The 144,179-nt window shown below is 42.0% G+C and overlaps 5 protein-coding genes and 2 non-coding genes across 18 annotated transcripts in view; 1 reads left to right on the top strand and 6 right to left on the bottom strand.

Moving 5' to 3' along the window:
* Window positions 1-16,587, bottom strand: part of LOC139621083 (ankyrin repeat domain-containing protein SOWAHC) — a 21,003-nt gene extending 4,416 nt beyond the window's left edge. Inside the window, exons 1-8 of the mRNA XM_071477316.1 lie at window positions 16,278-16,587; window positions 12,447-12,508; window positions 10,983-11,222; window positions 10,188-10,295; window positions 6,478-6,534; window positions 6,076-6,177; window positions 4,607-4,624; window positions 800-892 (exon numbers count right to left, since the gene is read on the bottom strand). Coding sequence (XP_071333417.1) covers window positions 800-892; window positions 4,607-4,624; window positions 6,076-6,177; window positions 6,478-6,534; window positions 10,188-10,295; window positions 10,983-11,222; window positions 12,447-12,508; window positions 16,278-16,410 — 813 coding nt within the window. The 5' untranslated portion in view covers window positions 16,411-16,587. The remainder of the gene's footprint in view (window positions 1-799; window positions 893-4,606; window positions 4,625-6,075; window positions 6,178-6,477; window positions 6,535-10,187; window positions 10,296-10,982; window positions 11,223-12,446; window positions 12,509-16,277) is intronic.
* Window positions 16,588-23,676: 7,089 nt separating this feature from the next.
* On the bottom strand, window positions 23,677-100,794 carry plekhg5b (pleckstrin homology domain containing, family G (with RhoGef domain) member 5b). 6 transcript variants are annotated; one of them, XM_071477299.1, is made up of 21 exons: window positions 100,016-100,794; window positions 77,424-77,500; window positions 51,243-51,384; window positions 49,883-49,982; window positions 49,581-49,641; window positions 49,071-49,162; window positions 48,835-48,971; window positions 47,019-47,185; window positions 33,756-33,947; window positions 32,325-32,495; window positions 30,660-30,755; window positions 30,152-30,352; window positions 29,252-29,362; window positions 29,004-29,153; window positions 28,768-28,905; window positions 28,541-28,660; window positions 28,233-28,365; window positions 27,787-27,902; window positions 27,499-27,653; window positions 26,034-27,119; window positions 23,677-25,395 (listed from the first exon to the last, which is right to left on the bottom strand). In XM_071477299.1, exons 1-21 carry the CDS (start codon window positions 100,095-100,097, stop codon window positions 25,386-25,388), a joined length of 3,537 nt encoding a protein of 1,178 aa, XP_071333400.1. In that variant the 5' UTR covers window positions 100,098-100,794; the 3' UTR covers window positions 23,677-25,385. The 6 variants fall into 6 exon arrangements, with proteins under 6 accessions (XP_071333400.1, XP_071333399.1, XP_071333401.1 ...); XM_071477298.1 differs by lacking the exon at window positions 100,016-100,794 and adding an exon at window positions 88,911-89,205; XM_071477300.1 differs by lacking the exons at window positions 77,424-77,500; window positions 100,016-100,794 and adding exons at window positions 62,454-62,557; window positions 63,355-64,148.
* Window positions 100,795-104,402: 3,608 nt separating this feature from the next.
* nol9 (nucleolar protein 9) lies at window positions 104,403-112,239 on the bottom strand. Of its 2 annotated transcripts, none has more exons than XM_071477309.1 (13): window positions 112,116-112,239; window positions 109,771-110,297; window positions 109,444-109,654; window positions 109,154-109,284; window positions 108,897-109,032; window positions 107,983-108,079; window positions 107,577-107,674; window positions 106,708-106,875; window positions 106,371-106,623; window positions 106,155-106,269; window positions 105,709-105,883; window positions 105,052-105,185; window positions 104,403-104,942 (listed from the first exon to the last, which is right to left on the bottom strand). In XM_071477309.1, the coding sequence occupies exons 2-13, from the start codon at window positions 110,239-110,241 to the stop codon at window positions 104,826-104,828; spliced, it is 2,106 nt and encodes a 701-aa protein (XP_071333410.1). In that variant the 5' UTR covers window positions 110,242-110,297; window positions 112,116-112,239; the 3' UTR covers window positions 104,403-104,825. The 2 variants fall into 2 exon arrangements, with proteins under 2 accessions (XP_071333410.1, XP_071333409.1); XM_071477308.1 differs by having other exon boundaries at window positions 111,987-112,184.
* A 124-nt stretch (window positions 112,240-112,363) lies between these two features.
* On the top strand, window positions 112,364-120,536 carry zbtb48 (zinc finger and BTB domain containing 48). Of its 4 annotated transcripts, none has more exons than XM_071477305.1 (11): window positions 112,364-112,566; window positions 113,741-114,465; window positions 114,604-114,920; window positions 114,988-115,093; window positions 115,192-115,284; window positions 115,373-115,459; window positions 115,575-115,729; window positions 115,870-116,006; window positions 116,213-116,377; window positions 116,492-116,580; window positions 117,821-120,536. In XM_071477305.1, exons 1-11 carry the CDS (start codon window positions 112,554-112,556, stop codon window positions 118,256-118,258), a joined length of 2,325 nt encoding a protein of 774 aa, XP_071333406.1. In that variant the 5' UTR covers window positions 112,364-112,553; the 3' UTR covers window positions 118,259-120,536. The 4 variants fall into 4 exon arrangements, with proteins under 4 accessions (XP_071333406.1, XP_071333405.1, XP_071333408.1 ...); XM_071477304.1 differs by having other exon boundaries at window positions 113,738-114,465; XM_071477307.1 differs by having other exon boundaries at window positions 112,366-112,624.
* Window positions 117,401-117,472, bottom strand: trnam-cau (transfer RNA methionine (anticodon CAU)). Its single transcript has one exon. It is a non-coding gene; the product is annotated as a tRNA-Met (tRNA).
* trnar-ccu (transfer RNA arginine (anticodon CCU)) lies at window positions 117,476-117,548 on the bottom strand. Its single transcript has one exon. It is a non-coding gene; the product is annotated as a tRNA-Arg (tRNA).
* Window positions 120,537-121,139: 603 nt separating the features above from the next.
* klhl21 (kelch-like family member 21) lies at window positions 121,140-134,211 on the bottom strand. Of its 3 annotated transcripts, none has more exons than XM_071477310.1 (5): window positions 134,053-134,211; window positions 125,901-126,984; window positions 123,741-124,146; window positions 123,220-123,292; window positions 121,140-122,591 (listed from the first exon to the last, which is right to left on the bottom strand). In XM_071477310.1, exons 2-5 carry the CDS (start codon window positions 126,925-126,927, stop codon window positions 122,262-122,264), a joined length of 1,836 nt encoding a protein of 611 aa, XP_071333411.1. In that variant the 5' UTR covers window positions 126,928-126,984; window positions 134,053-134,211; the 3' UTR covers window positions 121,140-122,261. The 3 variants fall into 3 exon arrangements, with proteins under 3 accessions (XP_071333411.1, XP_071333414.1, XP_071333413.1); XM_071477313.1 differs by having other exon boundaries at window positions 134,034-134,192; XM_071477312.1 differs by lacking the exon at window positions 134,053-134,211 and adding an exon at window positions 127,572-127,729.
* Between the last annotated feature and the right edge of the window lie 9,968 nt (window positions 134,212-144,179).

Raw genomic sequence — 144,179 nt, 5'->3', positions numbered from 1 at the left:
GTCACAACTGTGCAGGGTGCAGTCGTGACGCTTTGCAGGAGTGTAGCTGAGGTGGAAGATGGGTGTGGTCTGATCCACGAGTACTGAGTACTAATGTGTCGTCTGACAAGACAAATGGAAAAATATGCAAACAAGAGCTATATCAGCTGCGTTGTACAGATATGCTGCAGAGAGCGGGAGGAGACTAAACCCCCCCCCCAATCCTAGTTTTCTCTCTTCTCTCTTTTGCTGTATATGTGAACATGGACCCCACAGCTCTTCCACAAAGCCAGATAAGAGATACTGGATGAGTGTTAGCAGTGAGTTACAGAAGCCAGTGAATCAGACACCAGCCTGGACCTGACCACAAGTCTCTGGTCCTCTATGAAAGATGCTACAAGTAGGATCCAGTAAGATTTTGAACCTGTACTAGGCGCTGAAAGTCAGGACGTCTTCGGCCTCTGCTGCTTCGATTTTCGCCATTTAGTTTTAACCTCTCTTGCACAAGTCTCCCTAATTTATTGATGTGCAATAAACAGCTGATGTAGAAAAAAAATAAGTGAGTGTCTCATCAGACTTCTCTTCTAACTCTCTGCAAAAAACTGAATCAGTGCATTTTCCAAATGTTGAACTTTTCCTTTCTTGTTTTTTTTTTTTGTTTGTTTTGTTTTATAAATTAATTCAAATGCACAATCTGATCTCAGGTTATCAAGGAAGTTCGGCTGCTGCAGACTTGTACTGATGGTACAGCTAGCCTCACAGCTGGAGAGCCCCTTCAAAATCAGTGTGTAACAATGAAATTAAAACAAAAAAAAAAAGCACTCACTGATTTGGTGTTGACATCAGCACCAGCGTTAACCACCAGCGCGGCCATGTCCTGGTTGCCATGTTTGGCAGCCCAGTGCAGAGCTGTCTGTGAGGAACAAAGAGAGAGTTATTCATAAAGAGTCCAGTGCAGTGATGTGCACTATTATCTGGCCTGGTAAATTGCTGTAGCATCATTACAAGTTGTCTGAACTGAGCAGGGCAGCGTCTCATTGGCTGAGTGAGGGCGGGGGGCCAGCTGTGCACAGAGGGGAGTGGACGGATGGAGGGATGGTGAGAAAGAGGGATGGAGAGAAGGTTTCCTGCCATCTAACGGAGCCTAATTACAAAACAACACAGGCCTGTGCCCACAGTCGGGGGGCCTGGCCGGCTGTCACCAGGGGGAAGATTGATGATGTTGGTGTGACCCGCAGAGGGGCAACCCACCCAGACATCACCGCACTACTGTCAGCGCACGTCAAGGAGGGAAGCAACCCCCCTCCCCCTCCTCTCCCTCTACCTCTCAGAGATACATGTAGATGTTAAAATAATAGACACGTGCACGGAGCAGAAAACTCGAGTCACATGCAAACCACATCCACCTGTCTGACCGGAGCTGTGATCTCCTGTGTTTTTCCTACACACTTTAAGCTGCGTAATTATGGGTTATCAACAGGTGAAAGCTGAGCGTTGGTGCAGATGTTGGCAAAGTAACCACATCCATCCCAACCACCTCACAACTACGTATCAACGCTGGATGGATGAAAACCGCATAACCTCAGTTTTTATTTCTGTTAACTACACAGCTGAGTGAGGGGAAGAAGAAACCTTGAAAGTGCGAGTGGACAAGATGAAAACTAGTTTTCCTTGTTGTGGGAATGTGGAGGTTTTAATCCAGCAGCAGTGAGATTTTTACTCCACGTCACTTCTCTGACACCTGTAGTTAGTTTGCAGTTGAAGCTTTTACATATAAAATATCCATCTTTTTGTAAAATGTATAATATTTAAATTTAAAATTTGTACTCTAATAAATTAAAATCCCTCTGCAGTATATTAAGTTATTAAAACCAGCTCAACCTGAACCAGTTACAACATTAACCTGCTGCTCAAAAATCATTCTTAACATGTAATGAGAACTTTTACTAAAGATACTTTAAGTGCATCATAATGATCATATTTATGTTGTTTTACTTTTGTAAATAAAATCACAGTTTGCTCAAATAATGTCAGTAAAAATCAAAGTTTGTTGGGACGGTTTGAGGTTAATCCAAACGTCCCCTGTTGAGGAGATCTGTTAAATATAAATCGCCATCTCTCTCTCTCGCCTTTGATTCTGCTGTCCATTTAATAAATGCACGAATGCTAAAAATAATAATATTATACATAAAAATTAAGTTTTCAGTGGAATCACCCTCAGAATTCAGCTCGGCCCCCTGTGTGATCAGGGCTCTGCTGTCATCAAGCAGCTGATTGTTTTTAGAGCTGAGACTAAACCTGCTGAGTGTTTTCTGACACATTTACCATCTGGCTAATTTGATTAAATGTGGTCTAACGTCCCTTTGTCAGAAACATAAATACCTGGCGCTCACTGAAAAATCCAGAAGGTCTTAAAACAAAACTTAACACTTTCCTGAAGGTGTCGCCGTTATCCTCAAAGAGTCCTCCACCGTGAAAAATGTCTGTTTGCTGCATGATTTGATTAAATGTTAAATGTACATGTAGATAATTTCCAATCCAAACAAAGATGGAAGCCAACATGACGTGTCTTTATTTATATGAATTTATATAACATACATGTGTATTTGTTTGTCTATATCAAAGTTGCTCTCTGTTATTTTATGTTTTCATACAAAATAAGAGCGAGGAGGTATTTGATTGAACTTAAGTGAGGACTTAAAGAACAAATTCTATTGTGCAGCAGATGGAATATTTTGGATTTGGAAATACCTTCAGAACAGCTGTAATAACATGAGCAGGTATTTATGTTTCAGACAAATGGATGGTTAATGCAAGAGAGGAACGCACTGCTCGAACTGCTTTGTGTTTCGGAGCTATGGCGCTAATCGTGCTAATCGTAGTACAACAAGCCCGTCCAACAGAGAAAAAAAAAGTCTGCTTGAACCCACTGAGGGGACTGAGGGAGCGATATGTTGCTACATCTCTCTACGTCAGGCGTCTGGGAGACAGATTGTGATGGATGCTGTCTGGCTGGAGTATCTCCATCTCCTTTGTCTGTCCCCTGTCACATCTGAAGACGGATTGGCCAGAGGGCTGTTTGACGGGCGGCTCGGCGGGTCTCCCTGTGGGCAGGAGTGATGGACGAGGCTGAACAGGATGCGGCGTCTTCCCTTCCTGCGCCTCCTCTCGTTTCTGTTCCTACCCACAGGGGTGACCCCCCACCTGTCCGATCACTCGGGGACGGCCGTGTCCCCACCATGTGAGGGAAGTGGCTGCTAAAGAGGGCTCACATCGACAGGAGACACAAAGGCCCGCGTGCCTGACACTGCCCTGGATGTGGAGGAGGACAGAGAGGAGTGATGGGCTAATGATGTACTTACAAACTGTGTGGCAGAGGAAGTCCATCACAGCAGGAACGGAGGGCCCGCGTCACAAGGAGGAGGAGGAGGAGGAGGGCGGGAAGAGAAGGAAAAACAGAGTGAGACTCCGGAGCGAGAAGATGAAATATAGGTGTTCTGACTTCTACCTTTAAACCACTGTTTGAAGATCATGTCTATAAAACCACCTGATCCCAACAAACATTTGGTCAGAACAGGAAACACTTAAGTCCTCCCAGGATGAAGAGTAATCCCTTCAGTCCTGGCCAAACATGTGACTTGGTACACTGAAGTCAGGACATGACAAATGCACATCAAATATAATGACTCCTGGTTTTCAAACCTTTGCTTCTCGTGAGTCTTGTGACTTTTTTTTTTTTTTTTTTGGTGTAGGTATCTCTGTGCGTTATCTGTGGAAAGGCATCCACCTCTGCAGAACAGGGAAAGGCTGAAGGCCAAAGGGGAACATCAAAGAGGCCTGAGGGGGACTTAGCACCTTCCCATGGACACAACCAGCATTGTTCTACAATTAATCCCAGCCTGCTCTATTACTTTCAGATTATCTTTAAGTGGGTGAAGTCTTTGTGGGGCATTAAGAGTCTCCTTAATCCCCCCCCTCCCCCCCAATCTCCCTACACTTCAATGGCGGCCGTGCTATCTTGTCCGGGTGGGGATGGCAGAGGCTTAGGGCTACTCTTAGAAGGTGGTCTGCCATGGCCACAGGACAGTGTGAGAACTGTGACACAGGGGAGGGACAACAAACATGAGCTCAAATCTCTTCAGCGCACAGGGAGACAAATAAAAGGATTTGGGTTGTCAGGGGGGCACAGGAGCTAAAAAGCTATCTTTCATAATCCTTTTGATAGTGGACCTTTGAAATGCATGATCTGGATGTTTTAACACAGGGTTCTCAGAATACTATTAAAGGGAAAATCTCGACAGAATGAGCTTGTGAAAGTTATACAAGCACAGTGCAGGTCTGAGAGCGAGCAGTTGATAAATCAGGAATCAGCGAGATGAAATTTGCTTGGTTGTTGTGATGGAGATAACTTCCAGCATGGTTTTAAATTCACTTCCAGTCTTATAATCTAAGTGTTGTTACGCACCAGCTGCTGATAGAGCTATGAATGATGAAACTTACCCCCTGAAACGACGGTCATGGTCACAGTCAGGAGCGTCGGAGTGAGAAGAGACAAAAATTATCAAACCCCGTCCATCACAGTGACTTCATAATAAACACATACAGTTACAGTAACACACAGTCAAACACTCACCGAGGTGAAGTCCTGGTTTGAGCCCCCGGAAAAGACACAAAACAAATACAAATTAATTATGATTCCAGTCACATGAAGCAGTTTTTGTTTACCTGGTGTTTGTGATGCGTTTAAGGATAATAGAATAGAATAGAGAATAAAAGCCTTTGTTGTCATTGTACTGTGCAAAGTACAAAGTGCTACTACTTATTAGTATTAGTTTAGAGCAATTAAAAGAGAAAAGCGTCACACAAATCAACACGATCCTAATATAAACAGATAAATATTTAGTGTCTGAGTGATTATTGCACAAGTGTGGATGTGTGGGAAATTACACAGCAATGACGAAAGTACTGTTTTTCATTTTGTGTGATTGTGTTGATTAAGAGTGAAAAAGAAACTGTTCGTGACTCTAGTGGGCAGAGTTTTCGAACGACCTGTAGAGGGCAACAGGTCAAACAGGAAGTGGCCAGGGTGTGAACAGTTCTTCACATTATTTCTGGCTCCGGAGAGGTAGTGGGTGTTGGTTCTGTCTTCCAGGGACGATTTATGACAACTCACGTCTCCTTTTTGTTGTTTTAGTGATTATTTCTGTTGGTTTTGATCACATTGTTCCCAACAAAGCGATCGCTAAGATCTGGGAACACATGTGACACCGCAACAACAAAGTCTGACGGGGCAAGAAGCCGAGCAGTGAGACGATCAGATCAGGTTTAGCTCTTGTTGACCAAATAGTTTCAGGGACTGTGGAGCCAAAGGGACTGAAGTAGGTAGTTTAAAAGTCTGTTTGCTTTTCCACCACATCTGAGGAACAGTGACGATTAGGAAAATTAGATTGAAGACATACGCAACCCAGTGAGAAACATCAACACAGAGTCCTCGTGTTGTTCCTTGTATTTTACTGCAGTGTGACTGATGTTCCCGAGGACGTAATGAATGATTAATGAAAACCAGTGGTTTTAATTAACTTTGTAATATTGAAACTACGTCTCCAGCCAGGCGCTCTGAAGAAAGTCGGGGAAAGTCTTTACTGAACGACAGACCTGCACGTGAAAACAGTTAAGGGCAAAATTCATAAATGAAAAAATTCTGTATCCTTGAAGGGATTTTCAAAATGACGTGTTTACTGTCACATATTGGAAGAAAACTGACTTGCAACATGTCTCAATTTATTTATTTTTTTCCCTCATAATAACAACTTTTAAATTTGAACATGGTGACAGTGATAAGATATTGATTTCTGTTTTGCAGGTTGTAGTTATTTCACCGTTCATCCTCATTTTTTCTTCTAAATAAGTTTGGCTAAACCGGAGTTTTGTTTGAAACTTTGGCTGCTCGTCTTTCTTGCCTGATCATACTTTGTGGCAGCGATAACGCCGCACTCCCAGATGTTATTATTACCTGCACGTGGCCATAAAAATGACAATAGTATTTGCAATAAAGCAGAATTGTCGTGTAAGAGGCAGAGCAGAGGGCAGCGCTACCTTCTTGTTTGCCAGCGAGGGGTCCTGTCTGAGCAGCTGAGAGAGGTCAGGGACTCGAGCGCCGGCCGCAGAGTAGATCCACTCCTTTTCTATAGGATCCAGCTAGAGAAAGGAGGGGGGGGTCAGACATGCACACACACACCCTACCATCCACATCCTGTTGTGGGTTCTTTTGATAGTGCAGAAGCTACAAACCTCTAATCCATTTCCTACAAACCACTGAGTCACAGCCAACTGACACATTGTGGGAGACACCCATCGAGACGCTGCACAGACAGTTTATACTTGAACTTCTGTTTTTTCGTTTCTCCTCACATGTTTTTTTTGTTTTTTTTTTCTTTTTTCTTAAACCTTCTCTAAGGCCACAGGAAAACCACAGGAAAAGACAGGAAAAGGACTTACAGCGACAGCAGCAGAGCCCATGCTGCCCGTACACTCCTCGTCCTGCTCCGACTCAGACTGAAAGACAAAACAAAAACCAAAAAAAAAAACAGGAGCCTGACTCAGTTACTCAGTGGTGACAAAAAGCTAAACTGTGACTGTGACAAACGTTAACTGCACCGTATCAGTCATAATGCTCGCTCAGCATGATCCAACATCACAGGGTACACACACACACACTCACAGTGGGTCACACTGCTGTGATGTTTTCCAGCTGACAAGATGTGACCAAAGGGTGTCAGACAGACGGAGAGAGAGGTAATGAGACAGCGAGGCAGAGGTGACACTTTCACACACAAGGGGTAATGAATAACAATCCAATTAACAATTAACCCAAAAAACAACATGCCTACAGTCAGGCCGGGTGCTTTTAGTCTGGAGGGGTCAAGAGAAAAACTCCAAAAATAACCAACACGGCCTGTAGCAGTGTATAAACGTGTCACCGCGGCTGATTTATGAGAGTTTGTTTCTTCGTTCTTGCCTCTTTTGAGGAGAACCTGATTGCAAATTGTTCTCAGATCATACAGAGACATGATGTTAAAACACTCAGGCCTTTCATGTCTCCTGCACAAACTGTCACGTGTCAGCGAGCTGAACATGAAAAGTGGAGGGATTGTATTTATCCAGCCTTCTCCAGTCTGACACTTCTGCTGGAGACCAATAATAACATGTTGGGCGTGAAGGGAAAGTCTGAGCAGGGGACAGGAATTCCAGTAAATTCCCTCTCAGCGCTTTGTGTTGTTTCACGGTCATTTTAATTTGCTTTTTAGGGCTGCATTTATCTGATTATTTTCTCAAGTGTTCATCTTGTCTTTTAATCATCAGAAAATGCTGAAAAAAATTAGCCCATGACAGTTTTGCAGAGCTCAAAGTGACATTTTCAAATGTCTTGTTTTGTCTGACCAACAGTCTCAATCCCAAAGATGTTCAGTTTACACAAGACAAAGAAAAGCTGCATAAAAATAAAAATCGAGAAGCTGAAACTGCTGATTTTTTGCTTTTTTTTGCTTCACTTGAAGGATTAATTAATGATCAAAATAGTTACAGATTATTTTTCAATTAGTGACAGAATTAACTCATTTCAAGAGTCTTCAGAGTGAAAGGGGGAAGTCAGATGACCGCAAGTACACAGAGGTGAAATAATATTAGATAACTAAACAAACACTAAGAGTCTACAGCCATGCTGTGAGCCCTGTGGCTGCACTGCTTTGAGCCAAATGCTTAAGTCACACTGACGATGCTAACATGCTGATGTTTGATGATGTTCATCATGTTCACCGTCTTAGTTCTGTTTGTTGGCATTTTCTACAATTAGTACAAAACACAAAGTAGAGCTGAGAATCATGGGAAAGTCATTTCAGGTCAGAAGCTCAAGTATTTTGACCTGATGATGATGATGATGATGATGATGATGATGAAAGGTTAACGTAGTCATTACAATTAATCCTGAGAGGAACATGAATGTCTTTAAAAAAAAAAAAAAAAAAGCCTTGATGGCAAATTCTTCTGTAGCTGTTGAGACATTTCTGTTAAAACTTCTCAAACTATTCCTGCAGCACGATCTGCTCCTCCACTCTCCGTCTGTACCTTTTGTTTATCTTTTCCAGTCCAATTAATGGCATTTTATACAATTTTATTATTCATGTTTTTAAAAGAACTGAGACTGAGGTGTGCACTGTGCAAGACAGTTTTAGTCCAAAAAATAAATTTGATAGTGCTCCAGTGCTACTGTAATTTATATTTAGTTAAAATTGGTCAATGAGAATTCCAGCGAACCACAGCTGCTCCTCTCTGTGAAGGACCAAACTACAAACTCAGACACCAGGGAAGGACACGCTCTGCCCCCAGTAGATATGTAAGTGTGACGGAACCAGGAGGTGTCCTCTCCAGAGAGTGATCCTTCGTTTGGGAGCGCTAATGACATTATAAACAACATTTCCTGTCAAGCTATGGGAGACTAACCTCACAGTTTACAGCCTCAGGTGTTCTGATTAATAATGTAACCCTGCGTCAAAGCAGCCAGGTAGCTTCTGTGATACCAAACAACTGTCAACGCCCGGTGTCCTGAATACAAAGTTCACTGGTGTGACTAATACCTTGAGCAAACACACTTAATCTCGTTGCAGTGCTACATTAACACACTCCGACATATTTCATCTGTCTGTTGTGCCGCCATCAAGGAAAGCTGCATACCCTTCTCTGGGATGAATCCCAATCTCTTTAATGGGCACAAATGATTATTATCTTTATAATGAGTTCCAACATGTTGCTGCTTAACATAATAACAGAGCTTAATTTAAATGCAGATTCTGCCCCCCTTGTCCCCCAACTGCCCCCCCAACCACCCTCCTACCTCTCAAATTCAACATACTGTAGGTTACAAATCCAGGTAATTTACTTAGCACCACCTGGTGGGAGACTGAGGAACCACTGCACTGTTGGTACTGAACAGAAAGTCAGTGTTGTCCCCATCGGTGGTGGTAGAAGTACTCAGACCTTTTACTGAAGTAAAAGTATTAATATCACAGTGTAGAAACAAGTGATACAAGTAAAACTCCTGCATTCAAAAGATTACATCAGAAAAAAGTAGCATTAAAACGTATTTGAAGTACCAACAAATACAAGTTCTCATTTTGCTGAATGGCCCATTTCAGAATAAAGTGTAGTTTTTGAGGCTGCAACTAACATTATTTTCATTATCAATTAATATACAGATCTTTTTTTTAATTAATCAATTACTCTTTAGTCGATGAAACATCAAAGTGTGACAACAGTGGCGAAGGTGACATCATCAAATGGCCAAAACTCAAAGATAGTTGGTTTACTGTGACATGTGACAAAGCACATCTTCTCATATATGAAGCTAAAATCAGAATTTTTTTTTTTCATTAGTTTTCTGGAAAATGATTGAACCAAGTTGCTGATTGGTTCTCTATCGATCGGCTTAGCTCCACTTGTATGATATTACTGGATTATGATTATTGATGCGTTCACGTGTGTACAGCTTGTGAAGTTGTAGCTCATATTAATCATCTCATATACTGGTGGGTCGTCTTATCCAGTAATGATAAATCACGAATCCACATTCACCTACAAGTTGTACTGTTCCTCTGATCAAGTAGATTAAATAACAGAACGTCACTGGAGACGTCACAATGTCACAATTGTAACTGTTTGGTCTATAAAAAAAAATCCCAGTTTCTCTACAGTTTCTCAGAGCCCAAGGTGATGTCTTAAAAAACTTCAATTTATTATCATAATGGACTAAAGAGCTGAAAATATTCACATTTGAGAGAATGGCACCAGGTCACTGTTGACATTTTAACTTAGAAAATAGATTAAGTGATTACCAAAGTTATGCAAGATTAATTTTCTGCTGACAATTGTCAACTTATCAAACCACATATTACACCTCAGACAGCAACAGCGGCAGCAACAGCGGCAGCAGCAGCAGCGGCAGCAGCAGCGGCAGCAGCGTCATATTTCAGCCTGGTTTGCCCAGAAAATCAAGTTTAAGGCTTTAATGCGAACTCTCTTATGTACATTTGCTGCTAAGTGGCTGTAAGCAGAATTAACAATATGCAGACGAGCGAAAAGTGACAGTGTTGCTCTGCACCAGCGATCAGAAGCCCAGTATTTAAGCACTGCCTCCCAATCAGCCAAATTGTCACCTTTGACCCTGAATCTTTGTCCAGCTCATCCTCCGAGGTTACCAGGATTTGGATGACGGGAGGCTGCAGAGGAGTGTGCTGCGTGGTGACTGCTCCTGCCTGCTGGTCCTGCAGGAGCACAGACATAATCTGAATGTTCACAGGCCAAATATTCGGCTGTGTCAAGCACTTTGCCCGCTCTCTCCTTCCCTCCACCGTCTGGGTGTGGACCGACAGTGTTTACTTTAGAGCCTGTTTGAGCAAATCGTGTGTGAGGACGTTCAACTGGCAGTGTAAAATACATTAATCTTTCAAATCTATGGTTAAATGCTCGTGTTTTATTGCAGGAACAATACTTAAAGTACTTCCAGAGGATTACTGTGCATTAAACCGGCGCATAGTGTTTATTTTCACAACAGTCAAGTGCTTTTCTGCATTAGTTTTACACAGATCCGCCTTTTATGTAAAGACATAAGCCCTTTGACCTTCCCTTTCTTCTCAGAGAGGGTAACTTAGATCTGCCCCAGCAAAAGAGCTTTTATTTTTTTTTTCTGCTCCACAGTGTTGCTCTGTGTAAATGTCCACGCCACAGGGCCGTCATTAAATGCTGACACATGCTCGCAGAGAAAAGGCAACAACAAAGGCGGTCTTGTATAGAGATAAATGCATCACTCACATGAAGGGTAAACATGGTGTCCTGAGGCCAAAGTTGCATTTCAGCATCCAGTGTTGTTGCTGAACCATCCCAGCTTCTCCCACAATTTACAAACACAAAGAACAGAACCGGACAGAATAACGGGCTGGTTTTATATTCACCTCTGCGGCGCCCTCGGGTTCTCCACATGACATCTGCTCATCCTGTTGTTCCTTCTGCTGAGGAGGAGGAGGAGGAGGAGGAGGAGAAGTGGAGGCGTCCGTCGTGTCACACTGTACAGTGGCTGTTGTCCTGGCCGGGCTCGGGTGTTTCTGTCCATCGCCGTCCGTACCTTGTTGTTTGGTGTCGCGCTCGTGCAGCAGCTGTCTGTATTTCTTCTTCAGGACGAGGTACTTCTCACCCTGCAACAGTCAAAAAGCACAGTATGCCTTAGAGAAGTCGTCGCAGGAACTCGTGTGTGTGTGTGTTTCTTTGAATGCAGTTATCCAGCAGTGGGAATTATATGTCTTTGACCCCAGTTATTCAGGGGCCAGATCACGTCAGGTTAGTTTCTTTACACATACATTCTGCTGGAGCAGTAAAAATGGCCCCGTTTACATTTTCAAGCAATAATCACTATTTAAATAATCACTTTAAATGTTTATGTAACATTTGTAGATCTTTTTTCATTAACATATTGTTTATTTGATTTCGTCGACTTTTATGTTGAGGTCTCTCTAGAAAAACTCTAATATCTGTCCATTAAGTCTGACGCTGCAGCCAGGAGCTAATTAGCTTAGCTTAGCTATCATAAAGTCTGGAAGCAAGGTGGACATGGCCTGCCTGTATGTAGATGAGAGGATGACTGTAATATGTGTCCTTGAGGTCTAACCACTGTGCTGAATGCATTTACTTTCTTATGAACCATTTCCAAAGCCGATATTTGAATTATTTTATATCCTGCATTGTTTACACACATGTGTGCTTGAATGCAGTCTTTCTCTTTCCTACCTTTGTTGGGACATTGCTGCATTTCTTAGTGCGGTACAGTCACCCTGAGGGTCACTGGAATAGTGTGAGGACTGTGCATGGCACACATTTCTGTGTGTGTACATTTAAACAAATCAGATGCGTTGATCTTTAGAGGCAGATTTTATTTAGCATTGAACAAGTCTTTGTGCTAAGCTAAGCTAATTATCTCCTGGCTATGGCTTTATATCTACAGTAACAGACAGATATGAGCGTGGTAGAAATCTTCTCACTCTTGACAAGGAAGCAAATAAAAGCACATTAATGTCAAAATGGTTCCTTTTAATAAAAGACTAATAATCAAATAATTTGATTCCAAAACTAAAACCAGTTCATATGTAATAATTCGACTGGATCTGGACAGATTAGTTTTGTAGTAACATTTTGTGTCAGTATGTGAAAATCTTTTTCATATGAAAATGAAAACAGCAGCTGCCGTCCCATGGGAGGGTGGGGGGTGGGGTGGGGGGACCAGTTCTGCAGAAAAACTTAACTGATTGGACAAGTTCTAATGATGTCATGATAGTTTAACTGAAACATCCAGAAGCATAAATACAGAGTACATGGGAGCAGAGCTTTTCCCACAAAAGGTAAAAATATTTTAATGGTTTACTCACATTCTCCGACTTCACCACAGCGATTCGGTCGATGATGAGCTTGAATTCCTCTCTGTATTTAGCTGCAGGGGAAAATATTTATTAGCTTTTCATCTCACACATAATGTAACACTTGGACATGAGAAGGCCCAATACCAGAAGTGTCAAAGGAGGACAAAAAGAAACTGAGCACGCTCAGCTCAGCTGGTGTATGTGGGTGACAGAAATAGACGGGGATTAAAAAAAAAAAAAAAAAAAGGACACAAAGTACAAGAAACACATGAAGTGTTTCCAGATACAGACACGACTAGAATGAAGAGTGCATTCAGACCCCTTCAGTTTTTTCAGTCTCAGTTTTTCAGTCATCAATGTAGATTCAATACTCCATAATAACAAAGTGAAAACAGAATTTAGAATTTTTTGCAAATGTGTTAAAAAAGAAAAAGTGAAATATCACATTGACATAAATATTCAGACACTTTGCTATGACACTTGAAATGTGGCTCAGGTTTCTCCCATTTCTCTTGATCATCTTTGAGATGTTTCTACACCTTGGTTGGTTCCTCATGTGGCAAATTCAGCTGAGGGAACAGGATTCGGAAAAGCTCATTCCCGTCTATATGAGGTCTCACAGCTAACAGTGCATATCGGAGCAAGAAACCAAGCCATGAGCAGAAGGAACTGCCTGCAGAGCTCAGAGACAGAATTATGTCGAGGCACAGATCTGGGGAAGGCTGCAAAAACATTTCTGGTGCATTGCAGGCTCCTTAGAGCACAGTGGCCTCCATCAGTCTTTTGGAAGAACCAGGACTCTTCCTAGAGCTGGCTGCCCAGACTAACTCAGCAATCAGGGGAGAGGGGCCTTGGTACAAGAGGTGTCCAAGAACCTGATGATCACTCTGGCTGAGCTTCAGAGATCCTGTGTGCAGGTGGGAGAAACTTCCAGAAGGGCAACCATCACTGCAGCTCTCCACTGATCTGGGTATTTAAAAAACAGCTAGAGATTCTCTGGTCTGATGAAACCAAGATTGAACAGTTTTTGGCCTCAATTTGTGACACTTAGAATTAGCTGTCCTGTTATAATGGGGTATTGGAGTGTAAAGCTGCAACATTACACAACTGAGGTCTAAACACTGTCTGAATGCACTGTATTACTGCCTGTTTGCAATATTGTAGATGTGTGGTTAGTGAGTGACGGTCTGCTGGAGGAGTCGCTGGTGTGTATTTCTTCATGTGAGGTAAGATGAGGCAGGAAGAGGAACAAGTTCTGCTCCAGCACACACTTGGCTGGCCAAGCTGGATGCAGCTCACGTTGCAGAAAAACAACAACAACAAAAAAAAAAAAAGCAGCCACTGCAAGATAAGCTACAGAGAGAGGAAAGAGATTTCCCTCCAGCATGAGCAAAGACACAAACAGATCACAGCCCCAAAGCCAAAAACCTGAGTCATGTTAGAGCGAAGGTAAATCTTTCCTGTGGGAACCAAACAAACAGCAGCTGATGAGATGATAGAGCTCATCAGATAAAGCCCTCTGTCTTTGTTTACACCGGTGAGCAGATATTCAGACGTGTGAGAGCTGTTTCTCAGTGCAGGCCGGGTCGGCTGTGCAAGCACAAGAATTTTCCAGGCGTAGGTATTCCATTCATGCCTAGGTGAACATGGGAATGCAGCACAGGACAATCAAAGTGCTTCCCTTTCCTGATGTGCGCGGAAAGAACATTTGTAGAGAGCTAGTCGCTCAGCTCACAATGACAACAACAGGAAATCCAAAGGAAGCTGCCACTTACATCTGTCTCAACAAAAGAATTCCTTGTTTAGCAAGGTGAGCAGCACTGTAGACGTGCTGGTTATTTATTAGCCAAAGATCTGCAAAAACGAGCAACACACACAAACACACACGTGTGCTCAACACCCCCTCCCCACCCCCTCCCAACACCGCTAACTTTCCCAACCGTGCCCCAGTTTTCCAATCTGATGAAAAAGTGAGCCCATTAGAGGTCCACATCCAGTCATGCATGTGGGCTTAATTATGATTAAAACACGATCATCACAATTACGACATGAAAGGCAGCGACCACATGCTATGACAGACTTTAAATATGTGAGAGGCACTTTTCTAATTGGACGGCCATGTCAGATGGCTGAGTATCAAGGCCGCTCTCTAAACCTCTGTCAACAACTGCAGTGCTGACATAGCATCTGGACTGTACGTGCTGGCGACGGCAATCCAAGGTCACTTTGGATAATCAGTGGGGGAGGATAAAATATGTTTGTATTTCAGGCAGGGCCAAAGGTAAAGGTGCTGTCGAAAGGGCCAGTGATGAAGCTCATTATTTGTTTTCTGGGCCACAAAAAAATTTGTTTAACAGCAAATATTCTGTGATTAGTCAGTGATGTGTGCGTCATCTTTTTAGGGTTTCACTGATGTAGCCAAAGCAAATACAGGCGAATACAACAGCCCTGCAATAAATCCTGTCCATAAAGCCACATAACTTTTGAAATACCTTCTAACACAATCTGCACACAAATCCAACACTACTGAGAATACACTCTGTGACAGCTTGACTTGGTCTGGCATGACCAGTTGTTTCAGGAGGCTAATGTTAGCTAACGTTAGCTGACTTTAGTTAGATTTTGTCATGTTGCTAATAATATTGTGTTTGCTCTTTTATTTAGTTACACGAGTCGAGAAGAATCAGCAAACCGGCTCAGTAGTGTCAGTTACATGGCGATAGCTTTCTAAAGCTTGCTCACGTCGAAGCTGGAGCGGATGATTATTTTTTATTAAATAATACAAAGAGACACAAACTGACCACAAATGGTGTAAAGCAAGAAAAAGTGATGCAAAAAGACCACAAAGTGATGAAAAACTACAAGACAACATGACTTTATAGTCATTTTGTCTCTGTTTCCGTCTTGGTCCTATATGGGGGATGGGGGGGCTTTTTACTCGTCTGTGCCCAGGGGCCCATTGTGTCTTAATCCGCCCATGGCCACCAGTATGTGTTCATATCAGATTAGCAGGAAACACTTAGTGTATTAGCAAAACAATATTGTATCAAAATGCTCATAAATGCAGTGTTGTAATAGGTAGATTGTGTAACTTTAAAAAAGACAGAAATGACATAATCTGTCTTTAAATTGGGATTTATTAGAGATGTTCTATTGGCTGGCTTCAGTTTTATCACAAACAGTGCACTGCAAAAATGCACATGTATTCATAAGGTTTCTCCCAAAACCATTAGTCAGTGGAAATATGGGGAGAATTCTGGTGTTGGCTGTGATTCAGGGCAGGGTTGCATAAGCACATGAACAGTCAGTGGGTGGAGAGGAAGAGCAGAAAGTCAGCCACACAGTGAAGCACCTTTTACAGCAGACACAGTGGTCCTGGGCTGAGATGGGGGGGGGGCAGAGACATCTGAATCATCCCTCACTTTGCTGAGGAATCATGGCTCTGTCGGGGGGGGGCCACAGGGCCTTAATGTGCCATACTTATTTGCCGGGTTGGTTCAGGTCCCCTCTGCTCAGTTACAACTGGCCTGAGGGAGGAAGTGACACAATTCCTGCTGAGACTGTAGATCTATGGAGGGGCTTAATGCAAACCAGATGCCCCCTGAACAACGGAGAACAGCTCAAGGACACACAGCCCGTTATTAAAGCGGGGCTGGGGGGGTGCTGCGTTCAAAAGCGGACTCATGTTGTGCTCTGATGGGCACAGGCCGGACAAACATGAGGTCAGTGGATTATTTGCGCCATCCCTCACAGACAGCCCCCGACCAGCGGCTCACACTCACACCTCTCCCCCGTTTTTTCCACCAAGCTGAATCCATGAGACAACGACTCGCTACTTACCACGCAACTGCAAGTCACTATGGCCAATAAAAGGCTTAAATGTCTTCAGTATATCTGCGTTTTTCACTCTGCCTGAGTTGCCCCCGGTGGAGTAGAAATAGTCCAGCAGCGCCTCTTCGCGCACATCACCCATCTCCGCTCAGCTGTGAAGCGGCTCCGCAGCGACCTGGACGGGTGGTGTTGAGATGTGTGTCGGCTCTCTGGGTCTTTCTCACTCAGCCATAACCCGCTCCTCTTGGCTAATTTGTTATAGTGCATGTCTAAACTTCACTCCACCCAGACGAGCTGACCGCTGCTGCGCCTCCTCCTGTTAACCCTTTAAAGACACACACACACACACACACACACACACACACACGTCTCAGCATCTTAGTTTCCCTCACTCCAGCCTCTGCTGCAGGATGTGGGTTTCTTTTTTTTTTCAGGGCTAACGTTTATTTATTTCTTTATTTTTTTAAAGTAGTATTTTTCATTCAGCCTGCTGTGAAAAAGCAGAAGGTGCTCGTTATACCATTTTTTCTAAGTGGTCGTGAACGTCTCATCTCCATATGCTTCTCAAAAAGAGACATTTATACTGTATATCAAGTATATTTTTTTTATTACTTATTTATTTATTTTTTACTTTACTACATTTCACAGCCTGATGTTGTACTTTATAGTCAACTACATTTATTTAACACCTTTAATTACACGTTAATATTAATACTAATCATAACTCATATTTTACACAGGGTAGATATGATGATTTTAAAAACATTATGTATTATTATGTACATTACACAACAGTTTAAAAAATACTCCACCTCGACCAGCTGCAACATTAAAAGGCTGTTTACACATGAATGCATCAATAATAGTAATACAGATGTGAAAGTATACTTTTACCAAAAAAAAAAAAATAATTTACATTATTTCAACAGATCACAAAGAGGCTATTATTGCAGCCTTACAGAACTGAGAGGTCACAGGTTCACATCCAGTCAGAAACTGTTGTTGCACATCTTTCGCTATCTCTCTATTTCCTGTTGCCACAAAAGAAGATATAACCCCCCCCCCTTCCAAAAAAAAAAAAATATATATATGCCAATTTCAAACAGACTGCTTTAACAGAGTTGATGTACAAATACTGAGAGCTCTGACAAAAAAAAATAAATAATGCAGCCTATAATTCATTGTGTCTGTTCTTAATTATTGGTCCCACAACAACAGACTTTGGAAAGTAAAAACATTATTTGGTACAGTTTTCTCTGTAATATCTAGTTGGGTAACAACATTACCAATGTTTAGGGCAGGGTTTGGCACATTTCATTTTTTGGTCTTTCTGTTTTTCTTTTTTTTTTCTAGTTTGAGGAGCTGTTGTCTCTAATCTTGTCAGTTGTAAACCACATTCACGTCTTAAAACCACAGTTTCCACTGTTGAGCTAAATAAGAATCAAACTACTTTCAAACATCGTGAATGTTGCTTTTGCTTAAAGAGCGGACATTTAGTGGGTTGCATTTGGGTGAGAAGTTGTGAACTTGTAAACGGCCCCCACAGACCTTCCCCCCTTCTCCTGCTCTTCGCCCCTCCCCCTGTGTACAACACTGATAATGATGGAGCGCCAGTCAGCTCAGGTATTAGACACAGAACACATTGTCAGATTAATTGTGTGATTGCGCTGTAAATATTAAATGTGCTGGACTTACATGTTAATCCCTCTGTCCTCCTCTAGTATAGCTTCTCTTTGAATGGGTTTTCATTTAATTTAGAAATGAGTGATTTGTATTTCATGTTTTAGGCTGCTGCCCTAAGAAGACAATATTGGAATTACAGTAAGCTTCTTATAAGCTGATACAATTATTGAGGTGAGGAGTTTGTATTGTCGCGTGAAAGTGGGACCTTATGCTCTTTCAATTTAGAAAACAACACAACTTTTGTGAGGATAGAGAAATTTGATCCTCTAGCATATGCCACATCTTTGTGGGATGAATTTATGCCAGAGAGCAGCTGGCAATACGTTTATCACCTTGATACTGTAAGGTTTAATGAAAAAAAAAAAAAAATCAGCCATGATTCATTTAGTCAAGTAGTCAGCGCCTTCACTTTAATCAAAGTACCAATATAAAAATTTAAAAATAGTCCAGTCCTGCATTTAAAATACATAGAAAAATGATTTTAAGTATTATAAGTAAAAGTAGTTTCTGCAGAAAACTGATCAATATATTATCATATATGACTTTATTTGAATGTTACATTTACATTTCCTCAATTGACACTTTTATCTGAAGTAACTTAGAAGTGAAGGACACCACTAAAGCTTCAGTGCAGTAGGAGACCTCAGTGTAAGTATTAAGTATTACATCTATTCAATCGAGCGAAGTGGAAGGAGATCAGGTGAAGAAGTGAACTGAAAGTGCACATGAAGTGATAGCTAGGTAGATAAATGCTCATGCATCAGATTGTAAGCAGCATTTTACTGCTGCAGCTGGTAGAGGTGCAGATAGTTTATCTTCTGTGTATACAGTTTAGTAGTTCAGTCCAGTGGTTCCCAACATAGGGTCACAGTATAAATCTGAGGGCTCCTGAGATGATTGTTGTGGTTTAACTTCAAGAGCCACAAAGCATTGAACAACAACCTCGGCCGGGTTCATCACTTATGGTGTCCTCTGAAAACACTGCCGTTTGTGTATTTGGTTGTGTTGTGAGAATTTGCAGTGCATGTGTTGTTTTCTCTTGCATGTGTTTTCTGAAGCTGCAGTGCGTTGAGCTCCAGCTTATTGCAGATATATTGCATCACTGTACACATTGTGCTTGCTGCACAGGAATGTGTCAGACTTTTGAGGTAGTTTAGAAACACTGTGTCCGGGTTGACAAGTCGTAAAATGTCCCGCTCAGCACGTATTTAAAATTCTTTAAAAAACCAACAAAAAAACTGAATGTTCCTGTTTTTTAATTGTCAGTCAATATATCGTTATCTGAGTACTGGCCTTAAAAATCCTGTATCAGTCAGGTTATATTATCCAACAATCTTTATATCATCCATATTTTGCCCTTTTTAAGTTAAAAGTCTGAATTTATTTTGAATCATAAGATTTTGTAATACTGCTCCACACAATAAACCTGTCTTTAACATTATCATTATGTTGCAATGCATAGGTCCATCATGAACATCAAGAGTTTTACAAATCACATATGGACTTCGGTGTCACCACTTGTCTGCTTAATACTATTTCCAGGGGCCCGTGAGAGCAGAAAAGGGCCAGATGTTCCTGCGTACCATGTGAAGGTCACAGCGACCGGTCTAATGGCAGTGCAAGGTACTGATCGAGGGCAGATGTTCACAGAGTTATCCATTCCATATGGCCGCCACTCGTCCATGGGCCTTTTCACAGCACAGCGCTTGTAAACACGCTTTAGTTTGCTGTTCTCTTTTTTCTGCCCCTGTAAAACACGTCCTAAATCCAATCACCTAGTCTCTCTAAAGGGGATGATGTTGATGAATGGTAACGTGTAGTGGTAGTAGTGACCCATAAGCCCCTACTGAGATTACAGGCAGGCAACCAGCCAGTCAGTCAGTCAGCCAGCCATCCAGCCAGCCAGGCCTGGCCAGGGCACCAGGAAACAGCTAGAGCTTAAAGAGGGATTGTTTAGATAGACAATGGTGTCTACCTGGTTTTAATCCCCGCTCAGAAAGAGTACAGGGGATTGGCAGAGTTTAATAAATGAAAGTGCTCCTATAATCAGGATTTGCCAAAGTGCCCCTTTGTGTTAATCGGACATTTTTTACAGCATGGTTTTTGACATCTGCCACAGCAAGTGGTGTTAACCCCTCCACTGCCCCAGCTGCATGCAGCAGTACATTTCCACCAGAAGTGCTGAGGACACACGACATGACATGAGGACATTGTGCACACAAGTGTCTGTGTTTCTCCACAGTTAAAATATATTGAACATTTCAAAATAAGGATTCTGAAATTAGACAGAGGATGGATTAATTGCACTAGAGAGGCACCAGGTTGCAGCCTGTTTTTGCCTTAGCATAATATCTTTCTATGTGTCATCGCATACCTGAAAATAGTGTGCAGGATGCAGCCGACCTGCAGCCGTCATGGGGCTCCAGCTGACTGTGGCACAGCCTCATTACTTACTTAGCAGAGGCTAATAGAGCAAGGATGTGTAATTACTTCATTGCTAAAATAGAAAGCTGCATTTTAATAATTAAAGTACAGCATATCAGCGGTAAAGCATAATAAAATTGTTTTAAAATCAAGGATTACAACAGTAAATCCCGACGGGGCCAGATGTGAGAACGGGAGGGGCCGCTGCATTCTGGGACCAGATTAAACAGAAAATCCCACAGGACCGCACTGTCTTTTCCCTGCAGCTTAGGGGCTTGTGTGGACTCAACATGCTGTAATCCACCGATTAGCTGATATAATCACCTGTAAATACACCTTGGCCATGATGTTACTCTGGGCCATCAGGCCCCGCGTTGCCCTGCTCTCATGTCCCACATGTGTGTCGGACACCTTGTTGTTGAGACTCAGATGAACTTTCTGGGAACCAGGAGCAGACGGTGGGACCGGACAGACAGATGCACTCGATATGTGATCTGACTCAGTTCCCAGAAACTAAACTGAGCAGATGAATGTCATTTGACTCCAAATAACCCAAATAATTCCACCCTAAGTGTTTAAAAAAAACCCCAGCACTTTGGTAATACTGTACTTCAACCCCTCAATCTAAAATTTATAAGCTGTATATCAGCGTTAAATAAATGCTTTATAACACGCTACATTGTAACTGTAAGCTGATATACAGACTACAAGTGTTTATTCATGTATTTGTGAACAACTATAACTCCTGTGTAAACCTATAAGTGGAGGCTGAATGAATGACAATATATTAAAAGATATTTGTAATAATAACAAGCTAAATTGACAAATGTTGTACATCGATAAACACTTAAAATGTACTTATAATAGCTTACAACTACCTTTATAGTGTGTTAGAGACCATTTATGGAATATATAACTACTAAATAAAGAGGTTAAATGAAAGTGTTACTGTGTATTTACTCAAGTATTGTTAGGTTAGATGCAATTTTAAGATACTTGCACTGCAGATATTTCCATTTTCTGCTTATGTTTCTTCTTATGTTTTTAATATTCCAGTAGACTTTTGACACCTGGTAAAAATTTAAATTAATATTTTACATCTAAAATATGAATACATATGATGGTCTTAAAAAACTGCATTTCTACATTAAGTATACAACAGTAAGTAAAATTGTTGAAATTATCTCCACCTTGATCAACTGCAACATTAAAAATGCTGCTTACATAGTAATGCATCAACAATATTAATACAATAATATACAGTATCGCTCTGGAAAGGGTCACTCTGTTCTATGACTATTTTTATTTTTGATACTTTAAGTACATTTTGCTTTAAATGCTTCTGTACATTTACTCAAGTAAAAACTTACAACAGAGTAAATTCTACATCGTTGCTTTTCTACCTTCACCGGAGAAAAGAATTCAAACATTTCCTCCACCACTACAAGAGCAGACCAACAGATAAAACAGATTTTGTGAAGTTGCAGAAAAATATGTGTTTAAGAATCTGGTTTAACAAATCTATATGCTAGAAATTTGTAATGGGAAATGTTTGCACAGAAGGAGGTTCACATTAAAATCTGAATACATGTCAGAGTGGAAAGTTTTAAGATTCTTCCCTAATGTAAAAGTAGCAAGAGTTAGTGTAAAAATTTGCAATTACAAGTAAAAGTCTGTGTGTTAAAATCAGTTAATTAAGCAGATTTAACAGACTCTTTGACGTTGTTTTTCATGTTATTATATGTTATATTTCAGGTTATTATCAGTGATGCATTAACGTACAATCAGCAGTTTAATGTTTATTTGGTTGTGTTTAGCCTACTATTCTTAATCTATTGATTAGTTGATCATATGTTTTGTGTGTAAAATCTTAAAAGTAACTTGAAACTATAGATGTGCAGTATTTCCCTCTGAAATCCAGTACTGTCAAATTAGAAAGTAGAATAAAATGGAAACACAAAATCCACTAACACAACCTAAAAATGCACAGAAGTACAATATTTGAGTAACTGTACTTAGTTACGTTCCACCTTCATAAATATGGATGTAATAAAAAAATAAAATAAAATTCTCCAGAAGTGGAGAGTAGCAAAGTCTCTATATACTATACTTAAGTTGGAGGTACTTTTTAAAGGTACTTTTACTTTGTACTCCCCTACATTTCGGAGGTAGATATTGTTATACGTTTGACTTCATTACATTAATTTAACAGCTGTAGTTACTTCTTATTTTAAAGATCAACATTTTACATCAAAAACATATTTATATAGACCAATTTCTATAATATGATGCATTTATGGCTGTAGCTAATTTATTCAATAAATCAGATGGTTATTTTCTTTGGTCTATAAAATATCACAATTCTCCAAAGGTCCAAAACCCAGAGATGTTGACTTTACAATGATACAGAACAAGTAATACAATAAACGCTATAAAACTACTACTACTACTAATACTTAAATGCCATTAGGACGTGTTTTACATTAAAATGTAATGTGCCTTTGTGGTGTTTGATTAGCTGCAGATCAACCACTGCCATACAACATGTTTGTATTTTTAGATTATCTTTAAGCATTTGCCTCAAAATGTGTGACAAATTAAGTATTTTGAGTTGAACTCAGTTGAAAAATTCTCACACTCCAGGAGCTCGAGCAGAAAAATATTTGACATTTGTGCTGAAAAATTACTTAAATGATTATCGATTATTTCTCAACAATCAATATAGTTGCTGGTTTATTTTCTGTCAATTAATAATAGAGTAATATAAATAATTGAGTAATTGATTCATTTCAGGATCCAGAGACTGAACCACAGTATATACAATTAGAATAATAAACTATAAAGTTAGATAATACATTACATATTAAAAAGTACACCCTATTTTAAAATATAATTTATTGCTGTACTTTTTTTTGCTTGTACTTTTACAGTGTAGCGTTGCTGCTTCTACCTCAGTAAGAGACCTCAGTTGTTGTTCCACCACTGATTTTCCTCCAGTGCAGGTTTTGGCGATAAGCTAACCCACTGCAAGCTTTTACTCTCACTGCTTTGCTGTTACGACCCAGAGCAACAGGTTCAGCTTAACATCATGACATAGAAAGAGAATGACGCAGTGAATTACTGGCACACACAGTCATGACCTCTCTGGCGTCGCTCTTCTTCACCTCCCTAAACATGCTTTCGCCACCTGCTGTCTGTCTGCGTTAAAAACACGACAGACGAGAGCGGCGCGACCCCTTTGCCATCCAGCCTTTCTCTTTAAATCACTCCATTACAATGGATTACACCATTAAAACAGGGATTGTAAAGTATTTTAGCATTTTTATTTTTGTAAGACACTTTAAAGTCATTCCTGAAAGAGGAAACACATGATTTGGTTCATAGCACATTCATGCCTGGCAAGAAAAAAAGATTAAGACTACATCAAAAAAAAAAAAAAAAAAAATACAAACATGGAAGCAAACAATATAAACAATCTTATATATATAAAACATAGCAGGCATAATAAATATTACACATAAACAAAAAAACTAAAAGTAAACAGAGTTAACCTATTTGGTTTTGGGCAAAGTTTGGAATAAGGTTATAACTCACTGATCTGAAAAGCTAGACGTCAGTGTGAATGTTAAGTTTGTGCTGTATTGTGTGTTTTTTTTAATCTCCTGGAAAAAGCTGTTCAACTAAAGCAGCTCTGCAGATTCACTCATTACATCATATCCAAGCCAAAACCTTTTCAATCTCTTATCAATGTTACCACCGTAAAGAACACAAGAAATGAAATGTCTCAGAAAAGGTGCTCCAACACAGGCATTACTCATGTGTAGACTTCTTTTTGTCTGTTTTTTCCTATGACCAAGTTCTCATTTGTGCACTTGTGTATGTGGTTTTAATACATTGAGGCCTCAGGGGTGAGTGAACACTCAAGCCATAATATATATGTAAATAGGAAGCAGGAAACTCCTCAAAACAGGTTTAGTCACCCAGATTCAGTCATCGTTTTATAGAAAGTCAACTCATCGTTTCATTAGTTCAACATACCAAATGGCTTTAGTTCAACCAAACGATTAACAGTAAAGAAGGAAGTCTGTGTCTATGGTAACGTAGCTGTTTGATGATTGGCTGTTACTGGACCGCTTTGTCTTTGGGTGCACTTCCTTTTTGAATCTACCGGCCACTCAGGTCACTTCCATCTTTGGGCGTGTTAGCGTTATTCACAGGAGATGGGAATCAGTTTTGGTTCAGTCAGAAATCGAGGACCGTGTATCATTCGAACACACACATTCATACACACACACACACACACACACACACACACACACACACACACACACACTCACCTGTACACAAGCAGACACAAACAGCAAACAATAAATTCTCGCTTATTGCGTGACTGTAAATGTAATTTCACTCCGTAGTGATTCTTCTACTTAACAAAGACAACTGTGCAATTTCTTTTTTTTTTTTCAAACCAGGAGTAGTACAAATATTAGGAGGACGTCCTAGGTGCTGTTTTTTTTTTGGTTTTTTTTGTTGTTTTTTTTTTGTTGCCACATTTAGAGAGTATTTTCAAGACTCGGTGTCCCTCCCTTTGACAGAGAAGGTGCAGGATTCAGACCCGCGTCTTCTGCAGTACAGAGTGCAGGGATAAGGTTCGAAGACCTCTGCCTGGATGCCTCCATCGCGCCCTGCACACTCCTCCAGTCTACCTTAAGGTCCCAGCCCCCGTAATGCTACTTCCGTTGCAAAGTGCAAGCAGTTAATGTCTCTCTGCCTCTCCTTTCCGTTCGAGAAAATCAGAAACCAATGCAACAGCAAAGGGGGAAAAAAAAGGATTATTGTTACTGTTGCAATGTAAAAATGGTAGAGTCACTGTCCAAAAAGCAACAGGAAGGGAGAGGGCAGCAAGAGAGAGAGTGCATTTGTGTCTCAAGAAATTCAGTCCATCCACGCAAAACAAGTGTTGTTCCTCATAATGTCTGCATGCCACTGGTCAGCTGTTTGGAAGAGTGGTTATACCTCCCTGGAAAAAAAAGAAAAAAGGCCAACGTTAATACTAAATATTGTACTATAGTAAAAAAAATCTTAAGTTTTAGTTTAATTTAGAACAAAAGGAATACTTGTGAAAAAAATATTGTTGTCAAAGGTTTGATACTACTCATGCTAAATATGACATTACAACCAGCAGCTGATTAGCTTAGCTTAGAACAAAGACTGGAAATGGCCCCAGTTAGCACATCTCTGCTCAAATGTGTCAAAATAAACCTACCAGTACCTCGAAGGCTCACAAATGAACACGTGATATCTCATTTGTTTAATCTGGACAAAAACTGAAGTGTAAAATCAACAAGTTGTGGTTTCACAGGTGAAAGCTTTTGGACTATTTATTTTATAGTTACTTCCTGGAATCTGTTTTATCTGAACAAATTAGCTATAACATGTTAATTATTGAGCTTTAGAGGTGCTTATAGGGGGATTTTGTTGAATGTGAACAGAGCAAGGCTTGGCTCAGCTCTTTATCAAACATATTAGAGTGGTACTGATCTCCTCATCTAATTCTCAACAGCAAAAAACAATATTAACACAGTATTCTCAAAATATCACACTGTTCCTTTAAATGTAGAAAACCCATAAGTTTGTATTTCAGGAGAAGCTACTTACGATGCAGTGAGTGTGGAGTTGAGGACGAGAGTGGTGCGTATCTTGTACAGCTGAGCCAGCGTCAGCTTTTTGTGCTGCTGGGCTGGAGTTTTCCTCTTCTTGGGCGACACTTCCCCTGAAGCGGCTGTTGACTCTTTTTTCCTGTCTACGCAGGCAGAAGGAGCCGTTTCCCCGTCTGAGCTGTTGCTTTGGGAATCGTTACCCTCACATTGTCCTGCAGCCGCCCGGTGGCCGGGTCCGGCCTCCGCCCTCCTCAGGCTGGCACAGAGTTTCTCAGCTGGCAAGCTCATGCTCAAGCAGTCGTCAGAGTGGTCGAGGTCACCGGAAAGCAGCTCCTCGCAGTTTTGGCCCAGCTCTGACAGACTCTTACTGTGTGACAGCGATGATGTATCCATGTCCATACACTGTGATTGGTCCCGCGCCTCCTTGCTGAGCGAGTGTTTGTGGGAGACGGGGGTTTTACCGTGGAGGCGCTGCAGGAGATTGTCCTCAGAGCGGGATAAGGTTAGATTGGACAACCTCTGGAGGCAGTGGACTCGTGACTGAACGTGAGGCCGCCGGCGAGGTTTCGAAGACTGGACTACTGAGAGCTGGGACCCCAGCGAGGCAGCATCCCCCTCCTCCTCCTCTTCCTCCTCACCCTCCTCCCCCTTCTCTTCTTCCATCTCCTCTATTTCTCCTTCTTCCTGCTCCGCCTCCTGGCCCTCCCTCTCTCCCTCCTCCTCCTCCTCGGTCTCCTCTCCTTCACTGTGGCTGGGCTGTGGCTGAAGTTCTCTCAGGAGGGATTCAGGAGAGAGGGTGCCGTAGGCGCTGTCCATGGAGAGGGAGCGACACTGGGGGTCCAGCTCCTCGCCCTCAAGCCTCGCCACGTGGTCGTGCTCAGAGTAAATACTGGAGTGGACTCTGTTGGCGTGTATGGACTGAGACTGTGGGACCTCAGACCTTTCAGAAAGAGGGGCCACATCGGCGTCTGAGTCCGTCTTAGTGGTTCCCTTGAGGTTCATGTTGGGGGTGGGAGGCTCTTGGTGTTCGCTTGGTTCATCGATGTCCATCACTGACAGGGTCTCAGTGGAGCCGTCCGATTGACTGAAAGGAGACGGTGGGTCGGTTAATTTTGATGACAACTACTTGGAGCTCACAGGAAAGTGTGTAAGGAGCATAACGGCTCAACTGTAGCTACATTCATGTCATTTTAAAGGAACACATTTATTTGCTTTATTGCAGAGAGTTAGATATGACGACCAGTAACATATCTGTCCATTCAAAATGTAGCTACAGCCAGCAGCTGGTTAGCTTAGCTTAGCATAAAGACTGGAAACAGGGGAAAACAGCTAGCCTGGCTCTGCCCTAAGGTGACAAAACCTGCACTACTCAAGCTCACTAGAAAAAACAAAGAAAACATTAAGAAATAGTTTTGTAAAAAGATTAATCTATAGTTTTCAAACAGACTTGAACACCGTTGTACCTTGAGTTCTGCTGGTCTTTGTGCCTCAGGCATGGGGAGCTCGTGGTGGAGTTGCTGCTCTCGTCTTCCTCCTCCTCCTCGTCCTCACCCATACATCTCTTCAGACTGCTCTGCTGTCGGAGGACCTCCTCAGCGCGGAGCTTCTGGAGCAGGTTCTGCAGTATAATGAAAACCACAGCGGGTAAATAAGTGTTGCTGCCAATTTTTTTTTTTTTAATTTTAAACACAAATAAAACTATGAAAAAAAATGTGTTAAAGATCTAGTGAGACATGAAGTGGCTCTCCAACCTGGACGTTGCAGATCGCATCGGTCCAGCTTCGCCCCTGGGTGGCGCTGTTGGCCTGGAAAGTGTAGGCTGCCACTGCGCTCTTGAACTCATTGAGGTAGATGAGGATGAATGAGCCTGCAGAGACAAAAAAATAACAAGAAATGAATACAACTCAACATGTACAGTTTGGTGTCAGCAAACATTACTCGAGCTTAAATCAGTTACTGTAGCTCATTTTTATACCTTTACATTTGTGCTAAAATAATTAATCAGTCAATTCATAATGTTGTATATTTTAGTTTTAGCTGTAGCAGCTCAAATGTGTAGATTTCCTGCTTTTCTGTTTCATATTAAGACATGAAATTTATAACCATGTTTAAAAATCAATAGAGTAGATGATTAAACTATAAATCAGCAATGACAGTATTGATTGGCTGTGTCCCTGCTCCAGGTCTGAGCCCTCACCGGGGTCTTTCAGCTCCTTACAGACGACATTGTGCATGGGGAGAGGCTGGCGGATGATTTTGACTTTCTCCACTCTTTTGACTGGCTTTGTAATTAGCAGCAGATCAGTGAACAGGAAGCAGTAGACATCCATCTGTAAAGGGGGGGGAAATAAAACTCATCTCAGTACTGACAGTGACACGTGGTGTTTCATAGGTCGACCGTTTCTCACTCTGCGAAATGTGACTGTGAAGTAAACGTGTGAGAAACCAGGTGTAAAGATAAGAGCTCGTCATGTGTTTCTGAGCAGTCATGTGAGTCACACTCACCCGACTGTCTTTGCCCTCTTTCATCCTCAGCGCCCCCTCGAGATGCAGCTGTCGAGTCTCCTCTGGTGATATTCCCCTCATGGGAGCCATAAGGTCGAAGCGGTTGTACTCCTTGAGGATCTGAGAGGGGAAAAGACAAAAGCATGAAGCCGGATCTTGATTGAAGTTTAACGTCTGGAAGACAGAACTTTTTGAAGACGTGAGAAGGCCCATAAATCCTCTCCTACCTTCTCCACCTCCTCACTGCTGCCCTCTACAGCCTCGTAGGAGTCTATACGGGCAGAGATGGTGGCCAGCTTCTGCTGTTCCTGACGCTGTCGCATCTGGGAGTCCACGCTGTTGATGAAGCCCTCTACTGTGGCCACCTGGAGGAGGAGAAACACATCAATACGTTCATCTTTAGACTTTACACAATAGGCTTTGAACGACAGTAGATTTCATCGATTTTTTTCAACTCCCTCACCATGTTATTGACGATGTCCCGGGCTGATGGCTCATCCGTCTTCTTGAGAACGCTCTTCAGCAGGAGTGGGTATTTGGTCAGTCTCTGGTGAGGCTTTGCCAACATGTCGGCCAGCTTCAGACGGTTACACTGCTTGTTGGTCTCTGCCCACTGAATTAAGCCAAACAAAGACAGGAAATCAAACAATTTAACGAGCCAGGGATACGAGAAGAGAACGAACAGGGCGGGGCAGGCTGCGAGAAACTGACCGTCACGTAGGTCCTGAAGAGCTCGTTGTCCCTGAGAAGCGTGCGCATGTACTCCATGCAGCCCTCCTCCTCCATGCAGTACCGGATGTAGGGCTGGAACCTGGAGCCAAACTGAACACACACATAAACAGACATGTGTCAGAGATATTACTGCGTCAGCATGAGGGAAAACATGTTTACTCCAGCCTCAGTCTGTGGTCAGCGGCGTATTAGATACAAAAGGTCATTTTAGTTCATAAGAAAAACAGGCGTCTCGCTCGAAACGGTGCGTTTACTTATGCAGGGTATTCTGGGTATCGGCTCATACGAAGGTACTGATAAACTGCTAATCTGACTTTTTATATCCTGTTCAAAAAACCAGCAGTAATTTACTGTCAAACACTTCAGCAGTATGAGTTTGGCTTTAGCATGTGTTAAAGTTCTGCTGATACACAAATCATAACTGAGTATATCAATAAATAATAGTCAGTTTAATAATTAAAAACTGGATAAAAATATAAAGCTTTAAGTTTTACAATCAGTTGGTAAGAAGAGAGCTGATTTAATAAAATACCTTAAAATAAAAGATAAAAATAAACTATTGCAAAGCTTCATATTTCTTTTTCAATTATTTGACCAACTGCATAATTTATTGATGTATACAGTTTTGACTTCACTTTTGTTGCCTTTTGAGCGTTTTAACATAATGTCCATCTGTACTCAAAGTTTACTTGGACCTATAGTACAATAGTTAATGAGTTTGTTAATGACTAATTAAAGTAGCCTGGATAACAACAAAACCAGAAACTAATCTGTATGATGGGAGTGAAATCTAGGGCTGCAGACGGGGTCATGGCTTCTTGATAAACCCTATGGTGCCGGAATAATCTGTTTATTATCTACAGTGCAACATGGACTGACCGTCCTGAAGCCGTGGTGGAGGTCAGTGGGGTCGAGCAGAGCCCGGGCCTGCCTGGCCTTCTCCAGGACGGGCAGCATGACCTGGTTCCACAGGGATGTGTGGAGGTGGACGATCTCCTGGATGTTGCTGAACAGCTTGGCGGGTTCCACCTCCGTCAGCAGACCGCTCTCCTGCAGGTTCAGCAGCCCGCTCAGGAACAGCTGCACGGGGCGAAACAAAAATGTTTTATACCAAACAAAGATAAGACGCTGAGCTGACATGGAGCCTTTACAGCTAAAGGTCATCAGCCTCACGGGTAAAACACGATTCACTTTCTCAGCTTACAGCTCACTGGAACTGTGATAAAGATAAAAAGTTGTATATTTTCACATGTCAACAACAGGTGCATTGTGCGTTTATCTGTCACAGTACAGAAGCCAGTTCGTCTGATGTAACAGTCAGACTCGTATCAGTGTGTGGTCTTTGTGTGAGTCAGCAGCAGACTACAGTAGCTGTCTCTGCACTTACATCAGTGATGACTCTGAGCTTCTTTATGTAGGTGGCCTCCGTGTGCAGCAGCTCCCATATTGCCTCCTGCTGGTGGAACTGTCGCCTCGTCAATGTCTAAACACACACACAGGTCATATTAATAAATGTAGCAAACACATTCTTAATTATTGTAGTATAGTATTACAGCAGTCCTAACTTTCATTTTATCCATATTGAACTCATTCCCATTTAAAGGAAGAGGGATTTAAAAGTGTAGAGGAGAATCCAACAGTAAATCAGCTTCACTAAACTCCCCTACAAGACAATAATCATTTGTTTTATAATGTAAACGTGTTTATCACTGATATTTTGACAGGTTCACCATGTCAGAAATATATTAACAATGAATAAAATAAGAAAAAAAAGAAAGCAAACATAAGAAAAAAGGCAAATAACTTTAGATGAAATTAAAAAGCTTGACGGTTCTGATAGATCTGGAGTTAAATGTCAGTCGTGACAGTTTTTCATCATGGAGCACCAGATGATGTCACATTGTGTTGCAGCAAAAAGTGAAAAAGGTTCAAATTTTTATGTATGATGTTCATTTTAACTTATATTTGTATTGTACCAGTTATTCTTTCTATATTCATACTTGTTTTTTTGTTTGTTTGTTGCAAAGCACTTTATAACATTGATTTGAAAAGTGTTACACAAAAATCATCATCATCATCATCATCATTATTAGTATTATTATTATTTCCCTGAAATGAATGAGCAGGGCTGTGTTATTTCATGCACTGCTAATGCCAGTCAGACCACAGCTTGTCCTATGTAGTGAAAACATATAACAAACACATGCTCATAAATACTTGAATATCTTGCTGGCAATCTTCTGATACGCGGCAGTAATTTACATCAGCAGCCTGATTGCAGGAGAACATAGGGAAATTGCAGCCATTCCAGTCGGTAATATATCTTATGTAACTACCTATCAGGGATGAATGTACAGTATGTGGTGCTGTATAACAGCTGAGCAGCGATATCGCTCCGTCTATAGCCCCTGATTAGTCATGTACACATTAACAGGTCACAGACGTAGGCATGGACGCTTCCCGACAGCCGCGCAGTAATTAAGTGATATGTAAGCATCATTCTGGGAAAAGCAGGCACCAGGGAAAGTGTGGCAAAGATATGTGATAAGGAAGTGAGAGTCGGTTTCAGGCGCCGCAAAGCAGGATGCAAGTGTGCAAGAAGGTAGTAATATGATGCCAGTGACTGTAAGGAACTTTTATTATGAAATTTTAGAGAGAAGGTTAGACAAAGGGGAACTTTTTCTTTTTTTTTTTTTTTTTTGTGCTGAAGGGGTAATCTTCAGAGTTATTGTTAAGCAGTTATCTTACCATATATTCATAAAATAATACATAATAAAATAAAAAAGTTAAAACATAAGATTCAACTTCCCTCCACACATCAATAATTTAATAACAGTTCCTAACTTCTTCTTTTATTTTGAACTTGCAGCTCACTGATATTTGTCTTAATTTATGAATAATTTAAATTCCTCTGAAACTTCATACATTAAAAAAATAATGATAATAATCTTGTTTTGACTTAATTTTTCTTCTAATTTTAGCTTAATTTTTAAATTTAATTTTATAGTCTGGATATACGACATAAAATGAGTGTGTGGCCTGTGTGCTGTACCTCTGAGTTGTCCAGCAGTGACTGCCAGCTGTCCTCCAGGGCCAGGTTGGTCTCCTCCTCCTCCTCCTCCCAGGAGTCCTGGTGGAAGGAGAGCTGCCGCGGCACCTTGGGCAGCCCGAACAGCGTGTAGGAGTGGAGCTTGCTCTGCAGCTGCTCCAGTCGGTCCAACTCCTGTGACCAGATAAGAACGATTACAAAAAGAAACCCAATTAGTTCAGCGTGTCCATTTCTGTCCTTTCTGTGTGTTGTTACATTCAAACTGTAAGTGAAGATGAGTCGGTGTATTAGCATATTAACCCCGCCCTCACTGGCGCCTTAACTCTTAAACAGTAGCTTCTATTCAGGCTTTTGTTCAAGCTGGCAGCCCTGATGTAGTTATGAAAATGAGCTCTGTGCATTGAGACTGATTCAACAATAGAAGACGGGGGCGGGGGGCAAGAGCTACAGCAAGGAGAAGAAGAGTCGGTGGTTTGCAGCTCTGAAACCTTTCAGAAAGTAGTGATGCACGTTCCTGAACAGTGAGAAACTGCAGCAGATTTGGGAGGAAAATGATCAGACTTCTTGTCAAAGCTCGGTGACAGGAGGGACTGGCAGTCGTTTACCCCTGCAATATGGAGGGTGGCAGAGGTCCAGGTCCCAGTGGAGGCTCTCTGGCCCTGAAGGGGTTAAAGGGAACGGACGGGCTGAATAGAGATGAGCCCGGCACTGACAGGTGACTGACAGATACTGTCTCTGTGCGACATCTGCTACTGTGCAGGACGTGACCTCAGCAGGGAGAGTACAATGGGAGCGTGTGTGTGGGGGTGTGTGTGCCTCATTACAATGAAAGTTGATTATTATTGTTGAAAAGTAAAGGAAAGGTCTGACGGGTTTCGGGGGTATATGCTTATTCCCTTTTGTGTTAATTAGTAAGCTTTGAGGGGCTGGTGGGGGTTTGTTGCCTTTGGACACAGACTGTTTCCCCCCGTTTCCAGTCTTTATGCTAAGCTAAGTTAGCCAGCGGCTGGACATACCAGCTTCTCCTTCTCTCTGCAAGGATATATCTATTATCAATACCTATATATCAATATCTATTCCTTCAAGCGTCACTTGTGAGTGTTTTAAAATCAAGGAAAATGATGGATGAAGCTGAGCGAGCGCATGAAGCTTTTCCTCCATCTCCTCATTTCCAGAGCTGCTGGGAGGGAAATGAGTGAGCTTACAAGTCCGGAGACTCTGAAGGGAAATTACCTCACCGGGACTCGGGGGATATGGCCTCCTGGCCTCCTCCCACTGCTGCCTGCTACTGTTTTGTTTGTTTTTTTTTTTTTTTTTAAATCTGAGACACGCCTGGGCAACAAACCTGCCCCCAGCTGCTTTTAAAATCTCAGTTTTATAGCCAAGAGGAATTGCTTGAAATCACACCCTTGTGTTTCACGTGATCACCGTTACCTTGCCAAAGGGCCCTGCTCCGGCGTTGGAGCTGAAGAAGCCACTGAAGCGGCTGGCAGCGCGATTCTTCCAGCTGTCGGGCCCAGCCCCGACGCTGGGCAGGGAGCCACCGATCTGTCCCAGAGCATCTGGGGTCGGGATGTTCGTCTCCCCCAGGAACTCTGTCATGTTCTTCCTCCGTCGCGCCTGACCCTGAGAGGACACACACACACACACACACACACACACAGGGAGATTTACACAGTGTACAAGGCCACAAAACAGAAAATGAAAGAACAGGCATGAGCGGGTTTTGTCACTTTAGGGGGAAATACAAAAGTTTCCAGTCAGACGGATGGAAGAGACAATGAAGGAGGGAGAGATATTCAAGGGCAGGATAAACAGGAAATCAGAGGGGAATTCTGTGCGAGGGATGACATCAGCAGGTCCGTTAAAGCCATCGTAACAGTCAGACACAAACAGGAGAGGGAAGGACTGCCACTTCCTCGCAGTGAACACTCATTACATCACAAGGAGCGGGCGGGAGGTTGTTCCATAAGAACAGACGACCACCCCCCCCCCTCTCTCCATTGTTACCCTGTCAGCAGGCCCTGCTGCGCACCCTCACTCGTGCAATCTCTGTCCACTTTACGAGCAGCGGCAAAGCAAACAAACAGGGGCCACCTCGGTATCTGAGGAAGCAGTTGTTTTTGCCGTTAGAGTGTCAGTCCTGAGGAATCTGCCGGTGAGGGTCAGGCCGCTGACCCCCCCCACCACCCCCCATCAAACACAGCGACAAGGAACTCACATTCCAGGACACTGACACTGTTGCTGAAACTGAGAGGCCATTCCAGCAAAATTCTTTTACTGATCACCCCCCCCACACACACACACACTCTCACACTCTCACACACACACACACACACACACAAACAATGCAATCAAACCACTTATGCACAAACACTTTGCTACATCACAGTGTATTTATCAGATTTCAGCTTCCTCTGAGGCTGCAACATAATCAGTGGTGCTGCCTGACGCTCATCTTTAACATTCATTTGCTTTTTTTTTTTTTTTTTTTTTGGTAGAGACCTCAAACTTTATAAGAAACACTGCATTTACATCTTTTCTTTTCCCGTCCTGCAGTCTGCCACTCAGGCTGCAGGTCGCCCGCCACCGTCAGAGGGGAAGCTGCTCTGTGGACTCCCAGAGAAAGACGACTGCATACAGAGCTTCGCCTGAGCAATTCAAACTAAAACTGTAAAACTCAGCAGGACTAACCCTGGATTTTAAAAAGTGAGGAGGGGGGAGGAGGGGGCATGTCTCCTCCATCCCCAGAATTACATCCTCCACAGTCTGTTGAATCAATGCAGACAAAGCAGAACGTCTGAGGATGTGCATCACGGCGATCAGACATAAACAACCTTAGTGAAAGTGACTGATAACGATATATCACAGTGTTCGGTTTGTGGCATGTATATGTAACTGAAAACTTAAACAAAAATGAAATGTAAATATTATGGAGAGCTCCTGTTCTGCATTGCACAAGTTCATCCCCAGATTTTTGTAGAAGCACTTAACTGGAGTTAAGTTAAGTTAAAAGGCGCTCGAGTGGCCTGCACAGGGTTGCATAACAAGATAGTAAATCTGAGTGGGGGGTCCTACAGGTTTGGGAAACGGCTTTTGGTCCTTTTACCTTTTTTTTGAAAGTGGAGAGTGACTTAACTACAAATGGACATGTTACTATACAGAAATGGGACAAATTTAGAGTCACTTCAGTGAGAGGGAAACAACCTTGGACCCATTTAGGGATTTTTTTTTTTTTTGTGGGAATATAAGGTCCAAAAGTTCAAGCACACATGTGTCAGGAAGCGTTCAATCTCCATGGACAAACAGGGAAAGACTGGACCCAGTGCTATTGCCAGCACGGTAATGTCCAAACCAAAACCTGGGTAGTTCAGTTTGTGTGTGGTGCGTGACAGCACTGAAAAGCAGCTCTTGAAATTTAAACCAGGTGAGATGAAGAAAGAAAAAAGCTCATACTGGAGATTTTCTAAAGAGGCGCTTCCCCCTACACATGTCTGACAAACCTAACAATAAATATACTGAAGGAATAAAGGAGGAAGAAAAGTCACTTGAACAAGAAACCAGTGTTTCAGAGACAAAGACAAGGCCAGGAAGTTGTAATTATAAGCACAGAGGGACAGAAGCTCCCAACAGTTTCCCACCACATTAACAGTGCTCACCATTGAAGCCAGAGGCATGTCAAAAGTAACAAAAACCATCCTAATCCTTCAATTGGATTCATGGATCGCAGCCCATTCTGGAGCCAGCTGCTGCTCTCTCTCAACGTCTCGCCTCCCCTCCCTCGCCACTTCCACAGAGGATCCCACACATCCACGCCGTCCGCGAACGCTCCACGAAGCTGAGCGACAACTGTGACACTGCCACGTTATTCCGAGATCAAGACACTTGTGTTGAACTTCACTCAGCCGTTCCAGCTGACAGGGTCCTGGTTGCCCCACCGGGCGCCGTGTTTGGCTGCCGCCTCCTGCAGTGTCTGACCGCAGCTTCTTCTTTTTGAACTGGCACGTATCTGTGTCCTGTCCTGCTGTCCAAACAGTCAGTGGTGAAACCTTCTTTCTGAGGCACCCAGTCTGCTTGCATTTCATACAGGCACTGGCCTGAAGTCATAGCAACCAAGGAGGATCCTGCCTCATTGTGTTGGGCAGGAAAGCAAAGGCAGGGCCAGGACAAAAAAAAAAAAAAAAAAAAAAAAAAAAAAAAAGAAGAGGCTGATCTGAATATTTGGAGGTGGAGTCAGGGTGACAGCTTGTAGGGAGCTCCCTGGTTCAAACACACATCCTGGTGCTTGTGAAGAAGCCAAATGCTCTTTATGTCGGTCTCAACAAGCTGAAGCAGAGACAAACTAACCCCTCACCGCCTCTGAACACACCAACTTTTTGTTTTCCCGCTCGTATCTTTTTCCCCTTTGATAATCTTTCTTTTTTTTTTTTTCCAACTTCTTTCATTTCAAGTAATCACCTGAATAAAAGCAGGAAAATTACAGGGTGACTGTAAAGGGACTGAACACGCTCATTCTTCACTCTTATTTGGAAGTTGCTCCACTGTTCTTCGCGTTATCTCCAGTCAGCCTGGAGACCTTTGAACAATGCCAGGCTAGTTGGCCAAAACAAGGAAAGAAATACCCCGATAATGGCCAAACGGGAAATTCCCTTTGTTTACTTGCTTGTTTCAGCACATTTAATAGGCTGCTTACTGCCAGCAGAAAAGCACAGGCACAACACCTCCTCCAGGAGCAGCAGGAGAGCTGAAACTGAAACCTGCAACTACTTAGGTGAAATAACAGATTCATTGTTTCAGATGTTAAATCTTCAGCTTTTAAAATGTGTAGATTTGCTTTTTTTTTAATAAAGTGAAAATCTTTGGGTTTTAGACTGTTGGTCATATAAAAGAAGCTATTTGAACATCTGCAGGTGATAACACTTCAGCCGGGGCAAATACACCCTGACAGTCAACACTAAGCCGCTCCAGTCTTGTCTGCCTAACTAATTATGTTTACAAGGTTTCTCTTGTGCCTCCTGTGTAAACCTGTCAGTCAGGACTGAGGGCAGCGAGATCCTGAGCTCCCTTTTGTTGCAAAGCCACTCCATCTGGGAACTGTGGCTTGTGCAGTGGGTCTGGAGGGGGCCCAGTTAGGTTAATGATATCAAGCCCTGCGCCCGCTCACAGCCTTATCTTATCACCGTGGTTTGTTGCACTAACCTTGGCCTGGAAAGGAGAAAATCTTTAAATGGGAAGGGATTGTATTAAAATAAGTGGTGACAAAGAAAGCAGCATCACCCCCCGCCCCCTTCTCTCTCTGCCCCCTGCTACTGCCTTTATGTTAGTCTACTGATAACAGCTCCCCTTGATCAGGTAGGTTTGATTAACGATGGGAAAACAGCGTGACACTGACCTTCCTAAGAGCCTGGACACACAAACAGGGATACACACACACACACACAAATACACATACATCACATGTGCATAACCAGGAAATAGAAACTAAAGGAACCCCCCCCCCCCAACACACGCTGCATGTTTCAAGGCCACTTGAGTTGCAGTAATCAAGGCTCTGATGACGACGACCACCGCAGCAAACAGAGGCTCTCAGCTCGAGGTGAGACACGAGAGTTGTCACAACAATGCTCCTTTTACTGGACCCCCATCAAAATCTAGCAACGAATGTAATGAGATCCCAGCCATCATCACACCTCACCACACACACACACACACACACTAACTCTGATGTCTGCAGCAGAGCAGATGAGATTAGTTCAAACCAAGAGCAGGGATAACTGATGAATAGTTTTGTAAATGACATTAAATTGAGTCAAACATATTACAGCAGCAACTGATGACTATTTTCATTAAGGATTAATCTGCCCATTATTCTTCCCAAATAATCAGTCATGTTTAACTTGTCAAACGTCAGATGGCTGTGAAATTTCTCCACAGCCCAAGAGGACGTCTTGATTTCTGAAACCCAAAGAGATTCAGTTTATTAGGTCCACCCAGCTAAAACTGATGCAGTCCTGCAGTAAATCCTCCCCTCGTGAAGGTTACACTGTTTGGTTTTTGTTGAAATTGTTTCTGTGTTCAGTTTGGACAAAACACTAGAAACAGTGTGATTCAACAGCAGCACAAACAGCAGCTTCCAACGTGACCATAAAGTTGAATTTACACCTCTCTGTTTTCACAAAGACTGAACATAGCAACCGTCACGAAGGAAGGACTGTGGTTATTACACTACAGGTTTATCAAGGTGTAGCTAATAAACTGGCAACTCAGTGTATCAAATTTAATATTATGCATGAAAAAGAAAAGCAAGCAATCCTTATATTTGAGATGCTGGAATCAACAAATGTTTGGCATTTGTGAGCTAAAAATGACTATGATAAAAAAATATATATATTATTATTATTATGACCTACAATGTAGAATCTAAAGATATTGTTGCCACTGCCAAAAGAAGCAGGAAGAAATAACAACTCATTCTTTATTCCTCGTCCGTCTTGCTGATGCACACAGTGGTGTCAGCAAACCTCTCACCTGACAGTCAGTTGGCGTTGGCCTCGTGTCAGGAAGAGGTGACTCAGGAATCTCTGAGTCCACATGCAGCAGGTCCCAGCTGCGCCAGGATGAAAGACGACCGAAACGAACCATTTTCCACAGAGACAAACAAAAAAAAACAAAAAAAAAAAATCCCCCAAACCTCAGATTAAAAATAAAAAAGCATGAGTAATCGAAAGTAAAGCACGGAGGTTAATTCCAGAAGTCAGGAGGAATCCATTTCCAGGAAATCAGAGTCCAGACTGAAGCAGCATCGTAGCTACTTCTCCTGTGTGTGACAGCAGACACTGTAACTGCAGGCCAACGGTCACACACACAACAAGCACCAAGGTGTGTGCTCACCCTGCACTTATCTCCACCTTTAGGCATTAAGGGAAGTACTTTGTCTTTCCAGCACACACACAAAGACACAAACACACACACACCTCTTCAGTCTGCTCAGCTTGTGGCTCCTCCCACACCATAGAGGGAATAAATAATAAGTCTCCTAGCACCTGATATAATTAGTTTTAATTAGAGAGTGTGCCACCAAACACATGAGTCATCTCAATTCTTCAGAGACACACACACACACACACTGACTGGGCGAGCTGGATCGAGCTATTATAAAGCAGGTAATTGATTCTAATATTAGATCCAAACGGAAACACAGACTGGTCTGAGCAGTGTGAGTTTCACCAACTTTTTTCAAAACAAACGTCAGCATGTTCCCCAAAATGAGTGATTAAGGAATATATGGAAACACATACAGCTATTGCTGCAGCTATTCTTTTTTTTTTTTTATTATCAAGTGAACTGTTGATTTTTTTTTTAAATAATCAATTCAATATCAGAGAATAGTGAAAAACAGAAGCAGTTTCCGAGACTCCAGATCAACGTCTTAAAATGTCTATTTTATCTGACATACAATTTCAAATCAAAAAATATTCAGATTACAATAATAAAAACTAAAAAAGCAGCAAATCAGAGCTAAAAATCTGAATATTTAGCAATCTGTGCTCAAAAATCCCCAAAACAATTCATCAAATACTAAAATATATGTAAGTGCATAATGTATGTTGCTTTACTGTGTAATTCACATGTAAATATCTTATTATTATGATTATTATGATTTTTTTTCCATTAAATCAAATGAGGTTTTCTGTCATTTCGTATTTTATGAATTAGCTCTGAAGTCAGCGCTAAAACTAAAGTGGATGCGCACATGAAAGAAAACTTTAAAGTCTAAAGGTTCAGTTGTAAGTTCCTCTGGATAAAAGCCTCTGTCAAATGAGTAAATGTAATGTAATATTTATGCCAAAGATCTTATCAAGTCAATCACTGATACTTCTCGCTCTGTTAACACACTATACTGAACTCTTCATGTTTCAGTTCAGCTCTTCAGATCAAACGAGGCCCCGTGTGACCGCCGCTGATTCAGCCATTGTCATTTAAAGTGGCTCTGTGTTATTTTGACAATTGTGCCCATTGTGAGCTATCAGAGGGGTCAGATAGTGAGAGAGGAGATGGCTGTAGGACGTGATAGCCCGACTGGGAAACTCCACACGCTCTCTTCATCCCCCAGTTGTGTAATGCAGGAGGTGAAAAATGCTTGACCCAGTTTGAAAGAGAGGAAATAAATAATTACAACTGCTGCATTTGCGAACACCTGCCACCCTCCTACACAAAGCATGCTGAGTGTACTGTATGAGCCGAATTCCAACCGCATGAATACAATATAACCCAAGATAGATTTGAAGCCGTCTGTTGTGACAGAAATAAATGTGTTACTGTATTTCAGGTTCAGTTTGCAGACAGTAAGAAAACAAGACACTTGCCGCTCCCTTCACTGTCTCACCAGGTGAAATGTGGGCTCTCTGCGTCACCAGGTGTTTTCAGCCCCGAAGGCTTACTGGGGCTTTTGTCAGCTATTTCCCCACCACCGAGTCCTTGTCTATTATAAAACAACACTATCTACCTCTTTTGTCTATTACATAACAAGCTCCATCCACCCCCCAGGCGATGCCAGGAGCCTTAAAGTGCTTTCTTTGTGGACACGTGAACAAGAGTTCAGCTCTTGTCCACGTGTCCACAAAGACTGATGTTTGTTTTCATTATCAATTAATCTGCATCTTATTTTTTTGATTGGTTGACTGGAAATGGTGGGAAGTTTCCAACCACAACAACCACAGTCATAATTCCTAAAGCTCAAAGTGGTGTCTCTGAAAATCTGATTCATCCGTAAAAACATCTAGAACCCAAAGATATTACATTTATAGCCAAACTTGATAATAAAAAACACATAGGCAGCAATAAGATATATAATATATATAATAAAAACTGGTTTACATCAGGTACTATCCGATCTAGCGCTGCAACTAATAATTATTTTATTATCGATTAATCTTTAGATTTTTTTTTCTTTACTGATCAACTGATTATTTGAGCTATAAAATGTCTGAAAATGGTGGAAAATACCAGTCACATGTTTTGATGGACCAGCAGTTCAAAACCCTGATAAAGTTCACTTTCACAGTTTATTTCAAGAGATAAAGTTTAAGAAAAGCAGCAAATCCTCAGATCTGAGGAAGATGCAACCGGAGTTTGAGGGCAATAATCAATTATCAAAATAGTTGCTGATGAATTTTCAATTTATTGGCTGATCGTTTCAGAACTAATGTGAACCCTGAAGGAATCGTAGTGTGGATATGATGCTTCAGTTTCAGTAATGATAGTATATGTAGTATATATATATTTTTTTTATAACTTTCTTTGAGAAATATAAACATGTTTTTTCTCTTCAATCCTGTTTTTATTCTAAAAAGAGAAGCCAAAAATCTCAGATGTTAAATGGTGTCACACAGAGTAATACAATAAATTTGTATAGATAAAAAATGGCAAAATCTTGATTTAAAGATGGACAGATATGAGCCCTCAGTCAGAGAATAAGTTTACGTGTTTACAAGTCTGAGCGGAAAGAACCGGCTTTCAGTACAGGGAGGTTTCAGTACACATTTCACTCATTTCCACAAATATTTCCCTTGTACTGAGTACATTAGGTTTTTGGGTGAGTGCATTATGGGAGTCCCGGGCACCGACACACATGTGGAGGATCCATTACCTGACCTTAGCTCTGCGGGAAAGCTGAAACCATCCAATGCAAACTGAAATGTGACTCCAGTCGCTATAATTTTGAGTGATCTGACTGCAAATGAACAGACATTTTTACACAGGTTTTATGTATTTAACTGGACTCAGGTACAGTCAGTGGAGCGTGACACAGTGCCAGAGCCGGCCGGCCACGTGACTGTTGTATTCACTGTGCTATGGCAACTGATGGACGAGTGTTATGTAAAAACGGACGACTGACAGGGAGCGAGGATCAATGTACTCTAAGTGCTTACTAAAAATCATAAGGTCCCAGACAGCTGAGTCATCTTTATGACTGTAAAGACTGTAAACCTTGGTCTCAGTTTCTGTTCTCAGGAAAAGGGCAGGAAGGCAGTCAAGTGCCTGAACTCGAAAGTCGCTATCAGTCACAGAAATTTAAATATTTTTTGTGTCGTGTAAGTATGAAGTTTTGTTTTCACTCAAACCGGAACATCCTGAGCCCCAACCCTCTGGGTTTAATGACGTCCAACTTCCCGAACAGGTAAAATTTAGTCACAGCTACCACAGCTACCACTGCATATACAGCTGTGCATGGGACACCAACTTTCAGTTTTCTGTTTTAGTTTAGTCAAGTTATGAGAAATGAACGCAGCAGCCAGGCATGATTCCTGGATGGATGCAGTGAGCCTCAGTGCAAGTTTGTGATTTTTTCTTCGATGTCATAAATTGTGTTTTTGCAATCGCACACTGAGTCGAGCAGGTTAAAAGTTGAACTTCTTTTTAGGTCAGTGTGCATCAAAGGTGATTTGATACACCGCTGGTACTGTAAGGGTGTAAAAGGATGCATTATTTGTGGATGGTGCAATAAGTGCGAGGCACAGACGGGAAGCTGTGCTTTATGGGAACTATCAGCGGGGTTGGAATGCGTTTTCGACCAATCAGAGAGCCTGGCTGAGGCTCCCCTGTCGTAAAATAATCAATCCAGATCATCAAAGCTCTCTGCAGCCTATCACAACGCTGCCAGAGACTATAAATTGTAACATGCACGCAATAATAAACTTGAAATACCCCAATCAAACAAAGGAGAAACTTTATACATAAAGGACACGGCTTGGCTGCTTTTCCTCTGAAGCCTGGCTCAAGCCACTGTGATGCCAGGCCATGAGTCCGGTCACTAGGCAAATATCAAAACTTTGGGCAAAGCCTTTGATTCCATAAAAAGCAGCCACGCATGTATTTAACAGCGAGTGCCAAAGCGGCTGCCATAGAAACTCAAAGACCGCGCTCAGCGCCCACATGGCCAAGCAGAGCTTTTGTGCTCCAAACAGCTTTCATAAAATATGGGCTGGCACCCAAAACGGAGAGCAGGGTTTCTGCTGTTGAGTCTGTTAAAGATTAAAAGTATCAATAGACGTCAATGAGCTTGGGTCCAGTTCTACTCTTATTTCTGTCAGTTTCACATGAAGGGAGAAAGGAGAACATTTCTGCTTAAATATGACTTTTCTATGCTGCTTTATACTTTAATCTAGTGCATTTTAGAGGGAAATACTGTTTTTTACTCAAGTGCATTTGTATCTCAGCTTCAAAGAGTGCTTCAGTGGTTTGGCATTGTACTCCTTTAAAACAATAACGAACAGTTAAAAATCAAAATCGATGCACTGGAACCAAACATCGTCTCTACTCCACATTCCTCTCCTTTGTCAATAACTGCTGCCTACATTACCCACAATGCAGCTCCACTGCCCACAGTTCAGAGATTCGGGTGTAGCCCCAAGCAGGGACAACAGAGGTCTGGTAAGCTCACCTCTCTCCAACTCCACACCTCTAGATCACTTGAGGCATTTTCTCAGACGTCACACAGCGCCCTCTAGAGCCACAAAACGCTTCATACAACTTTCACCACACATACAGTGATACTCCACAAAACCTGGTAACAGTCTGTGATGTGTTAAAGCGGCAGAGTTCACCTTTAATCCACTAGTCCTGTTGCAGATGTAGACTTCCCATATAAAACATAAGCTTATCCAAAATAATGATTTATTATAGATCAAACTACCAAACAGGATATAAATCAATTAAAATCAACTGCATCTCAACAAACTGTAACATTAATCAAATTTCACATTATTCCACCAACAACAGTAATAATAATAATAATAATAATAATAAATATTATTTACAGTATAATGATGGATACTTTTACTTTCTAAGCATATTATTATTATTTCTTAAGTATTTCTAAATATAATTGGTGATAATTGGAAGAGGGATCCCTCCTCAAGGGTTTTTAAGAGGAGAGTTTTTTCTTATTCAAATTGAGGGTCTAAGCACAGAGGTTATGTGTGTTCTTCAGATTCTAAAACCCTCTGAGGCAAATTTGTAATTTTATGATTTTATATACTTTTACTCCAGTAATATTCTTAAGTCAAGACAATTTTCATTTATATAGTGCCAAATCACGTCAGAAGTTATCTCAAGACATTGAGATAACATTGATTACAGCGACCCAACAACTCCCACCATGAGTAAGCACTTGGAACCAGTGACGAGGATAAACTTCCTTTTAAGAGGCAGAAACCTCAAGCCCTCTGTCGAGGATGTTTTTCTTGTGGGTGGGTATTTTTACACTGTGGTGTTACACATTTTACTCAAGAAAAGGATTTGGATACTCCTCCAGCTGATGATTAATGTCTTCTCTCGCGTCTTACAGCTACACTGGATATTGCAACAGCACAAACAACAGCTAGAAGGTCGGTGCGCTGTGCTCTTGACAGATCTAACCAGCTTTCATCCAGGTACCAGAAGCAGCACTTTATTGCCCCCCTGAGGACTGTTGCTGTTATCACTGACATTACCTTTCCGCAATCACAGTCAAATGATGCAACAACCAAAATAAAATGCAACAATGCCACACAGCAACAGGAGGTCAGATCCTGTATGACCATGACTCTGTTTTCCTCAGCAACCTCCAGTGTTTATGTCTCTGCTTGATGACTAACCTTAGTGACTTAGAGGCACAGATGGCAGTAAAACACTTTCACCGAGCCTCTACCTGTTTCCTTGCCCAAAGCGACGATGACAATGAGAATAGTGTGTTTACAGTGTGTGTGCCTGTATGACATAATCAAACTCACCTCTAAGTGGGTCTAGACTTGCCTCAAAGGTGTTTAAGAGCCAATTAAAAACGGCTGAAAATGAGAATACACACTTAAAACTGCAGTACTTGCAGTTCATCACTCAGAGACAAAAAGATTTGCACTAATGCTTTGGGTTAAGAGGTTTGATATCTCCTCTGTTTTCCCGGTATATACATGAATCCACTCATGCTATTCAATCAAAAAATCAAGGTGATTCAGGTTTGAGCAACCGTAAAACATCTGGCATTGACGCACGCCAGAGACGGCTGAGGTAAATATTATTGCGCTGAACAAAAATCACCGTTCATGATGGAGGGGACGTTACTAAGCAACCACTTTGTTCATCTCTTCTTCTCTGACAACACCGTTATGCGGAGGAAGACTTTTTTTTGTTTGTTTGTAGTTTTTAAATAACATGAAATATTCAACTGCATTGTGTTACCGCTGCAGAGCAAGAGAAGCCAGCAAGCCCACGAACCTGCATCGTACAAAGGCATTTTAGGCAAGTTATTTTATAATTTATTTTATAATTCATAAAACAAGCAAGTCACCAGCTTCGATATCAGAGTTTAGGCTAAGATTAGCGGCTCTGTCCTGCTCTATATTAGCTTTGGGGAAATGTACACACCCATAAACGCAGCCAACATTAGCCAAGATAACGGCATGTTTGTAAAATACATCAGTCCTCATTCTAAAACCCTTTTCTCTTGTAACGTTAAAAGTGAAAATACATAGTAATGCTAATAATAAGCTAAGAGGCTAAACAGGCTTATGTAAGAAGGAAATAACAGATTTCACATTTTTCCTTATTACACTCATAACACTAGGACTAAATAGCTCTACATCAACTGGTGCAGTTGCTAACGTTGCCTGCGACCTGTTAGCTTTAGCCTCAGTGTTTTAGCACAAGGTCATGTCGTTAACCATTTCATGCACATTTAAGACTGCTTCTAAAAGATTCTCACTTTAAAACAAGTCAGCTGGAAACAATAAAAAAAAATCATCTGGAGACAGAGTTTTCAACCAACCAGAGGAGGTAACGTTAGCTTAATTAGCTAGCTAGCTGCAGTGGCTAAACTGCACAAACTGTACAAGAAAAAAAATGTTTATCAGACTGCTCATTTTCTTCCCGCTCTGTCAGTCCGTCACACTTTACGTTAAAAAAAACTGGTCAGGTATAAGATGATCACAAGGTCAATATGCGCAACAACAAATCAATTAATAAGGAAAAAAAAACAATCCACAGATTAACTGATATTAGATGTAATCCTAAATGTCAGCCCTGGTTCTAAAGCATGTGTCGTACTGCACACGTTATAAAGCTTTTATTTGCCGCTGCACGAACCTAACGACTGTCTGCCCCAGCTCCATGTTTGGCAGCCGAGCGGATCAGGATCCTGCAGGCCTCCGTCGGCCGCTCAGCACCTCTCATCAGTAACAAAACAGCCACTTCCTTTAGCCGCAGGAAGCGCTGGAGTGGCACGGAGTGTTCCTGCATGAACTCATCATCATCATCACGTGAGATTGAAGGGTTCTGGCATGTACATACACGAGCACGCACACACAAAGAGACACAACGCAGCTGGTGGCAGGCTGGAGCGGAAATCCAGGAATACGTTCCCAGGTTTGTGCTGGACAGATAAAGGTAATGAGGTCATGATGGGATTACCATGAGATACTACACTGGCCCAAGGTATTATGGGACAGGAGGAAGAGGAGGTGAAGTTATGGAAAAATAGTGAAGGGTGTGGCAAAACAGTAAGAGTCACAGGGTGTGACTGTGTCTGTGTGCAGTGTGTGGTTTATAGGGGTGGTGTATTTCAGCCCGATGAGTCTCAGAGACAGTTTCGTATGTTCTGAGCTGGAGAGTCACATGAAATATGACAACGCTGCTATACTGTTCAGCCAGATGTGAACTCACCAGCAGATCGATGCTCTCTCTGCGTCCCAGAGACACATGCTCCACCCTCTCGCTGCCTGGGGTGAGGATGTAGGAACTCTGACCTCCAGAGGGCTTCATGTTGGGCAGGCTGAGTGACCTCAGGTCCTTCACGCCCTGCTCCACCTTCAGCTCATCACCTGGCCGTGCTGAAAAGGAAAAATAGAAAAGAAAGGAAGACTTTGAGCCGTCTGGGAAGAGGGGGATCCTTTGAAACTGAAAACTTGCACAGGATCAGTGTTTATTTATTTTTGCAGAGGAAGCCACTGTGGTTAAAATGTCCAGAAAAGTGCTGTCTTCAAGTTTTTGTTTTTTTTTCTTCAGTTTTGAGTCATGTTGAACTCAGCACCACACCCAAGGTTTTAGACTCACTGTTTTCTTTTCTTGAACTCAAATCATTCAACAGGCTTTTGGTAGGAGGGATAATACCAACTAAAATGTATTTTTAAGTCATACCTGCCCTGGCTAATTTTAACGAGCTGTTCACTATGACAGTTGATGTTGCTGTTTCGCATCTGGCCAGTGTTAAGTCCTTTTTTTTTTAACTTTTTTGCTGAAAACATAAAAACAGCTTCCTGCTACAACTGAAAATGAAGCAATGAGAACAAAGTATTAAAAATTTGGGTCAAAAAAAAGAAAGAAAAAAAAAACAATGAGATGAAAGATGATGAAATGCTTCATGTAGCTGCAGATTCGGGTGAAAATTCTCTGTGAGTTCATCACCACGAGTGACCGCTTTCACATACAAGTAGTCCTTTGATCCATTGTTAATGTAAAAATAGTGACGATAGCTGCTTTAATATGTGTTACAGCTTGGGGGGAAATAATAGAGACAACATAGATTCTCAGACGTCACGTGACTGAACAGCTGTGGCCTGTTTGCCCTCGACCTCAGACTGTATGTAACTCCAGACTGTGGTCAAGAGGTGCAACAATTTCAAAAGAATAGCAATTAGTCATGGCATTGGATCTCTTTTGAGACATGCTTAAATAGGCCTTTGATGCAGAAACGAGTGTAACCACAGAGAGGAGGCACCTTTCCCAGTTTCCAGTAGAGCTAGTAGAGTCATCGCGTTTCATGCTACTACTGTGTTATTAAGATTTATGAGGCATTTTAATAACATTTTTTAATAACACATTTTCCCTCACACCTCTGATAACGTTTAGGGATGCAGTCCTCCCCTTGTTCCTCCTCGTCAGAAACACGGGTGTGAGAGGAAACTGGCCGACACCATCTGTCCTCCTCAGTCATTGTTAGAGGCTGCAGATAAGAACGGTGTGATGTCTAAAATACACCATGACTGCTAAGTACAAGACCGAAAGGCTACTCACTTTCTATGAACATTTTCAGTGTCTTGTTTTATTGTGTTACTGGGATTCATTTTATGAGCTCATGGTGCGATTATTTGCCCGTAGCCTTGAGCGCCACAAATCTTACACCCGCTTTTCTATGACATTAAACTTCAGGTACAATTTCATCTGCCGCAGTGCTCAGCCTGCAGCGATAAATCTGCTGTAGTGGCTGTTCGCATGAATTTCTATTCCAGATGCTTCCATAATTTGCGCCTTTACAGATGTGAAAATAAATATTGCATGAGCCCAAACAAGGCTGAATTTTATTTTATTTTATTTGCACGTAAACTCTGTCTGGTCCTTCAGTAAATAAAGACTTTTACTTGCCTGTTTAACAGTTAAAAATGGCTGCTAATCCTTGCTAAATGTTTCCCAGTGACTCAGAGGAGAGGGCGTTACTGCACGGTGGGGTTGAATCTGCGTTGCATGGATGAGCTGTGTTTACCTTTGACTTTGAGGTAGTGTCCTCCAAAACGGTAAGCCTCAAAGTTGAGGGACAGAGGCGTGTTGGACTGATCCAGGAACAGGTCGACCCGGGACAGCTCGATGCCGTTCCTCTCAAACACGGGCCCCAGAACCTCTCTATGAACACATCACAAAGGAAATAAAAGTGCTGTTACTTCTGGTTCTCATCAAACTCTTGCGATACAGTTCGTGTGGCCACTCTCCCTCTCCCCTCACCTCAGCGTCTTCTTTTTCATTGCAGGTACAATTTCTGTGTTTATGTCCACGTTGAGATCAAACTTGAGGCTGAAGCACTCCTTACTGGGGTCCTGCAGGGGGAACAGACGCACTGTTAGTTTACACAGGTGGGGCTGCGGCTCTGCTGGCCGGCCCCCGGGCTCGTGCTGTATGTGTGCTCTCAGCAGATCCACAGGGGGGCTCCTTCTCACTGCACCGCCTGCCTCAGACAAAGAGCAGCCTGGGAGATACTATTGTGTTATATCATCGCTGCAGAGAATAATGGTGGCTGCTTTCATAACCACACATAAACCTCTGCTTGTATCACACGCCATTTGGGCAAAACAATGCTTCTACTAATAACTGTGAGTCACACAACAGGTGACAAGTACAACCCCCCGCCAGGGATCTTGTAAAGTCTTTCAAGGAACAGAAATGAGTGAGCAGTTTCATGTGGGGGGACTTTTTTACGTTGCACACTGCAGCCCACATGTCTGCATGATTACTTACATCAGTGTGTCGTCTCCGTGGCTTCTTTTTCACCAACTTCAGCCCCCCTGTTTTACGCTCCCTGCAAAACAGTTGCACACACACCATCACACCTTCACCATGCACCACTTCTCCAAAAGAACCCCACATATGAGAAAGTGTCTGTTTAACTTGACAATTGGGACTTAAGGAGAAATAATTCAAATCTGGAGACGCACTTTTCATGGCTGTAAATGATCTTCCAGTGCGAGAACACAAGAGCTCTACTGACAGGCAGCAGAAATACATGAACATTAGCAATGATATAATGGAGGGTTACTGACCCACGGTCATTGCTCCCCTCATCCTCTTCCTCCAGGTCGGAGGGGGGGCTGGTGCGTGGGGGACAGGAGCGCGTGGACACGTTCCGAGCCAGGATGGAGGCTAAAGGTTAAGAAAACACAACAGCCATTCCTTCTGTTACATCACATCCAAGGCAATGCTTAATATCAAGTTTTAAAGGGTTGGTTCGTTCAAACTTTCTCCAGCCCTACACAGAGATAGTTTGTCTAGGTTTTGGTATTTTCTCCCTCCACCCCAATACAGCAGAGGGGATGCAGACTTGAGGTGGTGTTCACATTATATCCAAAATATTCAGCAGTATCATCTCTTTCCAGAATCAGTGTCCTTTCATTATCTCTGATGTCCATCATGAAGAAGAAAAGACAGAAATTATAAATCCAAAACCTGCCTGAGAATCTTCACGTTTTTAGGTTTTCTTCAGAATCAGTGCAATCCAGTGATAACTGTCTGTCCATCCGTGGGTACACTGCAAGCAGGAGCTGCTAATAGCTAATTCAGTGGTGCCAATTTGCCAAAATGTAGATAAAAATATAGGATTAAATAAACAGAGCTTATACAGAAGCCTGCAGTTCCAATGAAAATGCAAAGTCTGTAGATTATCCAGAGCAACCAGGACACTGTGAGTTTAACAAACTAAATTAAATTTACCTCCATTGTGCTGGGGTGGAGGCAAGAGCGTCTGTGATAGATATTTCAAAGCCTGGGCAAAAAGTATAAAACACTGTATGGCTAGTTAGCATTAGCCTGGCTCCAGACGGCCACGATTTTAGTTCAGAAACAGTCAACCAATCACAGCTGTGCGGGCAGAATTAAGAATGATGTCGTCATCTTCCTGCAGCTACAACCATGAAAAATAATCAAAGAAAAATAGCCACAAAAATGGAGATAAGTGTGAATGAGATCAACACAGCTGTACAGGTTGCTGCAAGCTAACACAGCGTCCATGCCACTGGCTGCTCAAAAAAAAAAACAAAACAAAAAAAATCCACCCATCCAAAAAAATTATCAGCCAACATGAAGATAAATGTATTTGCCATTTCCAGATTATGTGGCTAAATTGGCACTAAATGTAAGTGAGAAAATGTAATTTGGATAAACCAACCCTTTAATAACAGTCACAGTGACAGTGTTTTCACACATAAACTGAACAATTACACAAATGACAAAAGTCAAACTTTGAATTTCCAGGTCTCACGTGTGTGATGAAAGTGTTTGCCTTATTTAGACACAATAGAAACTCAGTGTCCTTGATATTTACACAGTGAAATCCTGTAATGAGGCAATGGGTATGACATCACTGTCAGAGCAGGAATACCAAATACAGAAATAATGAAAGTCTACCTTGAGGTTGTAAGTCAAATCGGGGGTGCCGGTCAAAGTGCATGTTGTCTGTGTTCTCTGAATGGTAGCGTGAGTCACATGACTCACACAGGTGAAGGGGGCTTTTGCTATTCAGGTCTTGGCAATCTGGGTGGTGGCAAACCTAGACAGAGAAACAAATACCGGGGGGGGGGGGGTGGGGGAGAAAGTCAGATCAACATAACTCTCAAGAACACAACGTCCCTGCATTAAATACAAAAGTATTCTTAAAGACTGAGCCAGAGAGAAAAGGGCAAAACAGTCACACACATTTAGAATAAACAGCTCCCTGCCTCACTATTGTTTCTGCCACAATTAAATGACCACAGAGGCTGCCGCGGGCATTCCTGAGGTTTGGTGACTCCCACCTTCCCACCATCTGTCCCCCTCTGTGGGATGAAAACTAATTGACTTTGAGTCAGTTTTTCACCTCATGTGCTGATCTGGGAACAGCTTACCCTTACATAATCTGAAACAGAGTCCCAAGAGGTGATAATGACACTGACCACAGGTCAGCAACTGGGAGACTTCCAGGCCGCAGAGCTCTGAAAGCTGTGGAGCCGCGGCGACAGGCAGCAGAAGGATGCGGGATTAAGGATCTCTCTGTCTCGGGCCAGACAGATCCGACCCCCACCTTGCTCTTTCCTTCACCTCAGCAATGGACTAGGAAGCACCAGGGGGATCCTCTACTTCTGCCTCACTCCACCCTGAACCCCCCCCACCCCACCCCCACCATCACCCACACCCGGGTCAGGAAGCAGGGATGTATGGGGAGATACAATGGAGGTCCAACTAATGTACTTCCTGTAATTGTTTCCATGTACTCAGGAGGAGCAGTGTGTCTGTGCTTGTGTGTAAATATGTGTGTATGTGAACAACCAGGATTTGAGTGCACGCTGGGGAGTCTCGCTTTCATGTAAACACAACTATGGATGTATGTACTAGAAGACGGAGCAGCCCTGTAGTCGCAAGGCCATTACATAGGCGTTCCTCAATATAATAACCACAGTATATTGTTGTAATAGACAAAATGCATTACCACATGGCTCTACTTTCACACAACAGAGTTAAAGTGCAGTCAGATTTTAATAAAAATGACCCTTTGTCTCCCCACCCCTGGTACTCTACCGTCATTTTCTGCAGATTGGAGCAGGAGTCTCTGGAAATCGACTCCATATCCATGCCAGCAGGCACCCACAACCCCAATAAACATCCAACTTGCCACCTCGTTGGCCCGCTAACTCGCTCTGCAACGCGCCCCTGTCAAGCCACACTGACGAGCTGCCTTATTAATCCACTCCTCTCAGTGTCTAGCCAGGTATAATCGCAGATTTTAAGGAGGTCGCAGGGCTGGCGGAGGACAGAAGGGGGGGGAGGAAGGGAGGGAGGGATGAGGTTAAGGAAGGGTGAGGAGTCCCAGTAAAGATATAAACCCAAGACAGGAAGGAAGAAAAAAAAAAAAAAAAGGTCCATCCAGAAGCTTTTCAGAAGTACAAAGCCCCCCTAATCTTGCAGCCTAATTGGTGCCTGTGCTCTGTCAAAGCCATCTGACAGTCCTGCAGAGATTAAACAGCCTGCTCTGAGCTCCGCCAGCCAGGGTCTTCTCCTCTCTTTCCTCTCTCTCCCTTTCTTCTCTGTCCTCTGCCACCACCAGCGCCGACTCCTCCCTTCCCCTCACCCACCCAGGGTCACTATACCCAGGCTGAGCCCCAACCAGAGGGAGAGGTTTTAAATAGAAAGAGGCTGAGACGAGAGGACTCGGAGGCTGAACAAAATGAGAGGATGGCCGTGTTTACTGCAGTGAACAGGACATGCTCTCCTCCAATAAGCACAGTGGGGTTAAAGGATAATTCCAGTTTATTACAGCTGGGGCCTTATTTTCATAGTTTTGGTTCTCATTTCTATCAGCTACGATAACACTGGACTTAGTAAAGTAATTGCTGGGATTTGGAGACATGGTGAAGCCACTACAATGCGACACGGCAAGAAATATGAGCAGATCAGATCAGTCTGGGGTTGTAATCACTGATAGGAATAATGGCCAAAATAAAAGCTTGAACAAACCAGATTTATTCTTTAAAGCAGCTATGAATCTATTTTTTTTTAAATAACATAATATAATAATATAATTATACTTTCTCAGTCTTGGTGTTCAACCAGGTTTTTTTTGTTATTAAGTGAGATCCTGTTCGGTCTTGTGTGGTGACTACTGTAAAGGAGGTTAGAGGGAACAGTGCGAGATATTTCTCAATCGCTGCATTTGATGATGACGTTTGACAGGTTGCAGGTACAGAGGAGTGTTTCACCCCCGACTGACTCACTGACCGCAACCCACGGGGACAGCTTCACAGCGGTCGCAGATTTCTGTTACAACACCACCAGGTATGCCTCTCTGAAGTCCACGTCGACGTTTTCACACAGCAGAGTTGAATGTCCCACCACACGCAGGTGGTATGTTCTCCATGAGGTGCGGAGACAGTCGGCCCGGGCAGAGAAATACGAACAAATCAGATGCCATATTTAGACAATAGCCCAGATAGGTTAGGCCTCCTTACTATCAACATGAGGCGTTCACATTCCTGCTGCAGCAGAAAAATATCTGCCGCTTCAGCCAAGACAAACGAGTGCATCATAGGATGAAGAAAAGACCAAAAAGCACCAAACGGGGAAAAGAAAAACCTAAAAGGAAAACCTGGAAAAGTCTGACAGACACCTGAAGATATACAACTCAGAGATTCTTGCAATACTGAACATTCCAATCAATGAGAGGGATGATTGATACTTGGGTACGAGGACGACCTGATTTTCATTATCTGGCCTTTTTCCTGGAATCTGAACCTGAATCAGTTTTTCCCCCCGACAACAGAACGTGAAGCAGCGTGTAAAGTGAGGCTGACTGTGAGAGAAGGTTACGGTGCAGAGGACAGCTGATGGGAAGCCCTGCGCGCCTCACACCGCCAGTTTATGAGTGTGGTGCGAGACAACATGTGTCATGTGAGCGTGTGTCGCGTGTGTCGCGTGTGCCCCCCCCCCCCACCCACCCACCCACTTCCCCTGCATGCCTGCTCTCAGATCTGCCTGGATTAGTGGGGAGGTTCAGGGGAGCATGAGTGACTGTGGATGGAACACTTCATGCACACACACACCTGCACACACACACACTCACACACACAAACACACACACAGCCCCACCTTCATCCCCTTCCTCAACAGCTGAGAACACACACCGACCCCACAGCAGCTCTCGTCTCAGCTTAGCACAGCCAATGCCACGTGGCACCTGCTTATGAACCCTTGTTTCCACACATCCTGAACACACACACACACAAACACACACACACGGACTTACAAACACAGACATGCCCGATCCAAGGCTGTGTCACCAAACAGCACACCAGTTACTCAGCTGTAATAAAGCCGTTCTTGTTTGGAAGAAGATGACTGAGTCTGAGGTGAATCAGGATTATTACCTTAACACTTAATCCTCCAAACGCTGGCACGCAACATATGAAGGGTATACACACACACACACACACACACACTTTACAGCACATAACTCTACCCACCGACACACACTGAGAGTTTGGTCTTTGAGCAGCAGCGAGAAAAACTACTTCACAGCAGCTGATGCTAAAGACATTAAACTGTGGTGCCGTTACATTAAGTTAAGATTCAAACGTTTTAGACATGATTTATAATTAACGATGGAACTTGTGGGTTCAGAGCGACAACCTGGCAGCTCAATTTGGCTGCAGTTTCCTCACCACCATCTCAATTCTGGCTGCTCAGCACAGTTTTGGATACTGTTTTGGACGGCTTGCCGCGTCCCCGCGAGCTGGAAAATCTGTGGGTGATCGGTCTTTGTGTGTGGAATTATGTGACGCATTGAGGGAAAGGACGCAGATAAATTCAAATCCAGATTACAGATCTGACTCGATGTGATACGAGGCCCATCCATCACAGGGCCGCTCTGAGGCCTGAGCAGCAGTAATGCTCTTACTGGTTTTGCAAAAGCCAAAAACTAAACTGGATAAAACGTCCTGACTGCCTGGATCCTGACAGCACTTCCCTCTCCGACCTCCCTCAGCCTTCCTCCGGAACAGCTTGTCCTGCCAGAGCACACCTAGCGCTTATGTAATAGCATGTATCACTGTGCGCACGTGTGTGTTTGCATCAGGTCAGAGGAGGGGTGAAAAGAGGGGTATTGGAGCCGCAGGCTGTAGCCTCTCACTGCTCTGTTGCGTAAAGGCTGATAGGGCTGGAGTAGCATGATAGCATTTTATCAAACCTCTTATGTCTTATCCAATCTAATTAGGTTGAGCTTTCAACAGCTAAAGTTATGAATAGCAAATGCTTAAAGATTCAGTTCATATCCGTAATCGCCTTCTGCTGCCTGAGATGACAGCAACACAACAAAGTTTTGTGATTTTAGACACAACCTGAAATCCTGATGAGGAGCACAAAGCATGAAATACTTAAATGCATGTGATTCATTACAACAACTGGATCCTGGTGATTATTTTTCATCAGTTAATTGCTTCAAATGCTGATTTCTAGATGCAGATCTAAACAAGCTGTTCATCTTAAAATTCTGATACGATGTGATTCTTCTGAAACTGATTTTTTCATCTCTGTTACACCAACACTCACTCTCAGTCGGTGGCGTCCCAGCACGCGGGGCTGTCTCATCCACTGCGTGGTCGACAATCCCGGATGGTTTCAATAGCAAAGCTCAGGAAATTGGGTGTGCCTGCTCTTTGGCAGAGGAGGGTTAGTTAACCAAACACACATTTGCCAAAGCAGCCAGTTGGTCGTCATCTTTCAAGTCTTTCTCTTGTAAAAAACCAAGAATACAGTTTGAAAACACTTCAGATTAAGTATAAATCTCCCCTTTGTGTCACTTGTTGAAGTTTGCTTTTGAACAAGGTTAAGACGACGCCACACTCAAACCCACACAAGGCACACAAAGAGGAGATTTATTCTTTATTGGATGTCTTTTCAAGCGACATCTTTTTTTTTACTCTAAGAGTTTAAGGACAAGGACTAAGTGGTTGGTTTGGCAGATGCACTGTCTGGTGAACTGTCCCACTTCCATTAAAGAGCTTTTCTATGGGAACCATCCGGGACTGTCTCCACACACTGGATGAGACAGTCCTGAACGGGACCGAGCCCTGTACAGACACATTATCTAGAAAACAATAGAAAAAAGGATCATTCTATCCATTATGGATTAAACGTTATTCAGCCACATCTGATCTCATCTGCCATCGGTAACATTTGTCATTTTAACTGCTGAAAGCAACAGCCAGCGACGGCTGAAAGTAGGAAGCTTTTATGTTTTCTACGTTGCTCTTTGCTGATAAAGAAAGAGGGAAGGGAGGTAGGAAGTTTGATAAGAGATCAATCTGGATTCAAAACGGAGCCAGCAAACGCAACTCAACCCTAAAGATGGATAAATTCATGTCAACATACGACAAAGACCAGGCAACCAAATGTAAATAATTAAGAGTGAGCATTAACGGGTAGAGTGAGCCAGGAGGAAACACGCTGCAGCTATAGCTTTTAATAAAGCCTTTACTGTTATGTTTACTGCCAGAGTGTGTGTCTGTGTCAGGTGTGTGTGTGGAGGGGTGGGGTCAGGTACAGGAGGTGGAAGTTAATGTACAGCATCTAATAGAAACACAAACAGCAAAAGAATTAAAAAAAAAATCTTATCTTTCATTGACACACTGTGAAAACTGGAGTTTTCCCACACATTTATTACTCTACTGTAACACACACATTAAACACACACACACACACACCACTGTTTGTCATGGGGGTACCCACACCCATAGAGCAAACTCAATACCCTGTCATTGTTCCAAGAGGCCATCATCAACCTCCACACACACCCACCCACACCCACCCACCCACACACACACACACACACACACACACACACACACACACACACACTATAGAAAACATGAAATCAAAGCCAACCTGAATCAACACAAAACACAACAGCCTCACTAATGCTTCATACTGGAAACAACGGATATATACTGTCTGGTTACGTCGAGCACAAAACGTATTGTTTGGGCCAACTATCTGTCCAACACCGAGAGGTCTCACCGAGCTTCAGTCTTTGTTGAGACTGTGGGAGACATCCAGGTACACTGTGTTTAATTACACGGGCCAACTTTAATACTTAGCCATCACTCCACTCCCACAAAAGCCTGTGTTAAGGTCCTGTCCTGACATGCAAGCCATCACTGGTTTGGCGACTGGACCTCCTCCTCAGCAGTAAGTTATGTTAGCATCAACACCACTCCTCATCAGTCATGAGGGGGCTGCAGGAGTCAGCCCACAGTGGCTTCAAGTCAACCTCTCAGTTTTTTTTTTTCTTCTTTTCTTTCAAAAACCCACCATTTGGTTTGTTTTTTTGTTTTTTTTTACAGAAAACAAAAAGGCGCTCCAGTGCATCCCAATAAACACACCTACGCACGCAAATGATTGGTTAGCACCAGACCAGGCAGAATCATGCAGAGTCTTGTTCAAATTGTATGACTGCAGTGAAGTCAGGCAAATACTCAGACAGACTTTGGCCAGACCAGCTCATGCAGTCTAACAGCACCAAACTAATCAAAGACAACCCAAAAGACAGACACACGAACGCATCACCAGTGATTCATAGTCTACTGTCTCATTTTCACAGTCAAATGCACAAATGCACTGACCTTTTACCTGTGTGCATACGTTAGCACAGGACAGTCAAAGTGCAGAGGTGCAGAGTCTACACAAACACAGGTGTACCTTGTCAAATGCAAATAGGGCAAAATATTTCCCTGTTGACTGTAAACTCATTTTACTGTAGCATCTTCACATCTTTGTGAAAACAGATCTAAAGCTTATGATTTTCTCCAAAAAAGAAAAAAAAAAGTTTTTTAAAGCTTGAATGACACATCAACATTGATATAAGGGCTGAGCAATTTTTAACAATACAGACAAAATCCAGTGTTATTAAATTCTTAAATAAACAACCAGTTTTTCCAGAGGACATTAACATTAAGAAAAGGTCACTATATGGATGCAACTGATGATTTTTTTTTTATTATTATTCTACTAATAATGTAGTTTATAAAATGTCAGAGAATAAGCACCCAGATCCCAAGATGCATCTTCCAGTGGCTTATTTATTATACTTTATATTAATTAAAAAAAACCTGATGCCATTTTTATTTGATGAATTAAAATTTCCAAGTATTTAAACTGTTGTGAGGTCATATTCTGTTGATTTACCATTATCAATGTGGGTATGACAGCCAAGCTGTTATTATTTGACTGACTGTCGGAGAATAAAATTTGATCATTTTTCAACCCTTAAGGTTTCCTTAGATGGTATTAATATTACATTAGTAAAATTCCAGTATCAAATATCTTCATCCACACTTTCCAGCATCGAGGTCAGCAGTAACTTTCTCTCCAGCCACTTGCCCTGCTGCATGCAGCTGCTCTGTCAGAACATCCATTACCTTTGAAATAAAACAAAAACTACAATATCAGCTACTACATTAAGCATAATGGACTGTCAGAGAAAAAGTCTGAAGAGCTCAGTGCCTGCAGAGAGAGCATGCTTTTCATCAGGCTGATCTGACAGAGACAGAGGGAGGTCAAACTCTGGTACATGTAACTTTTTCACTACCTTTTTTCTAAAGAGGCAATTTTTATTGTCCTCTTGGGAGCAGAGCACATGACCCCATAGGGCCTCCCCATGTTTGCTGGAGAGGGCCTGCTTTCCTAAACATTACACAGAGTCGCAATTAGCTTCAGCCCAGCAGGTGGGATTGAAAACAGCGCCCAGTAAGGCTGCAGGAGATCAAAGCGGGAGCCTGGGCAGGCCTGGCCCAGGTCTGATTTATTTTTCAATAAATAAGCGATGCATCTGTTGAGGAGTGGCATGGGAGAGAGCTGCTGCCGCTCGCTCGCTTTCTTCTGCCGCCATCTGTCCTCTGGCCGGGCGAGGAGGCGGAGGAGGAGAGCCAGAGCCTGGCTTTTTTACTGTGGCCCTTATGCAACAAGACTGCCTGCCTGTCTGCAAGTCTGTTCCCCATTAACCGACTCTCCCTCATTCTGGTACTGTACAGTCCTGACGCCTCGCACACATATGGATTTACTCAAACAGAGGCACTTGCTGTGTTTCATCCTCCCAGGAGAGAAACGTGAGTGCGACTGTGTGTGTGTGTGTGTGAGTGTGTGTTACCCAAACACATGTTAAGTATGTTCATAAAAGGACCCGCAGAGGTAGATTCTGCTGAATGGCGATCATTTACTAACAGACAACAAATGTAGGATGAGGAGGGGTGAGGTCATTCAAAGCCAGCATCAAACCATTAAAGCAGCTCCATGTAACGATCCCTGTCAGACACAATTCAAGCAGCGGACACCTGTGACTGCTGCTTTAAATGATCATTTCTGCCTATTACAACTTTCTTCATACAACTTTTTGTTACTGTTGCTATGCCTGTCAAGCTTTCCATGCTAGCAGGGCACAAAGTGTATGCGGTTTGTGTACATACTCAAAATAAGTCCTAATTTTTAAAACAATGAGTCTTTGAATTCACACAGAAGTAAACAAAAGCAGGCTTTTCATTTCCACCTCGTCAGTTCTGTTGGCTGAAATAACAACTGTCGCTAGCAGGTTCTATTAGCTGCAGCTAGCTCGCTGATTAATGCTAGCTAGTGTGAGAGCCAGCTTTAAAAAAAAACAAAAAAAAAAAAAAACAACTCCTGTCTGTGGCTAACTTTTTAACGTTAGACTCATTTTAAAAAACAGAACCTGTCAAAAGACTCAAGAAGGATACATGATATAATGCTAAAAGACAAACACAGGCCTGTTTTGATATTTACTATAGAAAACCATACTTAGACAAACAATTAAGATTTATACTTTGTTCTCTGGGGTTTCAAATAGCATATGTCTCCCATATACAAGAGGAAAGGATGAGTTCTACAGGATTGAGGTTGGTAAATTCACTGTGACACAGATAACAAGTTTGGCAGGAGCTGCCAGAGGGTGAGCTAACGTTACGCTAATCTCCGGTATCGTAGCATCTCGTCGCCCCCACAGCAGATGTGCCAGGCCTGACCAGGGCTGCTTCTCATGGTTGCTGCTTGGCAAAGGAAAGTTGCTGACACACAGTATGTGGTAAGCTGGTTAGCAAGCCAACATTTGCAGTTGTGGTCGGAGCACAACCACACAGTTTAATCCACTCCTTACACTTTTGCTGTTGTGTTTTGGTCTCGGTAAAAAAAAAAAAACACACCAATTTATCATATAGAGAGAGCTTGACAGGCCTGCTCTTCCTGGTTACGGTTGCTAAGCTATGATTGGATGATTGCTGTTCTGGGGAAAGGTTTAGCAAACAGTCTGTTAGCAAACAAGCAAACAGTTTAGTGACTGAATGTGCTGCTGAAAATGGTTTGTAAACTGTGAAGGATGTTTGCAGTGAGCGTTCTGGGTAATAAATGTGCTATTTGCTTTTGTTGTCACTTCCGAGTAAGTTTAATATGATCCCTGGACTGCTCGTGTATGTTGCTCTTCTTAGCTTTGTCACAGCGTTCCCAAATCTCTCTCTCTCTCTGCCATTAACTTGATGAGTAAAATGTTATTACCGGCAGGAGTGGTGGCCAAAACTCTGAAAATAAAATCCAAGTTGCGATAAACCGAAATGTTGTTATAAACTGGAATTACCCAGCGATATAACATCCAGTATGTCAGGCCCATTTCAGTCCACATCAGTTTGTGTGACTCATTCGCTTGTCCGATAGCATTTGGACATCAGATAAGACTGCAGACTGTGTAATTGTATACAGTATTTCATAATGTCATCCTCCTCTGCTCAGTGACACATGATAGAAGAGGAGCGTTTTTTCCCAGATTTCAAACTATAGACATTTAGGAGAAATGGGCCCATTTTGCATTACAACACACTGACATCACTTCCACATTCATATGGCCACACGGCTAAGGATGGATTATGAGAAAGCGGGCCCCTGAGCACAGACATGTAAAAGGTCCTCCATACAAAACAGCTACAAATGATGCAACATTAGTAGTTGTTCAGTGTAAAGTCGTTTTGTGTCTCTTTTTGGTAGGTCTGCATCTGTTTTTAGTTGCTTAGCGTTCCTGTACGGTCAATTGTCCTCTCTTTGTAGTCATTTTGTGTCTGTTTTGTGCTTTTGCATGTCTTTATGGTAATTTTGTGTTTCTTTGGAGTCCCTTTGTAGTTGTTTTGCTGCTCTTTTTCTGATCATTTTGTGTCTCTTTGTGGTCATTTTCTGTCTTCTATGGCTTTCAAACAAGAAATATTAACACTTCCATTCAGTAATCCATACATGAACATAGCGATATTTGCATTTGCTCCTCTGGTCATAAATATGCAATTTACTGGTGTGTTGACAACAGATATTCATTAACTCTCGAGTGATTTCCTGCCCTTGTGGCACGTCCATTTATTGTCTCTTATCTTTTGTCTCTGCCTTTATCCCACACAGAAGAACACCACACAGACAATTTAAAGGTGAAATCAGAAACCGCCCAAAGGTCCATCTGACTGCACACAGACACTGCAGGTTTGAGCATTTGCCACAGAAAGCAAGAGACTCAAGAACAAACAAGCTCACAGGAAATACTGTAACTCCGTTTTTTTGTGAACTAAACTATGCATTCCAGTGAAAGGTATGTTTCAACATGCAGTGAAGTTTTCCTCAGAAAACATTACCTCCTCATTTATCACTACTCATTTTCCTATTAGACAACTGGATACAGTTGTTTTTTCAGCTGAATCAAAGCACAAACTGAAACTGGTGACAGACAAGTATTTTATAATTTCTTTATAAATTGCATTTGGAAGAATTTTAAAGCAAAAGCCGAATAGACTTAAACGTTATTTAATTGTTTTGAGTTCCAGTTTGGCTGAAGAACGACTGACCCCAAACCCTGCAGCACAGTCAAATATTTACATGACACCCAAATGACACATGCCACTGTCACAGTGTCGTCACAGAGGAAAACAACACACTCAAGCTGCCTCTTAAGGAGAGGAACACCATTAAATCCTCTTAGACCCAAAGAACTAAACACATCCAGGCTCAACACCACTCAGCTCAGGGTGATCGATACAGACACATGAGAAAAGCACCACTCACCGGCAGCTGGTCTCTCTCTCTCCCTCCTCTAACACAGTCAAGTGTACTGACTGTCTCGGGCAATGTTGCCTGGACTATGACGCAACCAGCCTTCCTAACCATAGCTTCAGGGTAGGAGAAGGAGAGATAGACAGGAGGGCGGTGAACAAGACCAAAAAAGGAGGAAGTGAGAAGAAAAAAAAGAAGAAAAAAAAAACAAAAAAAAAAAGTCAAATTTGAACTTCCACTGAATGCTGATGTGGTTGCAAGCAGGTCCAAATATGACATGGAAATTGATTATTTGGAAACCACTTCCAATTTGGTACAAGTAATATGGAAAGGAGAGAACGCTGGTGGGTGCCAGGGGGTACGCAGGCCTGTTGATATAAGAAGCAGATGTGAAATATGCAGACATAGGAGGAAAAACGGGTTTTTAAGTGCTGCTCTTCACAGATGTGGACGTCTGCTACCTTCACTGCCTCACACAGGCAGAGAAAAGCTTTTCACTTAAAAACAAAAACCAGTCAGTGGAGGTCTGTCCCAATGTGATGCTGAATGTGTAGTTCGGAGCTGCAGCGACAAATCAATGAAAAATAACAAACATTTGATAGTTGCACCCTCACAAAGGGGAGAATTGGCTGCTTTTACTTGTTTTATAGTAGAAGCAATTCAATATCTTTGGGTTTTAGACTGTTGGTTGAACAAGTCACCTTTAGCCTTTGAGAACTGAAACAGATCATTTTCACTCATTGACGATTAATCAAATAATGGAAATAATTGCTGATTTCCCTGGTTTACCTTTGCTATCCTTTGTTTTTACAGAGAATGAATGAAAACAAAACATGGCAAACTCTAGCAACAATCAAATTTTCTTTAACAAAACCTCCTTCATGCTAACTTGGTCTTTACATTATTTACCTACCATAGAAAAACTCCACTTCCCTGGAAAAGCAACCCCTTTGAGTTTCAGTGGAAGTACCAATCAATAGCTCCAAGGTCCAATAGACAGCAGGTGGCGAAAGTTTTAGTCCCAGCCTGAAATCGAACTTGTTCTGTAGTCCGTCAGATGAGCGTGTGTGCCAGTGTGTTTCAAGTTTCTAAAATAATCCTGAGCTTCAAGGAGAAAACACCGGACGGAGTTAATCTGACTGACGGTGGGATCGAATGAACGTGACAGAGGCTGAGAAGCTGGCTCTGTTTACTACAGAGCTCTACTGGGAAGACCTACACACACACATAGAGAGAAAATAACCAACCCCGCCTACCTTCTCAATCACACCCCCACAAGCTCACACACATCCTGCCTGACTCATGTAGACTCCCACTGAAACTGATCTCTTTTTTTTTTTTGAGAACTAGCAGAGTTTTCCATCTGAGGCACACTTTGATGTTTCAGCTGATCCAAATCTGAGTCCAATCCAGTGAGCAGTCGTCACATTTTCTCTTCTACATGTCGTCTGTGCTAAACTGTCCGGCTTGACTTAGCACTTCATTTGAACTCTGACCCTGACGGGGCCAAAGGTCAAATGAGTTCAGCTAGATCTCCTTTAAATACCCTGACCAGGGGAAGAGTGGGAAGTAAATCTGTTCAAACACAACCACCACACAAAGAACATTACCATACACACAGTTAAAATACCACATTCAGTGTGTACCTCCTGCTTCGTATGAAAAATGAGGGTAAATGCCTTTGCTGTGGCGTAGTGGTGAAACAATTAGTTGATTGAAAGAACCTTTCTGGAATTACTTTCACATTTCTCATATATATTCTTGTATTTCTTACTGTGAACTATTGCACATTCCATCATTCATATTGCACATTGTACAAATTTGTATTTTTGTTTTTATAATTTTACATTTTAAATCGTAAAATATTTATTATAACTATTATTTTTTAAATTTACTGTATATTTAAGACACCTTTCTTTTGCCTTATCTTTGTTTATATCTTACTATTTTTATTTAAAACACCAAAACATATGCCTCATGTCAAAACCTACTTGATTCTGATTTGGGAAAAAAAATTGTATTAAGACTTTTTTGTTTAAAAATGGGGGGGGGGGGGGGGGGGGGCACCAATTTTGTATGTCAGAGTTAATTTACACATCATAATACTCTTCAACATGTGAAAACAAAGGTACAATCTCTTTTATGGCTCTTGAAGGTCTTAAGGTTCTTTTCCACCAAAAGTTTGAGGAACTTAAATTTTCCAATAACAAATGTCCTGGAACTTTCCCAGGGGGTAAAAGTTCCTCCAGCACACTCGGATTTCCATTTCCACAATGGGATAAAAGATCCATGAGTGATTAAGCAAATCAATCTGCTGATATATCAAAACGGTCGCCTTTCATATCATTTGAACACGCGACGAAAATGTAAAACAGACAACTCAGCCTGGACGTCAAATCGCTCCATCCACCATAAAATCTCTAGTGCTGCTCCGTCCTAATTATTGTCAGTGACAAGCTTTAAGCAAAACATGTTAGTGTATTTGACTAATCAGTGACGTTCAGCTCCATCCTGAGCGTTCCTGAACCACCTCCACAACAGGAGGAGAACATGCTTATGGTGGCAGAACTTCCCTCCCTCTCAGCTGAATTAAGACAAGTTTCTCCAGTGAAAACACAAACAGGTGAATTGAGTTTTCCTGCGGTGAAATAGCACCTGTTGTCAGGTTTAAGAAAAATAATGAAAATCTGGTGCAGCTTTTTATTATTGATTAATCTGTCAATTATTTTCTTATTATTCCATCAGTCATTTGGTGAAATGTGATGTTAAAAACCCAACAATATTGAGTTTATCATCACAGAAGACAAAGGAAATCTGAAAAGTTGAAACCAGAGAATTTTGACATTTTGTCTTAAAAAAGGAATCAAAGTGATTAGTTCATTATCAGTATAGTTATTGACTATTTTTCTGTCATTCCACTAACTGCCACCGCCCCCGGTGTGATGCGGTGTTGTGTGGGAGCACGTGTGTTTTATGGCCTAAATGTCCTGCCACAGTCTGCTGCGCTGACCACAAACACTCAGCCCGATACTCTCTGTTCTTTTGTCATTCAAGCTAATCCAAGATGAACCGTGTTTAAATCCCCCGTAATTAGCTAGCTCACAAAAACAATTCAGACCCCCTGAGGCTGGGGGCCACATGTTTGGAATAAAAGGAGGGGGAGAAGTGAGCCGGGTGGAGGAGTGGGTAGGGCTCAATGCTCAAACTCCACCTCTCGTTGTCCTGTGTCTTCAAAACAAGACGACTTGTTGAATCCATGTCTGCCCCATTGCCCCCCACTGTCAGCCTTAATTAGGGGAGGCTATATTTAAAAGAGTGGACAACAGCGATTCAATTACCCTGAGGGATTAGACCCCACTGGCACTGCCACTGTCGGGGGTGGGCAGAGATGGTGGGGGCTGAAAATGAGTGACCTCTCTTGATGCCTGACCTTGGCATTAACCCCTCAATAACCATAAGCTCTGAATTCTTTCAAGTCTTGAAGGGAACGGTTAAATAAAGGGGAAAAACAAAGGGAAACATGAGCACAAAAGATGACACGGATGAGCAAGATGGTGTGAGAAAAAGACGTGTGGAGAAAAGGGCTAAAGCCAAATATTTCCCCCGTGATGCTGCTGGAAGTTCCAGTTTCGTGGCTGGCTTCAGTTAAGAGCAATTTAGGGGAGCGAACGTTACACACTTCCACAGCCATAATAACAGATTTTGAATTGGAGGCTGTTCAAAGCTTATTATCGCCTCTCTAACTAAGCCGAGCAGACTGCGATTCTCAGAGCGTTTCATTAAGCAGCGGTTGTTTACATTGTCAAAACACTGAGAGCAAACCAACAATTAGTGGGGTTTGCCATGAGATGACTCTTCGCATGCAAGGGTTTTGGGGAGGGGGGGAGGGGGGGGGGGGGGCGGTTCTCAGCCCATCTCCTCACTGGGGGCCTTCGCTTAAGTCTTTGAACCCTGGGTGTACCGGTCAGTCAGCCCGTACAAGGCCGTTTCCATTGGCGCGTCAGTCAGGTACCCTCTTCCTGTTATTTCCCTGTCTGCAGCGATGCTGCTTCCTGACTAGGATGCTCCTGGGGGGTTAAACTGGCGTCACTGGTACACCCCCCTCCCCCTTAACCAGTGTTTCTATGGACGGACATAAGTCAGTGTCCAGCTTGTTTGTTATCGTTCCACTCACCCTGATGGACAGCCATCTGCTCCTCCCACATTTCAGCAGTATTGCATCATTGCTTTGGTTCTGTGATCTTCTTCAGAGGAGCCTCTTACAACATAGTTAGTACCTGGACGTGCTGATGGTGGAGATGATGGTGTTTAAATGATGACACATTTAAATTCCCTTAATTTCCCAAGATCCTCTTCAGGTGTTTCTATATTGGCAGTGGATGAACTGACTATGTGTAATTTCAAATGGATCGCTCGTGGTGATTCACCCACAGATAACTATCACCGGGCTCTGTGGAGTGTTAATGTTAATGCTCTGGATCACTGAAATCACTCTCATTAGGTTTGGAAAAAAAAACCCCCAAAAAAACACAGTAGATCATTTAGCAGCTATAGAGACCGATATTTCTATCAGGACTTGGTGTAGAACAAAAATAGAGATGAATGTGAATTTTAGATCAGGTGGCTGCAAACATGACTCCAAATTAATAATAATATTGCATCATATATGCTTGAATATGCAAATAGACCTGTGTTTGTTAATATATTTTCCACATCGACTTCATGAGACGATAATATGTCAAACACAATCATGTGTTTACAGGTTGTTGCACATAACTGACTGAGTGAGTCTAACCACAAGCAGGAAACAACAAATACTTGTGATAAAACCAATGAAGTGTGTTTATTGAGTGACATGCTTAAATGCAGCTTAATAGTGGCAAAAGAGCAGAAGACTTAAAGTTGGCAAACTGACTGAATAATATCAGTGACACAGCTATATGTAAAGTTCTTAAAACCACAAATATCTCTCCTTATGGATATCAACACTTCAAAATAAAACACCAGGAAAAGCGCAAAATATGGGACCTTTAAGCTACTGATCCTAAAAAACCAAGTCAAGCTGTGGTTAACAGAGAGTGCGTTTTAATGCCAATGAATTCAACGTTTCTTTTGTGAGAAAAAGATTGTGTTGTTCATTCTCGTAGTTACGTGACGCAGTCTCACTTAAAGATTACGTTTGTTTTGGTCAAACTCAAGTTCACCAGAATCTGCGAATCTTGTGAAAATGCTTCAGGTCAAAGTGATGAAACCCATTTTCCGACCTGATAAACAAATTAGGCGGCAATATTTGTCACTTTCTCTGGAGTGAGCCACCCTCACACTTTGTTAAATCACTGGTTTCACCAATACGGTTCCGTGACTGTGGTGTGACGTAAGATGAGCAACGGTCTTACAGAGTCATCAGCTGCTCTTTCTCATACGACTGGAAAAATACAGCTGGCCCGGAGGACGCGCTGATTGGTTTGCAGCAGATTAAGTCTGTGTGTGCGTCTGCACAGGAGGGAGCTGAGAGCCTGTCGCAGCCTGCTGGGATGGCTGGGATCCACACCACAACAGCCTTGATACACTGGAGAAAAATGTCCACTTAAACACGAGGATATCTCGTCTGAGTAATGACTGAAGACGGCGAGGATGCTTCTGTCTTTCACAGGACAGGCATGGCAGTGTGGTGCACAGTGTTACAGGCATTTAATAAGATAAAAGTCTTGGTTATCGTCTGCTGACATGTAGAAAACCATCAAGCCAGCTGGCGCTCAGCACAAAGGCTTATTCTTAAGCAAGACTGATGATGAATTCTGTTTTTCCCATGCAATCAAATTATTTACAAGATGTCTCATTAATGGGCGGTGACTTGTCAGCCTACTGTAAACACACTGTTCATTGTCACCAGCTGATTACTGCATTAAAAACATGAGGTAATGATTGCTTATTAATCTGTGTCTCATACTTACATGAAGTATTTCACAGCTGTAGCTTTTGTTTGTTGAAGCTGTGTTGGGTTTGCTTCACAGAGACGGTTCGTATAGAGTGGTCAGTAATGAAAACAAACTGGATCCAAACAGGGAGATGATTAACAGCAAATCGAGAACGATGTGTCAAAATGCAAGAGAGAGCCAGCTGATCTGATCCAGACTGCATTTTTCCACCAAATGAAACTTTCCAAGGTTCATGTAGAAGCTGCCCAAGTACACTTCTCCCAGGTACACCAAAACCAGCAATATGTCTTTAATATTTTCTGAATGCATCTCAGCTTCACTGGATAGTTTAAAGCTCTAATTAACTAAAGCCTGATACATGGTGTGGCCCCTCAGCTAACTGGGCCACAACCTGCTGCTGACTGACCCTCTGGTTAAAACTGGCATGTATCCAATTTTTTTAATCATTCCACAAAGAGACATGTGTGTGTACATATTTATAAAATGTCATAATGTCAATAACTTGAGTTGTTACAAATTCATGTTTATACTGTTTATACTGTGCAGTTGGTGCAGAAACCAGGTGTATTGGGTCACAACACTGCAGACCACGCTAACAGGATGTGTTTGTACTGATTGAAGTGATGTGTGCTTCATTATCCCTCTAAAATATTACATTGTAGAGGAACATTTCAGGTAAACAAAGTGTCTGTTAACATTCATTGTTACTCACCAAAACACACTGTGACACTGTCTGTGTCACTGACCCAAGTGTGTCAAAACATTTCCTTACTCATAAAATATGTGTAAAGCCATTCGAGCCAACACTGCTCCATAGCGGTGTTAGTGGTCAAAACCCCACAGGGTACCTTTAAACTGACAACTAATAAAAGCAAACTGTGCCTTACTTCACTTACTGTGATAATTGTGTTAATTATGTGTTATTTCCCAGTAAATAAAACAAAATCTTCCATGTACCGTATATTGTATCGTGACAGTAGCAGAAATAATAAATTAATTACTGATGATGTCTTTAAATCAATCAAAACAACATTTGTAGGCTGATTCATAGCAGCCTATCAATTAAACTGCAGCAGTGAATAGCAGGAGTAGTATCCGCAGCCTAATGAGCACTGCTCATATCAACTGACACTGGAACGTGAATGAAAGTAAGCTACACTTTATTTAACTCTGTTAAAGGATATTATTCCTCCACAACTTCAGCTTTAAGTTGCTTCCTTTAAAACAAAACCCTGTATGAAGCAGTTTTAGTGAATCTGTCTGCTGAGTGTGAACGTGTGTGTCTGTGAATGTGAAGCAGGGAATGAAATGCTGGAAAAGACCATGCATGCTCAGCCTTCCTTTAATAAACAAATTAACACCCGAGTTTCTCAACAGTCAGCTTCATGCTGAAAAATGATTAGGTAACTTTTCCTCATCTCCCCTCAAGTCCAAATGACTCCACGGTCATCAGAGCGTTGCAGACCACCATTTCCATTAGTGGCCTTGCATTACTTCATAAAGTAAACTTTCCAAGAAGTTCACGGTTATAGCTGAGGTCACATCCTTGTGCATTTTTTCCCAGAAAACCAATTTAAAGACTCTGTAGTCTGGAGTCAGTTGAGTCACTCAAGTACAATACAAGCTGTGTGAAATATATGTGGGTAGCAACCAAGCAAAACTGATGAACATACTATATTTTCCTGTACTGAATTAAATCAGCTGTGACAGCTTACTTCTGAAGATAGGAAACAGGCAAAGAAAGAAAACATAGGGAGAAAGAAATTCAGTGAGTATATCTAGAAATTAAATGGCAGTTTTGCCAGCAAGACCAAACATGAACAGAATATTCCGTTATGTTCCTCTCCATGTTCTGTTTAACATGGTTTTCCCATAAAAGGTGAAAATTTTTTTTAAAAACTGGGGCTGAAAGCACAGCTATGTTTCCTCATTGAGAAACCTGGAGCAGGCCTTGTGCTCCGCCCACAACTGCTGCTTGCGCTCGGTTGACAGGTGAAAGAGCGGAGAGTTTCAAGATGATTAGAGGAGGAAACTTCAGAGAGATGTTTGAGCCACATGTTTGAGCCTCAGTCAGACACAGACCCAAGAGTTTTTTTAGGAATTTGTTGTGCACCAAAATGAGCGACTAAAAGATGAATCAGAACGTTAAGCGCAGTTATTTGTTCATGTTGTTTGTTAGCTTGTAACTGGCAGTGGCTGACACAGTGTTAGTGGCTGTGCTAAAGCAAACTCGCGCTCTCTGTACTAACAAGGTTTTGGTGACTGGCGAGGGAGCAGCACGTACCAAGGTGGTTAGTGTCAGGGGAAACATCAGAGAGACTCAGATAACGGGGCGGTTGCTCACCAAGATCAGCAACTAGCAGATGTATCAGAACTGTTAGCATAGTTAGCATCTTTTATTTTTTTATGCTGTTTGTTAGCTCGTAACTGGCAGTGGCTGACACAGTGTTAGTGGTTATGCTTATGCAAGCTCGTTCTCTGTACTGACAAGGTTTCAGGTTTATTTTGCCTGACAGGATTGGTTCCTTAGGTTTGTGAAGTATGAATCCCTGACTGTCTGAATCTGCTTTTATGAGACTGTCATTGGTTCAATGCAGTTCAAGATGGAAATACACAGTCATGGCATTGACTTATTATTTTGCTTATGATATGTCAAAATATTGTATATTATATATATATATTGATCATTTAACAAGGTTAAAATCTTGAGGGAGGGGTCTGTCCATGTACAGTATGGTTCATCATCCCTCTAAAATATTACACTGTAGAGAAATATTAAAAAGGTAAACAAAGTGTCTTAACATTCATTGTTACTCACCAAAACAACTGTGACACTGTCTGTGTCACTGACCCAAGTGTGTCAAAACATTTCCTTACTGATAAAATATGTGTAAAGCTAATTTTTACATTCCCATTCGAACCAAGTTTAAAGGAAAACAAGAGGGATGAGGAGGAGAGGCAGGTAAATTAAGATTAAACACACAGCTGTTTTAAAATAGCCCTGAAGTCCATACATGCTGAGTGACTGACTGCTCCCACCTCGCAGGAGAACTGAACGCCCGCAGGCTGAAGGATGGACCACAAACAGGCATGTGGGAGGGTCTTAGTGTAACTGCATGACACCCAGAACTTAATCCATCCTTACCAGGAAATGCCACCTAATACCCTGTACCCTTCAACCTTCAGACAAATGCAGGGAGTGGGCATCCAGCCCAATAGGAGTGTTTACTTAGCAGTCTCAGCAGCTCCTTGTCAGTGTCAGTTAGGTGAGATTTTGGCCCAAGCAGATCAGTGGAACAGTAAACAAAGGTTAAGCCAGCAGATCCAGGCCGTCTATATTTGTAAGAAAAAAACATAATAAACAGCTAACGGTTGAATGATTCAGCCACTAGTAATAAGATGATTCTGTGTGAGGTGTAGCGCGGGGCTGCGTCTGCGCTCATCTGACTAATAGACTAATATGATATTAATTCCCCCTCAAACACCGGCAGAGGATTACTCATAATGTGTGACTGAATGGGGACAAAAAAAAGTGGAGGAAAGGAGAAAAGAGGAAGGAGGATCAAGGAGACATGACAAGCCAGGTTTCGTCTCTTCCGTGGAAGGCTGAGTGGCGGATTGCGCAGATGCTTCACGTAGATTGTGATTTATTTGCTGAGTCTGTTTCCATTGCAGTTTGTCACATTTTGTTTTTTATTGATACACCAACTTTTTCACCTCAGCCAATTATGAAAAAAAGCCATATTTTTTACTTTTTTCTGGCATTTCCTTTCAATTTTTTTTTTAAATGCACAAATCAAAAATGAAAAAAAAAACAAATGCAGAGAGAGAGAGAGAGAGAGAGAGAGAGAGAGAGAGAGAGAGAGAGAGAGAGAAGTATCCCAAAAGTCAGAGCCAGCTCCCTGAAACTCCTCCTCATCCTCTCCGTTTCTGTCAAACCCCGACTCTCTTCACATTATCCCTGCGCCTCCAGCTGTTTGGGCTGGGAGAGGCCCGTTGCCAAGGCGACCCACACCTTACGAGTTGTCTTGCCTGGTCCTGTCTTGTCAGAAGTTGAGGGCGGGAAGGAGGTAAATGAAGGAGGCAGGGATAGAAGCAAAGAAGAGGGAGGGGAGGGGAGAGGGGGTAGCGATCAGGGATAATAAGCTGCTCTTTGTGGGAGTCTAGATCCAGGGAGCAAGCTCAGACTAGCACTGAGCGCTAACCAGCATAATCTGAAATGAGTCCCACCAACTCAGCCAAGAACTAACTCTGGATTGATCATCATCTTCCAGTTGGACACCTGCAGGCTGCTTTCAAATCCCACCGACTTCCAGAAACCCGCAGCAAAGTACTCAAAATACGCCACAAAGCCCTCCTGGATGCACATGTGTCGGGGCAAACGAAAAGCCTTCGAGTTACCTTTGAGTGCTGTTGTGTAATGTGGTGACAGCGCTGAGCTACGGCAGCACAAGAACAGAGGATGACACCTGGTGCGATTTCAGTAAATTATGGTGCAGGTGAACTCATTCAGTTCCAGGCCAGTCATACTGGAGGCTGGAGGAGACGCAGCCCCGTCGGGAGCTGATATATGGCAGGAGGAGAGCAAAGGCAGGCCCGGCTGTCTGGGAATAAAGCGGTTTAAATGCAGCGCAGGACCAGGCCTCAGATTCTCTCTCAGTCTGTCTGTCTGTCTGTGTTTGTGTCTGCTCTGTGTCCTGTTGCCAAGCCGCCGCGATATCAAAGAGACCATTCGGAGAACTTTCAAAAACTCTTAAAATGAAATATAAAAGTTGAATGGTTTTTTTTCCATTTTCTGAGCAAAAATGCTTTGATGCGTCTAAATCTGTTTGGTGGGCGGAGCAGGTCAAAGTCAGGAGATATATTTATGTTCCTGTTCTTCCTAAAGTGTGTGTGAGCAGCAGAGTGAGCCCTGCAGGTCAGGGCTGCCATGACATTGCCCCCTGCTGTTTGAAGCCTGTTACAGGCAACACACTCAGAACTATTGAGCAACAGCCAGCAGACTGAGCTAAATGAAAAATAAACTGTCAGAAAAGATTACATCGCATGATAAATCTGATTTTTTTTATAGCCTGGGAGTGCCAAAGATAACATGACTCAGCGTCTCATGCTCCCACTTCACACCTCAAAGCACTAAAATAAACCAGAATATCAAGAATTGTGACATCTCAGGATATCCCCCCTGTACTAGAACAAGGGGTCACTGTGGGGTCACGCAAAAAAAAAAAAAACACTGATGATCACTTGCTGACTACATAGCCAAGAAGCAGTGGCACGGCCTCGGTTCTGATTGTCTGAATTTAGATAGTTTAGTTATTTTAAACATCTTGCTTCACTAAAGAGAGGCGAAAGAAAATATAGCGTTTATAAAGAGTATCTTACATGATTAAATCATAGATTAAATCTGACCCAGTGTGAAAACAATCAACAAAATACTTGTTTGTAGTATAAATACACCTCCACCCTGTTGACTGAACATCTGAGTCTGAAGTTTGACCTTGACCATAAATCTTTCTTTCAGTTGGTTCAGTGAAATGTTAAAAGCTGCTATGATGAGTTTTTTTTTTTTTATGTTGACGATGAAACAAATAAATACATGCACGTATGTGAGAGGAGTTGCTCGTTGTGACGAACACTTTGTGGAGATTTATTACGTCTTTCACTTTGTTGTTTTGGCTTTCAACAGCTTCGCAGCAGAAAACTGTAGGTCCATAAAAACAGGCAGATAAATCACAGTTGTAGCCTTAGTGGCTGAGAAGTGAGTCATTTTGTTCAATTGGAACAGGTTGTTTTTCAATGGGTAGCTGGTTACTTGAGTTTTTTTCTGACGCTGAGTGAGAATAGTTGCTGAAAGAATCCAGATCTGAAGACTGATGCGTCTCCTGAGTGATTCTTTAGTCTTTTGAGCTTCTGTATCTGCTGCCAATCTGTCCATCCATCCCAGTCCACACTGGGATACGAGTCTTTCACTAATCCCCTTACATAACCTGACCGAGGAGACAGGTGGTGTTAGACCTGCTTTGGTCCCAGACCACCTCCGCACCACAAACCATATAAACCCAACTTCATACTTTAAAGTATGGCTGTTACGTGTCAAAGTGTGTGCGAACCAGTGTTGCTTGTGAATTGACTCTCCTGCCAGGCTCTGGTTGGTGTTGAGCTTTGTTTTGCGTTCTTTTGACCCAGCGCTCCACTGCCGGTTTTTCATTGTTAATTTTTGAATCTGTTTTCCTGATTCTTTTCGTTTTTACCCAGTTCTTTTATTCAATTTATTGTTACCTCTCTCACCCTTCCACCTGGTGGCACATAAACTCGCCTTCTTCCTCATTAACAACTCTGCAAACAAACAGGGATGAGAGGGAACAGAGAGTCTCGTGTGTTTTTGTCTTTCAGACAAAGTGGGGATGGGAGACTCAATAATGTGAGGAGGAGGGAACGAGGCGGTGAGGATAGCTCAGGTTAAGCTCTTTGGCTCTCTCTTCTTCCCCCATTTTATTATTCTCAGTTGCCATGGAGAAAAAAACTATATATAACCATCTCTCTCTCTGCTTGCTCTCTGAATTCACTATCTTTTCTCTCTTGCCCCCACCCCCTTTCTATTGTTTCCACAGAGAAGACAGCAAGGGACAACATCTCGATTCAAGGGGAAAATCCGTCTAATGCCCGGCTCTGGTGGCAGGAGTGAGCCGACTAAACAAAACAACCCGAGAGACCAACCCACAGACCAGACACCATGTCGGTTTCCCTTGGTCTTCTGGCCAGACTCCCATTTTCAGAAACCAGTGGCTTCAAAGTAATAATTCATTTCACAGTCTGGTGGCCAGACACAGAGCCCAGACACTCACGCCCCTTTTGACACCTAAAAGAAGAAAAGCAGCGTCGCCACTCTGCTTCAACTTCACTGTGCTGTAATGCAGCACAAGGGAGATGCAATAATCTCTGGGTCAAAAGCTCAGGGGGACCAACAGGAGTTATAGGGACACAGTCCAGGGGTGTCTGCATCTTTATCTTTAAAGCTGTTTCATTTTCAGTTCCTGTTTAAGTGGCAGTAAAAGGCAGTTTTTGAGGAGTCCTTGTGGGTGAGGAGTTTAAGGCTCTGGTCGTGTAATAGCACAGCAAGTCCTGCAAATGACTACATTCTTTGGAAATGCTTTCAGAATGACTTAAGCATTTTCTGATCTGATGCCCCTTATCAGCTGGACGATATAATTTCCTTCCAAAACCTTCCTTCCCAATCGCTGCTGCAAAAGTAAAAGTGTTTAGAGTCTAATGTTTGGTTGGGTTCAGGCACAATAACATCTTGGTTAGGCTTCAGGAAAGATCCTGGTTTGGGTTAAAATAAGAACTTGTTAAAGTTGGGGAAACCTCGCGGTGGTTAAAATGACTACTTTGGTAATGTGAGAGGAGCTTCGTCATCGTGGTTAAAAAAAACAGTGACTGTCAGTAGGAAACCTTCTTTTCATTGAGCAATCCTTCCACCCCGACCTCCTCTTCTGCAGACTTTCTGAGCCTTCTGACAACATCACACTGTTTTCTCCAATAGCTCCAAAATTCAAACAGCTGCCAAGGGATTTTTTTGTCACTTGCACGTGAACAAATATCGTTTGCTGGAGCGACTCATATTTCTCAGGAGGCCCAGAGGTGCATCCACGCAGGTACACGGCGAACAGCCACCTCAGGGCAGGGGGAATTTACTGCATACCTACCTAAAAATAGCTCCAGATACGTATCGGGGCACATCTTGAAGACTACAGGCAATCATGTTACAGTCTTTCATGTGCACTAATGTGTGGCGTTTACTGCCAACTGGAGACTTTTGTTCCCTGACTTCATTCTTTGGGGCTGTGCCTCCCCTCAGGCAACATAAGTACCCTATTAAATCTGCACCAAGCCTGGGGAGAAGCACCAAGATCTCAGTACACCACTGGGGAGGGCAGCCCCTGATCACCCCCTGTTTGAGTCCAGCTGGGGACTTTTGCTGCATTTAATTCCCCTTTCCCTCCTCTTTACTCTAAATGCAGCTACGAAGGCATGAAACACCAACAGAAAAAACATATTTCGCTTGGAAAGGAAACAGACCTGTTGAACAACTGTCACACATGAATATTTTGTGTCCTGTGCGACTGGTTTCACAGCAGCTGATGAAACATCTTTACAGTAACTTATAGGGAAGTTTCAGTGAAAAGGCTCATTGACACCACTCCCACACCTGTCTGCTTAGCTTAGCTTAGCAAAAACCCTGGAAATCGTTTTCAGTCTTTATGCTAAGCTAACCAGCTGCTGGCTGTAGCTTCATATTTACCTTGTTATCAATCTTCTCATCCAGGTCGCAGCGAGAACATGAATAAGCACATGCCTTTGACTGCACGGTGTGTAAATTGGGTGAGGTCATGAAATAGCGTGGGATCATGGGAGTTGTTGTCCTCACCACCATTGCCCTAAGAGTCTCCTGGTTTGGATTCCCTCAGTTTTTCTGCAGAGGTCTCCTCCTCCAGGGAAGAAAGCAGTTTCACTTTAAAAATCAGTGATTCATCAACACTCTTCCGAGCGGCTGGGAGCTCAGCTGACTAACATTTGTTGGGTGTTTTTTTAATCTGGTAACTTAAGATCCAGATGTTTGATGACTAAAATCCATCATCCAGTTAAAATATATAGTTGAAAACAACCAAGGTATAAAAAGTGTATCTTAAAAATGTGGCTTAAACTGGATGGAAGTCAATTTTGAGCTTCTGGCAGGAAACCACCACACCGACACACAGGGGGTATGACGTCATTGAAATATCGTATTATTGCATGATTAAAATCACATATTTCCCCAGGTTTGAGAATTTCTGGACATTTGGGATGATGAAAGAAGAAAAAGAAAAAAAATCTAACATTTAACATCATTTTTAGACATTTTAATGTGGAAAGGTTACATATTATAACTTCAGGTGAAACTTTCCAGGACACAAAGGCCGTCTGAAGGGAAACCTGCTGGGTGTCATTCTTGTCAGAGAAATCAGTCCCTGCACAAACCCTCCCCCAGGTTTAAGACTCTTACCTTGGAGGCCCTGCGGCGCTCAGGACACTCAGGGTGCTGGCACACCACCCAGTCCTCCTCCTGGACGGGCTTGTCATCTGAAACAGAACACACGAGTCAATTTGACATCTCTCTTTATCGCTAAAACACCACATCAGCCACCCAGCTAGCTACACGTCCATTAACACACCTTTCTTGGTAAAGCTGTAAAAACACAACGTAGACAGCGAGACTGAAGTCGCTGCCTGTGTTTACACAAGGACGGAGTGAAAGAGAGGGAGGACCACGAGCGCAAGAAACACTCTCACACAGTAATAGAGCCCAAGAAGCCATGTCATAAAATGAAAAAAGAGAGGTTTGCTTAAAGAGATTTCTCTAAGGAAAGGTAAACAGAGGGAAGAGGGTGGGGTGTGTTGTTGGGAGCGGATCAGAGAGAAATGAATAATGACCAAAGAGACAGGAAGAAAACCGAGCAAATGAGAGGAAGCCCCCCCATTCTGGGTTGTCTACGAAAGTGCTCTCATAGTGGGTACGCTCGCTGAACTCCACTCCACAATAACAAATCACCATTGTCAAATAAACCTCCAAAATCTACTTGACTAGTTGGCCAACGCTGCTTTGAGGGAAGGATAAAAGGCAGTGTTTACGTCTCTATCTTCTACATGTACACACACGATAAAGATATCATAACAGAGAGGCTGAGCGCACCAATATTTATCTGTCTGTCTAATGAAAAAAACAGAGAATACACATGTAGGAAGGAGAAAGTAAGAGTAGGGAAGGGAGGCAGAGAGAGCTGGGGGGGTGGGTGGGTGGGACAGATGGTAGAGGTGCTTGCTGCAGAAAGTCTCCAGTTTCCAAGCATGACCCGACTTTGTGCTGAAGCCTTCCAGAAAGCTCCGATAACCCGCTCATTGTAATGTCACTTCTCCCTATTTGGCCAAGCCATTAATGACATATCATTACTAAGTCGTCAGTAATGGAGGCGGGCTGCTGCTAGAAAATGAAGTCACTCCGTGGCTGAACTTTAAAGGCCGACTTCAAACAATAATTTGTCGCCATGAAAGAAATGGCGAAACAGCCGTGGCCTGCCCTGAGCTGGCGCAGAGAAACAAGTCACCTTGAGTCATCCACTTGGCTGCAGTTACACTCGCAGGTCAGGGGTGCTTGTAGAGAGGAGGGGGAAATGGCGTAATTGGTGCATGCCACAGAGCCCACAGCTTCCCCACTGGGAGAGAAAGGGTCAACCTGTCTGCAGTGGATTTGCTCAAGGGGAGTAAAAACAAGAGTCCACAGCCATGACAGCTGCTCTGTGAGACTGTGAAGAGGCACAGCAATGCTTTAAACTTAATGCTGAATACAACGCTAACATGGTGATGCTAAGCAAATAATTAGCACTAAACACAAAGTAGAGCCGAGTCTGATGGAAATGTCATTGGTTTTCAGTTCTGATCAATGATGGTGTTAAAGGAAAGGTGAGCGATCAAAGTTGTTAGAATTTAACCTGCAGGGGACATGAGTGGATGGACCATAATAAAAACTGAAATCCATCCAATGATTGTTAAGACATTTCAGTGAAACCTTAGATTTTAGCACCATCGTGATCAGAAGATCACTGAAGTCGGGAGCATTCATCTGGGAACCATGAATGTCTAAAGTAAAAAGTAGATGTTGAGATGTTTCACAGATGAAGTGAAAACTGCTGCTGGCACTAAAAACAGACAGCCAATAATGAAACCTCATCTTGGCACCACGGGGACAGTCAGAGGATCGCCTAAGTCAGCAGGATTCATCCTTTGGGGACCTTGAATGTCTCTCCAAAATTTCATGCTGATCCATCTGACAGTTGCTGAGATATTTCAGTCTGGACCAAAGCAATGAACCCAACCAATCAACACTGCCACCCTGAGGGCCGTGCCACTAGAGCGGCTAAAAAGCTCTTTTCAATGCCTTTCAGCAATCCCACCGAGGCAGAGTGTATTTTGTCAAACTTCCATCACCTTCCGGGAAAAGAGAAAAAAGGTCCGTCCTGTGTTTCTGCTGTGCTGGGATCAGGCCGAGACGCGCTCTCAGCTCTGAATGTGGCCCCTGCCAGCGGGCCTCGGGCTAATGGCTCCCTCAGGGTTTACAAGCAGCAGGCTGCAGAGGGAGCCTCCGGCTTTTATGGAGCGTTTCCCAAAGAGGCAGAACCTCCTTCACCACAGCGAGACTTCACAGCTTTCCAACAGACACGTTACTGGGCCTCGGTGGTGTGATCCCAGGTCTCATCGCAGGGACGTAGCAGAGTGAACTGAACACACACACACACAGACCCTGGTTCGTCTAAACTGTTAAAGGCCAGGTGATGCTTGAATGAAGTGTTGTCCTAATTATCACCCAACTGCAGCTCCCCTCAGCTCTACAGAGCAGTTTAGCATCTTTCAGCTCATTGTTTCGGTTTTTCCGGCCCACAGCTTTACTGATGTGGTTCAGTTTCAACACTGGAATCAGCACGTTTTAACCCTAACGTGATATAAAAACGCCAGTGTACACCACCGTCTCTGCACCAATCTGCAAACGGACAAAGGTGGGACCGAACTGGAGCAAGAGCGCTGGAGAAAACCAAAACAAAGCTAAAAGCTTATTTGGAAATAAACTGTAATTTATGGACACGAAAAATAATGCGTCATTTTTTTCTGTTTGTCTGAAAGTTTGAAGCCAATTTAGAAAATTGTGACAGGCAATTTTCACTATTTTCTGACATGTTATAGATCATATGTAAATAACCATAACTTTTGCAAAACGCAAACTGCCAACATACATGTATATGTTTTTCATACAATTGTGTGGGTTATGTGTGTCTCCATACTAAAATTTGTGTGTATGTAGATATTTGTGGCTTTTCTTGTTTGTTTTTTCTCCCTCTTATCTGTCAGTGGGTGCATTGTTATTTTTCCCCTCACATGAGAACGTTAACAAAAAGGTGTGTTAAAAATGCCACCACAACAAATTTGACAAACTTGTCCTGCAACCGAGGCAGTGAAGGCACCACAAATGAATGTGGTTATATGGGTTATGTCACATGTTATTTCTCATTCATTTGAACTAACTGAGCCCTGACCTCAAATCCACTCTATCCCCATCTGCCCTGAACTCTATCCTCTCTTTAGCTCCTTAACCTCTTTGCCCTGTTTTTTTTTTTTTTTAAACTACTTGACCGTCTTTGTTTTACTGTAAAATCACTCCCTTATCTGCTGGACCTCCATCTTCTCTCCTACTTGCTCATATCTCGCTGACTCTCTCGCTTTCTCTCTCTCTCTGATGAACTGGAATTCCTGAACTCAGCACTGCTGATTAAGCCAAAAGCAAACACAAGCACACACTATACACCAACACACGTGATGGCAGACAATGAGCTTGCACACTAAAGAGACAGCGGAGCATCGCATCTACGCAGCTCTCTGCCGGCTCGCTCGCCACACAGAGACACCGCCTGGGGCAAAGGCTCCATTAGGCACCCATAAATAAGCCAGAGCAGCGGGGGCAAGTTCGAAATGATGCACACTTGAACATGCAAGATGCACTCAGTATTCCCACTTGTCGGTCTCCACACTCATTATGTAACCACAATGTAACCGTGAGTGTAGCTGTGCCAAAGCTTTGTGTGTGTTTGCTTAAAGGCAAAGCAATCTGGTGCTGAGATATTAATCACTTCGTTGATTGGGAAAATAATTCATCAGTACATTTAAGTCATTTATCCAGCAAAACAAGGCCATCATCTTAAATGTGAGGATTAGTGCTTTACTCTGTTTTATTACATTCACATTTGGGACAGCTCTTCAAACAAAACGAGCCATTTAAAGACACCACTTCAGGCTCTGGGAAGTTATAAATATTTCATAATTTCCTTAGTAATGAAATTAGTCATTAGCTGCAGCGCCTCAAGCATCCAGTGGCAGGTCACAGGCTTTTGTAATGACAGAAAGGAAGCCACACGTTCATGCACCACTGATTGTGATGCATAAAAGCTTTATTTTTCAAGTTAAGCTTTGCTAAGACGACATGCTAGTTTCTTTTAAAACAACAGCCCATTTGATTTGCACAGAGAATATCCACAGAACTGTAATGCCACCGGCTTAGGCCACTCTAACATCTGGGATAACATCCCACCCAATCATGTGATAAATGCCTGTTCGCCAGACTCCGCTGCCAAAGTCCAATCACAGCTTAGCAACCGTATGTATCTAGGTGCAGCCGGGCTGGCAAGCTGCTCGAACTGCTTCATCAGAGTTTGGGGAAACATTAGCTCCTGCTCTGTATTGGATTTGGCGACGTTTAACCAAAAGGACTTTCTCATACTCTTCGGCCTGTCCTCATCCTCGCACCTGTCTCTCACGTTAAAGGTGCAGTGTGGAGTTTTCTTGTAAACTCCTCAGGAAACCTCTAAAGTCAAACAAGCTGTTGTTACTGAAAATACTAGAAAAGCAAACATCTGATCTTTGTGTCGGTTGTCCGCCCATGTAACTCATCTGTAACTCACACCCTGAGCTAACGAGCTGTACCCTACATTACAGCAACAATTATTTTGATGTCTTCCACATGTTTAATAAACTGGTGAGCACGCTGCCTTGTTTGTTGTAGCTTTAGTGTTTTTGCAGTATTTTTATATTAAAGAGTCACAGACTACCTCAACAGTTAATGTTACTTAACCAGCCAACTACAGCTAATAACAACTGTCCACGGAGAGTTGTCGGAAGCTTAATTTTCTATGACACACATGACAAACATTCACTTGTCGCAGCATCACATTTGCGAGAATTAGCTGATTTTCTTTGTTTTAATTGGCAGTAAATGAAATATTGTTGAATTTTACACAGTTTTTCTGATACAAAAAACATTTTAGAAAATTGTGAGGCCGCTCATCACCATTTTAAAGACCAAACAATTAGTCGATTTCTCAAGAAAATAATCTGCAATTAATCTGCAGGTTAATTGATAATAGAAATAAGTGTTAGTTGAAGTCTTAGTGATCATCTCAGCAAAATTGATGGTCGCTGACTAGAAGTGATAAGCCTGGTTTTTGTCTACCGGAGTCAAAGAACCAGTGTTGCGTTGAGTTTTAACTATGTTTCCATTACCGCTGTAAAAAACAGGTGTAGCACCATCAACTAAAGGTGGAGGGGGGCTTAGCAAACAGTCAACTGCATCCGTACATTTGGACACACTCATGACCCGAGATGCCACATTTTAACACCACCACATTGGAGTTTAGCGGTCGTACTCTCCACCACCTCCCTCCAGAGGCTTGGCAGAGCTCCACCTTTAGGCAGCGAGAGGCGGCGGCGGCGAGCACGCGTTTTTATGAGGAATGTTAAGAATCCTTCACTCCTCTGCGGTGAGGTCTCATCACGGCGCTCACCCGGGCGCTGAGCTTATTCCTCCCGCTTATTTCCTCGGCTTCGACTCCTCTCTTCATCTTCACATATTGTTTATGAGAGCCTGTGCACCCTCCGCTCCACCACCCCGCTCCACCACCACCCCTCCACCGCATATGTGATGCAACGCACACCTCCTCGCTGGGAGATAGTTATGAAAACACTCCTGGGACACAAACACAGATGGCAGGCAGGCGGATGGCATACGGACAGGGAGAGCTGGCAGAGAGAGGGGGGGAGCCATATCAGCACAGGCAGGGGAGACGGAGACAGAAAAGTTAGACCACAGAGAAATGTGGACATGAGGAAACGAGAACGTAAGGAAGCTGTGCGGGAAAGAAAGAAAGGCAGGTGGGGATGTTTGGCCTCTCAGCAGAACGGACAGATCTATAAACCTGAGCACGAAGTCCACAGGTTTTCAGCCAAATTTCAAATTCACGATACACTGATGAATCCTCCCAAATCACTTTCACAAACATTAGTATTTATACAATACAATATATATAATTAATATGAGTATAGATACTGCATGAAGAAAAATGTACTCTATATAAGGAGGAGTTTTTTACTCAACCAAACCCGTCCAGGTCTAAAGATGCTTTAAACATTTTAACCATTTTATTTTGGTTTATTTTTAACTTATTTTAATAAGAGCTTGAAGGATTAGTTGATTATTTGATGAGTTGATCAACAGAAAATGAATTGGAAATGATTTAGATGATCAATTAAAATCATTTCATTTTTCCTTTTTCCAAGCAAATGTGCCAAACATTTGCTGATTTCAGCTTCTCAAATATCAAGATTTGCTTGTTGATTGTAAAGTGAAAATCTTTGGGTTTAAGACTCATGGTCACATAAAACAAGGATTTTCTATGCCTGATCTTGAGGTTTGGGAAATTAATTTTTTTCACTTTCTATCAACAAAACAGTTGATCATGAAAATAATCGAAACGAAGACAACAATGACCATAATCATTGATTGAAATGTATCTATTTATTTGTTTTTCTAAGGTTTGTGTTTAAGTGAAACTGTCACTGCACGTACTATATGAATGATTTAAAAACAAAGAAGGTTTGTGAGCTTCTGTTAACAGGAAATAGGAAGGTGAAGCAAGAGACAGTTAGCTTAGCTTACTTAGCTTAGCTTAGCATGAAGACTGAAAACTGTGGGAAACAACTAAACTGGTTCCTCTACCACCTCCAAAGATCAGTGTTTAACATGTTACATCACGTGTGTTGAACTTGTGGTTTTACTGGGGTTATGTGCTAAGCCAAGCAGCTTCATATTGAACAGAGAGATGTGACAGTGAGTGACAGCGAACAAGCATGTTTCCCGAAATATTCCTTCAAAAAGGCCGTCAGACAGGATGAGACACGGCAGCAGAGAGAGACAGGTGATCCGCTCCGATCTTTGTGTCAACAGTTTGCTTAGTTTGGACTAAATTTTTAGTCAGAAAAGTTTAATGACAGAACACGAAAGTTTGTGTTTGGCTTTCTGGAAAAGTTGCATAATGTGTTACACATACACACACACACACACACCTATTTATTATCTCACTTTACATTTCAAACATGATAACACACACAGTCTCCCTCTACAGGTGAATCAGTCGAGGCCTGGCGAGCAGACGTAAACACACGAGCAGGTTGCAGCTGTTTTTAATGCTCAGGGGTTCGGTGGCAGCGGGGGCAGGACGCAGCCCTCCTGCTTATAATGTTGTTTTACCCCCACAGTAAAAAATCGCACACATGTGCATCACACACACACACACACACATACACACACACACACACACACACAGCCCTCTCCCTCCTCCCGTCCATCTTTCCCTCTCCACCACCACATCTGAGCAAACCCCAGGTCTCCGTGTATAAAACAGAAAACCGCAGAACAACAAGTGTAAACTGTTTCCAGAGCGGGGTGGAGGAGCAATTTTCAACAGTTTCTAATTTACAAGACGGAGAAAAACAAATAATAACTGATTTACTTTACTGACTCATTGTGGAATCATTTAATGAGAACGGCAGCTGAAAAAAAAAAAAAGCAACTCCCCACGCATATCTGAGGGCGACGCGACTGTTACATTAACGTAGGGTATTAGCTGAAAACTCAATACCCTGTCACCATATTTAAGAGGGGTCATGAGGGGATTACTGCATAACTTGAATTTTTTAGGGCATTTAAGTCTGAAAGTACAGTAATTGGTCAAGTACAAGTTATTGTTATATAATAGCGTGTCCTTTTGTGTCAGGCCATTCTTTTTATGGACTTTATTGGAGCTAAACTCCAAGGAACACGGAGGTATGTTCTGCTGTTACTGGAACCCGTGGCTGAGTATGTCCTGAGGAATGTCAGCGTGCACTTGTACACTGGGGATATTTTCTCCTGGCCCAGTGAACCCAGTGCACAGCAGGACGGTGGTGAATGAATGACAACCTGAAAACAGCGCTGAAACCCAAATTAGAAATCAACACACAACCCAACTTCGTTAATGTAATTCAATTGCGTTTGATTTTGACTTCAGGGCCTCATGCGATGAATAAAATTTTAAATCAGATTCAAAATTCAAAAAGCTGAGAAGGCAATGGTTGCTGGCTTGCAGACTGACAGATTCAGAAAGTGCCCACCCTCGCTAATGCTGAGGACTTGATGCAGAGACGTTGCTTTAGTACGGTGTTGGCTGCACAATGGACATACAAAGGACAATTTATTGAGTCTTGTGCTGTGCCTCACTTGGAGAACACCCATACTCACAGTGACAAGTATGACCGTACCCGGATTGTGAACTCAAAACTGATGGACACGTCTCTACGTCAACGGCCGCAATTCCGGCTTTGTAGCAAAAGGAGGCCGCGGAAGGAGGACATGTTGACGGCACTGATGGTAACCTAATTTCTATGTCACATGACAAAGGACAGTAAAACCTTCATTTTAAAGTCATGTGAGCAAAGCAGCTGAAGGGTAAGCGACAATCGTGGTGAAATGTTGTGATTGCCATTTCTGGTGTGTTTGATTTATGACAACATCACGCACTGCACCAGTAAGTACACTCAGTGACCTGTCTGTCTATTTCTTCCACTTATCCAGGATCAGGTCGCGGTGGCAGCAGGCCTAGCAGGGTATTCCTGATGCCCCTCTCTCCGGTAACGCTTTCCAGCTCCTCCTGGGAGATCCCGAGGCGTACCCAGTCCAGATGGGATATGTATTCCCACCAGCAAGTTCTGGATCTCATTCTTTCTACCCAGAGCTCATGACCACAGGTGAGGGTTGGAACAAGGATTGACTGGCAAATTGAGAACTTTTCGGCTCAGCTTTCTGGATCTGTGCGTCATCAGCAGTAATGCCGAGGTCGTACCGGACCCTTGTGTCCTGGCTTAAGTATCCGATTTGAGACACAGCATGGTTCTTTGCTTCAAAAAGATGGTAAGTTGCAAACAGCCTGCATTTAATATAGCAAAACGGACAACAATGCACAGATGGTGGCAGTGCAAGGTGCCGGCCTCCACACTGGGAGCAACCTAGGGTTCAGTGTGTTGCTCAAGGACACCGACATGTTGACAGGAGGAGCCGGGGATCAACTCTACAGTTAGAGGACGTTCCGCTCTACCTCCTGACTGTTACAAGTTACCGGGAATGTGGTGGGTGAGTTGCGACTGGCAAAAGAAGAAAAATGTGTACGGGCTGATACACTATAACTCATCAAAGAGAATACTTTCTGTTCTCCTGTATTCTGAAGAAAGGGACGGTTCTTAAAGCTGAGAAGCTCAAAGGCTGAGTGCTCCAGCAGAGATGGGAAATGTTTTCAGTAGAAGCTTGGGGCTTAATTACAGAGATGGTGAAAAGGTAAGGATCAAAGCCTCACTGTTCCCTCTGTGGCATTCCTCTTTTCGCTCGGTGCCAAACAGGTCTGCCTCAGCAGGCACCGTCCTTAAGCTGACCAGAAAGTAGCCGGATTTCCAAGCAGCTGGCTGGCAGAGAGGAGAGGATGAAGAGCATTCCTCCCCAGCCCTGTGTTATCACTTCCCCTTCAGTAATGGCATAAATCGGGCAGCACAGCGGAAAGCAAGTGCCCCTGTGCCACGTCAAAAAAAGCACTGAGAGGAGACAGGGAGGCATTTCAGTGCAGCTATGCACTTCTTCAGTGGTAAATATTTCATCTGTGGAGCTCGGTCTCATCCGCTCTTTCCCTCTCTTCTCACTCATGTGAGGTTGTCTTCATGCCAGGTCACTGAGTGCTTTCCACGGAAGAACAGAGCAATGGAAAAAAAAAAAAGAAAAAACCTTTCCATGATGGGGCTGAAATCCTTAGCTCAAAATGCAAGTCAACCAGGTCATCTGCTTGCAGAGAAGTTACATGTGACAATGTGAAGTAATGTCTGATCCATGTTAAATGCGACACAGCATCGGCCATGTCATGTTAAGATGAATGAGGGCGGCAGCAGGGCTTGAAATGAGCGGCGGCGGCGGTGGCGGTGGTGGGGGGGCCTCCAGTCTCCAGTCACGGTCAAGCATTCATGTGGACTGTTTAGGTAATGATAAGCAACACCAGCCAAGAGGTAAAAATGCACTCAAGCATATAGACTAATGACATAGTTTGGTACGTGTGTCATGTAAATTAAGATGATAGCAGTTTGCTAACAGCCCAGTGCCCCTCTGTTAACTGTTCACTGGTCTCTTATTAAAGCATGTTTTATATTAAAATACCTGTAAAACATAGATCCTGCACTCGGAGACGGTTACACACACGTATCCAATGTGACTGGATACGTGTGATATTATGCTACACAAAGCTTAAATAAACCTTCAGAAATCTGATCTTTCTCTCTCCTTTTAATATTTGATTCTTAAACACACTGTGACTTTTTTGTATTTTGTTGTTTCTGTTCTTTTTATTCTTCGTTTTTATGCTTTTTATGTTTAAACCCATTTTATGTAAAGCACTGAATTTCCTCTGTGTACGACATGTGCTTCATAAATAAACTTGATATAAAACCTCACTTGACCATCACCGCGAGCTAGTGCGCTAGTGTGTTTGGTTTTCATCCGAAAAGCTTGTGAAAACAAAGGATGTGGTTGAGGTCTATTATCAACTCTCTCTCAGGAAACATGGACGTCTGCTATGGTAAAAGAAATAACAGTGTTGCTGAATGTATAAATTACGAGAGGTCTTTTAAACAACATTGGTTTTTTTTCCCTGACTTAAGTGAGTGAGCTTTGTGAATTGAAATCAAATCCAACCTGAGATCAGCGCTAATATACAGCACAGAACCAAACGACTGCCACATTGCTAAAGGCGCTATAATTTATGTTTCACTGAAATTTCAACCATCATCCTGGGAAGAACCTCCATCCGAGGTTCGCGCCTACTTGTTGCTACTAGCACGTCCCATTCGGAGCTGCCCGACGCACTTGGTGCTGGCTCCAATCTGCAAAGATGTAAACTGATATTTCAGTTTGGACCAAAGCAAGCGACCAACCAACGGGCAGGCGTTGCAGAAATCGCCTTTGCTAGGTTATCGTGACCTGCTGTCATGGCAACAGGCAAGCATTAAAAAACTATTTAAGCTCAAGAGAAATTAATCCATTGTCCAGTTTCATGTGATGCATCCAATCAGCAAGCAGGGGTGTTTCCAAACAGGAAGAAATAACATATGCCTTGAGATAATGTATATTATGATTTGGCGCTATACAAATAAAATTGAATTGAATTGAATTGAATATACATATAACCAGTTTATGAAACATATACAACATCCTTCTCTGAGGAAAAACAAACTATTTTTCATAACAGAAAAAAATCATAAAGGTAGAAAATTCCAGTATGACTCATATGGATGAATTGAAGGCCGATGTGAATAAAACTATTTGTGTGAGAAATATGATTCGGGGCGAAAAAAATGTTTTTGATTTCCTCATAATTTTTTTTGTATGATATTTATTCAACCTTTGAATATCTGAGGCACTGCAAATCATCAAAAATAAAACGAGCAGACAAGCATAAACCAATCCACTGCCCAGCCACACACACACAGACAGACACACAGACACAAATCCACCACTTAGTCAGGTGATCCACCTCACTCCCCAGCTTACCACACAGATCATGGATGACGTCCAGGGATGACGACCAGGAGTAGCGCTCTATTCCCACAGGAGTGTTAGAGGGCGGCAGCGCCTCCAGTTCATACGCTCCACGCTTCTTCCAGTACAGGAACATTGTCACTTCTTCAACAAGCTACCGCTGAATAGTAAATAACATAGCTTCACTGTTCAAATCATTTCCCTACATTGACGGTCGTTCACCCGCCCCACGGTGTCGCCGAACCAGCCCCTGACCTTCCAAGCACTTCTGCAGACAATCAATACACCGCTCTCGTCGACCATCTTTGTAATAAAAACCCCTGCCAGCCCAGCTCAAAGTTAAACCCTGCCAACTGCCAATATGTTGATTCTAAATCTCCACCTGCACAATTACCTCATCCAGCCAAACCACAAAACCCTTTGAACCTTCTGTCCAAGTCTGACTCTACTTCAAGGCCGGTCTGAGTGAGCCAGCAGAATTCCCTCAAGTACAATCCATTACCTCTCGATTGTTGTTTCTAAACCTGGAGTGAGCCTCACCGTTGCCATCCAGGCTTTAACAGGCGAGTCTTCCGTGGGCAGCAAGTGATATTATTGACCACGCTTCTGTCCACAACCCAAACACCGAAGCCAACATCTCTCTGAACCTTCCTTTCAACGCCCTTCTCTGCTGATTCTGCAGAATTTTCCGTCCTCAGCTAATCGTCCACTGAACCTGCCCTCTTCCAATCAATTTAACCGAGATATTCCTGACTAAACCACAGACACCCAGCTGCTGAGAGGTGTCACAAACTTATCTCCAGCAGCGAGTTAAACATCCTCCGTCACTGCCTTCCCTGAGCCTCCACTTCATCCATGGCAAAGTTTCTCAGACTGTACAACACTTGTGTGCATGAGGCGAGCTGCTCATGTTAAAGCTCTGTGTAGGATCTCCTGGCGATAGGGGGGCTTTCTGCCCACTCCATCAGACAAGTGTTGTATTCATGCAGAGGTGAGTTGCATGCTGGGACGGGCAATCTGGGCCAATGGCTTTTGGACTGGGTGACACAAAGATCTCTTTTAAACCTCCTCCTACGTCCAGAGGGGACTTTCTTTATGTTTTGCGCAAACTGTAAAAGGCTGACATTTTTCCGCATTAATTAGTGCCCGCGCCTTTTATGTCTCCTGAAAGATTTATTCCTTTTTATGAATGCACCAGCTCTGTGGTGAATGGGCTCAGTTATTTCTGTGGAGGTACAATGCACACATTGGCCTCTTGGAGATGGGGAAACACCCCAGCTGAGCAAGAGAAGTCCCAGAGTGAGACGCTTCGCCGGGACAATGCTTTCCACTTCTCTGATATCTTATGGAAAACAGCTGAAGGGTTAAAACATCATGCAGTTAGATATCTCAAGTCAAGGCATAATATTTTCCCCAGTGTTGCTTGAAGGCTGATGCACTGCTATTATGCATCTAAAATGGGAGAAGAAATACTGTGAGAATGTACTGTGCCGGCTCGGGGAAGGGAGGGACGTTGTCACACACAACGACCCACATGTCCAATTTTGGGATAAGAAATTAGAGGGTAGGATGGGAGCCGGTTTGCTGCTCAGCTCTGGGCTTTGCAGACATATGGTAATAATCTGAAGCAGCTTTGAGCATGCAGCTTCCCTTTTAATGAAGAGAGCAGTCGTGCAGCATGAGAACTGGGCTGCAAATACAAGGGCCAATTTCCACCTACTGCAGAAACAAAGAGGGAAGCAGAGGGGGTATTAGGCAGCCTCGCTTTCATCATTATCCATCAGATCACCCCTTTAATGAAAAAAGATGCTCTTTTAGCCATGGCAAGGCCGGAAAGTACCAGCACCATTATGGTACAACTTGTATTCAAATGCAATTTGATCTGATCTCACACAAGAAATACTTAAGTTATGAAAAAAAAAAATCATGTTACATTAATTTAGGAATGCACATGTTCTTTCCACAGCAAGGGGTTCTGGGAGCTGAGCGATGACACAGGATGTATTTTCTGGCAGGGTTCAGATCCAGTCATCCATTAGAGAGCCAGAGTCTAATGACAACCAGGATGTAGGTGAATCCACTTTTTCCACCACCGATACATAGTCTGCTCCAGGTACAGAGCTCTGAATGCTTCTCAAGTTCTTGTGTTTTCTCCTCACAAAGGCAACTCTGTTCATAAAGTTGGAGAAGCATCTGAGAGACACATTTAAAAGAAGAACAATCAAAATATAAAAGATATTCTGATTTTTAGTCTCTCTGGCCAAGCTTCAAAACGACATTTCCCATGATGCAAATGGATAGCATCTTTGATCTAAGCCTTACGACCTCATCTTTCATACACTAGACAAACACAACCCACAGTTTGTAACGCAAGCTTCCTCTCTACAGCCCAAGCTAAAACAACCACTGACCCTTCACCACTCACACTGGAAAGTTCCTCCAGAGCCACAGAAGATGTTACACAACTGTTTCTGCAGTTCCCATCATAAATAAACTAAAGTTCATTCGTAGAATCTGCGCCACAAAGTATTTGTAGTCACACCAGCAGGGGACATTCTTATCAACCTAAACATTAGAGGACAAAACTACGTTAAAGTTGTCTGAAACTGCAGCATCATGTAGAGCTGCTTTAGATCATATCAATCATCACATCAGAGAAACAGTGTTAACTTTTTCCATCAGTGGTCTTCATCATCTCAACACCAATGCTGAGATTAGAAGAGATGCATCTCAGCCTCTTCTCTGATCCCAGTGGTGCTTTCAAAAAGAAAGACAGCTGCCATGGACTTCATATCCACTGCTGCAGTGGCTCTAGTGCTACAGAGATGATGCACGGAGTATGTTGATCTCATCATCCAGGACTTTAAATGACTAAGTAATGAAAAGTTAATCTCATTTCTGTCCGTTAAATATGACATCATAGAAATTGGGCTTGGGTGATATCCAGAATTTAATATCTCGATAACCTACAGCCCAAATATCACAATATACAATATTATTATAATTATATTGTTGTATTTCATGTTTCAGTTTTTGTTTTTTTTTTTTAAATATATTTTCTTTCACGTGAAAGTACAATGTACAGTAAGCAAAGCAGTGAAATGGGGGTCAGACTCGTGCAAAACTGCAAAAATAAATTAATACATTCTATGATGAAAAATATTCCATATGGCGGGAAAGATCGTGATAATCAATATCACAGAATATCGGCCCAAGCCAAGTAGCTTCAGCAGGAATGTTTTAACATAACGTGTCAGTCACTGAGTTTTACAGGCGCTGGCCTCACAAAGCCAGGCTAGCTGTTTCCTCAGGTTTACAGTCTTTATGCTAAGCGAAGCTAAGCTAACCATCATGCCTGTAGCTTGATGACATCAGAGCGTTATCAATCTTCTCATTTAACTCTTAGCAATAAAGTGAATAAATGTTTTTTCCCACAAGGTCCAACTTCTCCTTAAATATAGGTCTGACAGTAAACACACCCATTAAGTACAAATGTATTTCCCACACTATGAGCATCACTGCGGCAATAACTAACGCTGACTCAACTACCTCCTTTTAGTTTCAGCGTGAGACAGAAATAGCAGGCAAAACCGTGCAGGGTGCCGAGCCTGAATGAACTGGCTTCTCAATAGAACCACACTCACTAAACTATTAATGGTGTGTTGAGAAATGAGTGTGTGAGCGGCTGCAGTGCGACCAGACTGTAAATGAGCCTGTTGGAGTGTGTGCACCGTGGGGCGAAAGAAAAAAAAAAAAAAAGTGTGTGAGCTGAAGTGTTGACAGAGGGAGTGCAGTTGAAGGCTTGTGCGTGCCCATGTGGAGGAGGTTTGGGGTTATATTTAGCAAGGTGGCCCATCGAACAGGCCGAGGTTAACCCTTCACCGCCAAAATAAGACTGGTTTTAGCGCTGCTCTGTGTGAATCCTCTGAAAAAGGAGAAAATGCTAATGATTTAGCTCCATTTCTGTTCCAGAGCCACTCTCTAAGAGCCTCTTGCAGTCAGATCGTCTGTGTCTCGGCTCCAATGAAGAGAATAATGAGTACAGCCTCTGCCTGAGCCTTCATTCATCTGCGTAACTACCATCCCGCTGCTAACAGGGCTGAGAGTCTACTACAGTGCTTTGTGCTAACTGCTCGTGTCAGCATGCCAACAGGTTGATAGTGATCATATCAACATGCTGGTGTTTTGCAGGAATGGTGTAGAACTGATTAGTCAACTTTAGCATCTCTGCATCTCATCCTCTGTTTCATGTCATTGTAAACTGAATATGTTTGAACTTTACACTAAACAAGACACCTGAAGACCTCAGGGGGGGGTTTAGGAAACGGTGACTGTAAAAAAATGTGACTTTTCACTATTTTCTGATATTTTATAGACCAAACTATTAATCAATTTAATAGAAAAAAATATCAGCGGCTTAATCAATGAGGCATCTTTTACCCCTGGAGGGTGTAGTTGCAAAGACAACTATAAACCCGACTAAACCTCCCATAAAGACACGATACAGTGCACTGCTGTTGCCCCAAAACTCCTAATGTCAATGGGCAATGGGTAGCTACAATATACCCAATGTCTGCATGTGAGGCATTGAGGGGACATCTGTAAACTGTAGTGTCTACTGATAGTCTTCATGGGCTTCAATGAGCTTCTTTGCCTGGGGCCCATGAAAGTCTAGGATTGCCACTGGTTGCAGCCCAACTATTATGTTTAATACCAGTTTGATACAGTGATGCAGAGGCTGATGGGAATGTCATTCGTTTTGAAGGCATTTGCTTATAAATTATTAAAGTATTGGGCTTTGAATAATTAATTTGACCTGATGATGAAGTTAGATAAAAATGAAGGCATGCCCGGTGTCGTTACAGTTAATTCTGAGGGTCGGCCTCCTGATGGTGGATGATCATATCATTAGGATACATCATCTGGGAACCATGAATGTCTGTCCAAGACTTCATGGCAGTCCATCACATAAGTGAGATATTTCAGTCTGCACCAACCAAATGTGTGAACTGGTGTCCAGATTTGAAAGAGGAAGTAGGTTTTTCCATTTTATCAACAGGAAGTATTCAAATATATTCTGTTAATGATCAGCACGGATATCAACCATCAGAGTGTTGCTGCAAGAAGAGGGTGTGCAGGAGCATCCATCCACATGGGGACTATTACTATGAGACATCGTGTAATTTAACAGTCCATCCTTAAACCAGCATTTCAGAGGACAGAACAACCGCTCTTCAACTTGTTGATATGAACAATCCCATAATTGAAACAATCTGGTTAAAATTGCAGTGGGGGCTGCCTCTGAGAAGCCAATAACAGAGTCAACAGGAATCAAAAACACTTATTCCATAAAAGTACAGTTATTGTCATGTGGAAGGCTGCAATATGCATAAACAGTCATTTAGCCTCGGTGGAGGTTATAGGAGTGGAAGGACACATTCGGAGATAAACACTTGGCGTTACGTTTCTGGAGTTAGAGAAGGTCTGTGTGTTTAAGTGTGTGTGCGTAGTCCCTTTAATTAGCCGCTGCACAGTTTGAAGAGAAGCAGCTCCATGTTGGTCCGTTTACAACATGAATAGGCCCCTGATGGGTTTATTAACTGTCTACATTTGTCTGAAAACAGCTGACTGATGTGATTCAGGAATAAAAAACAAGACTTTAGTCCTGAAGTAAAAATTAAAAGGTCCCATATTTTACACTTTTCCAATGTTTTATTTCAAGTCTTGATATCCCTAAGAAGATAGATTTGTGGTTTTAAGCACCAAAAACCATCTCAATGTAGTTTTACATCTCTCTCAGGCTTCTCTTGTAACAACAGGTCATGAGCCAATCAGAAGAGAACACCCGAGCCTCTCTTCTGATTGGCTGACTGTTTTTTTTAATTGATCGAATAAAAATATAGCAGATTTTAGGTAAACACTCAGAGAAACCAAATCCTGTAAGGTTGGATGGTGGGCTGGGCTTGGGGCATGGCTGAGACAGGTGACTGCTTTGTTGTGACATCACAAAGTTACGGAAGTCCTGACGACTCGTTTTAAGGCTCAGTTTCTGAATACAGGCTGTGTGCATTTCTCTGTGGACTGAGGCTTTGATACGTTCAGATTATTAATATAGAACCTAGACCTGCTTTATAATCAAAAAAGACATGGAAATCTGACTTTACACAGTATAGGACCTTTAACACGGACCAATGGGTAAATATACAATCATGTACTACGCATAAGTGGTTCTATATGGAAATTGAATTCAATGCAAAGCAGAGGTTTCTGTCCCTCTCTAGTGATGCAAAACAGCAGAGTAGGACAAGGACAGAGAGGCAGCCTCAGGGTAAAGAGCAGTACACCATCTGAAATATGAACTTGAAGAAACATGCTGTGAAGCAAGGTCCCACAAAAAACTTAGACTATCAGCCACAAAAAGTGCCGAGAATGAGGTTGAGAACAGCCCAAGAGTTAAGATTAGAGCAGAACAGTATCCACCTCTGCTCACTATCACCTTTGTAAGAGAAGAGGATGATGGGAAAAAGATGTCTGAGAGAAAGGGGAGAAGGAAAATTAGCCTCCAGCTGTGAGCACGTTTATGACAATGACTTCAGCTGTGACTTGTAAACAGCAGAACCAGCACTGCAGTGAAGTGTAGAGAGCCACAGCACCTGTCATGTAAGGTGATATTCACCTGTGCTTCATGAGCCAGAGCTGCGTTCAAGGAGTGGTTCTGCATTTCTGCTTTTTAGCCGAGGGTCAGATGAGAAGATCCATACCACTCTTATATTTCAAAGCTGCTATAATCAACACTTAATAACAGAATAGATCACATGACTAACAATGAGGTGATGTAAATAAACCACAGAGCATCGTCACCTGTAGTCTGCAGCTTCCCTCTCAGCTCCGCGGAGCAGTTTAGTTTTCTCAGCTTATTGTTTTGGTTTTCTGGGCCGTAACCTCGGCTTTGTGGTCAATTCTCACCACTCTCATGGCATCGTTTTCCGCCGCAGCAGGCAGCTGTTTTCGGTCAATAAAATGACATACGAGGTTTTGATCCAACTATACCATTAAACTCCATTTTGACGAGCACAACCAAAGCCATCATTCAATAGCGGCAGTGGATTTAAACGGAACTGACAGAATTTGGGCTTGAAAGCAAAATTTAAAAAGCTGCCATGACATTTTTGAGATGGTAATTTCATGATCTTGTTAGTGTTCAACAGCTACTACCTCCATGAGGCTGACAGCACATCTAATAAGTTCTTATCAGTTCTTAAGTTCTTATCACGAAATAACTGTTTTATCTATGTTAAAATGACCAAGCACTGAAACTTTCACTCTCCAGTACCAAACCGGACAACATACAGACATGATGACATTTAGTATTTCATTAAGAACAAATAATTAAAAACCTATATCAGAGATTAGAGCAGCACGATATGCAGAAAAAAACCCCAAAACATATTGCAATTATTTTTGGTAAATACGAGTCACGGTTTCTGTTGGAATCATAATTTTTGCTTAATTTTCACTGAAAAAAAAAATGTAAATGAAGATGATGTGATTTTTGTTGGGGCTTGTACCAAATAAGAGTATGATTTGTAGGCCGAGGGAACCTCTGTAGCACAGCAACACTTATGGTGCTAATGATGCACAACAGTGCTGCAGTGCCCACGATTTGGATACTGCACTTGGCCATACTGCAGTTTCTATTATATTCGATTAACTGTGCAGCAGCCCTATCAGAAATACACTGAGGACTAAAGACTAATGGACTAATGAAGTGGCACAGTACTCCAGCTCTCTATTAACAACAAAGTGCAGCATTTTTAAAGGGGAATCCCTCTGCAGAAGAACAAGACGACTCTCGCAGCAGTGTTCGAATAACAAAGGTTTTAGATTATTAATTTTCTGATGGCTGCAAATGAAATGAAAGAGAGTTTTTGTTCCACGGCACCTTTCTGAACTCCCTGCTCCAGCGAAATCCAAATACAGGAAGTACAGTACAGAAAGGATGAGACACAAGGAAGGAAATTAATTCTGTGTCAGACACGAGGAAGAGGATCAAAGAGTCACTGCTTGATTTGTTTTCCTTAATAGTCTGTAACACACATCACATTCGATCTGACCAGTTTTTAATGTGGTGCAAGAAGAGGCAAACTTGCAGGCTCTCAGCAGTTTTAGACACGAAAAAGTTTCTACTGAGCCTGGCATGTCCGCAACATTAAAATGCAGAGCAGGCCTTCATTACACAAATAAAGGTTGTCGTGCAAAATTATTAGGATGAGTTGCAACACTGCACATGAAGCTGGGATCATTATTCTGGAGCGGTCGGAGACAAGAGAGGAAAACAAAAAGGAGAGCAAACAGTGACCGGGCGCGACATCAGGAAACGGCAGAAATGCAAAGAGGGGAAAAGAGAAAGGAAATTACTGCCGGGAAAAAAGTGGAACAATGGAAAGACAGTCTGAAGAAGGAAGTTTGAACTGTAACAAGCCACGAGCCAGACCAAAATCACTAACACACACACACACACACACACACACACAGATTATACCAGTCTAGTCCGACTCAAGTGTTCACTCCAACTGTTCCCTCAGAGCTCTGCAGCTTTTTCACATTAAACCCCCTAAAAGAAAAACCATCTCAACTCAAGGTCCATCCAGGAGCTTTCAACTATATCACATGATCTTTATCAACAGATGGAGTTTGCCCAGTTGTCGTAGAACTGGAGGTGTTCAAAGTTCGGTTTCCCCGAGGGCTTTCCGCTGATGAGGATCGTGTGATGTGACCGAAAGCACCAGAACGCAAACACGGACGACTCAATCTGCTGATGAATATTGTGTTAGATGATCAAAGGCTCCAACAGTCGCTGAATGGACACTGAGCTGAGACTTTTCTCCTGAACTCCTGTTTTCATGCCAACGTGCACATGAAGTCCACACAAAGGTCACAAAACACTGAAATTCAAGCATCTACAGTTCCAACTGGGCAAGCTCCATCTACTGATGAAGACCATGTGGCATGATTGAAAGCACCAGAACAGCTGCTACATGGACCTGCAGTGAGACTTTTTTTTCCCCTCGTCTGATTTATACAAGATCTGAATAAACTTTGAGCGTCAGCTTTAAAATCAACACGGCTGAGAAAACCTTAACTAGCACAAACTGGGCATTTCAACACCCACGATCATTTGATTTGATCAAAAGCTCCAGAACAGCCACTAAATGGACCTTGTGATGAGATTGTTCTGTCAACTGCTGCTTTCAAGAATGAACCTTAAAGCTCAGTTTTTAAAGTCACAATGGACAAGAACTTGTTCAAGTGCAAAGAACATTTAGAAATTTGAACATCGACCATTTCATAACAACTGGGGAAACCCTGCTGAGGAAGACCAAGTGATACGATAGAAAGCTCCAGTGGTGAGACTGTTTGGTGAAACTGCTGTTTCCCAGGTGTGTTCCTTCGAGGCTCAGCTTTAAAGCCAACGTGGACAAGAAATCCTTCAGGTGCGTGGGAAAAATTGGAAATTTGAGCATCTACAATTCTATCAGCTTCCAACAGCTACTAAATGGACCATGGGGTGAGATTTACAGCTGCAACAATTAGATGATTAACCATTTGGAATAAATCAGCAACTCTACTGAATGACTGATAAATTATTTAAATAATTTTTAAGCAAATATTAAAACAATTCTGGACATGTGAAGACGTCACCTCGGCTCTGGGAGACTGCGATGGACCTCCTCCAGTGTTTTAACGACTACATGATTAACGGATTGTCAAGAAATTAGTCTGCACATAATTTGTTGTCCTGGTGAGATTACAGGCCACAGTTGTGCAGTTAATTCATGTTGTCATTAATCTGCCAAATACTCGTAGTCAAACTTATATTTGAGAACCAGATGATGCCTCTGATGTTCCAGTGATTCACCGCATCAAATGACCAAAACAAAGCTTTGGGCTGTGAACTAAACCAACAAAAACACACACACACACATGAAAGCATCAGTTTCACACAGAGTCCTCATTTATGATGACTGACACTCGAACACCATACCAGTGAATCGGTGATTAAAGAGCTGACATTTCCAGTCTGTGTTTTTGTTTTTCAGTGGTGGACAGAGACCAGACAAGACATCTGGTCCCGGATTAGACCAGCATGTTTAAGACAGGCTTAAGACTGCGGTGGCCTGGAACACTGAGGGGCTCCAGACTCAACCAATTAACCAATTATGACTGCTGAACTTTAGCTCCATGCTCACTTTGCCTAATGTCTGAACCCACGCACCCCCAGCGTTACATACATCACACAGGTAAAGCCTGCGACTGAGACACACTTGGGTTTCCTTCTGTGAGAAGTCTAGATCTGAAAGTTAAATGTGCAACGATTATTATGGCTGATTGATCATTTTGGGTCATTTTAAAGTAAAATTCACTCATTCCAGCTTCTCTCATGTGAATATTTGGTTGTTTTTCTGTGATTATAAATTCATTATGTGGGGGTCCTGGGAAAAGGCATTGACATGAGCATTTTTCACACTTATCTGACAGCAGATGAAGCAGCTGCAGCCCTGGACAAGACTAGATATTGCAATTTTCACTTTGATCTGAATTATGATCTTGGAAAGAGAGAGAGGGGGGGGGGGGGGTCTGTGGAAAAATACAATAACTAGTGTTAGTTTTACAGGAGGAAATGTCTACAATGTGAGTGTGTGAGGAACTGTCCCGTCACCAGGATTCCTCACTCAGGTCAGAGAGTGCTCTCCTCTCTGCCTCCAGCTGGGATGATTGCTCAGGTCACTTGCCAAATCCAACCATTAACTTTGATGACTGGAGGAAAAGCATGAAACAAAGACCTGGTGCCTGAGGATCAAAGTCAGGGGAGCTCCTCCACCCCCCCCCCCCCCCCCCCCCCACCACCACCACCACCACCCTCCTTTTTCCAATCTGAGCTCTTAAAGAGAAACTCACAAAGTGCACAAGGTGTTTTGTTTTGTTTTGGGTTCTTTTTTTAAGAACAAAGCTCTCAGGTGACTGACTCATTCAGCAGCCTCCAGAAATAAACTGATGACGGTGGCATTAGTCTGGAAGAGGCCGATCACTGGCTGACTTCATGAATTTTTACTTACTGAGTCGTAATCTGAGACCGAGCCAGCTCCTTGGTGGCGATTTGTGCAGAACTGAATTCATGGTCCACTTGTTTGGCACCATCTATGCATGCGATCCTTCTTGGAAAAAACAAAAAACAACCAAACCCCCCCCCCACCCCCCTGCACCAACACCAGCTCCTCTCAGGTCTGTCCGTCGACGGTGTGGCAGGCTCAGTGCTCAGTCGCCAGCGGTGTTTAATCAGCAGTCCGGGGTTATGGCATTTTCATATTCTTCTCGTTTGTGCAGTCGCCGTCCTCTCACACGCAGTGCGCCCCGGCTGTGGGGTCCGGTCGGCGGGGAGCACGGAGCTGCAGCAGCGCGGTGGGTGCACGGAAAAGAGTGGCAGAAACAGCATCCCTCGGTTCATACGAGGGAAAGTTAACAGTGGCCCCACAGCCGCTGAGGGGAAGCCGCGGGGTGGACGCCGTGCTGAGCTGCAAATAACCTGTTGCTGGTTGCGCACAGGCGAAAAAAGAAAAGCCCGACGCTCCGGCGACAGTGTGCGCCAAGGCGCTGGTGGAGCTCGGTCGGTGCAGGAATGGGATTAGGAGCGAAACAAACCCTCCTTCATGGCCTTTAAGAGAGCGACTCCGTGGATGGATCTTCTTCTACCAACTCCACACACCGTGCAGCTGAAGTTGGGCACATATTGTCCGCTGCTTCGTCTCGCCGCCCTCTGGCATCGACCGTCGGCTCCGCTCCATTCATTCACACAACCCGGACCCACAAAGACCCGTGGAGTTCCTCTCTGTGGCGCAATGTGGCCGCTAGAGGCGCGCGCACACACACACACACACACACACACACACACACACACACACACACACACACACACACACACACACACACACAGCTTCTGTATGACTCTGTCCGAAACGCATCCAGGCATGGGCGGATTAACGCAAGGGCCTATACCGGGCACAGGCACTGGGGCCCAAGAGGTCAGGGGGGGCCTCAGCCAGAGCCTCAGTATGAAGCACTTCTTCTTTGAAAGTCATGGAGCTCAGTTAAAAGACACAAAATGACTATGAATGGACACAAAACGACTGCAAAGAGACACACAACAAAAAGATGCAAAACAACCATAAAGAGACAAAAAAAAAAAGACACAAAATTGAGGTTTGACTATTGATTTGGAAAAAATGACCATAAAATGACCATAAAGAGACAAAACAGCTATAAAGAGATTAAAAGAAATTAATAATAATAAATAACGGTAAGGAGAGGAAGCCATAAAAAGATGCAAAGCAACGACAAGGAGACACAAGACAAACATAAACAGGCACAAAATGACCAGAAAGAGACAAAACAGCCGTAAAAAGATGAAAAATGACCATAAACAGGCACAAAATGACCATAAAGAGACAAAAAACAACTACAAAGACATGAAAAACTACCAAAGAGAGATGGAAAAATGACCACAAAGACACACAAAACAATCACAAGGAGACACAAAACAACTAACATTCATTTTAAGTCATTTTGTGTCCTTTATCGTCATCCAGTTCCAAAGTACCAGTGTTGGTTCAATCCACCTTAAAAGGAGGGAGAAATATTTCCAACCCAATAAAGCAGACAGTTGTCCTGAGCCCCAGACCCCCAAAGGGCCCCTCTTAATTAAAGCTGTTGCTAAACCTGTCAACCTTTCCGCTACAGCTATGGGCGACAGTGTGAGCTAATGCTAACGCTAAACCTTTGTGAGTTACAACATTTGGATGGTTTGGACGCGTCCTATAGAAAAACACACTTGGGTAAGCAGCAGGTTTGATTTATGCTCCAGCGTTTGCATGTTCAAACAGTACGCTCTGCTTGTAGAAGACGAAAAGATCTGAGGATGAGGAACAACCAATGAGTCTGACAAATGTAACGCTATCTAACCTGAGTCTGGCTGGAGCTGCATCAGTGTAAACATTCCCAAACCAAATAAAGGACAGTCACAGCCATTACTCTAAACTCTGACATATTCTTGGCTCTTTGCATTGCAGTGGATGTTCCAGTTCAAAACAGGTATTTTTCAAACAACACTGAATAATAACCTACAGTAGTTCCCTAATGACATTCACCTGGGCTTTAGAAATAATGCTTTACTACTGTAGGTAGCATAGTGGGGGATTGCTATATTACCTGATTATGGGCCCTGCCTTGAAAAGGGCCCCCTGTAATGCAATCTGGTTAATTATCTCAACTGATACTGTTTAAATGTTGTGTTTTTCTAGATTAATTTGTGTTAAATCAGATTAAGCCCGCAAGCAAAAATCTGGGCTCAAATATAAACAAAACCATATACACAACAAATGATGGGAGAAATTGAGGGGGGGTAAAGAAGGGTCCAACAGCTAAATGTCTAGAGGACCCTCACCACATCCACAGTGGGGACATTATTATGTAATTTTCTTATTCCAAAAACTCAATCTATATCATCAAATGGCTCACTCCACTCTTTTGCTGTGATTTATTTGATAGTTTTTACTGAACAGGAGGATTTGAGAGCAGCTATAATGACACACCGTGTCTGCACTGTCTCTTTATTCAGCACAACTGTGTTTGCAGGCAGCTCCGTTGATGACCCATTTGTCTGGGAGGGAAGGCATCCCATGAGCGTGGCTCAGAATACTTGAGAAAAATCAAGGGTTTTATTACAAACACAAGGCTTACACAACTGAGATCGCTGCATGACTTTGCCTGTTGGCGGCTATCCTTGATACTTTTTTCTCTGGGTGAAGTTCAAAGCTTTAGCCGGATCAAGAGCTTCACCGATTCTGGCAGGAGCACCACATGAAGTGCACTTGAAATGTTGCCCACATGTCCTGTTTAGAAGCACAACTAACTGTATTATTTTTATAATAATCTGACTTTTGTCTTCTTGATTGATCAATTAATGATTTGTTCTACACAAGGAACTGAGGAATGTTTGTTATTTTGGCTGAAAAGTTGCTTACTTATCAAAATTGCTGTCAGTTTTCTGTCATCATTTCTGCTTTTGAATAGTATTAGCGCTACCATCTTACGCTCTATTTGATTTATTAATATGCTTTCTCTTTCCATCTTTGGTGTCAGGTGAGTTAACTATAGTCTAAGCTTTCATTTGAAGTTTGCACATACATGTCAGCGGTGTCAGATAAATCTAAAAAGGTGAATGAAATATATCTGTTACTCAGAACATCTGTGGGTTTGTTTGTTCGGTGGTTATAAATATGCACTAAATTGAAAGTCTCCACAGGAATACATTGCACAGATGTGTGTTGTTATTTCTGATCACTGAGGGACATGTAGGCTGTCCAGTGGCACCCCTACAGAGGGATTTCTCTTTGGTTTGCACAAGGTCTTTGGGAAAACATCTGACCTGACAAAGCCAAAACAATGACTCTGCCAAAATGTCGCTGTGCTGTGTTTGTATGCACCCAACCCTCAATAAAGAGGTGGGTGGGGGGGGGGGGCAGTGAACAAAGAAAAGCGAGGGGGCAGAGAGAGAGGACGTTAAAACAGCCCACTTAACAAATTAGCAATTCTCCACTGTGTGAGCGGATGTTTACGACCGAGAGTCCTTCAATTCCTCCAATCAGATACTGTAAATGTCAGCCTGCGTGCAACGGCAAGTGGCTCAGACGGTGTTAGTCATTCGAGTTGCTTTTAAAACCATTGTGAAACATTAACATTAAACTTCTTCAGTGTGACAGGGTTGCGTCTTTACAGTTTTTATTGCAGTTTTTCTGCCCTTGAGACTTTTTCTAAGTGAACATCTGCTGCTGTTCAGAGCAAGATCTCAACATGTATTTGCTGCCCCCTTGTGGCACAATATGTAGCACCCGAAAACAAAATGATCTTTTTTCTTGATTTGATGATGATTTTTTCTTCTATGTCCCACATGAGTCTACATAAGAAATTGTAAACATTTACAAAACCTCTTGAATGACCCGTTAAGTGCAGTAACACTTTTGTGATCATTTAACACAATAACAAACGTACAACAGTTAAAGCAGAGTTTGTCAGCAATAAAAATAGAGACATTTCAGTAAAACCTTTGACTGTTGTGAAAACACAATACTGACAAAATGAGCTTCTTTCATTTGTAAATCCATCAGATGTACAGAACACGTCATGTGAAAGGTCCCTCTGTAACTCTGCCCTGCTGTGATCTCCACAGTGGACATTTTATCCCATAATACATCTGTCAAAAATGAACAAACTACTGTCTGAATTGGGGACTACACTTCATATTGTGATGGACTGCTTAAATGGCCATTGCCTGGTTGAAATCTACATGGATGTATGACTATATGACTGTGAAAGAAATAGTTATTGTAACAACCACCAGTGACACTGGTCTAAAGCACTTGAAAACAAGAAAAGAAAGTGTGAACAAAAGTTGTTTTGTCTTTTAATATCTGGCAGGTTTTGTTTTCAGTTTTTGGAATGTCACCTACAAAGAAGAGACATCAAACAAGAGCTTTAACTACAAGGTGTGATATTATTGTCCATGTGACAGAAAACCCAGAAACTCCTTCACAGCGCCATCAAATGTATGTACAGTAGCAGGTTGTAAGACATGGTGAGAACACCCGGTGTTTTCAAAAAGCACGTTGAGTAACAGGCAGGCTGCCGTCTTCTCCTGCAGAGTCTGAGTTCCTGGCATCTGTGTCAGACTGAAACTTGAAATAAAAAACAAAAAAAACTGTCCAGACTCAACCTCAGTTCTGTACATTCAAAGGCCAGTGCTGACTGGTTTGGCGTTAAGACACCAGTCGAGAAGGTAAAGGGCAAAAAGCTGACGCTTTGTAGAAAAAGTCATTACATTCCCGTTTGACCAGGTCTCATCAGTCCCTTGAAGACTCGCAGCTTTCCTGCACCGGTGAGATCAAAACTGTAGTCTGTAGTGATGTAGGGCATCTCCCCCTCAAAGCCAGGCTGAAACACAGACAGAGGTTTTGTAAGTGAAAGAAAAGTCTTGACTGATCACTTCATGAGATTTATGAGGTGTAATGTTGTGTTTCAGAGAACAGGTCTGCGATCTGACCTGTGTTGTGAGGATGCAGGAAGGCAGCGATACAGCTCCCAGCAGCAGACAGTTGACCTTACGAAGGATGGAGGGATCTACAGGTGTCAGCAGAAAGTACAGGCCTCGCACCATGTCAATACCTCGAAGCACACCTGGAACACATGAAACATGGTAAATCTATTGTTTGTGACATTTGATTTCTTTTAAACCTTGTTATCCTTGGTTTTTTTGACTCAGTTTTCAGTTCGTGTCTGTAATAGATTGGACATTCTGCAGGAGAAAGGCAAAAGATAAGATAAAAACCGGACAGTCGAAGGGGTCGTGAGGTGAAATTAAATCGTAAATCAGTTAAAGCATTAATAGAAAACACGAAACACATGCAGTATTTATTAGAGCCTGACAAATGTGGACCATTTAAAACCAAACAGAATGAACTATGAGCAGTTCCTGTTATTTCCTGTGATTCCTTAGATGTATCTACAGTGGGCATTTGAGACATTTACAGCCTCAGAAACAGTGAGTTACGCTGAATCTAAAAATGTGTGCATCACGTCTCTTTGTTCAAATTTCAGTTATGACTCCAAAAAGGAGTGTGATTTTTAATACAGGGTTAAGTCAATAGGTGCTGAGGTGCTAAACTGACCGTTCCCCAAAAAGTTGAGAGAGGGTACGTACCAAAGCCCACACATGGACAGATGGGTGCCTGGGACAGCAGGACTGGACCCCCTCTGCTTGCTATTTTCTCTCCCAGGCAGCAGAGCCCCACCAGACTGGCATTGGCAGCGTAAAACATGTGACTGGGCACTACCTCGCAATGGATGACACCTAAAGCCACGGCTGAGTGGGGCACCTGTGGGATCAGAGGGAGAATAGTTAGATACCAATTAACATGTTACATCTCATTTGTTTAATCCGTATGCAAACAGGAATGTAAAAAACATCATCACCACAGATACAACAGTCATCTTCCATCTCGTCATCTGTCTCTCAACAAGAAAGGGAAGAAGTATATTCCCCAAAATGACAAACCATTTCTTTAATTTTAACTATTTTCTGAGTTAAAATAAAAAACTAGAGCGCCTATCAAGAACACAACTGCTGCATTTATCTTTCTCGTGTACCTGGTATGGGGTGAGGCTGTGTAGAGGTCTAACTGGTCCAGGATCAGGAGGCTGCACCTGACTCAGGTAGGCCAGCAGGGACAGATCTCTGTGCTCATTACTGCGCTGGTGTTTCCTGTCAGAGTCAACGCACACACAGACAATAAAGCAAGTGGTTCTGGATAATCAAAGCTTTTTTATGTTAATAAAGACACAGGCTGATGCTGGTGCTCTTACGCTGTGCCTTGACTTCCCGCTCCTTGAAACTCTGATTGTACGATAAGGTGAGTGTAGCTTCTGGGGGGGCTGTGGCTCTCTGTGAACTCGTCCAGGGCTGTCTGGGCAGGTGGGTGCGTCTGACAGCCGTGTGCCGTCCTCAGAAACTCTGGGGTGAGGGGGGGGCAGTGGGTGGAACCGCCATGACCGAGCTGCACAACATGTGAGACTGGGAAGAAGCGGATCATGTCCACCAGCAGCTGGAATCCAAATCCTGTGGGCAGCGAAGACGAGCACACGTTCAGACACTGTTTACAACTGGTGTATTTAAAGCTCTTCATATTCTTTCACTGCTGACCTCTGACCCAGCCCATGGTGTTGATGACGACGGGAGTCTCTCTGCTCTGGGGGCGTCTGCGCCATAAGGACTTCAGGGATTCCAGGTAGCGGTCTAAGTCTGACTCACATGACGACTGACCATAGTAGATCATGTGCTCCGGTGTGCGCTGATGTGTGAAAGGTGGACCTAGAAAACAACTCAGTGTAAGTCTGCTAATCCGACCTTATACAAACAGCACAGGAACCAACAGTTCAGATACACGTTAAAGGAACAGATCAGCATTTTGGAAAACAGGACTATTCCCCTTTTTTTTTTTTTTTTTTTTTTGCCAAGGATAAGATGAGACAATTGATGTCACTCTCATATGGAAATTAGACCGGGAGATGGTTAGCTTAGCTTAGCATAAAGACTAGAAACAGGGGAAACAACTAGCATGGCTGTGTCCAGTGCCTACCAGCACCTCTGAAGCTCACTAACTCCCATCTTTTATCTCATTTCTTTAATTCTTACAAAAACAAAAGTGTAAAAATGACAACTTGTCATTTCTTCTCTGGGTCCAGTTGCGAGACTGGACCAGGCCAAGGAGCAGTCTGGCACAGGACCCCCCATGAAACAGCACCTTTTATTGGTCACACTTCAGTTTACATATTTGACATGAGACTTGTATCAGTCTTCTCACGTAAAAAGAGAAGACGAAGAGTATTTCCCAAAATGTTAAAACTTCCTTGAACACTTACAGCTCTCTTTAAATTATTAATACAAATACAATTCACAATGTAATTTTTGTTGTTAACTTCATTAACAATCCAATATATGCAAAAAAAAAAAAAAAAAAAAATCCCGACGTGTAAGAAACGATGTGAAGTGACGAGAGGATGAAAACGTACCCAGAAGTGGTTCTCTGACAGTCGACAGAGACAAACAACCAGCAGGGGTGAATTCTGTTTGACCGAGGTCACCTTCCAAATAATCCACACTGGTAGTGCTACAGACACACAAACAGACACAAATTAGACCATTTTATCATCCCATGACTTCTGTGACTCTTGCGATGAACTGTACTGACCTCCATAGGAGTGTTAAAGAGTACATAATAGAGCAAATTGTAGTATATAAGCATAACCAGTGGTACAGTTTCACACACAGGGATCAATGCAACACCAAGCAGAACATGTTAAGGACACAATGAATAAAAATCTCAGCATATAAACTAAAAAAAAGAAATATTACTAAATATCATTATGTATTTTATAAAATGAAGAGGGTGTGGTATGTTAATGTTATGTTACTTACTGATTTAGTAAGGTGTTGATGAGGGTGCGGATAAATGTTGACTTGCCCACATTCTTGGTGCCACAAACAAGGATAACAGCACAGCCGTCCATGTCCCCTGTGAATGGCAGACAGGAGTCTGATAATTTGCCACTGCAGGGTCAAATGTGCGTGTTTATGTACAACCATTATAAGACATGGAAGACAATAACAATGTTGGCTTCATCTGTCTATCACAGTACAGTCTGTTACATAAATGGCTTTATTCAGACATGAGGTGATTTTTATGGAAACAGCTACAAGGTGAGGGACACTCTTCTCAGTGTACCTCCCAATTATTATCATTATTATTTTTTTTTATAGTATATAGTTGACGCAAACTATGTATTTATTATATAATGATTTCTGATGTCTACTTTATAATGTTCAGCATAAGCATAAAGTCACAAGACATTAAGTTGGGAGTTTCATTTCATTCCCATTTGCTCACAATTGTGTGTGAGAGTGTTTTGCTGGACAGTCATTCTCATTTACCTGCTCAGATTTTTTTAATCTCTTATTCCCCTCACTGTGTGGGGAAAACATGATTTTTATAGGGTGATCTAACATGAACTTAAAAGTGGGTCATTTATAGTGTTACATGGTTTATTAAACGGATTTTATTTTCTTTGTGTGTAACAGATGATAACAGAGTAACAGATGTATCACAGTGCACAGACAGACAGTGAGTTTAACCTTGTGCTGCTGCAGCCTTTGTGTTCATTTGACAATGTTGAAATCAGATTTGTGCCACATTCAGAGTGTTAGGAAAATGTAACTAGGTCCTAACAGGACTGTTACATAAAAGTGACTCGAGTTCTTATTCAGACGTGAAGCCGACACATAAAATTTCCATCACATTTTCTTAAGAAATTTCATGTGTGACAGGAGCTTACCTCTGCAAGCTCCGACCACCGTGTTAAGAGCATCTCTGTAGCTCTTTGACATTTTCAGGCCCTCGATGGTGCTGACCAGAGGAACCATCCCCAGACCATTAAGAGGAGTGTCAAGAACAGCTGACATGAGTTCACTCTACAAAACGAGCAGTGAGGAAAAGCTTCTGTTAGGCATGTGAGACTGACTGCTGACTCCAAATCTGTTCCTAATTAAATGCATTTCAGCATCTTGTGATTTGGTCAATTAGTCAACTTACCATCGGGGGGCTGAACAATTCGCTGAGATCTGTGAAGCTTGACAGAAACCGTGTTAGAGGCGTCTCCATGGGCTCCAGTAGGATGATGGATGATTGTGCCGTTACCCTTTTCAGCAACTTTTTCTGTGATGCTACAAAAAACACATCCAAAGAAAAAGACGCATCAAACAACAGGCCGAAACTGTGTCACCAGATCTCTTAACCTCAAATATGTAAAAAAAGATAAAAAGATAATAAAGTAAATACATCATCCTCTAATAAAATGGCAGGCGAGTTGCTTTGTTGTTTACCTGATGACAGATACTTTCTGAGGATGGACGACGCCTCTGTTTTGTCGTCCCTGGTGTCACCAGAGCTTTCTAGTGCTCTAATCATCAGTGGACAGTGTGAGGCTGGGGAGAAGAGTGGATACGACTGCTGGCCTTCTTCAATAGTGAACCCCATCACTTCTACACGACCGTATAGGCAGGTCAGAAAACACTTCCCACGGAAACACAGGGTCTGCAGGAGAGTAATGTTGTGCTCAGTTATAGAAATGGACTAAAATGGATTAAAGATTTGTCTTAATTGTTGCTAAATCTGGCTGACACTTTACCAAAAAATGAGCTGAAGCATACCTGATTCTTCTGCATGACGAGTACTGCATGGTTTTTCCGATCATCTCTCTCTGCACAGTGATGCAGATTCTTTCCTTCCAGTCTACCTGGCTGGATGTCCTCCACGTTAGCCGAGGTCTCCACACCGTTACGATGAATGGACTTGGAATACTCCTTCCAGTCCTGAGAGTCATCGGACTCATTGTCCATTGTAAATGCTGAACTTCCATTAGCCTGACCGTGAGACTTCTTCAGTCCAGACTGAGGAGTGTTTTTCTTTGAGTCAGACACAGACTTTGCCTTATTTTTCAGTCTCTTTACGGTGGGTTTTTTCTTCACAGATGCCTGGTGCTCTTTTATCATCCTGGTCATGACAGGAGTAGAGTTGAGCTCAGAGGAACTGATGGGAGGTCTGCATCGCTTGCCCCTAACATCCTTCCACTTCTGAGATTTAGTGTGGCTCTTACCCTGTGTGGGTTTGTTCACCTTCATGATTCTCTAATCAACAATTATTCATGTGGGTGCTGATGAAGAAGAAAGGGGGAAGCCTGCAAAGACAGAGGCAGGAAATTAGCAAAAGTAGAAAAAAAATGCCTCCCATTTTAGTCTACAGTGTTGTCTTCATCTCTCTCATTTTCTTTGATTAATGGTCTTAAACCCAAAAACATTCAGTGTATGATAATATAAAACAGAAAATCCTTGTGTTGGAGAAGCAGGAAAATTGGCATTTCATGAAAAATCTCCAGACATCTGAGGACACCATCTTGGACTCTGGGAAACTGTGATTGACATTTGTCACTATTTTGCAGAGGAAAACCATCAATCAAACTGGGCTACATATTTCTCATTCATCTCTAATGGTGCTGAAGTTAGCCTCAGATCCTGCACTTAATAATACTGACAATACTGACTCTCTTTTTTACAATCCACATATTATTATGAAAGGGTGTTTAGCATCCGAGTTAACCTGTTACCAGATACTTAAATTGTGCACAAGCCTCAAAATAATGTACCCAATATAAAATAAAGTTACTGTTCTTCAATCCTTTTGATTACAGTCATAACGCTTGTCTTCTATGAAAGGTAACTCTTTAAACTTTACAATCCTAAAGCCTGAATGAGTTTGAATCCTTAAGTTACAGAGGCACAAACACAGGAGAAATGTAATCCTTTTCTTTTGTCCTTGCCTTTTTCTGGCATAAAAGGTGTTAAGGCCTCTTGTGAAGGTGGAAAACACGTTAGAGCCACATGTCTGAACCAATTCTGTGTCAACAGCTGTTGCGGTGATATGGGGAACAAAACCCATTTAAAGTAGTGCTACAAAGGTCAAAGCGTCCCATGGGTGGGACTGCGTAGTTTTAAAGATTAAGGTATTAATGCTGTTTGAAACCCACTTTGTAAAACCTTTACTTCATACATGAAAGCAGAAGAATAGTAAACATCAATACCTCTACTTAAAAAACCCTGCATTCATAATCATTAAACCTGACCTTGATTAACAAGTAGAAACTGGTAGCAGTTGAAAAGACAGTTTCAGATTTGAGAAACCTTTATTCTATTTGTGAAAACGTGTTTTAAAAAGGGCAATTTCACTGACAAGGACAAGGTTTAAAAGCACCAGACCCAGACTTGGGAAATCTTGACTGTATTATCAGAGCGAGTCCAAAGGCAGTTTGAGCCATTGTGTCAGATTTGGGAAATCATTATTCTAGTTGTGAAAATATGAGAAAATAAATAATAGTAAAACTGTGATTTCACAGCTTTTCCTCCCATCTAGACTACATCAAACCAGGTCTTGATCAAGACCACGCTGAAGTCAGTTTCAGATTAGATTATTTTAAGAAAAATCAATTAATCGAGAACACACTCTGTAGATTAATCGATTATTTTAAAAAAGCCGTTAGTTGCAGCCGTGACCGATATTTACTTTTAAAAGCATGTTAGCTACAGCTAGCTTGATTTGGCAGCCAGACAATTCGATAGCAGTTCAAAGCTAAGCTAGCCATGCTAACACAAAAAAGAGGTAATATAGCTGTGTGTTTTCAATACGTAATACAATTTTCTCAATACGTGAGGCTGGGCAGTCAATGAATTCGCCATTAAAGAGGAACCAGATGTCAGACAACAATGAAACGCTAATTTTAAACTTGGCGTGAAGTTTCACGTAACGGCTAACTGTCACAGCCTTAACGACCGTTAGCTGCTGCTGTCGTTGCGCCCAGGTGGAGAACACTTACCCCCCACTTGTGAAAATAAACAATGCAGAACCGCACCGATGACCTTTTATAATGTTACGAAGTGCATGGCGTTTAAAATGTGCCAACGAGAATCTCCCAGGGGCTGGACTGTGCTAAAGGCTAGCTTACATGTGTGAGCCACAAACAGACGCCGCGTCAAGATGGTCGACTATCGTTTTACCCGGAGTGTTATTATTTAGCACGAAGTTATTTTCCGTAATTATTTCTCTTTGTAACCTCTTATCGCGAAGATGTAAAAATATTAAAAAGCAATGTAGACACAAACAAACATTTTCTTTGTTGTAATTATATTGTTATTGTTGTGAATGTTGGCGTTAAATAAGGGACAACAAACATCTTTCCCGGAGTTCGGTCGCGTAAACACCGTCACATCCTGTTCCTTTTGCAGTTTTTAGGGGCCTGCAAGAAACGAAAACAAGGTGCATGTAGCTAGGCTTTGCTATTTTTTTTCCACCCTATTTACGTTACATCCGAAGCGGGTGCAGGTTACCAATAAATAAGAGCAAACAATCACTTTTAATCGATAATGCAGGTGTGAGTGTTGAAATGCAGCTGTCGGGTGAGTACCGCGCTAAGGGAGCGTCTTTAAAGATCTGTGCGAGGAAATAAACGTCGAGGTGCGTAGGTAGCCAGGGGTTTGCAGCAATGTTTAAAAAAGCTGTCTCAACTGTAGAAATATAACAACTACAGGAGAACATGCTAGAGTACTTTATGTTTAATAATCAACACAGTTAATGTGGTAGCTGCCATTAACTCAAATGTAACTCATTAAACTGAAGAAGAAGAGGAAATCTAGTGGGTATCTGCAGGTCTTGAAAACTATTAAAAAGCAGTGCATTCAGTTCAAAGGCCTCAGAGGATGTTCAAAAGTCTGAAATTTCATTTACAGAAGTCCTGATTATTTCTTCTTGCCTGCTGCAGACAGTAACATTAATTCTAACCTTTATTTTTTGACTTTTATTATTACTCCTTGGCAGGAGCTCATTTTTTAGCAAAAACCTACATTTGTTAATTTACCTTTGGATTTTCTGCCACTTACCTGGGTCTTTTCTGTCATTCTGTGACAGGTGTAACTGTGAAAAACATATTTAATTATATTCTATTTTACAAAGGTCTTAAAATGTCTGAAATTTGATTAACCCCGTTAGAAAACCTATATCTAGCCCTCTTAAATATTCAACACCTATTCAAAATCTTATTTTCTCAGATATGCTATGTTTCATCTTATGAATTTTAGATGAACTCTGAAGTAGTGTCTGCGGACTCATACAGTATCCTGTGAAATCACGAGCAGCTTCTGTCACATATGACACATAAAAGCTGCAAATCGTCACATCTGTGAAGCTGGAACCCGCCTTTTTTTGCCACTATGGCTTAAAAAAAAGACAATTATCAGTTATGGGAATAGTTCCTGATTAATTGGTTGATGGGCTAATCAATTAATTGACAAATTATTTTAGGAGGATAAAATATAGCAGACAGCTAAAACTAGGACAGCAAGCCAACAGACATAATGCTATGTTATGTAGTTATGTATAAGCAAGTAGTAGATGAATAAACAACAACATATATCATTTACATCAGAGACAGAAAATTAATCACAAATTATTTTGATAATTGTTAATTATTTTATCATTCTTTTTGTTCACTCAGTTGATCAATCAATCAATCATGGATACATTTTTGAAACCTTATATACAACCAGTGTTATGTTTATGTGTTTCATGCAGCAGCAGTGTACGGTGAAGCCAGAGGGATGCCTGCAGCAGAGAGCAACCATGCACAGCGTGTCCTGTCCTCCCTGAACCAGCAGAGGGCAGTGGGGAGGTTTTGTGATGCAGCGTTGAATGTGGGAGGTGGGGTGGTCTACCTCGCCCATCGAAACATCCTCGCCTGTTTCAGTGAACTCTTCCAGCAGTCCAGCATGCCCGCTTCGCCGTGCATGGAGTTCTGCCTTCAAGAGTGCCCCAACGACGGCCTGGAGCTGCTCCTGAACTTTGTTTACACCGGAGAGCTCAAGCTGGATCCTGACAACCTGGAAAAGGTGCAGAACGCAGCAGCCAGCCTGTGTGTCCCAGAAGCACTTGCACTCTGTCAGCAGTTCAAGGAAACGTCTGTGGATCCGGTGCCTTTCAAGCGTAAAAGAGGTAGACCTAGAAAGTCTGTAGCTGATACAACCCCTCAATGTTCAGTCAAAGAAGAGAACTTACCTACAGTCACCAAAGATGAGTCCAGTGTTGATGCTGATGCAGCCAGTATAAGCTCCACCACCACCACCACCCGCTCTGGTCGGGTAGTGAAAGGCCCCAGGCGACTGGTGACTGATGAGAGCCCCACCACTGATTTTATAGCCACTGAAGTAGCCAGCAAGAGGCCCCCAAATGTTCCTGCGGATAAAGAAAGTGGTGATGTTGTTGTGGAAAATCAAAACCCAGATCAACCAGCTGGTGAAACTGAGGTATACCACATGAACATAAACATGAAAAGGCATTACAGTGATTGGGCATTTGCTACTACACGCAACTAGAAGTGCATATAATGACGGTAAAGATGAACACTGTGGTTATTGTTACACTTGTCTTGTGTTGTGTTGCAGATGACCGAGTTACAGATCGACATAAATGACAATGGTTTTAGCCAGGTAATTGAGGAGGCAGAGGAGGATGAAGATGTGGGGGATTTTGAGGGGATCACCGAAGGCTCAGATGAGGAGTATGTGCCCGTTGCCGAGCCCACTTCCTCAGCCCCGTCCACGTCAACAGCGCGGAAACGCAAGGCCCAGAGCAAGAGGGAGAAAACGGAGAAAACTGAGAATGGCGAGGCCATGGAAGAAGACTCCAAGAAGGACTCTGTGCAGTGTCCCATCTGTGACAAATCCTTCAAGAGCAAATACTACCTCAAAGTCCACAACAGGTATACGTTCTTTCTTTTACTTTGGATTACTGTTAAAAGAGTAGCTACTAATGTGTGTTTTTCATAGGCGGCATACAGGGGAGAGGCCCTTTGGCTGCCTTAAATGTGGAAAGAGGTACTTCAGGAAGGAGAATCTGTTAATACACGAGATCAGAGACTGTGCTCGAGTGCAGGTGAGTGTTTGAGCTTCACTAAAGAGACAGAAAAAAAATTCAAAATTAACCAAGAAAGAAAGCGTAACATCAGTGTTTGTGCTGTGTTGTAACTACAGACGTACACCTGCGTGACGTGCTCCTCGACATTTAATGGGAAAGAACAGCTTCGCTTGCACGTTGTGTCCCACACAGGAGATATGCCCCACAAGGTGACGCCCACACCTTCACCACAAACATAGATGACACTTAAATCATATCAACTCTAAAATTAGTTCTTAAAACTGTCATTTTTTCCAGTGTTCGTCGTGTCCTGAACAGTTTCTGTACAAGAAAAACTTGACGATTCACATGATGAAGATCCATGGTTACCCAAAACCACATGCAGTAAGTTTTCTCAACTGCCTTTCAGTCAGGTGACGCACCTGCAGTAAATGACACCTACACTGATTTAGTATAAGCTTGTTGTTTTCATTCTGTTAAAACAGTATTTCATTTGTAGTGCCCCCAGTGCCCCAAAACCTTCTTGACTCGGACAGAGCTGCGTGTGCATGAAGCAGCCAAACATCGTGGCGAAAAGCCGTTTGTGTGTGAGGAGTGCGGTCATCGAGCGTCCAGTCGAAACGGCCTGCAGATGCACATCAAAGCCATTCACAGGTAGTGGAACTTGTTACAGTTCTGCCTTAGTTAGATGAAAGGGACCTAACTTTTAAGTAGTCTGAGCACCTTTGAATTTCATGACAGCTGTGACGACAGCGTTCGTGCAGATGAACCTTTCTTTAAAATCTGTATTACAGGAACGAGCGCCCTTTTGTATGTAACTTATGTGGGCATGCGTTCTCCCAGAAGAACAATCTCAACATGCATCTGCGTATACACAGTGGTGAGAAGCCATACCAATGTCATCTCTGTGGCAAAACCTTCAGGACACAAGGTAATATATTTTTCATCTTTACTAAGGCTCGGAAGATTCCAGAAAGTGGAAAGTCAGGGTTAGACTGAAAACCCCTGGATTAGATCAATTAATAGATGAATCCAAGCACTCTGAGTTCTTGAACCCTGACTATTTCTCTGTCAGTGATAGCGGCGCACTCCTGCAGATAACGTTTATTGTATTGATCACTGTCTTTTTAATACCAGCCAGTCTAGACAAACACCACCGGACACACACCGGCGAGCGACCCTTTAGCTGTGATGTCTGCGAGCAGCGATTCACAGAGAAAGGTGCCCTCGCCCGCCACAAGGCCAGCAAGCATGAGGAAGGTCGCCCCCACTGTTGTCACATCTGCAGTAAAACCTTCAAAGGTAAGATGTACCACGGGTCCTGTTTACCTCCAACACATCATGCCGCGTGTCCTGACGAGCATGGTGTTAAGGACTCACTGACGCGATTCTCTCTGTGGTTTTTGTCTTCACCAGCGAGGGAGCAACTTCGTGTTCATCTGCGCCGCCACAAAGGCATGAGGAAGTTTGAGTGTATAGACTGTGGCTACAAGTTCACTCGACAGGTAGGTTCAGTAAAAGGGCTGCAACTAGCTATTATTTTTAGTGTTAATTAACCTGCTGATTAATTTCTCAATTAATGGTTTTTCACTGTAAAACGGATCTGAATGCAACTCATCTGATGCAACATCAACAAATTTCCTGTGGACTTCCTAAGACTTGGTCATACCAACCTTAACCCTAACTGATTAGACTTTGGTGGTCAAAGGTCAAAGGTCAAAGTTCAAGGTCGCTGTGACCTCACAAGCAACTGTTTTGGCCTCTTGACTGATATTTCACAACCACCTTCAGGGAATTTGGCTCAAACATTCACTCTGATTAGGTTTTGGTGATCAAAGGTTAAAGGTCAAAATCAAGGTGACCTCATGTTCTTGTAAATGCTATGTATCAGGAACACCTAGAGGGGATTTAATTATAACTGACACAACCATTCACTTGATCTCAAGGATGACCTGATTAGAATTTGGTGGTCAAAGGTCAAGGTCAGTATGACCTCACAAAACACACCTTAACTCTCAAATTCATACACTAATAGGACACAATTTAACTCATATGTCTTTAAGGATAAAATAAAGTGATGACATTTTATAAACAAATGGTCAAAGGTCAACTTCACTGTGACATCATAACATATATAAAACACTCCAAGTTATTATTCAGCGCTGTACCTCAGGGAGGGACGCTGTTGTAGTTATTGATTAATCTGCAGATTGTTTTCTTAAGACCTTCTACAGTTTCCCAAAGCCTAACGTGACGTCTTCAAATATCTTTTGTCAACCAAACAGTCTGAAACCCAGACATTCAGTAGCTTTATAAAATCACTGATAGCAGAGGATGGTTTCGATCCATCGACCTCTGGGTTATGGGCCCAGCACGCTTCCGCTGCGCCACTCTGCTACACACCCCAGATGGGACTCGAACCCACAATCCCTGGCTTAGGAGGCCAGTGCCTTATCCATTAGGCCACTGGGGCTGGTACAGCTATAAACACGGGAGTGCACTTTGGTATTCATACCATAATCCTTTTGAAGTCACTTTTCTATGGGCAGCAATGGCAGCTTTTGTGTGACGTTAGATCAGGGAATGTGCCTGAATGTGTTCAGAGCCCGTGTGATGTTGTTCACTGTTTCCTACACTGCAGAGTAATTGACTGTCTATAAAACATCAAAAAAGTGACTTTGTTCTTGCCTTGTTCTCACTTTTTTACTGGTATCCCTCACATCTCTCCATGTTTTTCTCTTTCAGGCACATCTGAGGCGACACATTCAAATCCACAAACGCACTGAGAACTACAACCCCCGACAGAGGAAGCTGAGGAACGTGGTGGTGCAGGATGTTGAAGGAAGTTCTGGTGAGAATGAAGCAACTAAAACGGTGGGAGCTTCGCTGATGACTGAGCAGACAGTTTACGCCCCAGACGCCAGAGACATCCAGGAACCCACAAACCCAGAGACCCACTCCTCAACGGGCCTCGGTTCTAGCTGCATCGTGAGGGTGGTGATTGAGTCGAGCAACTCTGTGATGGAGGAGGTGGTGTCCAATCAGAACCTGGGACATGTCGAGGCAGGGGAGAGTTTCTCCGTGCCAGAGGTCTTGCAGCAAACACAGCTGGTCACTGAGGCATACGAGTCCACGGTGGATATGGAGGGAATCGTTGAGAATACATCCGAAAGGAAGACCTGAGGACTGAAAGACAAGAGGCTGTGCGGAGACCCCTCAGAATTCAGGTGACTGTGTAGACCACTTCCCAAAACGAGAAGCACTTAACTGTGATGCAGATGGTGATCACAGCCTGAAACATTCAGCTTTACAGATCCAAAGATGAAACTGCAACAAAGTCGGCTACTGTTCAGTTTTTAGACATGCAAGAGGAGTAGCAAGTTTTCATGCTTTAATAGTTTATACAGAGTAAGTGAACTGCATGCTTCTAAAAACTGCTTGAATGTGAATTAATTTTTTTATTTGTTTTATTAAGCCTCTTTTCATCAGTGTGCCTACTGCAGCTGGATACAGAAAACCAGCAATAAATTATCTTCACTGGTGTTCAGATTAATGAAGGTATTAAAGGAATAGTTGGAGAGTTGAACAAGAAGATCGCTACCACTTAAATTTAAAGGTCCCATATTGTATAAAGTGAGATTTCCATGTCTTTTTTGATTATAAAGCAGGTCTAGGTTCTATATTAATTCTGTGAAAGTATCAAAGCCTCAGTCCACAGAGAAATGCACACAGCCTGTATTCAGAAACTGAGCCTTAAAACCAGCCGTCAGGACTTCTGGAACTTTGTGATGTCACGACAAAGCAGTCACTGCTCTCAGCCATGCTCCAAACCCAGCTCATCTTGGAGGATTTGGTTTCTCTGAGTGTTAACCTAAAATCCGCTACATTTTCCTTCAATCACCAATCAGAAGAAAGGCTTAGATCCTCTCTTCTGATTGGCTCCCCGACCTGTTCTTACTAGAGCTCCAGAGAGAAGCCTGAGAGAGGAGATACAACTACATTACAACTACAGAGAAGGCTTTAGGTACTTAAACCCACAAATATATCTTCTCATGGATACTCGTAATTGTAAAATATGGGACCTTTAAGCCACTGCCAGAAGCTAGTTAGCATAGCATTGCTTAGCTTCACAAAAAGACTAGATAAAGGCTAACAGATAGCCTGGCTCATGGCATACCTTGTTATTTATGTCCAGTTCATTCATTTCTTGGCCATGGCTTTTTGTTGAGAATTCTTCTCTAACATTAAACGAGATAACGCACTAATTAATGAGCTTTAGAAGTGCTTGTAGGCAGATTTTCATTTCAGTTTTTTTTTTCCTTTTCTAATTTATGCTAAGATAAGCTTTAGCTTCATATTTAATGAAGGATTAGACTGCTACTCATTTTCTCATCTAATTCTTGACAAAAAGGCAAATAAACATTTTCCAAAATGTCAAACCTGGTTAAAGGTACCCTGTGGAGATTCTGATCACAAGTAGCGCTATGGAGCAATGTTTTTATGAGCGAGTCCCTGATTTGTTTGTAACGTGCATGCAACAGAGAGCGTGGGCGACCACGATAATGCTCAAAGAAGGGTAGCAGTGCTAACACAGTAATTGTAAAAGCATGCAAAGCATTTCTTAGACCTAAAGGTTACACACAAGGCATTCTGGTTTGTTTGTAACGCCACAGGGTGCCTTTAATGTAAAAAGGTGAAAGATTATCTCATTTACATTGTCCTCAATCAATGTGGGTCATGAAAGGTGTACATTTTTTACACGTCAGGACATCCTTACCTGGAACCACTAAGCTACACAGATTCATGGTTTTGTTTGGAAAAAAAACACCTTTACAGTTGGACAGATTAGCTGACACTTGCTATATATAAAAAAACCTTAATGCATTTATTGTCTTTTCACACTCTGCTGCAGCTACTGTCCATTGTTTATAAGAAAAGTAACTGAACATTTGTACCCTGCAAACAGCTCATCACGTGCGACTCAGCAGAATAAACTCAGACCTGCCTGCAGTTTTTCATTTATGATAACTACTCTGTAAACATTACACAAACACAGTACATAGAGTCAAGAATATACTGTATTTACAAAACTGATTCAACATCACAAACTTGTATGAAAACTAAGAAAAACAATGATGCGTCACCAAAGAAACACTCAAAATTACAATTTCCATTAAAGCTAGAGAGCAAATTGAGATTCTTTTGAATTTCCAGTTGAGACTGCAGACCCTTCACCAGCATATGCAGAGTTTTACTGCTCTTATTACAACTGATAGGCAGGGACATCTTAAGCAACCACAGCACAAATACGTCCATAAATAAACATACAAAACATTCATAAATACAATTTTTTTAAGAAAATACTTCATGCACATTCGACTGGTGGTTATAGAGGCGGATCTAGCCCAGTTTCAAGGTCAGGAGTGATACAAGGAGATGCTGTGCAGCCTAATTATCACTAGCAATAGAGTATCAACCCAGTACAAGTTAACATCACATGCAACCATCCCGAAATTCTGCCATGATGACAGATTGACTCGGCACACCTTTGAGTACAAAGTATTTCCACTGGTAAATTTCAACCCATCATATTAAGCCATCTGTCAGTTTAGTGCTAAATATCAATTGTGATTGAAGTAATTTTTTGGAATGTAGACTGATTATTGTGGTTTCTGACCAAACATTTGGCTTCTGCTCACATTGTTACGACTTTTTCACTAATTCAGCCCTGTACTCAGAACAATGTCGGACTCAACAGTGGATATTGGTTTTTTTTTAAAAAAAGAATCAAAATCGACATAGCAGAACCATAGATATTGCCTTCTTTATTCCACACATTCTTCTTCTTTCTCAAAATCTGGCGCCTACATTACCCACAATGCTACTACTCGACCACAGACAATTAAGTCAGATTCAGGTGTGTTATGCTAGTAGCTGCTGATGTAGCCTCAAGCCTCTTACCCTCAGCAGAGATGAGGAGTGGGCTACAAGGCTCACTTCTTTCTAACTCCACACCCCCAGATTTTTTTTCATTGTCAAACTTGTGGTCTTCAGACCCATCCCACACTGACTCAAGTGACATCACTTGAGGCAGTTTTTAATCAGATTTCACACAGCTCCCTATGGAGCCACAACAGGCTTGTAAACACGCACTTTGATGTGTGCATTTCAAATTTAAATTGAATGTGTTTGTAGGGAAAAAAAAACATCCCACAGTGATCAACCTCTAACACCCTGACATCCATTCACAGAAACACCTGTCTCATCCACTGTGTGGGAGGTGGTCCTCCATGGTTCCCACAGAAATACTAAGAGAAGCAGCTCTTTTACTACTCTTTGTCTACGGGGGGGCAGATAACCAGATGATCATTTAGTTTTCTAAGTCATCTCTCTTGTAAAACAGAAAGCTCAGATAAAGAACAAATTTCACCTTTGTGGGGCTAATTCAAGTTTGTTTTAAAGTGTGCAATGAGTTTGTTGCCACCCACTGTGGGTGATGCCAGAAAACAAAGATCCACTACAAGATGATTATATTCTTGACTAATCATTTGGTCTATAAAATGTCTGCAAACGGAGAAAAACTTTACAATATATTGTTTTGTCCAACCAACAGTTTAAATCCCAAACACATTTTTTTACTATGATAAAAAACAGAGAACAATCTTAAAACTGAGAAGCTGGAATTTGTGACTGAAACATTTCTAGAAAAAAATGACTTAAATGATGATCCAGTTTCTGTTAATTGACTTAACAATTAAATGATTTCTAAACGTTTTCAGATCTAATCCAAAGTGCTTTCAGACATTGTGTTTCAGTTTTACATGAGAGTTTGGTAAATGAACATGTTTACCTTCATGGTTACCTTCCCCACCTCCAGTAAAGAGGAGCAAACAGCCACTTCCATAGGATTTTCTATGGGAACCATCCAGGACTGTTTCCCTGTGAACAGAACTACATAACACAAAACCTTTTTGTAAGAGATCCAGACAACAGACTTCAGTGATTGTCAGTACGACAGCTCGGCAGTCAAGTGGATTACAACAAGCTCAGATTACTTTGAACATGCTCAGTCTTCTCTTCAGCCTTAAACAGCTTCAGCGTTGTGATGAGGTAAATTCACAGTAAACTAATGATGGCACAATGAGGGAGAAGAGACTGTGCGAGAGGGATTTCTATAGGTCCAAACTCAGTGCGCTGGGTTCACATCCTGGTTTTGGTTGAGATTGTTGTTGAGATTGTGGAGCTCTTGGTGACGCTGGTGCCGGTGCAGGTGAATGGCGTTTGACTCGGGTATGTCAGTAGGTTCGAACGCACTGGACACCAGGGGCATGAACTGGCGGAATATGCTGACGCTGCCGTGCCAGAAGGTTGGCTGAGGTAGTCGTCCAGCGAGAGACCACGTGCGGGTCGTCGGGTCATAGGCTTCCACCACATCTGACAGCTCAAATGTATTGTCATAACCACCAGACACATAAAGTTTACCCCCCAGGGCTGCCACACTGCCTCCAACATGGACCTGGATGAGAGAAATTAAAGGAAACAAAATGTACTTTATGTTGTTATCTAAAGCCCTAAAGCTGATGAAAGGTAATAAAAGGTTATCAGACATGTCATAAATATAAATGAATACATGAATTAAGTTTAGTACTGGGACACACATATCTTATTATCATACAAGTTTAAGTGTAATGTTGCTTTGGAAAAATAGGAAATAGATAAATGTTACAAATTGTACCAAGACCAAAAACACAGGGAAACTAAGAAGCTGAAAGATGAAACAAGCTAGTAAAAGATAAATAGAGGAGTCAAATAAATAAAGTTTATGTGTATTACTTCAACTGAAGTACACACTCCAATGTAACTAATAGTATTATTCATTTATTTAGCAGTGTTCTGATGCATCTGATAAACTTTTATTGCTTTCATTTACTGCAGTTATTAAGTTCACAGGTTCAGTAATTAATCAAATTTCCATAATGACCACAATCAAAAGTCAAATCAACCAACTACAGACTGCTGTGTTAAAAACAACAGCTTTTATTTTTATTTATCATCTTTGGATACGCAACAGTATAGTTGACGCCTCTCCTCTGTTAATAGCACAAAGCATGCTGGGAGACAAACATCTGATGTGAAATACAAACCTGGGTCATCGGACTAATTTTGTCCCACTCGTTCTTTTGAGGATTATAAACATCGACCTCAGCTGAGTCATCCCTACGAATAGAGACACAGCAAAGTCAAAACACACGATTCAAACTGTGTACATCACTAACTTCTAATGAAACAGTCATGTTTTATCAACAAATGTTTCTTTCTGGCCTTTTAAATAATCAATCACATCCTCAGTATACCTTAATATTCAGGTATTCTATATGTAATTACATCTATAGCAAACTTATCAACGCGATTGTCTATCAATTAACTGACAGCTTAAAGAAACAAAAATATAGTGGTACAGCCCCCTCCCCCTCAGTGCCTTTATCATCAAGTGTTTACCAGCGGTAGAAGAAGGATTAGGACAAGTAATAAGTAAAATACCAGCTGAATTTTAGGGAACTAGGAGGAAAGTTTTCAGAAAATTGGCTGAAAACTAAGGGGCCCGTCAAATTTAGTGTTACCAGATTTAGTTTAGATGTGGAACAGAAATCAGTTTTCTCCTGACCTGACAAAGTAGATGAGGCTGCTGAGGGTCACAGTTTTGGGTGTGAAGGACCATGGAGGCAGCTGCCCACATTTAACCATGGACCAGCGGTTGGTGTCTGTGTCATAGCTCTGGATGGCCATGGTGTCCTCCCCGGTCAGACAGCCTATAGCGTACAGGCGTCCGCTGCACGTGGTGGTGGAGCAGTTGTCCATGGGGTGCAGCATGGCTGGTAAAGCCTCCCAGCAGTCCAGAGCGTGATCGTAACGCTCGGTGCTGTCCGACGCCACCACGTAGAGCTGACCTTTCAGCACACAAGAGCTGTGGTACTCGCGGGCCTTCAGCATGGGCGACACCTCCGTCCACTCATTGACACTGGACTTGTAGCGCCACACACCATCATAGAGGCGAGAGCCATCAGAGCCACCTGAGGGACACGGACATGAAGTCTTAACGATCAGAAGACAAGCATATTTCCATTTTTTGCTGTTTAACACAATGAGATTGAGAACAGAGCAAAACAGCATTATTGGTTTGTCTGTGTAAGTTAATAAGATATGCAACAATGTTGTATTCTGTGCACTTTTAATTCACATTTAATGGTTTTTCAAACCTTTTAAAGACATCAAGAAAATCAATTTAAAACTCTTTTCACAAGAGAACAAATTAATTATAGGGAGAGGCAATGTGTTCTACAGAGATCATGATATTAATGTGGATATATGTTCAATATTGTTGTATCTCAATAAAACAAATGCAAAAATCACATAAAATAATCAATCCATCCTTCCATTTTCTACCTCTTAACCCAACTCTGGCTGCATTAGCAGCAGTTTAGGTAAGGTAGTTCAGACATCCCTTATTCTAGCATCATTTTCTAGCTCCTCCTGGAGGATCCCGAGGTGTTCCCAGGCCAAATAAGATATTTCAGCTCTCTCTTACATGTTCTGGGTCTAGCCCAGGGTCTCTTACCAGTTGGACATGCCCAGAAAACCTCCAGTGGAAGGTGTCCAAGAAGCATCCTGATCAGATGCCCAAATGCAGGCAATACATCAGCCTAATTGATTTGTTGGTCTAGCTCTAATGTTTAACATCAAGAATCTCAAGAATACACTGGTTTTAAAATATTCAAGATAAAGAAATGAGTAGTGGTGTAGTCTTTTCTGAAATAGTATTGTGGGCAGTACATTGAAAGTTTTTGATATTGTAGCTTTTTATGTTTGATGCAGTCAGCTGCTAACAGCTGACTGCATCAAACATAAATGACTTATCTCACTTTTCCTAATTGGTTAGACTTTATGTCACCTTTCCTTGACTGAGGCACCAGAGTATTTCTCATGGGTCTAGATATCATCTCAAAATATATTTTAAATTTGAATTTAAAAATAAGACCAAAATATGGGTATAACTTTTAAAAATCTAAATTTTCAAGGAGCCATGGACACCGTGTTCATTTCCTGTTTTTACATTACAGGTAGCCTCCTCACATATGAGCTATTTGCAGTCCTCCTCCTCATCCAGTTGACAGCAAAGATTTAATATTTCAAGCTACTTTTTTGCCCTTTGAGATGTTAAATAGCTTCTGAAAGTTTCAATGACATTTTCATTCAAATTTAAATTAGTCCTGACACCAAATATATAAATATTTATGACTTAAATGTTCAAATAAACTGTATCAACGGTAATAAAGAACTAAATCCGTCTGTTAACATTATGCAATCATATGCTGCTGTTATTTCTGTCAATGAGGCGGTGAGCTAACACTGCTAAATTTACGCTCACCATCGGTATCTCTGGGTGAAGGTCTAAAATGATTTCTCTTGGGAAAACACAGGCCTTCTTCTCAGGTTAGGAGAGATCACTGTAAAGATGATGAGGATGATGAAGATGATGACAACAGCACTGCTGTCCTGGCAGCACACCATGTCCTGCCTGACTTAGCCTTGTTCACACATAGAGTCACTAGCCAAAGAGCCTGCAGTTTATTTATAAGCTCTGCCTCATGGCCATTTCATAAGATGAGGGAGCGGAGTGGAAATCTACTGACTGGAGCTTTCACATCACTGTGAATCTGATGTACACAGCAACTGTGACCACTGCACACTGTCTGTGGTTTGTCTATGGCCTTCTACTACAAAGGAAGTGTGTAGAAAGGTGTTTGGCTGTCGTTAAATGACTTACCTGTGACGTACATATCGTTTCCGAGGGCAGCTATGCTGTAGCCCCCTCCAAGGTGGTCGGGGAATTCAGCCAAGTAGCGCCACTGTCCAGTCTGGGGGTTGTAACAGTCCACTGTGACCAGCTCATCACAGTCCTGGTCGCAGCCTCCCACCACCACCAGGATTTCTGCCAATCCTGTGGATGGCCGTGGCCGCATGCGGTGGCAGGGCCTGTCGTAGCGGTCATACTCACAGGACTGGAAGCTGCGGGCTTCGTTTACCATGCGGAGGCAGGTGGGTGACAGGTACACGAGCGGGTCGCTCTCCACATGGGCCAGCAGGAAGAACCTCCTGACGAAAGGGAGTCGGACCTGCTGGAGGAGCTCGGGCCAGTAGTGCAGTCTCCGCTGGAGATCAGCCTTCACCCAGCGCACTGCAATCTGATAAACTGTCTCCTCCTTGTCCACACAAAGCTCGTCGTCTGATATGAACTCAAGCAGGCGCTTCCAAGGCAACCGCTCAAAGTCCGTCCCTTTAGCCAGCTCCATTATGTTTTTGAGGACAAAGCGGCGAGCGCTGGTTGCCAGCTCTCTGCAAGCATAGGCCTCTGCAAAGTCCTGGATCTCTAAGCAGTTGGACACATCCAGCCGCTGCTCCAGAAATGCACAGCAGGCCTCTTTGACTGAGGGAAACTGAAACAGATCGGCCGTCTTAAGAAGGAGGTCCACATTATCCTGAGTCACGGTGACCCGTCCCGTGTAGCAGAAGTCCACCAGCAGACCTAAGAGCTCAGCGGACACTTCGTGTAGAACCACCCGGTCCATAACACTCTCCCTCAGCGTTCCTGCAAACATGGCCCGGAAGTAGGTGCTGGCAGCGGCCAACACTGTGCGGTGACAGTGGAACTCACGGCCCTCAGCACACAAAGTCACATCGAAAAACTTTCGTTCAGCTCTGAGTTCATGGATTCCCCGCAGCAGGTTGAAAGCGTGGGCCGTGTCGAAAAAAGGCAGGGTGGATGGTTGTGTCTGCAAGACTGGCTTTTCCATTGCTCCTCTCTCTGGGTGATCAGTTTCCGGTGGTTGTGCTCAGAATGATGTTTTCATCTACAACAGAGAAACAATAGAAACATACATCAAATTTCAATACGGATGTTACATAAACTACAAATTATTTTCATTAAATAATTGAAGATGATGATTATTTAGTTATCTAACTAATTATTTGGTCCATAAAATGTCCAGAAACTGTGAAAAATACCTTAGACAGCCCAAACAGACAAATTGCTTGTTTTGACTTAGCAACATTTCAAAACTCAAAGTTATTCTGTTCACTTCAGACAAAGAAAAGCAAAAAAATTACTAACTCTTCCACCAAAATATACCACTGTCAACACAGAGGTCTATGATGGTGAAGGAAAGGAGACACGGCAATGATGGTGTTTAACATTTAAGAAAGCTTCACAGTTTAGAAAAGTTAAAAAACAAAGATAAAAAACAAAAAAGAATTTACAACCTCAAAGCCAGACAAAATGCTAATTGTAAACACAAATTTACATCAGTTAATTTCACTGCAGATCATTTCAGAAACAATACAGCTGAATATGTAACCAACGTTACCAACGTTTCAGGCCACTGGCTAAAATAAATGACTTGATTTTTCAATCAAAAAATTCAAACTGTCTTTCCCATACCTGACGGACCCCTCCAGACAGCGTACAGCAGTCTAGAATATACGACCACGCAGCTCAGCACGACTCTGGTGAATATGACCAGCTCCTTATCCTCGTTTAAGAAAGAGAGCTCGCTTGTGCTCAGGGGCTATAAATATACCAGCAGTGTCCATTTCCAGAGAAGGGGGGGTGGGGTTGAGGAGAACACCTAACACGCTGTGGGCTAATGCTGTGAGGAGAGTATAACCACCACCACCACCACCCCCCCAGCCACTGGTATGTATCTGTGGTCAGTCAGTGTGAGTAAGTGGTCTTTGAGAAACGAGCCAGCTGAATCTGGGCCTCCTCACTGCCATCAGCATGGCAGCAGACCAAAACACAGAGCTTCCTGTCATGATGTTCTGCAACCAGCTCACCACAGCACAAAGGCACCAGCACACACCTACTCTGATCACAGCTGACAAACGGGGACAGGAGCGACTCAGGAGTCAGAAACATACTCTTACTCATGAAACAACAATAATAAAGATTTCCAACTCAAATCAGCTATTTTGATTCTGACTTTGGATCAGACCGAAATATCTCGACGTCGATTGGCTCAATGTCCACAAAATTCTGCGGACATTCATGGTCCACAGATGCTGAATCCCTCTGACTTTGATGATCACCTGAGTGTTCTTCTATAAATTAATAAATTATATTAATAAATTGATAAATTTAATATCAATATCCATGTCCCCCTCAGGATGAACTGTAATAACTTTGCTGATGCTTTAGCTTCTCATCTAGCGCCACCATCAGGTCAAAATATTCATTTGCACAACACTTTGGTTCATGACCAAATATCTGTCAGTCTCAGCTGCACTTGTTAGCATGCTAACACATAAAAACTGAGAAGGTGAACATGGTCAACATTATACCCGATTAACAGCACCATGTTAGCATTGCCACTGTGAGCATGCTAGCACATGATTTTCCTTGTTTTACATTACAGTAAATTCAATTACAACAATCCAACAATCAGTCGATTAACTGATCACGTCATCAATCAATTAATCAAATTATTTCTCAACTACTTTGATTGTTTAATAATTAAGGTCATTTTTAAAGCAACAATTTCAACCATCGCTGGTTCCACCTTTCCGATAGTGAAGATTTTCTGTGCTTCTCTGTGTCAAACTGAATATATTTGGGTTTAGGGTTCGTCAGACAAAGCAAAACATCTGAAGATGCCACCTTGGGCTGTGGGAAACAGTGACAGGCATTTCTTACTATTTTTCTGACATTCCTGACATTAGACTTTGGGTTTCTGGACATTTTATAGACCAAACAAAACTCAAGAACATAATCTAACCACGAATGATGAATATCATCTTGCTGTTGCAGCCCTGGACATAAAATTGGGTTCCTTGTTTGGGTTTAATGACCACAAACAAGGATGTTTTTCTTTTCTGTTGAAATGTGTTTAAATTCCATTTCATAATGTTTTAAATATTGACCCTTGAAAAGTTTTTCTGCTTCTAACTCTGAAAAATATGATACCACAATTTTGTTAATAATTCATTGCTGCTTACTGAGAAGAGCAGCTTATATTGACATGACATTGGGGATTATATTTCAGGTATTCACTCCTGTAAAATCACCAGGAGAAAAAGAACAGATGGTAGAAAAGCAGTAAAACACTTCAGCAGACTTTTTCACCAGTTTCCAATGACTTCATAGGAACCTGCATTAAAGGCAAATTTGAGCTCCTTGTCAATATTTGGAGATGATCATTCCCTCTCAAAATACACAGGTATCTCCTTACAGAGATTTGTTTAAAGGTTGTAATAAAGCCCCTGGTCCTCTGGCCAAAGGACTTAGCACACATTCCACACCGGGGTTCAACAATGCAGCGGTCCACATAGCTCTGTGAGGGATCAAACTGCTCTGTGAAGGGCAGACAGGGCCCCACAACCCAGATCTGCACTGAAAAATCCCATCTTCCTAACTTCTGTGCAAGTGATCGTCTTTATGTTATGGGGGATAATTGCATTTCCATACATAGAAATGATGAATTTTCCTTTCACTCAGTCGTATATGTGATTTCTTACTCCCACTCTCCTGTGTCTCAATGCTAAAAATGTTCACAAGAAAATGCAGTAATTCGATTCTAACATCTGTTCATCTTCAGGTTTTAACTTTTTTATCTTCTATTTCACATTATAACAAACAGCGTAGCTTCAAACTCCAGCAGTCGAGGGTATTGAGCAACTTACAATCAGCATGTTTACCAACCAGCTCCAAGAATAGCCGACAGAAATTTATACTCTCAAAGGAAAGGGAGAGAGGGAAGGTGAGAGGGAGGGAAACAGCAGAGGTGTGGAAACAATCCCACTGCTATGACTGGAGAACACAGAGAGATCAGTGTAAAAGCCAGACAACTACCCCGCCCACCTGCACAGCATTGCTTTATAGGTCAAAGGGTCCATATGCCCCCTATCATCACGTACTGTAACAGTATTAGTCTGTCTGCCCTTGGATCTGAACTCATGACCCACAGTTATATTCAGGATAAAACACTCAGAGAGGTACAACGCTGTTAGTCACAAGACTAAGCAACATCCTGGCTAAAACATCTCTAGAGGTTGGTTGGCGTATATTATTTTCTATTCCTTAATAAGGCTGATGAGAGGGTCTATGTCTGTATTTGGGAGCAATCAGAGATTCTGTAAATAGAAACTACTTGCAACTACTTTGATTTTAAGGTGCTGACTAAATTAAACTAAATTAAACCATTGAATCAGAGTCAAAATATCCAGGAACAAGACTAAGAGTCTGTGCTTTGGGCTAAACGCTAACATCATGACGATGCTAAGGTTAGGATTAATTTAACATGTTAGCATGCTAACAAAGAGAACAACTGAGGGTCAGGTTTAGGGAATGTCCTTTTAATTTTAGTAATTTTCTTCTGGAGGTATTTATATTTAGTGGGAAAGGGCTATCATGGTTTTCTAGAGACCAAGGTGAGGTACACAGATTTTTGCTTTTGTCTGGCCAACGGCCAAAAGGTGTGATGATTCTGAAACGAGACCAAAACTCTGATCCAAACGTCCACAATCTTGTGTCACGAAGGCAGACCTACTAAATTTTTGTGGCAATCCATCGAACAGTTGCTCACATACTCAACAGCAAAAGGAAACTAAAAGCAGAACATTTCAAAAAAACAAAGCATCATCTTGTAAAAGCCATCTTGATTTATTTAAATCTAAAAAAAAAAGTTGGCTTGATTTATTCACTGCAGGGCATGACTTGGAGTCACAGTTTCATAACACAGTGTGGCTTCCAAGAGCCCCAAGTATTCAGTGAAGGTTCAGTATGTTCATCTGGGAGCTGTGCTGTGCATGTGAACTGGGTAAATCAAAAACAGTTCACAAGTGCTTACTGTGTTTACTCCATCTCTTGGTCTCAATGCTAGTGTTGCCCCTTGCTGGTACAAGCTTGCAATTACCAAAGCTAATTTACAGACAGGCTTCAAACACTACTTTGCATTTTTGCCATCTCAGTATCAACAGTAGAACAGCTCTACTGTGTACTGAATTACCTTGTTGAAACATCGCTATTCATATTTAATATGTCAGTTTGCAAGTGCTAAGCTCAGGCTACTCTGAATATCAAAACAATGAACACATGACAGCGAATATGAAGCATTCAACCTGGAGGGTTTTTTTTCCTGCAATAATAAATCAACATCAAATCAACAACATGTAACCCATTCTGTAACATTGTGGTGTTCAGATTCGTGCTGTCTACAGCAGCACCTGTTACACCATCAACCACACTAAGACAGCTGCTCACCCTGCTGTGGCTCCAGGCTGCTGGGGCCAAGGCAACCATCGGAGTGGAGCGACATAAACCCCTGGTTCTCCACAGCTGAGCCTGGCCAGGCCATAAAAAGGCAACCACAGACTCCCCACTCCATGCATTCATTTCACTCCCCACTGAGGAGGGCCAGCAAGAGGCTACACACAGATACCAGACAGTATGAAAATGAATTTCTTCTTCTCTTATAAATAATGTGGTTTTGATTAAAGAGCCTCTTATGCAATCACGTGATGACCAATTGTAGAAAAGCAAAATCTTTGCCGGTCTAGTTATGTAATGGTTTCAATGTCCTTGAAAAACAACAACCCATATTCAAGCAGGACTTTAGTAAACATCTGCCCTAACAGTGCTGCAGTGTACATTTACTTACTTAGGTACAAACCTGATTTTCCTGAGTATTTAATTTTTTTTTATGATGCGATACTAGGATTGCAACTGACAACAATAATTTTTCTAAATTGCCTCAATTAATTAATTGGTTTAGAAAATGTCCACAAATTATGAGAAATGCTTGTTTTTGTTTCCCGCAGCCCAAGGGAATGCATTGAAATGACTTACTACATTCAAAAATCAGTCCAAATCCAACATATTCAGTTTATTCTTATCTCTTTTGAGATAGTGGAACCAGTGAACCTTAAATGATTCATCAAATATTAAAATAGATTACATTTTATAGAGAAATATTGTATATTGTACTACACTACATTTATTTCACAGTTTATTTTATCAGTTATTACATTGTTATTCCATGATTATTACATGTGATGCATTGTTATAACTACCCAACAATTAAAATTATTAAAAGTAGCTCCACCTTGACATCGTTTCCATAATATATTACACTATAGTATAACTAAAGATATCAGATATTATACATATAGAAATCTGAATGGGGCAATTTTACATGAGTGCGTTTGCTTGTGTTACCTTTAAGTACATTTTGCCACTAATACTTGTTCTTTGACGTAAAATAAAATGAAGTTAAAGTAGCCAATGAAGTGTCCTGAAGAAAGTCCATGAACCACTGCTTGTTCAAGTGGGACTTTTCCTGGCTTAACTGAGTCATATTGTTAAGACTACAACTGTCCAAGTGAAGCAGCCCATGATTCATCAGACTTGTACAGGGAATTCCACGCAGAATACATTTTTGCGCCACCTAGAAGGCTTGTTTTGGCATTATGACTCAGGTTTTACCACCAGGGATGACTTTCAGTACCAAGTAACGGGCTCTATCATCTGCCCCTACATTGCTGTGATTCCTGCTCCTGTAACATGAGTTAGAACTTATAAACATCAGTGGGGGAGGAAGTATCCAGACATCCAGACAAGTAAAAGTACTCATACTACACTAGTACTCCATTACAAGTATAAATTCAGCATTAAAAGCGTTACTTGAGCAAACATATGTGAGCACAATCAGGGAAAAGTACTTTAAAAGTATAAGTAATACAACAGTCCCTGTGAGTTTTATAGTATTACATCATAAAATTATTGCTGATGCATTAATGTGCAAACACTTTACTGCTGTAGTAGTAGATTGAGGTGGAGCTAATAACGGTGCAACTCATTTTTTTCCGTTTTTTAATTATGGATTAAGTCTGATGACTATTTTATCAATTAATGCATTGAATTTTAATTAACAGTTTTTTTTTTTTTAATTAAGTAAATAGTGGAAAATGGATGTCAGTTACCCAGAGCCCAAAGTGATATCTTTACAATGATTTTGTCAAATCGGGGTGGAAAAGCAGCAAAGGTTCATTTTTCATTTGGGAGTCATGAAATCTTTAGTATTTTTACATGAAAAAGTACCTTTAGACATTTATGAAAGTAGTTGCAACTCTACTTGCATAATGTTGGATAGTTTAATTTATAACAAAGCATTATCTTGTGTATGCAAAAATCTGAATTTGCAAAAAATAACTACTTGTAACCGAAGTTGTCAGATGAATTCAGTGGATTAAAAAGTAGAATATGTATCTCTGAAATGTGGTGAAGTAGAAGTATACACAGTATGCACATCAACAGTACAAGTGCGTCAGAGTTGTACCTAGACACATAGTTTTGTTTCACCACTGATAAGCATTTGCATCCTTCAGGCCATGCAGCCATACATGTCCAAAATACTGAGCACAGTGAGGCCTCGGTCTTAAATTGCTCTGAGAAAAAAAAACATGTCGCGGCTCCACATCCAAAGCCATGTTTGGCAAATGATAATATTCAAATGTCCTAGCTAATGCTATAGCACAGCTGAGATACAATGCTAGGCCCAAAGCCACCGACACAGATGTGGTGTCAGTAAATGATTTAGGTTAATTATAATATAACGACACGACACCATGAAAAATGTTTAGCAACTTGCTAATTAACTTTCGCCAAAATGTAAAGACTTAAAAAAAAATGGTGCTTGTTTATGTGCCGGGAAAGCCTTCTTTTACGTTGTATATATATATATAATAGCTTACAGTGTAGATAACAAACAATATTTTGAAGCAATAGTCGTGATTTAACATGTTCAACACCGTAAGAGTAGTGTCTTAACGTTATTTTCCTACGGGACTTAAACGTTACTGCTTATGTCAGCCTGTCCTCCGAAATAACGACAATCAAAACCAGACCCACTGAGTTTCAGACGACTCACCAGCGTGTGTCTGCCCCTGGTGTAGATGCTTTTACAGAGTGTGGTGCGTTAACACCGAAGACATCGGGCTGAAATTAAAGTTTGACGCCGTTGATCCCGCTGGCCTCCTCTGCGCCATGACACCTCGCACTGGAACAGATGTTGCCTTCACTGGGTGCGGGAAATTTTAAAACGAGGCGGAACACGCGCACAATCCTACCCTGGTCACGTAGAATAAACCAAGGCTGAGCAGTTTGTCGTGCGGGATCATAAGGTCTATAAAGGCTCAGATCTTAATTAGAGACTTAGAAAAGACTTGGAAATAAAACAGTATGCAAAAAATAATTATAAAAAAAAACCCGTTTATCATTTCATGTCAGACCAAAAGCACGAATTAAAGTCTGGACATTTGGCAAGCCGACACTTAGAAGGAGAACTTGAACGCAGCATTCAAAACTCACTCCCATTATATCAGACACTGGACACAACACAGCTGAAATATTAATACACGCAATTAAGATACCTGTAGCTGTAGTAGCTTACAATATGTGGCCTAGAAGAATGTTTTCAAGCATTTTTTTCATTTCAAAGATCATCCAATACAATCTCAGTTACACCAGCGACTTGTGTTTGATAATATAACTTTCATAAAGTGTTGTTGTTTGCAGTTAGAAGTGTCTGAAATGACTTTCATACCATCCAATCAGATGGTTGCAAAAGATATCAGAGCTGCAGCTGCCATCATCAAAACTAAACTCAACATCCACTTTCTGTACTGGTTTCAAGTTTGGCATCAACTGGGCTGAAGCATTGCTTCTTAAAAAAAAAAAGCTGTTCTGGTGAAAGTTTTGACTTAAGGCCTATGTTTGTTTTTTCTATCCTTCTGTAAAACATAATCATGAGGCAAGACAATGACAGAATGAATTCAAGACTCACTCAGAGGCTGAGGAAAGCAGATCTGCTAATATGGAGAAACTGGTCTTACCAATAGGGAATACCAGGATTTAGTGTGAAACATCATGGTGATGTATGTGTTATATGATGGGTTTCAGAGAGATTTTGACCGTACACATATTTTATGATGATCTGAAGTGAGTGAGTGACCCCTGGTGGCAGTAAGGGGTTGAAACCCACAACTGGCTTCATATGCCAGACAGTGGTTGTGATGACAAATACAGCACTGGACTGATGTTCCTCTGGGTGAGTTGATTGAGAGTTGCAGGCTGACAACCTCAATAGTGAAAGTTATAGCAAACTTTCACTATACCTTTCTTGGACTCTCATAAATGTTTATTGCATTCTAGTCGTTTAAGGTGAATTCATGTAATCTATTATGAAATCCCAGCAATTCTCCACCATGTCCTGGAGCAATTCTCTCGTCTTTTAATTAGATTAAAAACAAGGTATCATCATCAAAATGTTCCTTCTCCCACTGGGGACACTGGAGGATAAATATTTGCTTAAACGAGTATTCGCAACCTATTCTTTTGTAAAATGTGTGTAATAAGCAGTTCTCTATATAAACAATTTATAATGTTTTTAGCCACGGCTCCAGGGATGTCTTGGTTGGTTGGTCGACCACAACCAACAAGTGGATGACCATTCATTTTTTCATAGACATTCATGGTTCCCAGAGAATCCTATTGGTTCTGGTGATCCACGGATCCATCATGAGGTTGATTTTTGTGTTTTTAGTGAAATGTTTTAACATCTATTAAAAATCTGATTCAGATATCCATGTTGCTCAAAGGATGAATCCTAATGACGATGGTGATCCTCTCATACAGCTGCTGCTGTGACTATAAACTCCTACTGGGGTACATCTAGGTACCTAGGGCCTGTGGCAAAGAACAAAGTTGTGTCTTTGCCTGAACAAACTAAATTGAACAAACTAGATTAAGGTTATGAAATCTGACATTTGAATTCAGATGATTCCCATGTGAATGAATAAACTCACCCATCATGTATCCTCAGTCACTTTGCATTCAGTTTACCCAGCAGAACGCTGACAGGCAATATCCACTAAGGCCATCACAATGTTTAATTCAATAAACTGCTTAAAATTCAGTCCAGTGAGGACACACGTGCGCCTATCTTCCCCCTAATGAGGAGGAAAGAAAGGGATAATGGCCCTGAATGTAAAAATAAAGAGTGAAATACCCTTTGCAGTACAGTTAAGAAGTGACCTGCGGTTGAACTTTCTCTGGCCTCATTGTGTCCCTCAGGCGGTGTAGATGTGGAAACTGCTGACAAGACATCTTCCATAGGGGTCACAGTGACATAGCACAATGCTGCCAAATTAGGTCCTCACAGAGGGTTTTCTAACAAGCGATACCGACATTTTATATCACTTGACTGAAATTTAGTAATTATATTTTGACTGCGACACTCATAAGAGGGATGTATTTGAAGCATTTAGTCCAAACTCATACTTGCAGGACATATAGTTTTAAAGAAATGTTCCGATATATTCACTTCCTTGTAGAGAGTCAGATAATAAAGTCAGAGAATTAGCATATATTGGCGTAAAGACTGGAAATGCTAGTCTGGCTCTGTCCAATGCTAACAAAATCTGGCTACCAGCACCTACCAGCCCAGTTATAAACATATTGTATATCGATTGTTTCATCAGTACATAAGTTGTGGGTTATGTTTTTATTTTTTCTTTCATTTTTTGGTTGATGCAGTAAACTTGTTTGCAAACATCTGCTTATTTACATATCTAGCAATTTATTAGCATTCATGTGGAGAAGTCTGGACACCTGATCAATGTAAGTCAAACATTTACTCGCTTTTTAGCTGTTTTTTGGTTTCCACTAACTCTAGGGAAATATCTGGCTCTTAAGTGGTCTTCTTAATGGTCCTCTGTACTTACTAGCTACTTGCTAACTTTGCCTGTCATTTGCTGCTGAGTTGAGAGCAGCTGTCTGATGACAACTTGCAAAAAAACAACAATAGAAATCATTAATTCTCCAGGTAAGTGAAATCGCCAAACACCAATCACCAAACATACTTAATGTGAACTCCTACAGTCTGGGCAGAACCATCCTTCTCATTACTGGTCCCATCTTACTGACAACAGATTCATGAAAAACCTTGGAAAAATAAATCTGTCAGCTCCTCCACTGTGTGATCTGTCTGTGTTGCTACTGTGCCCCAAGAAGTAGTGAGACAAACAAGACATATTACAAACAAAAATGAAAAATGACCTGTTCAGTCACTAGATGGAGACATTTTATAGTGGTTATATTATAGTCACACTTACTTAACTGTTGGCCAGTAGCTTTTCAAGACAAAAATAACACCTCCCTCCCTCATTTGTTGCGGAACAAACACGGTCTTGGCATTATAATGCTTCAGGGTATCTCTGACAAAATTGCCTTGGCTGTAAACACAACTTTGCTTCTGTAAAATGATCATTTCATTTCTGTTAATTGTTATGTGTTAGTACTGGCAAGGCTATTACACAGCCTACGTGTTTACTTCACACCAGCTATGACTCTACACCCTAAAGCAGCAGCTGACAACTTTTTGTATACATACCATCTTATAATATAAAGTTTACATTCCATACTTCCAAACAAGTGGGTCCATTACCAGGTTTGAGTGTTGGGTACCTCCTAAGCTTTTAGTAACTTGTCAGCTTGTAAAGACAGGTAGGTTTTAACTGTTTTAAATTCTAAATTGAAATTGATTTCAGTCTGACCTTCAGAAACAATTTGGGTTGGTGAGGTAACAAATCAACAAAAACAGTAGAGTAGAAAAAAATGCAACAACAAAAGGAGTGAAGCATGAGTTTGGACTTAACTGCCAATAATCCTTTGTAAATATGTATGTATGACTTTTTTTTAATTCATATGTTCCTCTATAGAGAAACATATGTTTAAGATCCAGTATTATTTATGTAATTTAGAGGGGCAAATGTCAGATTATGCTATCATAACCATTACTCCAACATTTAGTCGAGCAACATACACTATATTATATATTGTGTCATCTTTATGAAATGTAATTTGAAATCTCCCTAACATTACACACAAAATGTGTTATCTGTATACATCTGTCATTCTATAATGTGGGTCATATATTAGCAAGCTAAGGTTAGTTTCAGCAGTTAGCATTCGATTCATTAGCTACACAACAGACACTGGCAGTTAGGTGAGTAACAACATGTATATAGATACATAGATGATTTGTGTTTTACCTTCGTGATGATAAATCTGTCACTTAGTTTTCACTTAGGTTAAATGTGAACTTGTGGTATTCATGCAGTCAGGCTAATATCTGATTATGCTAACGTAACTTATACCATTGTTTAGTCCAACGATACTGACATAACCTGTACTTTAAAGTATACTGTGTTATTTTTATGTAATTTCAAATATCCCTGCATGTTGTATCAACTGTATTCCATTTTGTATTCTTTCATTCTTCAATTTGGGTCATGACGTCACAAAGCTAATGTTAGTTTTGTCAGCTAGCATTAGTTTCATTAGCTACACAACTGTCACATCTGGCAGTGAGCAATGTATATGCAGTATATCCATGTTATATGTTTATATAAGTTTAAAGTTCTAAAGCAACTGTCTAATGTTCTGTTCTTAGATATAGAAAAACATTTGTAATTGTGAAGTAATTTTTAAATTAGGCTCTCAGAAGTGCTCTATGCATATTTATTTGTTATTAACGAGCTGTAAGTATGTATTGAGCAATATAGTTGTGAAATATTACAGTTTTATACAACCATTATTATATCACCATTAATCAAACCCAAATAAGCAAAGCCAGGCTAGAAACATTTCTTTCTTTATTATTATGTGACTGAAATGTATTGTTATTTTTTTATTAAGTTTAAAATGAACATTGATGAATTTACACATGAGGGGAAAAAAAAGATTGATGTAAATAATTCAAATAGAACAATAATTGCAGTCACCCCCAAGCACTGTATGATGTTGATTTGGCATGAAAGCAGACAAATCATAGGCTCCTTTCATGGTGCAGTGAAACATAAAACTGACTAGACATTTGTTGTATTTATAACATTGGTGTTTCACAGTATATTTACTTTTTCTTTGTTATTGCGATGCTCTTTTGCATAGTTAAGGGCACAGCACAGTCACTGTGTAAATTATTGATATGACAGACTGCAGCTTTGAATGTCAATACATCTCCCTGGAGACAGAAGGAGAAAGAAACCCCTCATAAAAAAGTTTGATCGATACAAACAGAAGTGCGGTTCGAGAGAAGTGAAGAGGAATAACACAGAGAAGAGGTGGACGAGTTATAAGAAATTAAACACACAGAGTTGCTGATAAAGGGAGAAAGCTGTGAAGTTGCAGCAGTTTCAATTCTTGAGTCTGTTTGAAAACAAAGCTGTAACTTACATGCACAGTTTTGCACGTCGTACCTAGACATTTATATAACACATGATAATAAAAACCATCTTGTGTTTTGTTACAATACCAAAGGTCATGCAACGCTTTGGTTAATTGAATTCCAAATCTATTGCTGCACAGCGGTGCCTCTCCATGGTGTAACAGCTATGAAGGGCTCGATAATAACACACCCTGGGCATGTTAAATAAGTAGGTGTATTATTTGTGGATCTGGGTGTCAGGGCAAAGCAAAACATTGGGTAGCAGCATAAAAAATTGAACAAACTCATCTTTATTGTTCTCTTTTTCTGAACTGCATCACACCGAGAGGCAGGATGCTGCTATGGCTTGGTCAGCAAACCCTTCCCTGGGCAAATAAAAGGTTGGAAACTTTTTTATAGGCATTCTTTCTAAAGTAATTATTATTCATGCATTCAAAACTGTATTATTATTCTTTTATTTTTACTTGGAGTGTTATTTATGAACTTATGCAAAATACACCTGGAGGCAGATTTGTTTCGGCTAAGATAGGGAATATCTGTATTCAGCATGCTGGTGTAGTTGAAGGGGCTGTTAGACTGGGACCCCACCATCCACTTATTTATCCATGATAATTAGGCTGTTTCATATTGAGAGGTGTATCCCAGAACATTTAATTACTTTCTGAAGAAAGAAATGGAAATAGATTATTTTCCTTGGACTTTACTGAGGCAAAATCAAAACAAATTATTTCAAAATAAAGTATATATTTAAATGTTCTTTCATGGCTCAGCAGTGATACCTCTGACAGGTATAACTCAATTCACTGTGTATCATGTTACAGTTTTTGTCCACCACAGAGTTTGTGTTTATGATTTAATGTCTTGCAGCTGCCATAATGTTTATCATGTACTGAGGAAGACATGGTAGAGCAGTGTAATGGGCTGCCTTGTGCTCAAAGGTGATACACATGAGCCACATTTTATTTGTTGTTCCATGTTGCAAGAGCCCAGCTACGCTGCTCACGTGCTGTCAACCATGCCATAAAGAGTATCTTCCAATCAGACATCACTGTATATGTGTGTGTGTGTGTGTGTGTGTGTGCCTAAGACTCCCAGCACAGACTGAAAATCCCCTGTCAAACGTTTGTTGGTTGTCACTATTATTTCCATGACTCACATGTAATACAAGGTTAATGCCAAATTACACATTGAGGCCACCTCCGTGCTCTTCAAGCATGCTCCCTTTTCATCAAGTCAGTGTTTACATGCCGTGGCGAGATGACGACAAAGCAGGAAAATTAGAACATCGCATTCATGATCATTCATCTGTGCGTGTTGATCATTATCGGATGTCATCTTCCTGGTTGCTGAGCGAGTGAATTGCAGGAGAAAAATTGCAAAGCATAATCATGAAACCAGTCAGATGTCAGTGGTGAGATTGAAATGCTGATGATTGAAATGTGCTTCTTTTTGGGTTGTGTTACCATAAATTGCACTGCACGGCTATGGAACTTATAAACATGCACATTTTATGCTGCCGGCCATCAGTCTTGGTTGTGCTGTGCTTGCAGTTGGATATTATAGTTTATCTTTTATGTAAGGTACTTTTTTTTTTTCTTTCAGTTGCTGATGCATTCACAGGGAGGAAAAACACTTTAGTGTTGGTTTATTGTGATTAATAATTTCTGAAGGCATGGTTATCAGCTTGCCTGGTGCTCCCAGCCTACATTATAATCTGCAGTCTAATCCAATCATATGCCACTGATGAGTGGGACAGTACTTGTGGATATTACCTCTGCTAGCACATCTGCATTTGCTGAGTCCACACTTAGAGAAATGTAGTTGGAATTTGCAAAATCTTTTCTATTCTCTCTGCATTTGCAGTAAAATTGCCTGATGTCCTCTCTCAGACTTTCAAATTGAATATGACCGTGATAGTTTATGCTGCCATTACAGAGGCCATGATAGCGCCTAAATGGAAGATTAGAACTCATTTATTCTTCTGGAAAATATATTGTTTAGAGATTCCTAGACAGCGTTTTTCTAACACATCAGCTAAATGTTTCCGTGGTGTCATTTATCATTATACCAGGCCTGTACATCACATGAGGAATAAACAGTTACTCCTCTCCCACTGCTGAGGAATCTTCACATATCCATCTGCTAGTTTAGTTTGCCTCCAAACACGACACGATTAATCACGCTGTCACACAATCTATGCATGAGTGCTAGATGGCCCAGGGTTACCAGGCACAGAGTGACACAGTCAAACAAAACAGCAAAGGGATGTTAAAAAACAAAACAGCAGAGGATGTTAACTAGTCTCTTACGTGCAAAAACAGATTTTCATTATCACTGCAAACATGGAAGACCTTAAGCATGCAAAATGTTGGAGCAAGTATTAGTCATCATGCCTTACATAATTACAGTCCACTTTAATCAGTCAATCAGCTATCCACAAAGATGTCATGCTCTTTCAGTGGGCTGGGCGAAAATAAATAAATAAATAAATAAGAGGGGAAAAAATGAAGAAAAAGGAACGAATTCTTCTTCCGAACAACACTCGCTCTAACTGTGCTCATTACATGTAGTTAACGCGGTCTCCAGGATGCATACGATTCATCTAGTTGAAATGAACAAACTGCTGTAATCCAAAATTGTGTTAAGCAGAAATTCAATAAGTCAAAGTGTTGTAGCAGAAGCAGAGCCACAGACATGATGACACTCCAGGACTGACACAGCGACTGAAAGAAATAATTGGATAATTCTATATTTGGCTCTGTGTTTGTGTATTCCAGTCCTCGGCCTTATTTCATTCATCCTGAGTACATGACTGGTCCCTCACCAGCACCCTCTCAAATAATCTTAAGATATCAAACGCCAACTAAATGAACAGCTAATAACGAAAAAGCTGGTTTCCCCCCAGTTTCCCTCATTTCTCAGGCTGCTACCTCCTTCGCTGTGGGTACAGAGGAAGTGACACCAACACAGCAGTGTCCCTGCTGACAAAACTGTTCATTTTGGTGCTGTCTGTGGAAAATAATAAGACATTAAACCCTGGGAGGGCTGGAGAGCCTTATGTTCCTTGCAGCCTGTCTTCGAAGAGCAGCTTTGCCTCCTTCTCACCAAAGGCGCTTAGATTTGGGGGCTCCTGCCTACTGCCACATTTCTGAGGCAGCTGTGTTATTATGGATGGAGATTACTGAGTGTTGGTGGGCAGAGGACGACCTCAACTGATTATTAGGGAAACAAAGAGCGCTGCCTGCTGAGGGTGGCCCTCTGGATTGCTGCTCAAACACATTTATCTGACGCTCTTGAAAAATTCTCTCATAAAAAGGTTCAAAAAGGAATCCCACCGTTTCATCTCCCAAAAGAAACTTCTGCTGCAAAATGTTATAAAATTAGATTTGTTCTGAAGATAGAACATTTATGTTCCAGGGGTTCTTTTTATTTGCCGCCAAAGAGAGGGGAGCTATAGCACTGTGCCGCCGCAGTCTGTGGTGAGCCATTAAAGAGCCAACTCAGAAGTCCAAACTCCTGAGGACAGGAGGACTGTTGCAACTGGAGCAGCAGCGTTTCTGCTGGAATAAACAACTCAGCTCGACTCTGGTAATTATGCTTCAACACAACTGAACCTGACTGCAGTAAAAAGATACGCCTGTTATCGAATCACAATGTATAAAAAAAAACAAAACAGACAACTGAATTTAATATAGACTGCACTGTCTCTGTTTATTTTCATTTATATACGTTGACTGATTTTCACTGAAAGGTGGTTGTAGGAGCCAGGTTTTTGGTCAGTGCGATGTTCCTCTGAGCACTAGGGGGCGTTTGGTAAAGGCTGAGGATGTCCACAGAATATTAAAGCCACCAGCCAGTAAACACAGCTGTTGCTCATTGTAAAGGAGAAAACACTGGATATCAGTAGAAAATAAACGCATCATGATATAAGGAGCCTGAAGTCTACAGCCACAGCACTGTTGTACTATTCAATAAAAACATTAAGCTTCACTTTACCCTCAGAAAAACTAATGCTGCAGCAGCAAATATTGGATTTGAGAGGAAGATCTATCTTCCAAAAGGAATTATAACACATATCAAATGCTTGCTGATATAAGACTGTTCTCCCTGGGCTGATGACAGCGTTGTCCAGACAGTCATCGGCGGAGTCAGACTGCTGGCTGCTGAGATGAGTGGCTGGTCTCAACGGCCTGGCGGGTCCTCTCATCTCAGAAAACCTTGGTGATGGTGAGACAGCGCTGATGAAATATTGAGGGGAATCTGATTTGAGATTTGAGCTGGTTTGAATCTTTTACAACTCAAATGTGTTTATGTAGTAGGTTTGGCTCACTGGCACAAGCACAAATAACACAGCTGGTTTGAATGTTCATGAAAAAACTAATCCATAAATATCTTTCACTATTTTTTAATATTTCTGTTTCTTTAACAAAAATCATTTCCCACATACCCTTGACCGTTGCCAGTTAAAAAGTAAAAAAAAAAAGTTGTGAAAATACTTTCAAAGAGAGCTTTGGTGAATTTTATGGATGTTATTGGATGCTGTAGTTCTTTTGTGCTCCGAAAGCTAAAGCTGTTGTAACTAATCATACAGGTTTCAGTTTCTGACAGTTAGCTAGCTGTTGCGGAGCCTTTTTGTCTTGGAAGGAAAGAAACTGTGCTGATTTACAAGAAACTAGTGGAACTAGTCCGGACCTTACATCAGGACTTTGAATCTCTATTTCTCTCGCGTGTCAACGTTTTCTTTAGCCTTTAGCTTGAGCAATTAGACA

This window comes from Trachinotus anak, unplaced genomic scaffold (assembly GCF_046630095.1).
Source record: "Trachinotus anak isolate AG129_WGS33_773 ecotype Australia unplaced genomic scaffold, CSIRO_AGI_Tana_v1 ptg000004l, whole genome shotgun sequence".
Classification (NCBI taxonomy): Eukaryota; Metazoa; Chordata; class Actinopteri; order Carangiformes; family Carangidae; genus Trachinotus; species Trachinotus anak.
This window is presented reverse-complemented; position numbering and strand designations above follow the sequence as displayed.

Coding starts and splice junctions, on each gene's coding strand:
- plekhg5b (XM_071477298.1), bottom strand. CDS start 89,034: ATGTTCCTGTACTGGAAGAAGCGTGGAGCGTATGAACTGGAGGCGCTG. Junction 30,756..32,324: donor CACTGCTGGACAACTCAGAG/GTACAGCACACA, acceptor GTGTGTGTTTAG/ACATTGACGAGGCGACAGTT. Junction 27,903..28,232: donor TAAGGAGCTGAAAGACCCCG/GTGAGGGCTCAG, acceptor TTGTCTCTGCAG/GCTCATTCATCCTCATCTAC.
- zbtb48 (XM_071477304.1), top strand. Junction 115,094..115,191: donor GAGACTGTGCTCGAGTGCAG/GTGAGTGTTTGA, acceptor TTGTAACTACAG/ACGTACACCTGCGTGACGTG. Junction 116,007..116,212: donor CAAAACCTTCAGGACACAAG/GTAATATATTTT, acceptor TTTTAATACCAG/CCAGTCTAGACAAACACCAC.
- klhl21 (XM_071477310.1), bottom strand. CDS start 126,927: ATGGAAAAGCCAGTCTTGCAGACACAACCATCCACCCTGCCTTTTTTC. Junction 123,293..123,740: donor AGCCTCATCTACTTTGTCAG/GTCAGGAGAAAA, acceptor CTCTATTCGTAG/GGATGACTCAGCTGAGGTCG. Junction 122,592..123,219: donor AAATTAGTCCGATGACCCAG/GTTTGTATTTCA, acceptor TCTCTCATCCAG/GTCCATGTTGGAGGCAGTGT.
- nol9 (XM_071477309.1), bottom strand. CDS start 110,241: ATGAAGGTGAACAAACCCACACAGGGTAAGAGCCACACTAAATCTCAG. Junction 109,033..109,153: donor AATTGTTCAGCCCCCCGATG/GTAAGTTGACTA, acceptor CTCGTTTTGTAG/AGTGAACTCATGTCAGCTGT. Junction 107,675..107,982: donor ATCAACACCTTACTAAATCA/GTAAGTAACATA, acceptor GTGTGTCTGTAG/CACTACCAGTGTGGATTATT.